At 34.7% G+C, this 140631-nt stretch overlaps 19 protein-coding genes and 3 long non-coding RNA genes across 35 annotated transcripts; 8 read left to right on the top strand and 14 right to left on the bottom strand.

Moving 5' to 3' along the window:
* Positions 1-1509: 1509 nt before the first annotated feature.
* LOC108193963 (uncharacterized) lies at positions 1510-5932 on the bottom strand. Its single transcript, XM_017360825.2, has 5 exons — positions 5678-5932; positions 3235-5428; positions 2827-2887; positions 2502-2725; positions 1510-1855 (listed from the first exon to the last, which is right to left on the bottom strand). The coding sequence occupies exons 1-5, from the start codon at positions 5790-5792 to the stop codon at positions 1801-1803; spliced, it is 2649 nt and encodes an 882-aa protein (XP_017216314.1). The 5' UTR covers positions 5793-5932; the 3' UTR covers positions 1510-1800.
* Positions 5933-11862: 5930 nt separating this feature from the next.
* LOC135147965 (uncharacterized) lies at positions 11863-12696 on the top strand. The gene has a single exon (XM_064082049.1). The coding sequence runs from the start codon at positions 11863-11865 to the stop codon at positions 12694-12696; it is 834 nt and encodes a 277-aa protein (XP_063938119.1).
* Positions 12697-14146: 1450 nt separating this feature from the next.
* LOC108196757 (jasmonoyl--L-amino acid synthetase JAR4) lies at positions 14147-17974 on the bottom strand. Of its 4 annotated transcripts, none has more exons than XM_017364189.2 (5): positions 17843-17974; positions 16681-16986; positions 16504-16605; positions 15615-16408; positions 14147-14785 (listed from the first exon to the last, which is right to left on the bottom strand). In XM_017364189.2, exons 2-5 carry the CDS (start codon positions 16974-16976, stop codon positions 14244-14246), a joined length of 1734 nt encoding a protein of 577 aa, XP_017219678.1. In that variant the 5' UTR covers positions 16977-16986; positions 17843-17974; the 3' UTR covers positions 14147-14243. The 4 variants fall into 4 exon arrangements, with proteins under 4 accessions (XP_017219678.1, XP_017219679.1, XP_063937492.1 ...); XM_017364190.2 differs by having other exon boundaries at positions 17524-17876; XM_064081422.1 differs by having other exon boundaries at positions 17608-17846.
* A 1042-nt stretch (positions 17975-19016) lies between these two features.
* Positions 19017-19637, bottom strand: LOC108195372 (uncharacterized). The gene is made up of 2 exons (XR_001801494.2): positions 19450-19637; positions 19017-19363 (listed from the first exon to the last, which is right to left on the bottom strand). It is a non-coding gene; the product is annotated as an uncharacterized LOC108195372 (long non-coding RNA).
* A 22881-nt stretch (positions 19638-42518) lies between these two features.
* Positions 42519-49010, top strand: LOC108196635 (ubiquitin-conjugating enzyme E2-17 kDa). The gene is made up of 5 exons (XM_017364013.2): positions 42519-42672; positions 42793-42884; positions 45125-45252; positions 48273-48377; positions 48690-49010. The coding sequence occupies exons 2-5, from the start codon at positions 42815-42817 to the stop codon at positions 48831-48833; spliced, it is 447 nt and encodes a 148-aa protein (XP_017219502.1). The 5' UTR covers positions 42519-42672; positions 42793-42814; the 3' UTR covers positions 48834-49010.
* Positions 49011-51305: 2295 nt separating this feature from the next.
* LOC108195229 (uncharacterized) lies at positions 51306-52924 on the top strand. The gene is made up of 2 exons (XR_001801465.2): positions 51306-51618; positions 52676-52924. It is a non-coding gene; the product is annotated as an uncharacterized LOC108195229 (long non-coding RNA).
* Positions 52925-56318: 3394 nt separating this feature from the next.
* Positions 56319-57432, top strand: LOC108195348 (ethylene-responsive transcription factor CRF4). The gene has a single exon (XM_017362311.2). It carries the CDS (start codon positions 56452-56454, stop codon positions 57313-57315), a length of 864 nt encoding a protein of 287 aa, XP_017217800.1. The 5' UTR covers positions 56319-56451; the 3' UTR covers positions 57316-57432.
* A 1785-nt stretch (positions 57433-59217) lies between these two features.
* Positions 59218-61847, bottom strand: LOC108194135 (protein CURVATURE THYLAKOID 1A, chloroplastic). Its single transcript, XM_017361040.2, has 5 exons — positions 61592-61847; positions 60575-60666; positions 60331-60438; positions 60124-60195; positions 59218-59485 (listed from the first exon to the last, which is right to left on the bottom strand). The coding sequence occupies exons 1-5, from the start codon at positions 61737-61739 to the stop codon at positions 59420-59422; spliced, it is 486 nt and encodes a 161-aa protein (XP_017216529.1). The 5' UTR covers positions 61740-61847; the 3' UTR covers positions 59218-59419.
* Positions 61848-63418: 1571 nt separating this feature from the next.
* Positions 63419-67263, bottom strand: LOC108196499 (BTB/POZ domain-containing protein At2g46260). 2 transcript variants are annotated; one of them, XM_017363801.2, is made up of 6 exons: positions 66820-67263; positions 66322-66444; positions 65692-65807; positions 65505-65568; positions 64841-65120; positions 63419-64468 (listed from the first exon to the last, which is right to left on the bottom strand). In XM_017363801.2, exons 1-6 carry the CDS (start codon positions 67082-67084, stop codon positions 63655-63657), a joined length of 1662 nt encoding a protein of 553 aa, XP_017219290.1. In that variant the 5' UTR covers positions 67085-67263; the 3' UTR covers positions 63419-63654. The 2 variants fall into 2 exon arrangements, with proteins under 2 accessions (XP_017219290.1, XP_017219289.1); XM_017363800.2 differs by having other exon boundaries at positions 66322-66447; positions 66820-67222.
* Positions 67264-68536: 1273 nt separating this feature from the next.
* LOC108195281 (uncharacterized) lies at positions 68537-72964 on the bottom strand. Its single transcript, XM_017362237.2, has 4 exons — positions 72696-72964; positions 69134-69266; positions 68890-68959; positions 68537-68766 (listed from the first exon to the last, which is right to left on the bottom strand). The coding sequence occupies exons 1-3, from the start codon at positions 72863-72865 to the stop codon at positions 68903-68905; spliced, it is 360 nt and encodes a 119-aa protein (XP_017217726.1). The 5' UTR covers positions 72866-72964; the 3' UTR covers positions 68537-68766; positions 68890-68902.
* Positions 72965-73800: 836 nt separating this feature from the next.
* LOC108193993 (F-box/kelch-repeat protein At3g61590-like) lies at positions 73801-76712 on the bottom strand. 3 transcript variants are annotated; one of them, XM_017360868.2, is made up of 3 exons: positions 76406-76712; positions 76267-76307; positions 73801-75325 (listed from the first exon to the last, which is right to left on the bottom strand). In XM_017360868.2, the coding sequence occupies exons 1-3, from the start codon at positions 76413-76415 to the stop codon at positions 74087-74089; spliced, it is 1290 nt and encodes a 429-aa protein (XP_017216357.1). In that variant the 5' UTR covers positions 76416-76712; the 3' UTR covers positions 73801-74086. The 3 variants fall into 3 exon arrangements, with proteins under 3 accessions (XP_017216357.1, XP_017216358.1, XP_063938286.1); XM_017360869.2 differs by lacking the exon at positions 76267-76307 and having other exon boundaries at positions 76406-76710; XM_064082216.1 differs by lacking the exon at positions 76406-76712 and having other exon boundaries at positions 76263-76285.
* Positions 76713-82945: 6233 nt separating this feature from the next.
* On the bottom strand, positions 82946-85115 carry LOC108195539 (uncharacterized). The gene has a single exon (XM_017362511.2). It carries the CDS (start codon positions 84937-84939, stop codon positions 84145-84147), a length of 795 nt encoding a protein of 264 aa, XP_017218000.1. The 5' UTR covers positions 84940-85115; the 3' UTR covers positions 82946-84144.
* A 2764-nt stretch (positions 85116-87879) lies between these two features.
* On the bottom strand, positions 87880-91959 carry LOC108193300 (UDP-D-xylose:L-fucose alpha-1,3-D-xylosyltransferase MGP4). Its single transcript, XM_017359902.2, has 4 exons — positions 91219-91959; positions 89857-90018; positions 89118-89333; positions 87880-88402 (listed from the first exon to the last, which is right to left on the bottom strand). The coding sequence occupies exons 1-4, from the start codon at positions 91705-91707 to the stop codon at positions 88190-88192; spliced, it is 1080 nt and encodes a 359-aa protein (XP_017215391.1). The 5' UTR covers positions 91708-91959; the 3' UTR covers positions 87880-88189.
* Positions 91960-92571: 612 nt separating this feature from the next.
* Positions 92572-95728, bottom strand: LOC108193254 (delta(8)-fatty-acid desaturase). The gene is made up of 2 exons (XM_017359835.2): positions 95430-95728; positions 92572-94149 (listed from the first exon to the last, which is right to left on the bottom strand). Exons 1-2 carry the CDS (start codon positions 95461-95463, stop codon positions 92819-92821), a joined length of 1365 nt encoding a protein of 454 aa, XP_017215324.1. The 5' UTR covers positions 95464-95728; the 3' UTR covers positions 92572-92818.
* A 537-nt stretch (positions 95729-96265) lies between these two features.
* On the bottom strand, positions 96266-99955 carry LOC108193644 (delta(8)-fatty-acid desaturase). The gene is made up of 2 exons (XM_017360390.2): positions 99675-99955; positions 96266-97817 (listed from the first exon to the last, which is right to left on the bottom strand). The coding sequence occupies exons 1-2, from the start codon at positions 99706-99708 to the stop codon at positions 96487-96489; spliced, it is 1365 nt and encodes a 454-aa protein (XP_017215879.1). The 5' UTR covers positions 99709-99955; the 3' UTR covers positions 96266-96486.
* Positions 99956-100636: 681 nt separating this feature from the next.
* On the bottom strand, positions 100637-101761 carry LOC108195688 (hevamine-A). The gene has a single exon (XM_017362666.2). It carries the CDS (start codon positions 101709-101711, stop codon positions 100815-100817), a length of 897 nt encoding a protein of 298 aa, XP_017218155.1. The 5' UTR covers positions 101712-101761; the 3' UTR covers positions 100637-100814.
* A 3364-nt stretch (positions 101762-105125) lies between these two features.
* Positions 105126-109812, top strand: LOC108193474 (U11/U12 small nuclear ribonucleoprotein 59 kDa protein). Its single transcript, XM_017360140.2, has 9 exons — positions 105126-105351; positions 105434-105589; positions 105987-106326; positions 106406-106489; positions 106957-107022; positions 107305-107377; positions 107851-108230; positions 108642-108682; positions 109265-109812. Coding segments are annotated over exons 1-9 (1218 nt in total). The 5' UTR covers positions 105126-105349; the 3' UTR covers positions 109341-109812.
* A 4157-nt stretch (positions 109813-113969) lies between these two features.
* On the bottom strand, positions 113970-116418 carry LOC108193126 (reticulon-like protein B1). The gene is made up of 5 exons (XM_017359644.2): positions 116016-116418; positions 115196-115376; positions 114979-115120; positions 114580-114649; positions 113970-114487 (listed from the first exon to the last, which is right to left on the bottom strand). Exons 1-5 carry the CDS (start codon positions 116242-116244, stop codon positions 114318-114320), a joined length of 792 nt encoding a protein of 263 aa, XP_017215133.1. The 5' UTR covers positions 116245-116418; the 3' UTR covers positions 113970-114317.
* Positions 116419-120188: 3770 nt separating this feature from the next.
* Positions 120189-124850, top strand: LOC108193280 (SNF1-related protein kinase regulatory subunit beta-2). The gene is made up of 4 exons (XM_017359875.2): positions 120189-120660; positions 121278-121456; positions 121543-121705; positions 124369-124850. Exons 1-4 carry the CDS (start codon positions 120493-120495, stop codon positions 124690-124692), a joined length of 834 nt encoding a protein of 277 aa, XP_017215364.1. The 5' UTR covers positions 120189-120492; the 3' UTR covers positions 124693-124850.
* Positions 124851-127555: 2705 nt separating this feature from the next.
* On the bottom strand, positions 127556-128816 carry LOC108194897 (ras-related protein RABA4d). Its single transcript, XM_017361836.2, has 2 exons — positions 128590-128816; positions 127556-128013 (listed from the first exon to the last, which is right to left on the bottom strand). The coding sequence occupies exons 1-2, from the start codon at positions 128814-128816 to the stop codon at positions 127575-127577; spliced, it is 666 nt and encodes a 221-aa protein (XP_017217325.1). The 3' UTR covers positions 127556-127574.
* Positions 128817-130250: 1434 nt separating this feature from the next.
* Positions 130251-131309, top strand: LOC108195697 (hevamine-A). The gene has a single exon (XM_017362671.2). It carries the CDS (start codon positions 130299-130301, stop codon positions 131193-131195), a length of 897 nt encoding a protein of 298 aa, XP_017218160.1. The 5' UTR covers positions 130251-130298; the 3' UTR covers positions 131196-131309.
* Positions 131310-132222: 913 nt separating this feature from the next.
* Positions 132223-137345, top strand: LOC108194296 (uncharacterized). Of its 8 annotated transcripts, none has more exons than XR_010285327.1 (8): positions 132289-132794; positions 132846-132888; positions 133139-133256; positions 133375-133441; positions 133555-133739; positions 133823-133915; positions 134028-134229; positions 134300-137345. It is a non-coding gene; the product is annotated as an uncharacterized LOC108194296 (long non-coding RNA). The 8 variants fall into 8 exon arrangements; XR_010285324.1 differs by having other exon boundaries at positions 132290-132794; positions 133139-133248; positions 133375-133538; positions 133623-133739; XR_010285323.1 differs by having other exon boundaries at positions 132292-132794; positions 133139-133248.
* Positions 137346-140631: the final 3286 nt, after the last annotated feature.

Here is a 140631-nt window from a genome sequence, read left to right as displayed (position 1 = left end):
ACTTTATGTCTTCTGAATTCCTGGACGTGCCACAAAAGATTATTTGTGCACTGAGGCTTGAACATATTAATGAACTTCTTTCAGTGGCGTGCAGCAGCATCCTGGAATTTATCTGACATATGATTTCTACAAATCACTTGACGTTCTTCGTACTGATTCCGATGACTTGCTATTTACTGAGCTTTCTGATCTGAGTTGAGTTGTACCTCTTTAAATACAAATAGGCTGAACATATGCCTTTCAAAAGTACTTTGGACCTTACAAGATTCTTAAACGTGTTGGGGCAGTGGCTTATACATTACAGCTTCTCGCTTCTTCACGTATCCATCCCACATTTCACGTATCCCTCCTCAAACGACATCAAGGCCCAGCTCCTACTGAGATAGATACATCAATCCCTCCGACTTATGATTCAGCTAGCATAATCGAGCCAAAAATTCCGGAGAAGATTATTGAAGTTAGGACTATTAAGCGTCGGAATGCAGCAACTGTACAATGGTTGGTTCAATGGCAACATCTACCTGTGGAAGAGGCGACATGGGAAGATGCTAGAGTGATAATGCACCAGTTCCCGAAATTCGATCCTTGGGGTCAAGGATCCTCTCAAGCGGGGAGTATTGATATAATCACAACTGTTGAGCTGGCACAAGGGGACCAGAATAACTGCATGGGTACAACTGAGATGGGCCAAGGTGGCAGGAGCCGTTAGAAGATTTGTGGTCCTGTGCGTCCTATACTACCTGCATTTCATTTACATTTACATTTAGCTATCATTTGCATTTTGTAACAGCTATTTAGACAGTGTCTTGGGGAGTAGGAAAGGCATCTAATTTGTTATCTCATTTCTAATTCTCTGAAAACTCTTTGTAATGAACTTGGCACCTATGAGTTGATTTCCATCAGAATAGTCTCTCTCATATATAGACTTATTCTCTGGAGTTGACATCCTAGCTTTCATCTTGAATAAAGATTGAGTTAGTCTGCTACTTATTATTATTTGTTGAAGAGTGTATCAGAATTGTCTGGCGGCAAACTAATCTTGGTAATTAAAAATGTATTTTTATGCCGTAAAGGACATCAATATTGTCTTTTTTTCAGAACGGTCGTATTATTATGCCGTAAAGTAAAGTACGTAGTTATTTCACATTAGTTGATATTGTCTTTCTTCAGCACTATACGATCGTGACTGCTGAAGAAAGTATGACCATGTACTTCCACATTAATCGATATTGTCCTTTTTCAGCAGTATACGATCGTGTACGGAACTAATTTTTGGTCGATATCGTCCTCTTTAGCAGTACATGACCCTGTAGAGAGTTAATTTTTCGACTTCTCTTAGAAGACCTCGTACAATTAATTGATGGTTTATATCCAAACAGTCCTTCGCATATATACTGGGCGGTGTCGATATTTAATTAAGCTGCAAATGTCACCTGGTACACAGGATTAGTAAATACAGATTTTGTATATATGGGTCTTTTCTCTACAAAGCTACAAACCTGGCAAAAATGACGAACACTACAAGCTTGGCAAATTTGACTAAAGGAATTTACATTATAACCTGTACTGCACAGATATGAGAAACTTGCATCATTCTTATCATGACCATGACTATAAAAAAACTAGTAAACTTCACAATAACAGCTCGGAGGATACCGGAGGCAATGCTAAGTTTAGGATTTTTCTTGAGCGGCATGACTAGATTTCCACCTAGTATATTAGTCGAGAGCATGGTGTGTGTGGACTTCACGATACAGATATTTTCGCAAATGTAAACTATGGTTTGAGAAGACCTGGAACTCATCTAGCTCCTCTAGGAGTTCTCATGCCGAATCCACGCTTCGTCTTCTCAACGCTGTCAAGAAATATTTATTAGTAGTGTTTAAACAATATTACATGCGCTACTTTGCTACATAACTAATATTATTACAATCTTTATAGTTGGTTAACCTCATTTCATTTATGGCAGTGATTTTATTAAAAATGTCGATACCTGCAGTAGACGATAAAGCTTGTAGGGATGTTAAAATAATTGCAAGATTAAGGCAACAAAACCACATTTGTCTAGTTTAATATTCATGTGCAATCAATAAGTTGTGAAATAGTCCAGCTTTGAGGTTTTGCTCAAAAACTATTTGAAGAACAGAGGTCTCTTAAATCGAAAATGTAACCTAGGGGACAAAAATCTTTAATAGAAGGAGGCAGGTTAACCGATGAACCCTTTTTCTTTACCGCTTGGACATCTAAGCTTTTGAGACCTTGAATTGCTTGACAAGTGAATCCATGACATGACTTGAATTTTTATCTCATCTCAGATTAATATATTTTATGAACACTGAATTATGACCTTATTGGATAACTCTAAGCTTCTTCTCCCTTTATATATCATGTTTTCAGTTTGATCCACTGTGATGTGGATTTACTTGGGCAACAAATATTACTAAATGATCAGTTAAATACTTGATAAGCTAAGGAAATAATTAACAAGGTTCAAGTCTTACGTTGGGGCAAGTTTGCCGAGGCTATCTAGCTCTTCACCAGATTCATCATCTAGAACTCTCCCAGATATCTCAATAATGTATGATCTATCAACATCTGTAGGGAGCCCTCTTTTTCCAAGCAACTTTAGGTCCTTTTGATGCAGTTCTCTACCATTAACAAACACACCAGTGTCTCCACCAGCACAAGTCTCTGGCAGTGGAAAATTAAATTCTTCAATAGACGGCTGCCATAAAAAAAACAAGTTTTAGTTTAACATTAATGTATATTAGGCAAGCTCTAATTCATACATATCGAAATTTATTTCTGAAGAAGTAAAACTCATACAGGAATTATGCCAAGGCAAGGTCCACCCATCACACCCCAGAATCCAGCTCGAGAATCATACCTAGTGCATATCAAGAATGAAGAAAGATCAGTAAAACCACTAAAGATAAAAGTGCAAGTCAGACACTACTAACTTGAACCTCTTCAGTGAACTTTGGAAGACAATTTTTTAAACGACAGGAATCAAGGACCTTGAATGTAGCTGGACAACTATAGAAAAAAGAGAGTAATAACATTCTGGACATTTATTCCATAAATATGTCAAGCATTATTACTTGGTAACCCGATTTTTTAACTTCACATTCACTTGTATCGACAGAGTGCATATTATCAGTTATAAAAGATAATAGAACCGCTTGCATTATAGCTAAAACTATCTCATCACTAGAAGGAGAAGTATATACTTACCAATATTCTCCAGGTTGGATTCGTCCAGCAAACTCCTCAGCCTTCTTTACAAACCTATCTGGTATAGGATGCCCATTAACCGAAACATTAGTTATTTCGTCCTCGAAACTGTTATCAGATCTGTCCTGAGAGCTCTCTCTGATAATACCTGGAAAGTATGAATTTGCTTTGCTTGCTCTTGTTTGATCTTCTTCTCTGCTTATATCCCCTGAATCAATGGATGTTCCTGTATTAAAATACTCATTGGGTGATATATCCAATTCAGTTGCTGCTGCAGTATCTTTCCCAGAATTTTGTTGTGAGATGACCTTTATTGGCATTCCCATCTCATGCTCGGACAGATCAATTTTGCTTCCCTTTTCAGATTGGTTTGCCAAAGTATATCTATTAGAGTAATCAATGTGATCTTTAAGAGGTGAACCTGAAGGCGGACGTGATGGGATGGCCTCTGTTGGGAGTTCAGCAGAGTTGCTATTTCTATTTGTATTATTGTTGTCCTCATTCTCAGATGTAAAGGAAGAAGTGGAGTGTTCATTTTTTACCCCAGCAGAGTGATTGGAGCTTAAAACCTTTTCTGGTGATGCCGAAACTTGTTTTCTGTCAGCTGAATGTATATTGAAAGTGGAGCTATCATAATCATCTGACGGGACATCCATGCTTCTACTATCTGCAACAAAATTCAAAGTATTGTTCTTGGCCATATACGAGCTATCATCATCCGTAGCAGGACTTTCCTTTGCTTCCTCATAAACAGAAAGAATAAGTTTCTTATCAGTAACTTCTACAAATATGAGTTTGGCACATGCTGCACATCTTATTTTCTTTTGAATTTTTTGTCTAAAAAGAAATTTCTTAGGAAGTTGGAGCAATTCGAAACAACTGCAACATGCAAACAACGGTGCACCACCAGCAATAGGGTAGCAACGACGTCCACCACTAGACGGCATCACCTTTAGATGGCGTTGTTGATTGGACACACCTACTCCTAAGTTCTGATCTTTGGACCATTGTGAATTATGATAGATTCTCTGAGATCCAGGATCATAATTCTGTGGACCAAGTGCACTGGAATTGTCACGAGGATATAAAATGGGGTTTTTCGGGTCATCCAAATACCTTCTATCACCATATCCAGAAGAGGTAACAGTTGGTATAACCTGAGGATGCCTATTGTAGCACTGTAAACAAGAACAAGATGGTGTATGCATATTTATGTTATGCGAATATGGTTGAATTGTATTCGAAGGCGTTACATCACTATTCACATACTGTGGAGAATAGTATGGATGGGAATACTGTGGCTGTGGAGGAGAAGGTACCCTGTATAAAGGTCCCCCGGGCACTGGTGACCTTAACGGACCCTCATACTCTTGCAGGTGATTTGGAGTATGCATTGGTGGATAAAACTTAGGCGGAGCCATCTCACGACTATCTATGTATGATGGTGGCTCATTGTAATGACTAATATATGAAGGTCCAGCTACATGTTTATCAGCACCTGAATACTGCAATGAGGTCCTTTTCTGAACTCGAGATCCATCAGACAGCCAAATCTCTGGATTACTATAAGGATCCTTATGAAAAGCCGTCCTATCAGTAAAGACCTTTTCTTTAGGTTTAGAAGCTACATCAATCCTACTAAGTTGATCCTTTAACTCATTCAACTTTCTTAATATCTCGGCTTTTTCTTGTTCTACATGGTCGACCTTCGTAAACTCACTGAAATCGCCTCTGCTCTTCACAAATTGGGCTGCTTCAGCATAATCATAATTACGTCCCAGCTCCGAAGTACCCCGGTACGAGTGCATTGATGCAGAATATCTCACCCTTCCCACATCTCCCCTTTGAGTGCCATGATAATATTCATCATCGCCATTCTCACCACCAGATCTCCGATCAAATCTGCGGTCTGACCTCTGTGACACATAAACATGACCACCTCCATATTTTGAACCCCCAAATTCTCTACTACTTCCAGCAACATTCTCATCCATCCCCCCTTGATACTCGAAACTTGGCCTATCCCCTTTAGCTATTGAGTTATACACATATCGCTCATGCATCTCATCCGAATTTCCAATCCTCCTAATCATACTAGCAGAACTACCATTTGACCCAACATCATTTATTGACCCATCATCACCCAAAACAAAATCCCCAGAAACCCCATCTACCTCAAAATTCTTATCTTTTACTGCAAAAAGTAAACAAGATAACACCTTTTTAAACAAAACCTATAAAAACAAATCAGAGCAACAAACATAATAACATTTCCACACTGTTCTAACAATTAAAACATGAATTCCCACCTTCAAACCCCCAAATATCATCTAAAAAATTGGAACTTTTTTAGATTTACTTGAATGCTAAACATAAATTAATAGTCACAGACTCACAGACACAAGAAAAAACATTAAAATTCAAGAAATTAACAAGAGGGTACCTCTAAGAACAATCCCACAAGCACCACACTGATAAACAGAGTAATCTTTCAGCTCTGAAACTAAATTCTTGCAATTTGGGCAACGAACCAATCGAGCATGTCCTTTTTCAGACATTCCAGTAAGAACTTCCAAGAAACAAGAATATACAGCAGAGTAATATGTGTGTCTGTGTGTGTATATTGTATGAAGAATAAATTAGCAAGCTAGAGAGAAATGACAAGAAGATTATTACTCCAAGTTACTGTTTTATTTGAGATTTATAATAAAGTACATGTGTTGATATATTTCAGGAAGAGAAAGTTCTAAGAAAATCTAAGGCCTGTCTGTAGTAACAAGACTGTTGCAGAGGTTTAACATGAGTACAAAGTCAAGAGGTAAAAATGGAAAAATACATGCACAGGATTGAGAAGACTTTCTTGGGTTTTGGCAGGTGTGAGGGAAAAAGACAGCAATGGTGTTTGACATTTTCATATGACAACAAAACCTTATTTTTTTCAATATTATAAAATATAAATAAAGAAAGCTTGCTTTTCACCTACAGTATCTAAACATATTTCAAACCAGTTGTCCTCTTTTGGTTTGTTTGAAGTTGTAGGAGAAGTTTTGTTTTAGTTGAGAAAGTAATCAAGACTAGGCACTCATGTATTGTTTTTCTAGAATGACAATAGTAATAATCACACTCAGTCACCTTGCTTTTTCTATGAGAAAATTGTGGCAATAAATTTTCTCTGCCGACTAAAGAAACAACACATAAGATGAGACAACATAATCCATATATAAATCATTCATTCTGGCATAAACATATACTACTATCAAGTAGGAGTTTCTTTTTAGTTCATGTGAGACATATATGATGTACTTGCTAGCGATTGATTTCTAGAACTTCACTAGGGCAAGGCAATCTCCTTAATTAAGGGGTTAATAAACAATTAGATCACTTGTTTCATTTTAATGTATCAAGTGGATCATTGATAATCTTTTTGTTTCATTTATGTAACTCATTTCAAAGTTAAATTACATCCCGATAATTTTTTACAAAGTTAGGTTAAATAATATTTTTTTATTAAATTATATGATATGAATTTGATCAAGGGAACGTACGCTTGCATCACATTTGTAGTACTCCTCCGTCTCTATATATATTTCTCGTTTCATATGTTCGTACTGTTTCATAACATGATTAAAATTATTAATTTACGTCTAATTAAGAAGATTAAATATAGTCACGAGTGATATTGTTGGATTCGCATTTATAAGTACCTTACTTTTGTGAAGTTTTTTATATTTAATACCAATACGAAATTAAAGATATTAACATCTAAATGTGTTAGACGTGATAAAGGTAAACAAAAAAAAATAGATCTATTAACCAAAAAACCCAATGAACTTGTCATTTTTTTGCCAAAAAATCTTTGAACTTTTATTTTCACTAACAACCCCAATAAACTTTATTAAATTATATAAAAATATATAAAATAAACCATGGTTAAATTTATCAATCTGACTTGTTAAGTATCTTTCCCTTATTTGCATTTCTTTATACACGTGTGTGCCACATATTGTTTATTCATCAATAAATATAACTTTTTTTTTAATATTTTATAATATTATAATTTCATAAACCCACGCTACAAGGAAGATCTAAGCGTTTTCATCGTTTGTACCAAAGAATATATTATTTTGACAATTTTATACTTTATTTAAACTTAATTTATATTAATTATTCTATATAACTGTCTAACTTCTACGAGTCATATGTATATATATTCTACTTAAGAATCATATGTATATATATTCTACTTAAGGATAATTGGCGGATTATGATTTTAATAGTATAATATTTTATAATTTTGATTTAAAAAATAATATGAAAATAAGTGAAGATGTGCTTGTCAGTCTGATTTCCCCCCTTGTTTTTTCTTCTATTATATTAATTTGAATTGTTATAATTTGTCAAGTAAGCTATTTAATCATAGACCTAGCAAACAGTTCTTGTCGTGTAATTTCGTGTCGTGTATCTTTGTGTTTTCGTGTACTGAACCCTAAACCCGAACCCGAACTGTTTCGATTTCGTGTACCAGTTCTGGAACACGTACACGAACCGAATTATTTCATGTCAACACGAACCGTACACGTTAAGTACACGAAAAATTTCGTGTACCTTCTGTGTACCACGAACAGTCCGGATGAAATGTACACGAAATACACATTTGTACACGAAAGTACACGGATTTCACAATAAATCTATTATTTTTACAATTTTTCTGTGACGAACAATAGATTAGACATATAATAAATTCATAAGATAACAGAAATGAAATAACAGAACTGAAATTGATTAAAGAATATATATAAATAAGTATAATATATTTTTTAATTTATATTTATTTATTTAGTTCGTGTACTTTCGTGTCGTTCGTGTACTTATATCAAAAACCGAACCCCACACTAATAGTAACGTGTACTTTCGTATTCGTGTACCGAATTTTGAAAACCAAACCCAAACTTTTTGTGTCGTGTTTTCGTGTCGTGTACCGAATTGCCAGGTCTATTTAATCATCATGATTACTTGTTAAGATTCACGAACACGAAAGTTTTTATCAAAACCATAATTTATATTTATTTTAGATTTTGTAGTTAAATCTTCACAAAAATAATTTTTTTTAGTTTTTTGATTAATTTTAATCATGTTGCCACATAAGATATGTTAATCATGATTAGTTCATATATGTCAGCGATAAGTAACTCTGATTAAATTTTTTCATAAATTTAATAAAGTTTATTGGGGTTGTTAGTGAAAAAAAAGTTTAAAGGTTTTTTAGAAAAAAAGTTGAAAAATTGATTGGATTTTTTGGTGAATAGCTCGAAAAAATATTAAGAGACGGAGGGTTACATTAAAATAGGATAAAGCAAGTGAGCTTTTTTCAAAAGAAAAACACCAGTGACAGTTCTATCATTGTATAGTACTGTATCGTTTAATATTACTACTGTCTGCAGCTGGGAGTGGGTCAACTGAGGGGAGGGGAGCGTGTATTCATCTACCACAAGCTGCGTCAACTAGGATTATGTACACACATTATTGTTATTATTGACTTGTTCTTTTTAACTTTATCGTATATTACCACTTCAACCGCCTACTTAGTTTATGACCATGACACTCAGATTTAACATCAACTCGCTAGCTGGAAATTCTTAAGCGACAAAATCAGTTTGATTACTGGAGTCGTTATACAATTTCCCATTAACATAATTACTCCCTCCGTCCCACCCATTTCTTATCAAATGGGTTGGGCACGGAGGTTAAGAAATATGTACTCCCTCTGTCCCATTTTAACTGATATTTGACTTTTTAACACGTATATTGAGGTGTAAAAAAACAATATCTACACTCAATAAAAAATTTCAATTCTTATATCAAATAAAAGTTTAGACTCTAAACTTTTATTTGATATAAATTTTATAAAAAATAATCATGTTTAGATGTAATTTTTTTAACATCTTAAAATACGTGTAAAAAAGTCAAAAGCAGTTAAAATGGGACGGAGGGAGTATTAAGTAGTGGAAAAGAGGAAGAAAAGTGGGTAAAGTGGTGGGACCCATTGATTTTTAATGTATAAAAAGTAGATAGTGGAGTAAAAGTAGTGTGAAAAAGAAAGAAAAGTGGAGAAGTGGTGGGACCCATTGACTATTTTTGGTAAGTTTTGAAATGTAAAGAATTGGATGAGACATCCCAAAAAGGAAAGCGTAAAGAAATGAGTGGGACGGAGGGAGTATTATACTACCTTGATTACAAAATGTGTAAACACGGTTTAATCATATAAATTTTGGTTGATTCGATCAAGATAATGTTTAGGGAAAATTAATTCTAAAGTCCCTGAACGACACTTTTTTTTCTAGGTCCCTGAATTATAAATGTCAATTCATAAGTAATTCAACTCTTGATTTTTTCCTACCTGGGTCCTTCCGTTAGATCTGGTTTGACGTCGTTAGTTTTTCCGACGAACTTGGTCGGAAAAGCTCAAATCCGGTGAGCTCGAATTTTCCGACGAGGCTAATTTGAACATTAAAAATCACGAAAATTATATGAACATGCTCATAATCACACGATCTATCAATCTACATCATTATAATTCAAACAAAAGCTATTAAAATGAAAACTAATATTCAACTCAAAATTCGGAAATTACCAAACTAAATTTTGATGGTATAGATGGATAGAGGATTGAAAAACGATCAATTTGATTACTCAAGCTTCAAATTTGGATATCGGAATCACCTTCAAAGTTATCTTTGATTCTCATGAACTTCAGAAGAACTAACGGCGTCAAACCAGATCTAACGGAAGGACCCAGATAGGAAAAAATCAAGAGTTGAATTACTTATGAATTGACATTTATAATTCAGGGACCTAGAAAAGATAATGTTGACGACCCTAAAGACCTCAGGCCGATAGCTTTGTGTAACGTTCTTTACAAGATAGTAGCAAAGGTGTTGGCAAATAGACTGCAGAAAATTCTACCAGGGGTCATATCTGAGGAGCAATCGGCTTTTGTTCCTGGCCGAAACATCACAGATAATGTTTTGGTGGCATTTGAGCTTTTGCATTACATGAAAAGGAAGAATAGTGGTCAAGATGGTGTGGTGGCTTTAAAGCTCGACATTAGTAAGGCTTACGACCGTGTGAGCTGGAGGTATCTTAAACACAGAATGTCTACCATGGGTTTTTCAGAAAAATGGATTGAATGGATGATGCTTTGTGTTCGAACTGTATCTTATTCGATCTCGTTTCAAGGATCTATGATAGGTCCCATAATACCAACTAGAGGTCTCCGCCAAGGAGATCCCCTCTCGCCTTATTTGTTCCTGCTGTGCGTCGAAGGTTTGTCATCATCCTTAAAGTCAGCTGCTGGGAATGGTAGCATAAACGGATGTTGTATTTGCAATCTGGCCCCATCAATAACCCATCTGTTATTCGCTGATGACAGCTTTTTATTTTTTAAAGCGACTACAGAAGAAGCTTCAACAGTCAAAGGAATCTTAAATGAATATGAGGCGTGGTCAGGGCAAGCAGTTAACTATCAAAAATCAGCCATATTCTTCAGTTCAAATGTAAGGAGAGATAAGCAAGAAGCACTCAAACAAGAGCTTGGCGTTCATAAAGATATAGGAGACAGCAAGTATCTTGGCCTGCCATCTCTGATTGGCCGCTCAAAGAAAACTGTGTTTAGGTACTTGAAAGACAAGGTGATTCAGAAAATTAAAGGATGGAGCTCGAGGCTGCTTTCACGTGCTGGTAAATTAGTCATGTTGAAAAATGTGATTCAGTCAATACCGGCATATACAATGTCTTGTTTTCTGATTCCTAAATCACTCTGTCAAGAGATTCAAAGAGTAATGAATGCCTTCTGGTGGCAATCAAACTCTTCTTCAAACAAAGGTATTCGCTGGCTAGGCTGGAATAAAATGTGTATGTCAAAGAAGGATGGAGGCCTGGGGTTCAGAGATATCAATGGCTTTAATCTAGCTCTCCTGGGTAAACAGTGTTGGAAATTAATAAACGACCCAAGAGCTTTAGTTTCAAGGATTCTAAAAGCTAGATACTATCCAAATAGTCATTTTCTACAAGCTGGTAGGACAGGTGGTGCTAGTTACACATGGTCAGGTATATGGGAGGCAAAAGAAGAGATGAAGAAGGGTCTGAGATGGGTTGTGGGGGACGGCACATCTATTAGCATTGCAACTGATAGGTGGCTTCGTATGAAAGAGAATTTCTGCGTTAACAGGGAACAAATCAGTAGTCAAGTGATGCAGCTGAAAGTTTGCGATTTATTCCAGGAAAACAGAAGGGCTTGGGATGAGGTTAAAATCAGAGCCAATTTCAGCAGTGAGGATGCAGATGCCATTTTAAACACTCGAATTCCACAGGGGTATACTAGAGACAGGGTTGCCTGGATCCATTCATCCAATGGAAAGTATACGGTGAAATCAGGGTACTATCAGTGGTGTCAAAGTCAGCCTGCTAATGATGGAGTTCAACAGTCGAAGGGATGGAACAAAATCTGGAATCTGGAATCTGGAAGTCCCTCATAAAATTAAAGTTTTCTTGTGGAGGTTTTGTCGCAATACTCTACCAATCAGGATCTTATTAAGGGGAAGAGGTGTCCCAGCCCCAATTGTTTGTTCAATGTGTACTGGTGAGGTAGAACACCTACGGCACTTGTTCTTTGAATGTGGCTTCGCAAAAGAATGCTGGCAACAGAAAGGTTTCGACTCTAACGTGTGGGACATAGAAAGCAGCCATGAATGGTTACTTCATACTTTGGCTAATGGTCCAGATGAGATTTTGGTTAAAATGGTATCAGTTCTCTGGGGAGTATGGTTTGCAAGTAATAAACGCATTTTTGAGAATAGATTTATGTCACCAGCCACTGTCATGGCTTGGAGTGCGAAACAAATCTTAGAGTGGCAAATAGCTAATATTAAAGTCTCATTTTCACCACACCTGAGCAACAGACAACAGGGAGATGGTCGGAAGTGGCAAGTTCCAGAGCAAGGGTGCTTAAAAATTAATGTTGATGCATCGGTTGTGGACGGACAAAACTCATTTGGCATTGGTATGGTTTTAAGAAATCACCAGGGGCACTACATTACAGGAAAGAAGATGAGATTTGCAGGCTCTTTCTCGGTTATGGAAGCTGAAATGACAGGTATTACTGAGGCACTGACTTGGGCACAGAATTATACAAATGCAGTAGTGATCGAAAGTGACTCTTTGCTAAGTGTTGAGGCAATTCAGAATGGCCAGGAGAACTTACTGGAGCTTGGTGACCTTATTCATCAATGCAGGAACATTCTGAGACATAATGATCGACTCAAGCTTAATTTTGTTAGGAAGCAAGCGAACAAGGTTGCGCATAGCATTGCGAGAATTCCTTGTGAGCTAAATAGTTCCATTGTAATCTCGTCTCCTCCATTCTTTTTGTTGGAGACAATATTGTCCGAAAGTTTGGCGTTTTAATGAAATTATCAATTTCTCAAAAAAAAAAAAAACTGATAAAATAGAGATGAAATATAGAAATAAACAGCACAGCTAACATATCCACCTCAGATCTTACACATGTATCATTTGAAGTAGTTTTGAGCATCTATGTGCAGATTATGTTATCCGAACTCGGTTAAAAATGTTCAACACAGATATTTATCCGAATATTGGACTTGACAGTATTTTAAATATTTTACATGTTTTCGGCCTGACATAGATGTTCGAGTGTACATATCCAATTATCCATGTCCTAGTATCGAGTATTCGACACGGATACTCAAGACAAAATGAAAAGTCAGGATGACATACGGTGCAACGTGGATCATAAGCGCTACTAAACTAGTTCTGCCCCACATTATCACCTAATATCTGGAACATTTTTTTTTGTCACAAAGAAGTCACATAATTTGGAGTACTTAATTAGCTAGTGGCACATTCCATAGCTGTGAAATGATTTCATAATTTTTGAAAAGTGCCCTGTAACAACACGTAGATCAAGTGGTCTTATTTTCCAAGAGGCAGTGTAGGCATCATCAGTAAATGATTTGTCCAAACAATTGCAGCATTCTTTCAGGACCTCATTGTTTGTTTCCCCGCGGCTTACTTCCCAAAAGATCACATAGTGATCAGGATATGTTGATAAATCGGCATGAGTTGTGAAATCCAACATCTGGAGTTTTTTTGTAGCTAGCAGGTTCACTGCAGCTTGAATCATTAGCTCAACATGGAGTGGCAAACTGCAGTTACGAAGGAAGGAGTTGGAGTTTATTTCCACTTCATATAGTTTGGACTATATACAAGAAACTTTAATTTTATTTTTTTTACAAATTATAATATTTATTGTATATTTTTATTTAAAAAAATTAAAATATATTTTTAAATAATTAATAAAAAATCAAACATTCCTGTTCACAAGACAGAGCGGGGAGCCGAGCGGGTATGTTACAGTGGAGTATTTCACTTGTTGATCCACAGTGGTTGGTGGTTCTTAAAGGTTGTTTGGGTTTGTTCCAGTGACCTTCTTTTGTGGGTTGTGACTTGTGACTTGTGAGACCGAGCCAGCATGTACTTGGTTCTATGACACATACTATATTCTGTTTCACACACAGAAAAACAAAAAAAAAATTTGTGATAAGCTATTGTCAAAAAAAAAACATTGTCATAACCGTTTAGACTTTGTGCATGTTTAGCAACTGCTTGTTTTAAAAAATAAATCCTTAATTCTAAAAAAAAATACATTTTTCCTATAAATATTGAAGTGATATTTCATTTTCGTTATTTGATGAAAAGATATGATGACTTATTTAAAAAAATAAATTATTTGAGTAGTCTTATCTCTAACAAATAAGTTTAGTCAATGTTCTGTTTATATCACTGTGTATAACTAATTGAGAAGAACATCTGTCAAAAAAAAAAAACTACGTAATTGATAAGAACAAACAGAGAAATCTATTTATGATTTTGAGGCGCAACCAATTTAAGAATACAGATTCACAATTCACAATGCTCAAACTGAAGATAGCTTAATCATAAGCGGTACTCAAGTAGCTCTTCACAACATTGTTACATAATATCTGCAACACTTTGCTGTTTTTGGAACTCACAGATCTTGGAGTTTTGAATTGGCTAAGGGCGCCTCCCATTGCTATAAAGTGGTCGAGAATTTCATGAAAAGTTCCCCTCCTAAGAACACGAAGCTCCAGCGGTCCTATGGTCTTAACTTTGCGAGACCCCATGTAGCCAGCATCGACAAATGATCTGTCCAAACAATTACAGCATTCTTTCAGGACCTCATCGTTTGCTTCCCCACTCATTTCCCAGAAGATGACGTAATGACCAGGTTCTGTTGATAAATCGACATGACTTGTGAAATCCACAACTTCGAGTTTTTCTGCAGCTAGCAGCTTCTCTGCAGTTTGAACCGATAGTTGCAGATCTTTCTCTGTGTTCTTATCAATATTGATATTGAGCAGAAGGTTTCTCCTGCAAACAAATTGGAGTTCCGGGGTAGCATTGTGAAATCCCATCACCTTAACCACATCGCCTAATCTATACCTATACATCCCTGCATTTCATTGATTGAAGATCAGCACACATCATAATAACAGACTTAAAATATTCTAACAGAATAGAAAAATCCTGCCGAATGTAAAGACAACTGAATATTCTCTCCACCAGAAGAAATGTAACAAAATATATATTATAATGACAAATCATGGCATAACTAATTGGCGGAAAAGTGTCCATGATGTTACAGATAGCGGAAAAATATAAAAAATTGAAGCAATTGAGGTTAAAGTTGATTTTAACAAAAGAAGTGCATATTGTAAACTTCCAATAAAAACAAATCAACCACAATGACGAAGAACGTGAAAGCAGACTGACAGTGCACAAATAAACAATTGTAACCAATGAGGTTTAGGTTAAAACTTTAGAAAAGCAGAGTATATCGTTAACTTCTATTGTAAAAAATTTGATGACAATGACAAAGAACATGAAAGCGAACTGACAGTTTTGGCGCCACATCCGGTCTTATCCACACATTCAATTTACATCTCCCAAAAGCTATTTGATAGATTGATGAAGTTGCAGCTAAAGCATTTACCACAAAGCACTCGCAGTTACTCGTCTATAAAGAAAAAGCCTCCCCCATATATTCGCTTGGCTCTTGGGTATATATGCAACAAGTTGAACTTTTATGTCAAATTAAATGCATGTATAGTCCAATTACATATCAATTGACTAGGATGCTTCATATGTGGGTCTTGAGTCTTGATGTTTGATAGAATATTATTCAGGATTAAAGCTAGTCGACTGAAAATTGATCCATGGAATGCAATAACATGTTCTATTAGTTTCATATGGTGCATTCGCTTTAGTTAAATAATGAATACCTGCAAAATTGGTGACGATGATCTCATACTCTTCACCAACATTGACTTCAGTCATACCAACAGGCTTGGGCTCTGATGAAACGAAGTCAGATATATCTTTCAAGGGAATGAATTCAAAATACCCAATATTAGGGAGCACTGCAAAAGTTGCTGATTCTGGAGGCAAGCACGGGTTGACATTTGCCCCAATCCAGCCTTCAGAAGAGCCATAGTCAGCACTTAACAGTGGTAAGTCTGCTGCATAGTGCCTCAATTTATTCACATAAAGTTCCATCGACCCCGTCATTATACCATATATGTACTTGGCATTAGGAAAAAGTGCTGGTATTAAACCATACCAATTGCTTAACCCCGAACACACATCATGAATTAAACTAGCCAATTCAGGATTTGGCTTGAGGAGTTTTGCAATAGCTGTTCGAATGGTTGGATCAGTAACTCGACTTGTGAGAACTCCATCACGTATGTCAGCACAAATCTCTTCCCAGACCTGTTCAAAAGTTTTAAAGGCATGTACAATGCTGTGGGCAAATGTAGAGGACACAACTTGAACATCGTAGCGGTAAATAAGTCCACATAGGAGATGGCAGTACAAGGATTGTTGGAAGTCAGGACCAAATATTACTTCATCTGGACTACAACATAAGGCATGTATCGCCTTCATTGTTTTATGGAACTGTGGACTCCGGAAAACATTAGTAGTAGCAGTCCCGGCTGCCAATCCCCCTTGTGTCTGGAATTGCTTGCTACCATAAATAAACTGCAAAGCCTTTCCGTTTCGAAGAGGAAATAACCTGTAAATAAACAGAATTCTAAGTTCAAGCAGGAAAGTTTTCCAACAAAGATGCTGACACTTATCATACTTGCAATATTAATTCTTAGAAATTACCTGTTTCTAAAGGCATAAGAAGTTGTGAATATCTGCATGGTGGATTCAACTAATTCATCATTGAAAGGTATGAACTTAGGCTTGCCTTGAGTAGTACCAGAACTGCAAAATTATTAACAACTATTCAGACAAAAAACACGAATATAAATAAATTTAATGAGTGCACAAATTAAGTACCTTAGTGAGATCGTTTTGATGGGGTTTTTTGTGAGAATCGGGGAATCATCACCTTCCACGATTCTCCGGATGTAAGGCTCCAAATCATCGTGGGAGACAAGAGGAACACACCGTGTAAAACTAAGTGGATCAGTTTTTCCATCAAGACCCCATTTCTGTAAATACTCTGTCTTGCCATTTTGTTCCAAAATTTTCCTCAAGGTCTCCTTTTGAAGTCTCCCCGCATCCTTCGTCATAGCCTCAAATTCTTCAATAACTCTCTCGGGGTCAAATATGGCTTCCATCTTCTCCAACATTATTTCGAACCTTCAACAAGATTATACATATAAAAGAATGACATCTCAAGCAAAATTCTCATTGAAGAACTATAACAAAAGGCTTACTACTTCATCAATCTCAATTACGCAAAAACAATCAAAAAATAGCAATCCAATTGTGAAGAAGTAAGACTTCTTCTAACTAGCCAAGAAGGCAAGAACCAGTCCAAAATTGGAAATTTACATCCAACAGAATCAAAAAATAGACTAGTAATTACCCGAAAAAGCTTATTAAATCACCCAAATAAATAAATGACCACAAAAATTCAATAACAACCTGGTCAATTATAAAAATTCAAGCCTGATCGGATAGCCTAGTGGTAAAAGACTAAAGACTTATCTTTTGTCAATCCAGAGAATTTTCAATGATGAAAAACTAGAACAAAGTATTAAACGCTTTAAATTGTATATTCTTGAAACATACAATTTGTACATTTCAAAGCCAAAACTTGAGGATCATATATCACACAAAACTTGAAAGTTGAAAAACAAAAAGAAAGAATCACAAAAAACAGAATAAACTCACCTAATAAATCACATATATGTGTGTGCAAGAGCAGTAAATATATAAAGTGTTGAATACACTGGAGAAGCAGCAAAAGTTTTGTACTTAAAGCAAATTAATGATGACAAAGAAGCTGCAGCTCTGCTATGCTAGCTGTGGATCTTTACAAGTACAATTACTGTGTGTTTTGTGTGTGTGTCTGTGTAACACAGAAACTAAAACATAGTTATCCATGATGCAAAGCTGGATAATCAGACAACAAGTGGTGCTTTCTATTTCTCTGTGTGTGTTTCTGTGCGTGTTTGTAGGTGAGAGAGAAAGTGTAGCTAGCACCACTTACTTTTCTCCTCTCTCTGTCTCTTTCTCTCAGTGTTGTTAATTTGGATGATACTGTGCAACTGAATAGAGATGGAAGATTCTTTAGTGCTTCTACCATTATATATAGGCACCCTATTGCTCTTGTATGGACATTATTTATTGCGTCATGTCGTAATCTTTTTTTTTCTCCTTTTGGGTAATGCTATTTACACATCAGATTCTGTTTTTCTGATTTTTGATATCCGGGTTTTATTTGTTGCCTTTTTGGAAATTCGAACGATTAGTTTGCGCCGTTTTTTTTGTGGACGGTACTGCACGGATTAAATGTGGATATATGGAAATGTAATAAAATAATAAATGCTATAAAGGTGCCCTTTGTTGGAAAACAGAAAATGAAAGTCCACAAATTAACACTGCCCAAGGCCTTGGCCCTATTTGGGGATTAGCTGTTAGCGGATTGAATTAAATGTTTTGATTATCAGATTGAAATAGATGTTATGATTAACGGATTGAATTAGCTGTTTCTCGTAGAACCGTTTGGTAATTGCTGATTGATTAGCTTTTTTTGACAAAAACTAAAACTTCTAATCCAAAAAACTCTTTAAAATAACTTTTCAAAATTATTTTTTTGTCCAAATCTCTATTTCAATCCGCTAACTAACAAACACTTATATTAACGGATTCTAGTGGTCAAATCTCTAAAACACCCCAAACCTCTAATTTTGTTCTAAACCTCTAACTTCCAAACATGACCTTTATTTTATCATCTTAAATCATCTTACACGATGCGCAATAAAATTGGCATATATACCGATATTCTTTTTGTATGTATATATTGTGCTGCTTTATTTTAGCACGAAAGAAACCAAATATGGCTTTGAAGTCTTCTATAAATTATTTGATTTAAATTTTATGGAGAAAATCATGTGATTCACATTAATGCTTGCGTCATGAGTAGCTCGGCTTAATGGGGCACATCGGTTTTACCTTTTTAAGGAGGTTTTAAGAGCTCCATAGAGAAATAACATTTTAAAATTAAGAGTAAATTTTAAAGGTGTGGCTGAAATTCACACCGATTTGCAAGTTTGTGGCCGAATTTTAAAAATTACAAAAACGTGGCTGGAGTCCGCCTCCGCCTTTTAAAACTTTGGCTGCCGTTAACTCCGTTAGATTTTAGCTGTTAACCCATTTAGAAATTAAAAAAATTAAAGGATAGATACGTAAAAATATATAAATAAAATTGTTTGGGGAAAAGGGGGAAGAAACAGAAGCGCTAGGGTTCCTTAAGGCTTAATCATCCTTGAGAAAGAGCTTCATCTTAGTAAACGAGCCACCAGCAAATGAACCACCGCCCTGTGACTACCAAACATACTGCTCATCATTATTATATTTGGTGGTCACAATCACCTTCTCCACCACTAGATAAGCAAAGTAAAATCCCACACCAAATGCCCAATCATGTTCACATCAGCCCCAGCTTGAAATGCCTCCATAAACTCCATCGTCCCCGATCTTGCAATCGTCCCCAAATTATTCACCAAATCTAAAACCAATCAAACCACAATCAAATCAATAAACATCATGTTGTTGTCATTAATGTACACAGGAACAATTGTTAAGCATACATACCTCCTTTAGTTATTCCAACGCCGCTATCAATAATCAAGAGCCTCCCGACCATTGGTGCTCGAGTCTCCAGGACAAGGAGAATCCGAGTGAGATACATGAGAGGATGAAGAGGTAGAGGAGAGTGTGTGCGGGGGGAGAGAGAGAGAGAGGGAGGAGAACGGAGGATAGCGGCAGCTGGCAGAGCGTGTGAGAAAATAAAAGAGAAAAGAAAAGAATTTCAAAAAATCCAAAAATACCCTCAACTCCGTTAGCTCCGTTAGAGGACATTTGACGGGAGTCAAAGTTTTAAAAGGCGGAGGCGAACTCCAGCCACATTTTTGTAATTTTTAAAGTTCGGCCACAAACTTGCAAATTGGTGTAAAATTCAGTCACACCCTTGAAATTTACTCTAAAATTAATAATAATATGTTTGATAGCTCTCGAGAGAAAATAAACCATCCGTATTTTCAATTTTCAAACATCTCCTCCTAAGTAAACATATTTCAATGACACATATTTTGTAAAATTTATAAAAATTTGATTCAGAATTTTCTTTAGATTCAGTCTTTCAGATTATAATAATCCATCAATTATAAGAAAATTGTCAAATATACTGTTTTCTTAAAAAGATTAAGTTTTACTGTTATTTCAAAAATATATGTTTTTTTTTTAAAAAAAAAAAAAAGCAAAGGAGTTCATTGATAAGGAAAGGATTACAAAATAGCAGTTTCAAAGATATATGTGAAAATACGATTTGCAGCTAAAAGTAATAGGCATTTAGCTGTCTCTGGGAGGTATTTTCGATGACTAAAGATATGGGGGCGCTTCTATTGCTTGCTATCATATACTGCAGTATTTGTTTGGTTAAGGGGTTTGTATGATATTTTGAATGCTTGGTCTCCCTCAGTGGTTGGGGTTCTTTTGATTACTATGTCCTTTGTAAGATTTTCTGAATTTCAATGCAATGCAGTAAGTTGAAGCTTTTCCAAAAAAAAAGAAAAAAAAGTACATATTTATTCATTGCGAAAAAAGGGTCCGTATTTATTATTGACAATGACAATGTAGTCAAATTAATTATTACAAATTGAATTGAAAGGAGAAATTGATAATATCGTGGGACAGAAAACTCTTCAGGAAATATTTTATATAATTTCAAGACTTAATTACCGAAAAAACTATTTATTAAAATTGAAAGGTAATTCAAGACTTAAATTTATTAAAATATTTGGAAAAAGTGCATAAGTCTTCAAACATAGGGGCCGTTTGGATGAGTTTAAAATAAGTGTTTTTATTTAAAATAAAAAGTGTAGTGGAAGTTAGAAGCAAGTTGAGACTTATAAGTGATTAAAGTGTCCACGAAATAAGTAGAAGCCCAGAAATAAAAGCTAACATTCCTGACTTTTTATAAATACTTCTGAACTTTTTACACAAACGATATGAAATAAGTGCTTCTAACTTATAAATTTAGAAACCAGCTTTTAAGTCGTTGCCAAACAGTCTCATTATTTAGCATTCTTAATTTCTTACACTGGCCAAACACCCACGTAGACCATAGTTGCAACCTTTTCTCAGTGCAAGTGTTTGCCCTTTGTAGCAACAACTTATATAAGATCTAGCTATAATAACAACTATAACTTCACAACCCACATTTCTTTCTATATGTATATAACAAAATATTAGTGGTAATTAACCAATGATTCGTTTACTAATTTTGCTGTGGCCCACTAAATTATTGCTAATCACACCATTAAGCGACAGCATCTAATGTTTTGCCGTTTGCATAGACTATACAATATACTCCCTCCGTTTCAAATTACATGTCTACTTTCAAAAAATTACATAGTTTAAGAAAAGTGAATTTTGAGAAAAAAGAGGTGTAATAAGTCATTAATTGAACCTAATATGTGGTATAGGGTTGATCTTGGAAATATAAATTTGAAATATGTGGAGGAGAGTTGATTTTGGAAATAGAAATTTGCATTAAAAGTTGAAGTGGACAAGTATTTTGAAACAAAACTTTTTTCGTAAAGTGAACATGTATTTTGAAACGGAGGGAGTACATAGGAGGAGTTGAAAACTATGCTGCTAATAAAGAAGAAAAGTCGTTTAGTTTGTATTACAAATCCACAAGACAAAAATTAAAAATACTAGCCTTTAACCCGTGCAAAGCACGGGCGGTTATATAATTCGTAATTTATTAATTACAATTTAAATCCTAACACCATATTATTAGTATTTTAGTATTAATGAATTGGATTTTAATTAAATTATATTAACCAACTGATTATATCTTCTAACGGAAATTCGGCTTTCATAATTTATTATATATCTATAAATATTTTTCTGATATTAATATATGACAGTATATTATTCAATTAATTTTAAATCAAATTTTTCATATTTCATATATCTTCATATGGTATGTATTGGTTCGTGTTTGTAAAGAAATAGAACACGTTAGAGTTAAATTTCGAGTAGAATACGTTATAATTAAAAAGTAGCGTCTCCAATTATTTATATATATTTTAGACAAAAGATATTCAAAATTGTATATTTATAATTAGTTATACATTTATCTATATAAGTATTTTTTTTAATATTAGTATATGTTATTAACAGTAGTTTCACCTTTTTCAACTAATTATAAATTATATTTAAAAAGATATTAATATACATAAGGAGTGTTTTTAGTATATGTAACTGTTTAATAGATATCTACATGTTGTAGACTTTTAGTTTTAGAGGAGAGTACCAAACCAAAATTTTGTACGACTACAAATTATACCATGTTGGCTTTTTATAGTATAGTATAGATGACTGCATCATATATCTGACATCAGTACTGGCTCCGTAATCTAATGACCCAGCCCCCACTTGCTACTTGCTAATCACTGGTATTAAAAAAGAGAAATTTAAAATGATTTATAAAATAATATTTAAAATTTAATTCACAAACAAACTTTATAAATATAATTTAGAAAATTATATCTATAAAATTTTAAAATAAATGTCGAATATTATGTATCAGGCATATAGAATTTCCTGCTATAAATAGATACGAGCAAAAAAACAATTTGTCAAACCATACTAGGCCCTCCAGGAGAGGGCAGATGAAGTTTATCATTGGCTTAAATATAAAGAATACGGTAGAGATGGAAAGAGACCGGCAAAGACTTTGAGCAGTATCACGAGAAAGAGTTAAAAAAGACATCGAATACAAAAAGATAATCCAATACACAACAACTGTGAAAGAAGGGCATGTAAAATTTATAATTAAAATCGATAATGACATTTTTGTCGATACTAGGGAAATATGCAACCGAATTATGGGAGATGGCCAAAGCATCTATACTGCATTTTGTGAATATAATACAATTATTTAGTCATTAGTTAATTAGCTCCCTCCGGATGCATTAAATTTGGCCATAGCGGAGCTTACTTGAGTACCAGCACAAATGATGCTACTCCAGCTGATATTAATGCAGTAAAAAAAAAAAGAATGATGCGAGTCGTCGTCACCACTGTTTTAGATAAAAATTAGGAGCTATTTGGAAAAAATTTATAGTTATATGATAGTTTTTCATAAACAAATATATATATATATAAACAAATATATATAAACTAATATATATATATATATATATATATAAACAAATTTTTTCTAAGAATAACTGAAAATGAAATAAGTCAAACTCAATAAAATTTCATTACACCATGGGATTAAGTATGTATTTTATGAGGGCGAAGAAAAACCCTAATGAAAGTCGAACCCCTCTTTCTCGCATTTTTCTCCTACCCGCCGCCTTCTCTCCCCCTCTGCTTTTTACCTTCATACACTTAATCTAAATAACCATTGTCATCGTAAAAGACTTTATTTCCTCTCTTTTTCTTTTTATTTATCTCTTCAATAATTTTTAATAATCCTCATATTTTGGGTGAGATTTTTGATTCTTACATCTATCTTTTTGGGTGTTTTATGTCTCTTCTTTTGAAGTTGGTTTGTGCATTTATTCTTAGAGTGGTTGGTGTGTTTTAATATGTTTTGGTGTGTTCTGTTTTGTTATTTTGGTCGGTTAATAATGATTCAATTTGTGTATTAAAAGATTTGGGAAACCAATTTTGAATTTGAAACGGTAGTAATTATCGCAAAAACTCACCGTACACAACGAAAGATTGTTCAATATATGGGGACATCTGTACCCCCGACCTTAGTTGGCGTAACTGGCAGATATAAACACAAATCTATCACATGTTTTTTTTTGTGCGCAGGTCAATTGTGACGCTATTGCTGTTTTCAAGATTGTTGGAGTCGACTGGATTGCTCTGAAAACTTTTGTCATCATTTTTAAATTTCTTGTTTGTTAAGCAATCTGAAAATAAAATGACTAATTATTTAGCTCATTTTATTGCACGTTGTATTATCAGTTAGGGACATAACTGTGTTTGAAAATTTTAATGAATGTATTTTATCAAAAAAATATGTGTTTTATGACATCCGAGCAATTATGAGAATTTTAATAAATGTATTTTGTCAAAAAAAAAAGTATTTTATGACATCCGAGCAATTAGTGATACAGGTTCATCTAGGTCATGAGAAACAAAAAGATAATAACTGTGATTATATAATTCTACAATATACACAAAATTTGAATATCTCGACAATAACAAAATTATTAGATTCACTGTAAACTAAAATCCCAGGGAAACCTTAATTATAACTCATGTTCAATTGTGCACTGTCGTTGTGTACACATGACATTTTTTTAATTTGCCACCACCATTGTTCTTATGCTGAGTTATGCATGTGCTATTTTCAAATCTCATACATTCTTTTAGGCATGCACAATCAAACACATAAAACAAAAGAGAAAAAAAAAAAAAAAAAAGCGAAATGCATGCTCGTTTTTGTTTTTTCAGATGATTTCTGGCACATTTTTTATATATATGAATAGTATCTAAATACTATTCCTAATTTCCTAATTTAAGTTTGACATTTCAGTCGTATTGATGCATAAAAAAAACAGCCCACAACATTAGTGTACAAAATACACATGCTTTCAAATAAAGTCCAACTTCCATGACTTCTCTTTCAGAGACCCCCTGTCCCCTCCTTTTATAATTTCGATCGCAGTTTTACACATACCAAATATACGAAGAACACATTAGATGAAACACCGACATGGCTGGAACTTATTTAGCTATTATTGAAAATACTTAATATTCGTCGTATCTTTAAGGATTCTTTCAATTGCATCTTTAGAAATTTTTTGATCTTATAAAGGATTTCTTGCAAAATGTTTCAGTTTCGAATCTTAATTTTATTACTAAACATGAACCTCATATGATCATCATATCAATACATCATTCCACACCGAGGATCATTGGAATCATAATAGTTGGAACAAACTTCTAATAGCGAAGATTGATGGAATCATATAGCAGTTAGAGCAAGTCCAACAGTGTCCTTGTTGGAGCCTCAAATGTAATATAAAATATGATGTCCTAGTGATTTAGGACATGTTTATCTAAGTTCAACTCCAACAATGTGCCTTATTCTTAATATAAGTTTAATATTTTATTATTAAAGATTCTCTTTCATCACTAAAACACAATATGAAGTAGAGAGAGAAAGAGAGTGGGTAGAAAATTTTATATTAAAATATTGGATAGGGCAAGGAGAGAGGTGCCTTATTAATAGGGCTTGAAGAGCTTGTCCTAGTGATATAAGGCATCACTAGGACACTGTTGGAGCAATATTTTTGATCAAATGCCTTAAATAATGACTTAGGACATCATTTGAGGCAGCTGTTGGACTTGCTCTTAGATGCACACTTTTTATATATAACTCACGTTATAATGGAAATCTTTCACAAGGAAATTCTCAATAATAAAATATAATTTCGACAAAACTTTAGGAACCAATCTTGTAGTACCACGTCATAAAATTGCATATAAAAATTACAATCTGTACTTAGAAAAAAACACAGTATCAAAATCTTATTATCATGAATTGTTTTAGCTTTACTCGATATAGATATGAGTTTTTTGTTATATTTTATCAGGATATAAATGTGAGTGTTTGTTTGCAAATTGATGGGATTGTGACAAATGACAACAGTGACACAGGAGCCGCAATGCACGGTTCTTTAGATCCTGAAAACGATATAACTCCAGCGTGTTCAATTATTTGCATGCCTTTTACTAGTTTTTATTATACATGAAAATCATATATATCATGTATCAGAATCATACATCTTGTCACTGATCTTTCCGATCTTAGAGCCAGAATTGTTACAACATCCCGCAGTACCAATCCACTGCTAGTATATGATAATGTGTATGGAAGAACACTACCGGTCGGTCAAGAGCAACCCCAATGCAAGCTCTCCTTACTCATATTTGGTGTAGGTGGACAAGATTTATGTTGTATTTGGTTGGGGAGAATGGAATGGAATGGAATGGAATGAGTAACATTAGGGGTTAGGATCAAAAATGAAAAATGAGTCCTCCAACGCAACTTCCTATCCCTTAAAAATTTTAGGAGAGAGAAAACCCATCCCCTTATTTGAGGGAGCAGAAAGCCAACCCCTATAATGCCACATCATCAATATATTTACTCTGTAACAACCAAGAAATTCCTAACTACGTAAGTGTGAAATTATTTAATTTAATTAATTCACGTGTTAGAAATATTTCTAGTCCAAAATAGATTTATTTAAATTAAGGTACGGATTAGTACGACTACTTAAATTCTTATATATAAAAGTAATATTTGGTATGGCCGGGACTTAATTTATATGAGTACGAAAGTATTAAAATATTCAAGATTAGTAGACGCGGATTTTTTATATATTATTATATTCGTTAATACGATAAATGTAGCTGGCTCGCTTAATTCTTTATTTGGCAGAAGGAGCTACATTACTAAAATCATAAAATATTTATAATTAAGAGTAAATTTGGAAAAAAAAACATGTGGTGTTATATTTCGCGGACCGAGTATTTAGAATTTTGTCTGTACGAAAAATATGTGCAGCTTCGAGTATTTATTTAGTTACCGGCTCCGGAGTTAATATTATGTTTTGAGCCGGAATAATTATTTTATCTCCATATCTCTTTAATTAATTTAGAGATTGATCCAAAAATATTATAACAAATAATAATAATATATATATGATTTATTCGATAATTTTAATTATTATTTTATTTCAGTTTCGGAAATTATCCGAAAATAAACGAAACGATACGAGAATAGGTCGAGCCGAGCGGAAATTGGTTTCGGTTAAATGAACCTTGGAAAGTGAGCCAAGGAATAAAAAAATTTTGGGCACTGGAAGTTTTTTTGAGTGGTGGCCAAGTAAGTTGAGTGGCCACCAAGTAGTGCACGCATATTTAGGATAATTAATTAAATAATTAGAACTTAAGTGTAATTAAGGGAGCCTATAAATAGCAAGCCAAGTCAATAACATTTTTTTTGGGAAATTTCCATCCAGGAGAAACACAGAGCTAGCATACAGAATTTTCAGTAAGGTATTAACCCATACCTCATCTTTTCCTTAAATATGGAATTGATTGAGTTTAATTTAAATGATTGTTTATTGAATATTAAACTCTTGTGGACTATTTTATCTACTGCTTTTGCCTTGATAATTGATAATCAATAAAACCAGTACATATAAATCAACACATAACGTCATGAATTCCACCCAAATATTTAACAATTAGGGTTAGGGTTCTTAATTAAAATTGGGTTATTTGGTTGATTGGTGAATAATTGAATGTTGGGGGATTGAATTTGAATTGAAGTGGTTTGGTGGAGCAGTGGAGGCGGAGGGATTGGAATTGGGTGGAAGGGGTACTGCCGGAGGGGAGGAGAGGCTGAAGCTCGCGTCGGCAACGCCGACGGAGCTCTGCCACGGTGTCTGGGAGTGTTCGAAGGGGGGGGAAGAAGTCGGTGGTGTGCTGTGGCGAGGTGGAAGAATGGTGGGGCGACCCGGCTGAAGGTGGGGGAGGGGGTGAGTCGAGCCGTAGAGAGAGAGAGAGAGAGGACAGTTGGGGGAGGGGAGATCGAAGGAGAGGGGGGGGGAAATATACGAGTTTACGGCGGAGGAACGGCTGTGAAACAGCCTGCGATGGCCGGAACGCCGCCTTCCGTGGCGGTGTTGTTTCAAGGCGAAGAGAAAACAGAGCGAGAGAGGGAGAGAGATTGAGAGATGGCGAGAGAGAGGGAGAGAACGAGTGGGAGAGAACGAGCGAGAGGGAGGAAGAAGGGAAAAGGGGGAAAGAGAGAGAGAGAGAGAGCGAGAGATTGAGAGAGAAAGAGAGGCTGGGGAGATATGGAGGAATAAGGGAATTTTGTGAGAAAATTATATTAAGGGCAATAAAGACTTTTCACCAGCTGAGTTATTTAAATTAAATAAATATAAATTATTAATTCTTTTTAAAGATTTATTAAATAATGGTGTTGAATAAAATTATTAAGTCGGGTACGGAAGGCAAGTGTTAAAAATGTGTTAGTAAGCGGACATAATAATAAAAAGGCCATATGTAAATAAATTAAAAGTAGGAAGTAATTTATATAATAACTAGGCTATAGAGTAAGATTAATTTGTGGGATTATAAATTAAGAACTTTAATAAATAAATGAGTTAGTCAATAGTCATTGGGGTGGCATTGGAAGGTTTATACTAAAGTAATTAATTAATATTCTGGGTAATATATTTAAAATAAGTTGGTACCCAAAGACAAGTTGGTAACTTGAGGTGTATTATTTGTCAAAATTAGTAAAAATATTCGTAGCATTAAATTATTAAATTCTTTTAGATAAATTTCTAAACCACGATTTTGTGTGTTGAATAGAATACCTATTTAATATTTGGAAAAGCGGAGCCACTAATTATAAAGCTAAGGACGCCAGGCAAGTTCGCTATTTTCTTTTCTCCAATATGACACATTCTTGTGTATTTAATATTTTAAATGTATTTGTTATTGACTTGACCGAGTTGATATCAAATATTAGTGACAAACCGGAAAATCTTATTCATTTCGGGTTCTTCTTTTGTTCGGAAGTAACCGCTCCTAATAATATTCAATACCTCTCCGACATTGTGAAATCTTGAAACTTCTTGACTAATAAATAAAGGATGCATTGTTCGCATTCCTTAGACGAAGTAATGTGCACTCGGAGGATTCTGGTTGAGCTGGTCAACACGAATTTATTAAATTCGTGGAAGAGATGAGAATTTATTGACTGTCTGCTGTGTGTGGATAGTCTAGGGTTACAAATGTTAACCCTTATGCTAGCAAAAATAGAGTGTGAAGTGTATCTTGTGCAGTGACGATCAGACTGCAAAGATTACACAGGGGGACGGGAAGCACGAAATGGTTATGATCGGACCATGTAGTGTTACCGAAAGGTGGAAGACCAGCCTTTTCTTATTTTTGAAATTGTTCTGTTAGTTGGCGTTATCTGCTTCATTACTTTGTTTTGAAATGCCTTCGATGTTTTACTCGATTATTCTGCTATTTGTTGTTATGTGCTATGTGAACTTGCTGAGCAATGTGATTGCTCATTCTTGCATCTACTTTATATTATTTTAAGCAGAAAAAAGCGAGTATGGCACGTTTAAGGAGAACCGCCCGGAAACGGGTACTGGCAAGGGAAAGGAGAAGGCGCATCACCCAAACTGAGGCCGCTAGATTACGCCGCTTGGTAGTATTATCAATAGTTATTATAGTCTGTAATCAGACTTCCCAATATGTAATCAAGTTAGACTTGGAAATGATGTTATAAGACGATCGACCCTGGACTTGTGGGGCGAGAGTGTTTGTTGTAAGATATTATTAAGTAATGCAAGTGTTGTTTGATCCAGATGCTTAGTGACGAGCCAGATCTGTGGGAGGCGGATCTGGGGGCGTTACTATTAACCGCTCCTAATAATATTCAATACCTCTCCGACATTGTGAAATCTTGAAACTTCTTGACTAATAAATAAAGGATGCATTGTTCGCATTCCTTAGACGAAGTAATGTGCACTCGGAGGATTCTGGTTGAGCTGGTCAACACGAATTTATTAAATTCGTGGAAGAGATGAGAATTTATTGACTGTCTGCTGTGTGTGGATAGTCTAGGGTTACAAATGTTAACCCTTATGCTAGCAAAAATAGAGTGTGAAGTGTATCTTGTGCAGTGACGATCAGACTGCAAAGATTACACAGGGGGACGGGAAGCACGAAATGGTTATGATCGGACCATGTAGTGTTACCGAAAGGTGGAAGACCAGCCTTTTCTTATTTTTGAAATTGTTCTGTTAGTTGGCGTTATCTGCTTCATTACTTTGTTTTGAAATGCCTTCGATGTTTTACTCGATTATTCTGCTATTTGTTGTTATGTGCTATGTGAACTTGCTGAGCAATGTGATTGCTCATTCTTGCATCTACTTTATATTATTTTAAGCAGAAAAAAGCGAGTATGGCACGACTAAGGAGAACCGCCCGGAAACGGGTACTGGCAAGGGAAAGGAGAAGGCGCATCACCCAAACTGAGGCCGCTAGATTACGCCGCTTGGTAGTATTATCAATAGTTATTATAGTCTGTAATCAGACTTCCCAATATGTAATCAAGTTAGACTTGGAAATGATGTTATAAGACGATCGACCCTGGACTTGTGGGGCGAGAGTGTTTGTTGTAAGATATTATTAAGTAATGCAAGTGTTGTTTGATCCAGATGCTTAGTGACGAGCCAGATCTGTGGGAGGCGGATCTGGGGGCGTTACAGGTTTGGTATCAGAGCTATAGTTATATCCTTAGGATTTGAGAAACCCTAGGAATATAACTAGCGAGTATGACACAAAGTTTAAGATAGGTACCCTTGTTGAACCTATCCCGTATGTTAGAGTACATACGCAACGGGTTAGTAAACCCTATGAGTATACATATATATTTTATAGTTACGAGTAATCATATAATTGGTAATAATAATGTTTATTTTGTTTTGTAGATGTCAGGATACGAGGGAGATTCCGATACAGACCTCTCTTCCCAGATAGAGATTAGCAGTGATTCTACTCTAGAGATCATATCTATGGACACTGACTCTACTTATGACAGTGATCCCTCTATGGATGTGATGATTATAGATTCCAGTGACTCCTCATCAGATATTATGGTTATTGACATCGATTCTGATGACTCCTCGATTCAGATCATAGAGCCACCTCCTCCAGAGATTGTTGACCTGGTTTCTGATGATGACTTCATAGAGTTGCTAGATCTTGAGACCCCATTACCCGAGTTGACCCCGACTCCTCCAGATACTGCTCCTGTACCACCTATTCCTGAGCCAGTTCCTGCGAGGGAGGAGCCTACTATCCCTGAGCTGCTTAGTCAGTTCAAGCCTACTCCCTATCTTTACACTTACGATATTCCCAGAGTTACAGATCAGTATCAGTTTCAGACTTTTGTATCAGCTGCTACGGTGGATATCCCTATACCTCCACCCGTATCCACTACTCCTCTACCGACTCCTATCATTTCTGCATCACCTTTTACTATTCCTGTTCATGCACCCATGACCGCACCTACCCAGTTTGATGGACCACCACCTATTCCTGATTTCGCTTTTCTACCACCATATGAGCACCAGTCACTGGTCCAGAGATACTTACAGGTGAGAGATTCTGTCCAGCAGATGAGGGCTGGTTTCCAGGGATCACAGGATCCCCTGTTTACTTCTACGAGGCCGGGCTTCTTGGCTCGGGACACTGGTTCAGAGATCATGTATCAGATTGCCATTTCAGTGTTTCAGGGACTTCGAGCAGACATGCATGGAATCCCGTCTACCAGTTCTGGCCTTGTTAGTGGCCCTATGATCTCTATGATGGTGGATAGAGCATTCCGTGAGTTTCTCCGTCGGGTGTCAGAGATATTCTACTAGTTGACTCATGGTATATGTACAGTTTTACTTTTGGGAGATAACACACGTAGCTGTGTGTATCTCAGATATAGTTTTGATATACTTAGTAGACTTGTAGACACTGGATAGCATCGACTAGAGTATCATGCACTATCTTTTATTTTGCTGCAGATGCTATAGTATCGATCTATATATATATCTGGCAGTAGTATTGTAGTTAGGCTGCTTTTGTATAGTTATAGCCAGATTAGATGTGATGTGGTAGGAACGACATGATCAGATGTATTTTTGGTTCTATCATGACATGTACTCTTAAAAGTTTCGGATATTATGACCACCCTTATGATGTTTCACTTATGAGTTTTGTTGTTGTTACCTTTTTGTTATCTATCCTTGACTTGTCATTTACTTTCAACCTGTTCATTATTGTCAGATATTTTGCATATCAATTCTCAACCGGAAGATTTTTCTAAAAACGGGAATAAAAGAGAAAAAGAAAATATTTTCAAAATGACTAATTATTATTTTTTTTTTTATTTGTTTTAAAAGGGTTTTCAGCGACACTTAAGTCTTGCAGATTTCTTTAAAAAGTTTTCAAAATATGCAACTTTGACACAAAATCTCTTTTTAAAACGAGATATTCAAATTCTGTTTTTTTTAAAGAAATTAAACCCTGTTTTACTCTCAAGTAACCATGATTTTTTTATACATTCTGATGAAAATTATTAACACGTTTTGTCTCTTCTTAATAGAATCAAGATGAGTTCAAATCCAAATGACAACCCAGTTGATGAGTCAACCCCTGAAGTTCCACCGGGATTCCAACCCCAACCCAACCCTGTTCAAATGTTTGTTGATTTTTTTCAACAAAATCTTCAAGCTAACTCAGAGAAGAATTCTTCAAGTCAGCTTACTAAACCCACTATTTCTTTTAAATCTTTCAAATCTTTGCAACCCCCAGAATTCAAAGGAACGGTAGATCCCGTTGAAGCCAAGATATGGTTACGAGAGATAGAGAAGACTTTTGAGATAGTCGGTGTAGAAGAAGAGAAGAAAACCATCTTTGCCGCTTTTATGCTTAAAGGTGAAGCTAACTATTGGTGGGAAGCCAAGCGAGTATTAGAGGGATCTAGTATTATATCTTGGGCTAGGTTTACTGAGTTATTTCTAGAAAAATACTTTCCTAAACATCTAGAGAGTCAAATGGAGCTCAAGTTTCTAGAGCTCAAACAGGGGAATATGTCTGTAGCAGAGTACGAGGCTAAATTTACCGAGCTTTCTAGGTTCGTTCCGCATCAAGTAGATACGGACGAGAAGAAGGCTAGACGTTTTCAGCAGGGCTTAAAGCCCTGGATCCAAAATAGAGTTGCTGTTTTAGAAATCACTAGTTACGCAACACTAGTACATAAGGCTTGTATTGTTGAGTCAGGAAGTGAGCTTTATAACAAAGAAAAAAGCGATAGGAAGCGAAAGACCCCACAGAATAGTCAGAATTCCGGCAAGAAACCTTGGAACCCGAGTGTGAAGAAACCTTTTATAAAGAGAGAAGTGCCACAGAATCGAGAGGGAAGTCAAAGATTTAGGACTGCACAAACTGCAAATGTGTTACAAGGAAGACCTCCATTACCCGATTGTAAGACTTGTGGAAAGAAGCATCCACCCCCATATTATCAGGAATCCACTACTTGTTATAATTGCGGAAAGAAAGGTCATTACGCCTCTGCCTGTAAGGAGAAGTCAATTACATGTTTCAATTGTGGAAAGAAAGGACATGTGGCGAAAGAGTGTAGACAAACCCAGCAGGAAAGTGCTACACCAAAACTACCTGCACCACCAGAGATCAAGAGCAACAAGTCCACTGCCCGAACCCTCAACATGACCCTGAAGGATGCTATGGTGGATAATGATGTCATATCAGGTACGCTCCTAGTAAACTCTGAAAATGCCTGTGTGTTAATTGATTCAGGAGCAAGTAGATCTTTTATTTCTATTCGACTCATGAATAAGTTAGGAATGGAATCTGTACCTTTAGGAGAAATGATGAATATAGAAATAGCCAATCAAGAAGTAATCACGGTAGATCAGGTGTGTCCAAACTGTGAGATATTAGTTCAAACACAAAACTTTGCGATAGATCTTATCCCTATTAAACTGGGAGAGTTTGATGTGATTCTTGGAATGGATTGGTTAACAAAATATGATGCGCAAATAAACTGTAGAAGAAAACGTGTGAGTTTGAAAAGTGCTAACGGAAAGAAAGTCATGGTGAGAGGTCAAAAGCAAGTTAGAAAAATTTTGACAGTTATCCAAGCAAAAAGATTTCTTAGACAAGGATGTCAAGCATATTTAGCTCATGTAGTAGACGTAAGTAAGGCAAGCCCTAAGATTGATGAAATTCATGTAGTAAAGGAATACAAAGATGTGTTTCCTGAAGAATTACCTGGAATACCGCCTGATAGAGAAATAGAATTCACCATTGATCTTGTCCCTGGTACGGCACCAATATCTAAAGCCCCTTATAGAATGGCACCCGCAGAAATGAAAGAGTTAGCAACTCAGTTGCAAGAATTGTTAGATAAGGGAGTGATTCGTCCAAGTGTGTCCCCATGGGGAGCCCCTGTTTTGTTTGTCAAAAAGAAAGATGGAAGCATGAGATTGTGTATTGATTATCGAGAGTTAAATAAGATGACAATTAAGAATAAGTATCCTTTACCTAGGATTGATGATTTGTTTGACCAGTTAAAGGGAGCATCCTATTTTTCAAAGATAGACTTGAGGTCTGGATACCATCAATTGAAAATCAAACCCGAAGATGTACCTAAGACGGCCTTTAGGACTAGATATGGGCACTATGAGTTTCTAGTAATGCCTTTCGGATTAACTAATGCCCCTGCAGCTTTTATGGATCTTATGAATAGGGTATTTAAAAAGTACTTAGATAAGTTTGTCATTGTTTTTATTGATGATATACTGATTTACTCTAAGACGAAGGAAGAACATGTTGAACATCTTAATATAATCTTGGAAACTTTGAGAAAAGAAAAGTTATATGCTAAATTTTCAAAATGTGAGTTTTGGATGGAGCAAGTACAGTTTCTAGGACATGTAGTTTCTAAGGAAGGAATATCAGTAGATCCTGCAAAGATTGAGGCAGTATCGAATTGGGATAGGCCTAGGACCCCGACAGAGGTAAGAAGTTTTCTTGGATTAGCAGGATATTATAGAAGATTCGTGAAAGATTTCTCTAAGATTGCAACTCCTCTGACCAAATTGACTAGGAAAGAAGAAAAATTTGAGTGGACCCCTAAGTGCGAGGAAAGTTTTCAGGAATTAAAGAAGCGACTTACAACGGCACCTGTGTTAACTTTACCTAGATGAAACAGGAAACTTTGTGATTTATAGTGATGCATCTCATAAGGGATTAGGATGTGTGCTGATGCAACACGGAAAAGTGATAGCATACGCTTCTAGGCAACTTAAGGATTACGAGTTGAGATACCCTACCCATGACCTAGAGTTAGCTACTATAGTGTTTGCTTTAAAGATTTGGCGTCATTATTTGTATGGTGAGAAGTGTGAGATATTTACTGATCATAAAAGTTTAAAGTATCTGTTTACTCAGAAAGAGTTGAACATGAGACAGAGAAGATGGTTAGAATTGATAAAGGATTATGACTGTACAATTAACTACCACCCAGGGAAAGCGAATGTAGTTGCGGATGCTTTAAGTAAAAAAGAAAGAATAAATATGATGTCTTTACCAAAGGAATTGATTAAGGAAATGGAAAGGTTAATATTGGAAATTAAGGATTCGGAGCATAAGGAGGGAAGGATTTATGAGATGTTAGTACAACCGGAACTAATAGAAAGAATCAAAAAGAGTCAGGAATTAATGATTGAAGAAAGACGATCTGAATTGACTGGTGATGAGTACTTAAGTGTTAAAGATGAAAAAGGAGTTAGGAGGTTTGCCAATAGAATTTGGATTCCTAACCTGATAGATCTTAAAAGGGATATTCTGAGTGAAGCTCATGAGTCAAAATATTCTATACACCCAGGAAGCACCAAAATGTATCAAGATTTAAAGAGAAATTATTGGTGGCCTAATATGAAAAGAGAGATTGCCGACTGTGTGAGTAAATGTCTAACATGTCAGAAAGTAAAAGCTGAGCATCAACGACCTGGTGGATTATTGCAACCACTAGAGATCCCAGAATGGAAATGGGAACATATTACCATGGATTTCATAGTAGGATTTCCTAGGACTCGAGCAAATCATGATTCTATTTGGGTAATTGTTGATAGATTGACAAAATCGGCGCATTTTCTTCCTATTAGTGAGAAATATACCCTCGAAAGATTAGTGAAAATGTACATGAATGAAGTTGTGTCTAAACATGGAGTGCCAATATCAATTGTTTCGGATAGAGATGCTAGATTTACATCAAGATTTTGGCAAGCATTTCAGGAATGCTTTGGAATTAGGCTTAACCTAAGTACTGCATACCACCCTCAAACAGATGGACAAAGTGAAAGGACAATCCAGACTATAGAGGATATGTTAAGAGCTTGTTCTTTAGATTTCAAAGGAAGTTGGGATGATCACTTACCTCTAGTAGAGTTTTCTTATAACAACAGCTATCACGCTAGTATTGGAATGGCACCTTTTGAAGCATTGTATGGTAGAAAATGTAGATCATCACTTTGCTGGGATGAAGTTGGAGAGAAAAAGATTTTAGGACCAGAACTAGTTCAACATACCAAACAATCAATTGAGAAAATAAGAAAAAGACTAGTTGCAGCTCAAGATAGGCAAAAGAAATATGCTAACCTAAAAAGGAATGAGAAAGCCTTTGATGTAGGAGAAAAAGTGCTTTTGAAAGTATCACCTTGGAAAGGAGTAATTAGATTTGGAAAAAGAAGTAAGTTAAACCCGAGATATATAGGACCGTTTGAAATTTTGAGAAAGGTAGGAAGTGTTTCTTATCAATTGGCCTTACCCCCAGATTTACAACATATCCATGATGTTTTCCATGTATCCATGTTAAAGGTTTACAAGACCGACAACCGCCATGTTTTAAACTACGAGCCAGTAAATATTCAACCTGATCTAACATACGAAGAGCAACCAGTGGAGATAGTAGATTCAAAAATTCAAGAATTGAGGAATAAGAGAGTCAAGCTAGTTAAGGTAATATGGCGAAATCAAGCTGTTGAAGAAGCTACATGGGAATTAGAGGAGGAAATGAGGAAGAATTACCCAGAGCTGTTCAGCACTAATCGAGATTCCGAGGACGGAATCCCTTAAGGAGGGAAGAATGTAACAACCAAGAAATTCCTAACTACGTAAGTGTGAAATTATTTAATTTAATTAATTCACGTGTTAGAAATATTTCTAGTCCAAAATAGATTTATTTAAATTAAGGTACGGATTAGTACGACTACTTAAATTCTTATATATAAAAGTAATATTTGGTATGGCCGGGACTTAATTTATATGAGTACGAAAGTATTAAAATATTCAAGATTAGTAGACGCGGATTTTTTATATATTATTATATTCGTTAATACGATAAATGTAGCTGGCTCGCTTAATTCTTTATTTGGCAGAAGGAGCTACATTACTAAAATCATAAAATATTTATAATTAAGAATAAATTTGGAAAAAAAAACATGTGGTGTTATATTTCGCGGACCGAGTATTTAGAATTTTGTCTGTACGAAAAATATGTGCAGCTTCGAGTATTTATTTAGTTACCGGCTCCGGAGTTAATATTATGTTTTGAGCCGGAATAATTATTTTATCTCCATATCTCTTTAATTAATTTAGAGATTGATCCAAAAATATTATAACAAATAATAATAATATATATATATATGATTTATTCGATAATTTTAATTATTATTTTATTTCAGTTTCGGAAATTATCCGAAAATAAACGAAACGATACGAGAATAGGTCGAGCCGAGCGGAAATTGGTTTCGGTTAAATGAACCTTGGAAAGTGAGCCAAGGAATAAAAAAAATTTGGGCACTGGAAGTTTTTTTGAGTGGTGGCCAAGTAAGTTGAGTGGCCACCAAGTAGTGCACGCATATTTAGGATAATTAATTAAATAATTAGAACTTAAGTGTAATTAAGGGAGCCTATAAATAGCAAGCCAAGTCAATAACATTTTTTTGGGAAATTTCCATCCAGGAGAAACACAGAGCTAGCATACAGAATTTTCAGTAAGGTATTAACCCATACCTCATCTTTTCCTTAAATATGGAATTGATTGAGTTTAATTTAAATGATTGTTTATTGAATATTAAACTCCTGTGGACTATTTTATCTACTGCTTTTGCCTTGATAATTGATAATCAATAAAACCAGTACATATAAATCAACACATAACGTCATGAATTCCACCCAAATATTTAACAATTAGGGTTAGGGTTCTTAATTAAAATTGGGTTATTTGGTTGATTGGTGAATAATTGAATGTTGGGGGATTGAATTTGAATTGAAGTGGTTTGGTGGAGCAGTGGAGGCGGAGGGATTGGAATTGGGTGGAAGGGGTACTGCCGGAGGGGAGGAGAGGCTGAAGCTCGCGTCGGCAACGCCGACGGAGCTCTGCCACGGTGTCTGGGAGTGTTCGAAGGGGGGGGGGGGAAGAAGTCGGTGGTGTGCTGTGGCGAGGTGGAAGAATGGTGGGGCGACCCGGCTGAAGGTGGGGGAGGGGGTGGGTCGAGCCGTAGAGAGAGAGAGGACAGTTGGGGGAGGGGAGATCGAAGGAGAGGGGGGGGGAATATACGAGTTTACGGCGGAGGAACGGCTGTGAAACAGCCTGCGATGGCCGGAACGCCGCCTTCCGTGGCGGTGTTGTTTCAAGGCGAAGAGAAAACAGAGCGAGAGAGGGAGAGAGATTGAGAGATGGCGAGAGAGAGGGAGAGAACGAGTGGGAGAGAACGAGCGAGAGGGAGGAAGAAGGGAAAAGGGGGAAAGCGAGAGAGAGAGAGAGAGAGAGGGAGAGAGAGCGAGAGATTGAGAGAGAAAGAGAGGCTGGGGAGATATGGAGGAATAAGGGAATTTTGTGAGAAAATTATATTAAGGGCAATAAAGACTTTTCACCAGCTGAGTTATTTAAATTAAATAAATATAAATTGTTAATTCTTTTTAAAGATTTATTAAATAATGGTGTTGAATAAAATTATTAAGTCGGGTACGGAAGGCAAGTGTTAAAAATGTGTTAGTAAGCGGACATAAAAATAAAAAGGCCATATGTAAATAAATTAAAAGTAGGAAGTAATTTATATAATAACTAGGCTATAGAGTAAGATTAATTTGTGGGATTATAAATTAAGAACTTTAATAAATAAATGAGTTAGTCAATAGTCATTGGGGTGGCATTGGAAGGTTTATACTAAAGTAATTAATTAATATTCTGGGTAATATATTTAAAATAAGTTGGTACCCAAAGACAAGTTGGTAACTTGAGGTGTATTATTTGTCAAAATTAGTAAAAATATTCGTAGCATTAAATTATTAAATTCTTTTAGATAAATTTCTAAACCACGATTTTGTGTGTTGAATAGAATACCTATTTAATATTTGGAAAAGCGGAGCCACTAATTATAAAGCTAAGGACGCCAGGCAAGTTCGCTATTTTCTTTTCTCCAATATGACACATTCTTGTGTATTTAATATTTTAAATGTATTTGTTATTGACTTGACCGAGTTGATATCAAATATTAGTGACAAACCGGAAAATCTTATTCATTTCGGGTTCTTCTTTTGTTCGGAAGTAACCGCTCCTAATAATATTCAATACCTCTCCGACATTGTGAAATCTTGAAACTTCTTGACTAATAAATAAAGGATGCATTGTTCGCATTCCTTAGACGAAGTAATGTGCACTCGGAGGATTCTGGTTGAGCTGGTCAACACGAATTTATTAAATTCGTGGAAGAGATGAGAATTTATTGACTGTCTGCTGTGTGTGGATAGTCTAGGGTTACAAATGTTAACCCTTATGCTAGCAAAAATAGAGTGTGAAGTGTATCTTGTGCAGTGACGATCAGACTGCAAAGATTACACAGGGGGACGGGAAGCACGAAATGGTTATGATCGGACCATGTAGTGTTACCGAAAGGTGGAAGACCAGCCTTTTCTTATTTTTGAAATTGTTCTGTTAGTTGGCGTTATCTACTTCATTACTTTGTTTTGAAATGCCTTCGATGTTTTACTCGATTATTCTGCTATTTGTTGTTATGTGCTATGTGAACTTGCTGAGCAATGTGATTGCTCATTCTTGCATCTACTTTATATTATTTTAAGCAGAAAAAAGCGAGTATGGCACGACTAAGGAGAACCGCCCGGAAACGGGTACTGGCAAGGGAAAGGAGAAGGCGCATCACCCAAACTGAGGCCGCTAGATTACGCCGCTTGGTAGTATTATCAATACTTATTATAGTCTGTAATCAGACTTCCTAATATGTAATCAAGTTAGACTTGGAAATGATGTTATAAGACGATCGACCCTGGACTTGTGGGGCGAGAGTGTTTGTTGTAAGATATTATTAAGTAATGCAAGTGTTGTTTGATCCAGATACTTAGTGACGAGCCAGATCTGTGGGAGGCGGATCTGGGGGCGTTACATACTCCAACTCTACTTCTTCTCACATATATTACCTTAAATATTGAATAAATACTAATTTTTAAATTATAGGTAACAGGTATAGGTAATACTTTTGGAGTAAAACAACTTTTTGCTTACCTATATTTTAGATAATTATTATTTTATTATTTTTTAGGTAACCAATACAGGGATTACCTTTGGAGATGCTCTAAGGTATTATTAAAAATTGATGTTTACTGTTAAAGAAAATGTTGATAAAATTGAGGTCGTAGAAATTAGATATTTTTTTAATATTTAAATATTTTGAGTTAAAAGATAAAAAAAAAAATATTTTTGATTTGGTTTGATAGTGAAATTTTGACAATTTTTTATAAAAACTGGAAAACAAATATTTTTAAATACACGGATAGAACTGCTTTTTCACAAGCAGGTTTCGAGCTAAAAAATTTTAATCTAAAAACTATTTTTAGATATATCAAAACTCAAAAGGTGTTCCACTTGCTCTTTAGCAAAAGACCTTTGTTACTAACTGCAATACCAATATCAAACCTGGTACAGTTTCATTTACAAGGCTAGATACCCCTATTTGTCCCGTTCAATTTTTCTAAGCCTTTCCACATTAAATGACCCTCAATTTTTACTTTTTCAAAACCTAAAAAAATTATTAAAATTTTATAATATAAAAATGATTCTTTCACTTTTCCTATTATATCAATTATATATTAATGAATCCCACCACTTTACACATTTTTCATACTCTTTAATTTTATTTTAAACATTTCTCTTTATGTCTAATCTGAAATCTCATTATAAAGACTTGGATGGACGAATAGAGTATTTGTTAGTAAACATTTTTCAGGTATTTTATGTGCATGTGACAATATTATTGTGAATCATGATCAATATCTTGTATGAGATGGATTTAAGCTAATAAAGTTAAGGAAAATTCTTGATGGCACGCTCATAGAATTGGCTTTTCTCAATGGTACCATCGCATTTTTTACTTCTACCAATGGTACGCTTGTACTTTTAATTTACTCTCTATTGTACCTTCATGTACTTTTAATTCACTCTCTATTGATTTCAAACTGTAAAACAAATTATATATTTGAAATCCTTGCGAAAACTTACATAAAATAGACCCTTAAATCATGTAAAACAGAATCAAAAATGAGTGAGATATATTCAAACTTCACAACCATTTTTGTCATTAATATCTCTCTCATTTTGACTCTGTTTTACATGATTTAAGGGTCTATTTTATGTAATTTTTCGCAAGGATTTCAAATATACAATTTGTTTTACAGTCTGAAATCAATAGAGAGTAGATCAAAAGTACACGAGTGTACCATAGAGAGTAAATTAAAAGTACGAGGGTAGCACTGGTAGAAATCAAAAATGCGATGGTACCATTGAGAAAAGTCAATTCTATGAGTGTACCATCAAGAATTTCCCTAAAGTTAATTAGGGTAAAATCCACCAAAAATTATAAACATCATATGTATATAGTTAGAAGTGATACCGTTCGAGTTTTTATATAATTTAAAATAAATAGTCTTATTTGACTTGAGAATTTGTAGCCAAACATACTAAAGATGCATATTCCAAAACAAATTTTAATATTATCAACTTGTAGGAGCATCTCTAATAATGAAAACCCTTAACTACGTATCAAAATAAAAAACATTATCAATCTCATCAAAAAATCAAACTTCAACTATATCCACCCTTTAGTCAACCTTTTATGGATCATTATATTTGACGATCCAGACATGTATGAAAATTACATATCACTTTTTTTGATCATATTAAAGTGATGTATTCTATTTATAATAGTTTAAAATATTAATTACATATTAGTTTTAAACTATAACCTATCAATATAGTCAATATCATCGAATGAAAAATTGAGCAAATTTTACCTTACGTCCTGCATATTTAAATTAACCCATCATTATAATGAACCCCACTCTCATGGAGATCTATATCCAACATCTAAACAATAATAAAAAGGGCATTGTCCTAAAAAAACTCATAATAATGCAGCTATATAATAATAATATTATTATATATGTTAACTTCTCGTCCTCGGATCAGACTCATGATGGTGAATTGGTGATGGTTAAACCAAAAACAAAGTCGCAAAATTCAAACATATCCGCCCTAGGTTTTGACTGAGTTTAAAATAAGTAATTTCCAGTTTAAAAGTAAAAAAATGAAAGAGGAGTGAGAAGTTAATTTGAATTATAAGTGTTTGGATGCCGTGAGTTATAAGTATTTAAATTTGGATAACTTGACTTATTATAAATGGTAGATTTGATAATGTTGAACTTTGAATTTTTCTATTTAAAAATATCAAACTATTATTAATAGAAAAAACATTATTGAAAATACTTATAAGAGAAATTGTAGTACATAATAATATGATAATTGATATGAAATGTTTTAATTTGAGTCCTTAATGATGTGTATAAAAAAGGTACATCTCAATTAAAATCCACACCATGTCATTATACACCACTCGATACCGAAACATTTTTCAAATAAGAAATAAAACCCTTTCACTAGCGATAAGAATCAAACGATGATCAATAATAACAAAAAATAATAAAAAACAAACTAAACAAAGAATAAGCTATCAAGTACATAAAACCAAAAATAAAAAAAGAGGTTTGAGTTTGTTGAATTCCCAATCTCTCGTTCCTCATCAGGTTGCTTTCTCTATCTCCCTATCCCACTTCTCTTCGATCTCTCTTTATACATAAGCAATTTCTTTTCATAAAAATATATATATTTTTTCACAATTAATTAATCGTGTGATTTTGGAGCAGATCTCGTAGCTTTGTGTGCTCGATGGCTTCTAAACGGATTTTAAAGGAGCTCAAGGATCTTCAGAAGGATCCACCCGTCTCTTGTAGCGCTGGTACACACACAGATATCTATTTCTTTTGTTTAGCTGTTTTTGTGTTTTGCCTTGTTAATTTTCTCGATCTGGAACGTATATATGCGTAATTTTGCAATTATGTTGTTTGTTTAATTGGAAGGAATCAGAACAAGATGTAGGTTTGTGATGATTTGTTGTTATAGTTGCGGAAAGTTTGGATGATTTATTTGTGATTTTGGACTTTGGGAGCCTGTGTTTTGAGTAATTGTTAATTGATTTGTCAAAATGAAGATAGAAATGTTGAACTTGCAAAAACAATATATGTAAGATGCTGGATGCTTTGGTATTTGTGATCGATTGGAAGGGTTGTGATATAGTTATGCTAAGTTTTCGGTGGAGGCTTAGTTGCTGGTGTTTAAATATTGCATCACTTATAGACTTATAGTGTCAATGGGATCGGTGGTGGAGCCAGGATGTAGTGCTCCGGGGGGCGCTTAAAATTTTTCGACAAAATAAATTATAAGAAGTCTACACATAAATTTAACAGAACTATTACAGAGTTCCATGAGGAGTTTTCATGTTCCAGAAATGGTGCCTTATGGTTTGAAATACCTGATTTAATTTTTATAGGGATGATTTAGAATTTCAGATCAATGAATGATAAGGGAGAACTCAGTCTTCTCTGTCCTTTCGACTCTTTGAGAGGAAAACCAAAAGAAAGTACTGATAAAAGTTAAAAAAAAGACATCAAACATTCAGACTTAGCCACAGGTTTAGGGGCTCACGAGCGCTAGATTGGATATTTACATTACTAAATTTGTGTGACATTCATATAAATAATTTTTAAAAAAGACTCGGGGCACATGTACCAACAGGTTACCACGTACCTCCGCCACTGATTGAAATCTTGTACCTTCCTGGGCTGGTTTATTTAGTATTTCATTGAAATCTGTTTTGATAGTTGTGTATCAAAATAGCTTACACAGCTGTTAATCCATGTAGAGGCTTTTGGCTTTGTCGATGTTGCAAAGTCTATCTCTCGTCTCATTTAGTCATGTTTTACGGAACCCTAGTTCTTTTAATTTTGCCAAAATCTTTTCTTTAGTGATCTTGAAGAAGAAATCGGTATATTACTTTGAGTCAAATTTCAGCCTACCCAACTGTGATTTTCTTCCTTTTCTCTTCTCCTCGACCTCGACATCTATTTTCATTATTGATATCGTGTTATTCCGACTTGAAAAAGTAAATTTATGTGGTGTTGTAGTTCTTTGGTCTTTTGTTTCAAAGAAATCAATAGTGATAGAAAAACTAATTTTTTGATATCCTTTTTATATTTTCAGAACCATAGAATGAAAACTTTCCAGGTTTATAGGGGCATGTTGAATATCCTTAGTGGGGATGTTGAACATCGCACATGAAAGACAAACTCAAGATGAAAGACAATATCCTAGGTCTGCAGTCTAAGTCCAACCTGAAAACCCCCTATGGCCTATGAAATACAGTAGTTTCTTGAAAGAAAGTATAAAGTTAGCTGAGCTGAGAAAGGTGTGCAAAATTTGAAATTAGAGTTTTGGTATTCATATGATGGATGACAATTAGTGTAAAATGTAAATAAGTCACAGTAATGAGTGTTGAGAAGAATGATTAAAAGAGACGACAAATTTAATGTGGTTGGCCAGCCTACATCCAGCAATAACTTTACTAGTTAAAACTCATAAAAGAGATTACAATTTTCGTTTCTGAAACTTTTTTACAAATTCATCATGGTTCTGAAACTTTTTTATGAATTCATTGTGTACTCTCCCTCGCTAGGTATTTTCTTAAAAAATATCCCCCGTTATAACTGTTCTCAACTTTTTCCCTCCCTTTCATGACCCCAATGCCACACTACCAAGATCCCTGAAAGGCTGCAGTCTAACCTAATTACCCCTGAAGGAAAAAATTAGGGGCGGGACCTTCCATCTTGACACTTCCTCTACACTTCTAGCTTACTAAGCTTACTAAACTGTTGACTGAAGAGAGAAAAGAGAGAGATGAGTGAGATATGAAATTAGGGGTTGGGTATTTATAGGAAATGCTGGACGGCAATTAGTGTAAAACCAACTTCAAGTAATGAGTGGTCAGAAGATTAGTTGATGAAGTCATGTAGCCCGTTCGTGGCCCCGCATAAGAGCCACCCATCTAACGAGTTTAAACTTTAACCTTATGTTTAATTTTCAACCTTTTTTACTGTCAAGTTCCTTGTAAGAACAGTGATGATGTAACCTTTTTCTTAACAGGCCCAGTTGCCGAAGACATGTTTCACTGGCAAGCTACAATAATGGGGCCTCCTGATAGTCCATATGCTGGAGGAGTTTTCCTCGTCACTATCCATTTTCCACCAGACTATCCCTTTAAGCCACCAAAGGTATCTCATTAAATTATAATTATCTGTTTTCTAGTAGCATCTACTGCCTGCTTAGTTCCATCAATACCTTTCCATTTCTCTCCCAATTTTAAATTTGATGAAGATGATTAGATGAGTTTATATGTTGATTTTATTTGAATATCTGCTTTGAGCATTTGTTGAAATAGCTGGAAGATATATGTTTTCGTTTGTACATACTATTTTCATTGCAATAATACTTGTTGCTCAGGAATGGCATAATATCTTTGAATAAGAGTTATATCCTTACTTGTTGAAGTTGAAAATTTTAATTTATAACACACACACACGCCTATAATCCGTGCAATGCACGAAGGTATTTTGATAGTTAATAATTTTTTTATATGTGATTAAATAATTATCTCTTTTAATATGTTGGTGATAGGATTCGAACCTTTTAATATGTTGTTGACGGGATTCAAACCTTACAGTTTTAGTAGCATCTCAATGAAATATACTCCCTCTGTTTTGAAATATAAGTCGCTTGACTTTTTTGTACGCATTTGTAAGTCCTTTGACCACATGCTAAAAATGATTATTTTCGAAATTTTCTTTTTTTGAATAAAAATATATGATTGATATTATTATTCAGAAAAAGAAAATTTCAAAAACAATGATTTTAAACATGCGGTCAAAAGACTTAAAAATACGTGCAAAAAAGTCAAACGACCTATATTTTATCAATTTGATTTAAATGCTATGATGGTTATAATGCAGTGTACTGGACTACAAACCAATTACCAAGCTTTTGAATGTTTAGCTTTAATAATATAGTATATAGTGTGTGTGTGTGTGTGTATCGATAGATATTAGTCGTGGATATTATATAAAATTCGAACATTATTATGACTGAACTTGACTTGTCAAAAATCACGGAGAAATTTTAGTTTGATGAACTTTAGTCACATTATCACATTGTTATAATCCACTTGAATTCACTAAGTTAAGGCGTAGCTGAGATTAGTACTGTTTGGTATTGTTGTCGCAGACACCAACAACAGTTTTTTGCTGAAAAACAGGTGAAAAACTGTTTGGTAAATCTAAAAGCAGTTTTTCTTAACAACAATTTTTATCTCAAAAGCTGCTTTTTGGAAAAGCAAGTCCTCCCATGGTTTTGCAAGAAACTGCTTTTTAGCTATTGCGGGAAGCTGTCATAGATTTCAGTATCAAACCTCATCAAAAACAATTTTTTTTTATATTATAACTAAAAATATGCAAATACCAAAAACAATTACCAAAAAGTTATCTGATTTTTACAACACTTCTTGTTTTACCAATACTTTTTCTGACAACAACAACAGTTTTTAACAGCACTCGCAAATAGATCCTCAAGATTAATGCTTAGGTCCTGTGTTTCACATTGAATTTAATTGGTCAAGACAAGTTCGATTGTGTGAATGTCATAAAATAGTGATTCAAGTGTTGCACATTTATATTATGAGTTGTGCAAAATACACATTTACTCACTACGCATACATATGTAGTATGTACACATTTATGAGTTTAAGATAACAAACAATACTTACAATATTGTAAAATGCACACGTGTGTGTGTGTATACGCACACTGATGCATGGAAGTAGTTGATAACATGTGAGGTTGTACATGAACGTGTCTTTTGTATGCAATGTACACCAGTGAGTTTTTTCTTGTTATATGCCATGTTACCATGTACATTGTTTATATGTTCAAGATGTGACTCAATACTTATGTGAGTGTCAGATACTCAGATTCATAATTTTTGAAAACCGTGGACACTACTATTTTTGGACTTGGGAACGAGGACTCCGTGTAATATATAAATGAAGAAGTATATTAGATATAATTCCATAGCAAATAAGAACATCAACACTCTCTGATAATACATGATTTGCTTAAAGAATTTGCAAACAAGGTGTATTTTCCAATTATTTTGTCATTTTTCCTGCATATATATATGTGTGTGTCTGTGTTGTGTATATGTATCTTCTCAGCCTTTTCTTTTGGCATCTTAAGTTCAGGATATTTTGTCAAGTTTCCATATTTCAGTTAAAGGATCTAATCTATCACAATACCTTTTGTGTCCGAGTGCAATCTGATGGCCTAAATCAATCCATGCATGTCATATAAGATCATTTGTTATACTTTTAATTTATTTTAGTCACCATGAAAACCACGAGTCAATGATTTTTAATAATGATAACTATACTTGCATGGCAGTAGCAAAAAAGCTACTTAAACATATAACTTTCTGATGAGAGATGGTCCCTAGCAATTGATTGTTGGCAACATACTATCTGCTGTTTTTTCCGCAGAATGGAAAAAACCCTTAAGAGGACTAAACTCAGAGTAATACAAGACAAGTGATATGTGAATGACCCATGCGTGGATATATGTATTTTGCGCACAAGTTATTTTTTGAAGTATATAAAATGGTAATAGATAGATGTTGTTTGATAGTAGTACTGAATGATACGTGTCTGAGTGTCCATCTAATGTCCTAAACCACTCGGTCAGATTAATACAAGACAAGTGATTTATGAATGGAATATGTATATAGGCAATTGCTGAAACACAAACCACTAAAATAAATAGCTAAAATGCAAACCAAGAAAAACCACTCCTATATGACATCATCCACCCCTTATATGACATCACCCACCCCTTATATGACATCACCCACCCTCTATATAACATCACCCATCTTGGGCCCACCCCTGCCCTCACTCAATCCACCCCGACCCAACTAGAGCCTCACTAAGGCTCCGGACAGGGGTCGGACAAGCTCCAGAGTCTCGACAGACTAAGAGCCCAAACTTGGCCCCACCCCGGTCCCATAGGCCCCACCTCAACCCTACTAGGCCCCATCTAGGCCCACCTCGGGGTCCATCCTCGAGCCCCACAACCCTTCCCGTTCTCCTTAATTGCATTGGTTTGTATTTAGTTTTTATGCAAATAATCAAGTCGAGATGGGTTAATGAATAGAAATGACTCTGTTGTTAACCTGCAACTGGATTTCACAGGTTGCTTTCAGAACGAAGGTATTTCATCCGAATATTAATAGCAATGGCAGTATTTGCCTAGACATTTTGAAGGAGCAGTGGAGTCCCGCTCTAACTATATCAAAGGTGATTGTTTCTTCGCATCATTATGTTGCATGTCATCTAATGAGTCTTTTGATCATAGTTCCTTGTATAATGAAAATGTATCAAACACATGCTTGATATTTGTGCATTTTGTTTACTTGCTGTTTTGGTGAAGATTCACCCATGACTACTCACACCAAGGATACATGTTGCATTTACTGTAGAGGGTATCTGGGCACATCGAGCCATAAAAAATAAACTCTTGTATCACTTCGCATGTTTAACAATAAGAAGGTTAAGATGTTTTGATCACAGAAGCTTGAATTTGAATAATAAACTACTTGATCTCATCAGGTGTTACTTTCTATTTGTTCACTTTTGACGGACCCCAATCCCGATGACCCATTGGTGCCAGAAATTGCCCATATGTACAAGACTGACCGTTCCAAGTACGAGACCACTGCAAGGAGCTGGACTCAGAAGTATGCCATGGGCTAATGCGATGATGTACTAGCTCAAGTGATATCTTTGTGTAAAAATTGGTGTCCTGTCCACCTTCCCATTCAAGGGACAAAACTTCAACTAAGACTCGAATATTATCTCCAAAGTACAGAAATTATGATTTAGATTTTTTCTATGAAATTAAGTTGTGAGAGATCATTGTTTCTGTGATCATTATATGTTTATGAGTTTGTTATCTGCTTGGGTGCTTGAGTTTAAGATGTGCACACAATGATACCAATCTTTTAAGCTCACCAGTGCTTTGAGCATTTTGTTACTGTTTTCTTAAAATGATCATTTAGTGGTGCAAATTGTGAAGTTGACTAGAAAACTTGTGACTGCAATTTTCATAGGATTATCATTCTCTTTTTTTTCCTCATCACCCACCGAGGGAAAAGTCAATTGGAGCATGGTTGATTAGGCCTGAGCATAATTATCCAAAACCGGTCCAAACCGACTGATCCAAACCGTCCAAACCGAATATTTCGGCTTTTTAACGGTTTGGTTTGGTTTTGGTTTTGGTAATTAGAAAACCGAAAATTTTCGGTTTGGTTTCGGTTTCCAACTTCAAACCGACCGAAATATCCGAACCGAACCGTTAGCACATATATTAGAAAATTATTATTTTTATATATTTAGTTTAGGTATTTAAGTGCAGTGTTGATCAATATCATAAATATTCCTTATTTTCAAGATTATCCCTCCCTTTTTTCTCCATCTTTATTTTATCCCCACTTCATTAATAATCAACCTTTCTTTTTTTTCTCTTTTAAATAAAACATTTTGTTTAGTTTTTAAAATAAAATGAATTATTTGTTTTCATTACAACGTATAAGGATAGCACCTAAAATTATTTATATCGAATAATTATACAAGTTTCACCTTTATCCTTTTATAAGGTATTTTGTTAAGTGATAAAAAAAGAGCATCTAGAATTATTATAAATTAATAAAAGTGTACAATTTTTTTTAATATTTTGGTCAAAAACCGAACCAAACCGAACCAATCCATTAATAATCGGTTTGGTTTGGATTGGTTTTTATAATATTCAGTTTGGTTATGGTTTGTAAATTTTCGAAACCGAAAAATTCAGTTTGATTCGGTTTGGACCTAAACCGTCCAAACCGAACCGTGCTCACCCGTATGGTTGATATTGTTAATAGTGCATTAATAATTTGGACCAAAGTTTTTTTTTTTTTTTTTGCTAGTTGATTACACACGCACACGGGGAGTCGAACTCCCGACCTCTCGCAAGAGGGTACAAGAGTTCTACCACCACACCAACACCTTGTTGGCATTTGGAGCAAAGTTTGCTAATATACTAACGGGCACTGATCAAATAAGAGCAGGCCCGGCCCACTTATCACACTTGGGGCTGCACGTGGTTCGGTCGGCTGGGTTAAAGTTTATACGTACGACTCAATTAAGCTGGATTCGGTTAAAGTTTAACTCATTTAGAGCAAGTCCAACAGCTGCCTCAAATGATGTCCTAAGTCATAATTTGAGGCATTTGATTGAAAACATTGCTCCAACAGTGTCCTAGTGATGCCTTAAATCACTAGGACAACTTACTTCAGCCCTATTTTTAGGGCTCACCTACTTGAGTCTCATTTCACTTTTAATAATAAAATATTATCATTCTCTCTCTCCCCACTACTTTTCCCTCTAATTTTTCATTCAAAATATTAATATTTTAATAATAGGGCTTGTGGATAAGGCTTTTTGTTGGAGTGAATTTATAAAATTGATGTCCTAAACTACTAGGACATCATATTTTATTATTTAAATAGGGCATCCACTAAGACACTCTTGGACTTGCTCTTAGAGCAAGTTCAAGAGTGCCCTAAAATCATGTCCTAAATCAAAATTTAAGGCATTTGAAGTAAAATGGTGCTCCAACAATGTCCTAGTAGTGCCTCAAAACACTAGGACATCTAACAAATGCCTTATTTTTGAGGCACAATCATGCATGCCCTAAACCATTTCTATCAATAAAATATTAGCTTACTCACATTCCAACACACCTCTCTTCTCTTTCTTTTTCACTTCCCTCCAACAATAATTCAAATATACTATTATTTAAATAATAAGGCACAATAATAATTAGGGCTGAGCAAAAATCCGAATAAATCCGAATCCGAAACCGAAACCGCTAAAAACCGCTAAAAACCGATCCGTATAAAACCGAACCGAAACCGAAACCGAAAATTTAAAAACCGAACCCGAAACCGATTATTCGGTTCCGGTTATAACTAGGAACCGATCCGAAAAAAACCGAACCGATCCGATTTTTAAAATAATTATAATATTTATATAATATTTATAGTTTATATAGAAATTTAAATTTTAAAAATAAAAACTTATATGTATATTAGACTTAGTTTTACCTATTCGAATAATAGTTACTGGTTAGGAGTTGGGCAGTCAATTGGGTTGGGCCTGTGCTTAATTTTAATTAGGTTGGGCAGTCTGTTGAATTAGGTTATGCCGCTTGTGCCTCACTCGATCACGTAGTCCACTGAAGCCAAAGAAGAATACACACAAACTGACAAACACAGATGAAAGATAGCCGCCTGATAACATAACACAAAGCCACACATATATTGAATCTGATACTCTTCGACAGTCCGACTCGCGCATCGTGAAGCTCGAATTAAAAGTTCACCATGGATGAAAGTATTTTGCAGCAAGAAGCGCCTCAAAATCCATCGACAGATGAAGTGGTACGTTGATTTGAGAGGAGAACCAGAGGAGTTTTTGCAGCTTGAGAAATTGGAAAATGGTGAGCACATTCTGAATTTTTTGCTTTCTTTCTATTTCTAAACTGCTGCATTTCTGAATCTGCTGCATTTCTGAATATTATGCTTGAGAAATTGGAAAATGGTGAGCACATTCTGAATTTTTTGCTTTCTTTCTATTTCTAAACTGCTGCATTTCTGAATCTGCTGCATTTCTGAATATTATGTTTCATTTGACAGTTCCTGTTAGTTGCTGTTAAATACTTTGTGTATACTGGAGATAAATTGTGTATACTCATCATTTGTGTATACTGGAGATAAATTGTGGCTGTATGGCTTGGCAGATTTTTGGCATGTTACAGCCGCTCTGTTCCATTACCAGTACCTTTTCACTTTTTTACATCTGGATAGACTTGTGGGCTTCATGTTCTGAAGAATTGTTTACTAAGTTCACTCTATTCTGGGCTTATAGCCTAGCACCGCAGATAAGTTATTTTATTTATTTATTAGAATATGTCTGAGTGAAATAGATGTGCGTCTCCCAGTGAGGCTCAGGTGGGACTCTGGTTCTGAATCTATTTAAACAAATGCTCAGTACCTGATGGTTGTAATTTCTTTGTCATGCTTTATGGTTGTAATTTCTGTTGTCATGCTGGTAGTTAGCTTGCCTAGTATTTGTAAAGCATCTGGTAGCTCAAAATTTGTAATTTTGTTCTTTGCTTCTTTGATAAATACACTAAATACAGAACACTTAATTTATTTCCACTCATTTGAACAGAAAAGCTGTCATAAGATCATTGGAAACATTGTTCTTGCAAATGCTCAGTACCTGATTTATATGTACTGTTATCACTTATTAGATGCAATTGTCATCTTTCATATCTTGACTATTACTCATGCACTTTAATATACACCTGAGATTGTCTATGCAGAACAGAACTCAGAAATCAGGTCCTGGGAATTTGGTGATTTAATAATCTGTGTAGCTACCAAAAATTTTATTATCTGTTTTAATACTCTTTTTTGTTTATCTCTATTTTCTTATGATTGTTAATTTATCTCTGTTTTAATATTGTGTTTTGTTTATATCAATTTTTTCAGATGAGCTAACTGGGGTTGGAGCTTCCATTCAGCACCTAGACATTGACGAAGATTAGCATGTAACTTGCTTTTGAGAATGTAATAGGCGATCCAGGAGGAATGAAACTGATATGCTTTTGAGGCATGAAACTGATATGCTTTTGAGACATGAAACTGATCAACTGAATGTGTATTAATATTTATGTAAACTTTGGATGGATCATGGATGGATGCATAATTCTTACTTAAGTTTTAATTATTTATGTATAATTATTCTTTCTTTTTTTAAGCGGTTTTATAACCGAAACCGAACCGATAGAAACCGAATCCGAGGATTTGGAACCGAAACCGAATCCGAGGATGAGGTTGCGGTTGAGGTTTTCGATTTCTAAAACCGAGGGCATGCGGTTGCGGTTGCGGTTTTATCCAAAAACCGCACCGAACCCGCATCCGCTCTACACTAATAATAATGCATATTGTTGGAGTTGTTATATTAAAATAATGTCCTAAATCACTAGGACATCATTTTTTATTATATATATAGGGCACTTCCTAAGATATTGTTGGACTTGCTCTTAGTAGTTCAACTTAATTAAATTTAATTGGATCGAATTAAAGTTTTAATTACGATAATTCAACTTAATTAGGTCGGTTCATAAAATGTATAAGAGATCATTCAATTCAATTTTACTGTTAAATAATAAAAACTCAATTTAATTGGTTCAGTTCATAAAAATTCTAACTCATTAACTTATACTGATAGATTGTATAATTCAATTCTATTGCTGAATAATAAATATATGACTGTGTTTTATATCAAAGAATATGAATATTTATGTGTTAAGTGATATGAAAAAAAACAATTATTTACGATTATTTATTTAGTTGAGATTGTATTTGACAGTTTGGGGATTTATCGCGACTGAATTCCGACGAGTGATTTCTTTTAATAAAATTATTTGCTTGTCAAAAAAATATGCAGGGGGAATCTTAAAGTTCATTTTTGCATGGCGAGTGCGGATCTGTTAAATCTCCAACTGAACTAGAGTTCAAGAGGTCATTTGTAAACCTCTTAACGGGACTGAATGGAACGATTAATCTGTTAAGCTTGTTTGTGTCAGTTTCGTAACGATTAATCTGTTAAGTTTGTTTGTGTCAGTTTTATAAGCGCTGAACGAAAGAAAATGTGCTGGACGAAAACCATAATTTTGCTGGACGAAGTGGATTTGAAAACACAACATGCCTCGTCCAGACTCATCAACAACCTGACCTCATCAACAATCAATTAAAAATTATGTTAAATTAAATCTTTGTTTAATAATCATATAATTTCTTATGTTATAAATAATTATCATTTTGCCTTTCTAAATATATTTTGATGTGTGTATATATATATAACTATTTTTGTTGTATCTGAAAATACGTGTAAAATTAAAAATAATTATTATATTTGTATAGAGGAATAACATGCTAGATATTATTATATATAATCATGTTAATTGAATTAATCAGCCATGTATCATTATAATAAAGATTTAAAATAAATAAACGCTTTCATTTGGAAACAAAAAAATTTGTTTATCAAATGATATCATTCATCGAGCATTCAGATTATCAATCATGCAGAAAATTAACTGTTCAGAATTTACCGTTTAGAGTTAACAAATGATCTCTGAATGATTATAGAGTTGAGTTGAACGGGTTGTCACTGTTACATAATTTACATAATAAATACTAACAACTAAATAAATTTATCCTTGCCCTCCAAGTTAAAGAATAGTCGCAATAACTTGTGTAGTGAACACAGATTTGGTTATTCTAAGTATCCCCCGAGTATCCCTGATGGTGCTTAAATTAAGTTTCTTCATATAGATATATAAAGTGAGTAACATATAAAGCTGTTTGCGAATATGGCGGCACATGAATTCGCTTATGTAGCACATATGTTTTTTTTTATCGTATTTTTGACTGGAGTTCTATTCCGATTAAAATAAAGAAGTGTATTATGCATGATTTAATGGAATAAACTATCCACATTTCGTAAAAAAAAAAAGTGAGTAACATATAAAGTGAATAATGTGTTAGATGGATTAACATTAAGAGAAATATTTTATTAAAGAATTATTTATAAAAATATTTGAGGGCCCAAATTTATTTAAAAGGAATCCAAATGTCATGTGTCATGATTTATTTTATTAAATATGATAATAAATTTCATGCATATATAATAATCAGATTAATTAAAATATTTCAAACCGACACATAGCCAATTTTACGTTCATCTTGGAAGAATTTTGGATACATAATTTGAATCTTTTCATATTACGCAATATGAAATAATTTTGGATAAGTCAATTAAAATACTTTGATATTACTTAATATTTAATTTATAAAATGAGTTGTAGTGGGAAAAAATGAAGGATATATCAATTTTTAGATTACAAAATTTTATTATTTTTGTTAAATTATAAAATATAAATAAAATAAAAAACATTTCAAAAAAAATAAAAAAATGATATCGATATATATTTTTTAATTTTTTTTCTTAGCTATTGAGAAGAGCCGTCTTCTCAGCAGCAGCCAACTCATACGTAAAAAATACAAAAACTGATCCTGTTTTAATTTGTAATTTGTTTTAAAATATATGAATGTAGCACAGAGTTTTGAAGTTGGGGCTGTGTGGTGGTAGGTTTTTCATCCAAATTGGTCTGGTGCTATAATGTTTATCCATAATTTTATATAAATAAATAAATATTCATTAATCAATAAGTCTTCCTTTTTGGAATAATTCAGTGGTCTTTGTAGTTTAATTTGTTTAATGGAATATCATATAATTATATATGTATTGGTAATATAAATTTAATGTGTTTTTTTTATTATAGTGAACATTAAGGAAGAATCATTTGGCTTTCAAATCAGTTCAAAATATATTATGTAATGTAAATATTTTTAATATTTCAGAAATTTTGTGTTAGCTTAAAATTTTATATATGTGATCTAACAAATCTATGAATAAATATTATTTTCACTGTAAATTGAAGAAAATTAAGTGATCTGATCTATTCAATCAATTGCCCAAACATCTGGTTTCTACACCCTGATAAAAAAATTATTACTTTTTGAAACCAGACCTTGCAGTACAAATTTATGATACATGGTGGAGAAGATAAGAGAGGAGAAGAAAATATTATAGCCTACTGACAACAATAAGATTCCGAGAAGTAGTCCCCAAGTAATTCCATATTAAATATATTTACATTAGTATATAAACTCGAATATAGGGGCCGTTTGACTGAATTTAAAATAAGTGCTTCTTGTTTAAAGTAAATAATCAGGTTAAGACTTATGTGTTTGGGAAATAAGTAGAAATCGTGAAACAAAAGCGAACATTTCTAATTTTTTATAAGTGTTTTTTGACACAAATAAGTGTTTTTAAATTACAAATCCCGAAACCGGGCTTAAAAGCCCAGCCAAACACCCCCATAAACTTCAAAAAAATAAATTAAAAGTACCATTTTGTACTGTATGTACCAATATGAAATGAATCCAAATAAAGTGTATTCTCCAAGTAAATGAACAGATATTATTTGTCCTATAAATTAGTTCTAATCTTTTAACTTCTCTCCTTACTTCACTCCTTGAATCTCTATCTATTTTGGTTAAATTTTTTCAAACTTTGATTTTAATTGATTTACTGTTATATATTCAACCTACTTTATTTTTTACAGTTACTCTTCACCATCTCTTTAAAACAGTAATTAAATCTCATTCATTTTTCTTTTAAGATTCCACCGGAAATGAACCACTCAAACGATTTGTCGCCGGTGACTTATAAAGTCCACCGGAGTTTCACCTCAAAACAGCTTTCTTCACCGCCGGCAAAGTGGGGCCCAAAGGATTTTTCACGGGTGGTCCGGATTTCCTTCACCGACTCTGATGCCACTGACTCTTCGAGTGATGATGATGTACCAAATGAACATATAACTCGCCGGAAAATCAAGAAAAAGTATATAAGCGAGATAAAGATCGCAGCTTTCTCGGAGAAACCGCCGGAAAATTCAAATGGGGTTGTTAAGAAGAAGAAATTAGAGAGGCCCACCAAGCCAAATGTGAAGAAACTGGTCCCACCGAATCGTCCCAAATATCGAGGTGTCCGGTTGCGGCCATGGGGCAAATGGGCGGCAGAGATACGCGACAGTTCTCGTGGCGGTAGAATATGGTTAGGGACATTTGGCACAGCAGAGGAAGCTGCAGTTGTATATGACAAAGCTGCAATTGAAATTAGGGGTGCAAATGCTCTAACAAATTTTTTGAAGCTGCCGGAAAATATTCCGGCGCCAGAAGTGTTGCCGGAGGTGGAGTGTAAGTTGGAGCCTGAGGTGGAATCTCCCACTTCAGTTTTTAGGTTCAGGGGTAAGGGTGAAGTGGATAATGGTGACTGGAAACCGGCTGAAGAGGTCGAGTTAAAAGATGGATTATGGGGATTGGATGAATTCGAGTCATGTTATTTGAGTGCATCCTCGCCGTTGGTTTATGGAGAGATGATGAGTGTGGTTGAAGACATGAGGTGTTTGGATGATGAGGAGAGTCTTTCATATGATTTTGTCAAGGATTTCAAGTCTTGTGCATGGGATGTTGAAGATTTCTTTGGTGATCTCTAGTCATTTTCATGAAATAAGACTAATGCCTAACTATTATAGTAAGTATATTATTAGTATATGGTTGAGATATTAGAGATGAGGAGGTTTTTTAGTATATGATCAAATATGTATATATTAGTTGGTAATCTATCCATATATGAAAATAATTATTGGCTTAAAAGTTGTTTTGTTGGTGTAACTTTAGCATGTGATATATGCAAGTGTATGAATTATGATCAAATAAATGATGCTTGTTATGGAACAATAGTATGGGCACATGATCAATTGTGGTTGGGCTATATATGGTTGTTAATAAAACGTGTGCCTAGTGTGAGCTTAAAAAACAGTTCATTTCATTTGAAGTTTTGTTGTCTGTTCTGCTATGATTGTGAACAACCTAAAATTGTAAGTTGATGTGTTTTTATTTATGGGATTGGCCTTAGAGAGTTGCAGTGATGATTTGACCAAACATATATGCAAAAGAAAAAGGAGGATATGAATGAATCATTTAAATTCTTGGAATTCCTTTTCATGTCAATAGTTGTGTGTGCCCCCACCTCAAGTCCTCAAAGTACCCAATACATGCATCATGTTTGGAATAGACACTTGTAGACTCATTTGTTTTACACATATCTTGAAATATATCTTTGATGTTTGTGTCTTGCGATCCCAGCATATGTTCTCAGACGGATCTTCACAAACGATTGTTATAGCATATTATGTCGTGTGATGGTGTAATAGAAGATTTTCTGGAGGGACTGTACACTCATTTTCACACCGTGCTTATTAATCGCGGTATGATATGTTGTAACAATCATTTGTCAAAACCACGAGCGAGATCCGTGCTTGTTTAAAGGATTTTGAAACTTTTTGGTTGTACCTTTCATATTCTGTCCACAGTAATATCATATAATGCATGGTATTGAGTTTGTCAGCATGCTACATACTTGCAGTAGTTAAAATGATCAACCAATTTACTACTGAGAGATTGCATGAAGCAGGAAACATGTTTTGTTGGTAATTTGTAGTGGTCTGAAAAGAAGCCAGTATATATCAGAGGTAGAGGACCATTACAGTTCTTTTGTTTGTGTGTGTTACTACTTGCAATTTCCAGGCAGCCTTTACAGGTAAGCCTTTGTCTGGTTTCCAAATACAAGGTCTGTTGATCAAAGTTGATTTCTTATTGCTTAAGTTTTGTTCATCAGAATAAGTACTTCAGATGGGGTCAGATTGGTAAAATTATTTTTACTGTGCACTTCAGTCAAAATAATGGACCAGCTGGGGCCTTGGAGTGAACAAAGCTGTTAAAATCCTTTTGTATGAGATGACAAGATGAGCCATCATCTCCCTGTTTTGAGTTTGTGACTTCATCTTTTTTCTCTTTGGTAATAGACTGTGGTAGATTCAAGTCAGGGAAATTTAAATCAGTTAATAATGGTAACAATCCTTGTACATAAAATAAGAACAGTCATTAACACAATATATTGATATGTACTGTCTAAATGTCATGCTGATGTTCAACAACTGGGAAGCTCTCTTTACATACATCATACATGCTATCTTACAAAGTTACTCCCTCCTCTTTGATATACAGGTCGCTTGACTTTTTGGCACATATTTTCAAGTCTTTTGATTGCATCGTTAAAGTCATTATATTAAAGTTTTTTTTTAAATTATGATATTAATCATATATTTTAAAAATAATGTATTTTAACTATGCGGTCAAAGGATTTAGAAGTGTGTATCAAAAAACAAACGACCAAATTTTCAAAACGGAGAGAGTATAATTCTACCGCTGTTCGTGGCATGCTTAAAATGCTGCAGGAGCAGGACACCAGTTCTATACGATTTTGCAAGCTTTCTTTGACACATTTACTGATAGATTTCGTCAAGCAGAGTTTTGGACCAATTACTGAAGCAAACTCTAATAAACTACTATACCAGATTACCACTTTCATTTCTGGAAATAAGATGTGAAAACTTGCAAGTTCTAGAATCAAGAATTGGAAAAATATATGTGAAAGCTATACAAAAGTAGAAGAGCAAATGCCTCTTATACAGCAATTCATAGATTTGATTATTATGATGATATGCACCTTAAGTTAACTATGGCACATCTTGAAAATTATTCAGATCCTGCAATCTTCTTCTTCAATGTTTCGATGTCTGCTGATAGCTCCTTTCTACTTGACTGAGAAAAAACAAAAAAATTAGTAAGATTGTATCACGTCTCAAAACTATGTCAGCTAAGAACATAATCATTCATGTAAACACACAGCAAACTGAAAAGGTTGCATAATGATCATAATATTTCAGAAACTTGATAAAATAAATGCTAAAGGTGGAACAGAAGCTTATCCTAAGATATAACTTTAAAACAGTTTCTGTAAAATCATCAAATCGCTGAATGGCATAATATGATTAAAACCTCGTTAAAGTCAGTACTTTTCAGGTGATACTGGCTTCTATAATCAGTCCGGTAGGAGCTGTCACTTAAGAACACATAAACTCATAAAGGTTATACACAAACATTGAGTTGCAGAACTGATCCAGCATTCTCTGATAAGGTGCCAAATGAATGTCCATATAGCTAAATCATGCAACATGATACATAATAGCTATAAGCCAATAGATTCACAATGATAAAGTGATATGAACATCTCCAATTCCAGATAGTACAAGTAATTAGCTAGAAAAGATAAGAACCAGCAATATAATAGATTGCCATCCAACTCGAGTTGGATCATGGAAAAACACATTTGTAAACAGAGGTAACACATGTATAATGTTCGAGGCGTAAAGTCTTATAATTTTCTTATAAAATTTTACCTTGAATAGAAGGTATCGGTAGACAAACCATCCACTGTACCCAAGACCTACCAACTCCATGATCTTCGGAAGCTAAAATTCAGAATAAATTTAAGAAAGAAAAGATTATCATTACAGAAATATATAATGCCACAACAAGATGCTTCATCTGATTAGTAAACTTTATCTGGCTAAATCAACAAGGATCAGTCATATTAGAACAGTTACCAAGGGGACTGAGTTGATGGCACCAACAAGTATCGACGATATCCAAACTCCTAACAAGGCTCCCCCTCCATAGAGAAGTACAGTAGATTTGTTTTCAACTGCATCCCACTGTTATTTGCAAGGGATATATAGGAAAACATGCACAACTTTGTTAGCATGTTACTTGAAATGAAATATAGAAAAGCTCTGAAGAAACACACATGTAATATTTCACCGCAGGATTTCTTAACATCGTCTGCTTTACCTTTTCCTTAAGATCAGTGAAAACTTCCCCACTATCAATAGACTCATCTGTCGATGAGGCCTTGGTCTGAAACCGAGAAGGAATCCTGGACACTTTAATTCGAAAGGAGGGAAAACCATAAGTTTAAGTACGTGCATTACTCAAGTCTAGCCTCAGCATGAACCAAATTTGCACAATGTTACTGACAGAGTAGAGTGCATCTACAACTTAATCAGAGGAACACACAGTTTCATATGTGCTATCATCTCCGAATTACATGGTCCATGTATGCCTTTGAATCATTAGCAATCATAACACCAATAAGTTTGAGCTTGATTTGAAGATCTGTGACTGCACTACTAAGACAGACTTATATCTCGCATTTGCAATTTTTTTCACGGTTCAAAATGTCCCGTACAGAAATAACTGCATAATTTATATAGTCGAAAGACTGTTATGCTCATGCTGTTTCGATTTATTAAAAATATTCTATATACATTAATCAAGAGAATTAATTTCCGAATTGAAATTTGGGATAAAGTATTCTCCTAGTGAAGAATAAAATTATCCTATGAAAATTTTCACATAGCCATGTTTGTTTAAAAGGATTATAATGCCCGGATAATTATATTATTTTCTTTAAATTTAGGAGATTATAATTTCACATATTTTATTACAATCACTTTTTTGATAAATTCTGGTGGGATTATAATACCTTCTCTCCCGAAATATTATAATCTCATAGAAATGTATTAAAACAATGATTGAGATATGAACTTACGGGATTATAACCCCGTACTATTGAGATAAATAATGTAATAATTCGGATTATACAAAGTACGTGATGTTATGAAATTTCAAACATGATCATAGTTATGAAATTAAAAAAGATAGCAATTTAGGAAAATAGCCCTCAGTAATAAAGTAGCATTAGATTTTACAAAGTCCTAATGCAAGTAGGCAGTAGCACTTCAAAAGAACACAAAAAAACAATGAAATGGTTAATCATTACATAAACAAAAACTGAAAATTAAGTACCTGAAATTCGTTTAAAGGAAGTTGAAAAGGCAGGTGAAAGGGAGAATCTGGGTGGAAGGCAGGGTAATGAGGAGGTTGCAGGCAGGCGAGGTTTCATCACGGCGGTGGCCGCCATGCAACTGGAAGTTGCCACCGTGAATGCCGTCATGATTCTTATCTTTCTGTTGAGTGTCTCTGGTTTTTGTTACTTATATTGTGGGCTGGACTGCACTGAATTCTGTTCTAGTTTCTTATGTTTCACAGACTGACACGTGAAAGAGTGGAGGTTTCTCATTGGTTGCTTCCCTATCTTTAAATCTCGCGGTTAGGAATCTTCGTTTCTCCCTCCCAAATTCTCTCATCATACAAACAAGATATGAGAATTGAGATCCTCAAGAATATTTGTCGTTAGATGTCAAAATATATAAGAAATATTATTTTGAAAATTTTATAAAATATTGTTATTTTCAAAAATATGATTGGAGCTGTTTATGAGATTGTAATTTTGCACGTTATTTTTGAAAAAAATTAAATTGTAACTGGGATATTTTCAAAAAAAAATATATTATTTATATATATAAATTCTTATTATAATTTGATAGTTCAAATGCTTGTGAAAATATTTCTCACTTCTAATTTGGATTCTATCTGAGTTGACAATCAGATTTTCTTGAATATAATTTAGTCCTGATATTAATCTAAGATGCGAACAAATTTATTAATCTAAAAATCTATTAAGTGAATTCCTATAATAAATGCAACGAACATTTCCGTAATATTTCTGCCAGTTTTTCCAAACTCAAATTTTAGTTTACTCCGATACCTTGTAAGATTTAGAAAACAATTAGAAAATTAAAATAGAATGAAAAAATTGTTTCATAAAAAAGACGAAACTAGAACGTGACAAACTAAACGGAGAATAAAAGGAACTTATATAGCCGGTTACGAGTATGTTGAGACCTAAGTGAGTGATTCATGTGGTTATTATGAGGTTAATCACATGTAATTTAAACAAGTTCAATGAAAGTCATACTTTTGTTTTATATATACCAGTTATTTCCCTCTGATTTTTTACTTAAATATTATTTTATTAGTAGATCATTATTATTGAACATTTATAATTTTTCGCATCAAAAATTTTGTTATAATATATTGAATTTTGATTAAACATCATTAATTGATTATACTTTCAGTTAAAAATCTAATTTTCACAATATTCTTTTTACATTGTAAATGTGTAGGGAAGTAATAAACATTTTTAATTACTTGTATGTAAATGTTTTCCTAATATAAATATGTGCTAATGATACAAATTTTTTTAATTAATTTTTAAATCACATTTCTAAAATTTCTTGTGCCTTTAGATGTATAAATAAATAAATTATTTCTTGTATCAGATTTCATGTTTGTCTTGAGTTGAACACGTTAAAATTAAAAAAAGTCAAAGATCATAATTCATGTTGTCATGAAATAGAACATTAAAAAGGCATAAAATTTTCACTTCAAATATTTGTAAATAGAGCACTAACTGATTGTCGGGACAGTTACAAGGCTAGGCTCAGGACTTCAGGTAGATGATTCAGATCCGATTTCCGAGTTTTCAGTTGTAACTTTGAAACGTTCATAAATCAAGCTTACGATTCAAAGTAATACAATTAGTGTGTTCAAGTTTACTATTACATAACAAAATTATGGCCATTGGTCGAGTTTTCGATAAAACGTTTGTTCCTAATGGAGTCAAGAATGTCACGAGAACTGATTTGCCTCTTTAATAAAATTCTATTGTTCGTAAAAAAAAGAGAGTAAATTATAAATGGTACCACATACGTTATTGATCTGCAAACACGGTATCCAATTTGCTCCCAATGGGAGTTGGCAATTGATAACTCTGGTAACAATTTACATGTACCGCTAGCCTAGTCCAAGCCAACTGTTAGCAAGTAGAGAAATTGCAACACTTCACAAACTGGTAATAAGTAGGTGCTATGACTCGAAAATATTGTTTTGTGCAGAGGGAGAATACAGATGGTAAGGAGGTCATACACAAACAGATGAGAAATACTACAAGGTAATAATGCACAGCGTCACTGTCGGATGGTGAGCTCAGCTCTAAGATGGAGTACACCATTGATGAAGTATTGACTGTCTTCAGAAATGAACTCAGTCCATGGAATACCAAAAAGGTTGCGGTAGCCCACTGCCTTGCCCCCTGTAAAAGTGTAGTTACCCTTGTATTTGCTGGAGTACTCCTCAGCTGCCTTCGACCTTGCTGCAAATTCATACTCTACTGGAAATGAGACAGATCCTTTCTCTTGCATTCCCAGAAACAGCCCAAAGCAGTGAAAAGAGCTCTGCTGATCAAGATTGCAATGTGCAGATAGGAAAAAACCTTGTCCACCCAAGTGGAAGACTTGTGAGTAAACCCTCCCTGACGGAAACAAACTTAGACACTCCTCACGCTTAAGATCCAAGAAGACCACACACTGCTGCCGTGGAAGTTCAAACTCAATCACCTTAATAGGTCGATACTTATAGGCTCGTTCCACATATTTTCGATTTGTATTGAGGGAGTCCTCTGCAGCTAAAATTCTTTGACGATGTGGTGCCTCAGCTTTGAAAAAGAGGGCTTCCAGCACGACCTTAGAGGCAAGTTCATGATCAAAATCAGTGCAGGTCAAAACCTTTTTAAGCTTCCGGCAGCTCATGTAAGGAAAACGGATGAAACGACTAAGTCGGGACCCCAAGATTTCCTGTCGCTCCTCAAGTTCTGGATAGTGAGTCCTGGACCATTTGAGTATCAAATCGTATACTAAATCCTCAGATGCAACCTGCAGATCATCACATGAAAAAATTGCTTCAATGCCAGCTAGAGGCAGGCGCATGACTTCATCTGTAAACCTGATCAACAACAGGACAATTTATTAATACTTTACAAAATGTTATAAACAGCAAACATGCAACTGAATTTCAAATGCAACTTCTTATTTGTATAATTGAAAACTCAACCTATAGCTAAAGGGAACACTGCTGATGCAGAACAAAAAACATATCTGCTAGGATCCACCAAATCTATATATACTACAAAGGCATCATATATGTATATACATATATACAAGTTCTGGTAACAGTTGGGATGGCAAATAAATGAAGAAAAATTATCGCAAACAGTTTTAAAGGACATATAACATTCCCCAACCACACATTAGAAGAGGTAAGAAAAATAAAACTTCATTATAATCAAATTTTATTTAGTCACCATACTGCACTTACTTGGATATATCTCTGTAGCGAACAGCCAGAAACTGCTTTGCAGCGTCTGTTAATGGCTGAACAGCTTCAGCCATTAGGACGCTAGAAGGAAGCTCTAGATATAACAATGCAGACTCCGGAGTCATCGGCAAGTTCCGTAACAAACGGCTGCAATACCTCATGCATGAAGCAACCTCAAATTTGTCAGCAGCCATCAGGACATCCAGTAAAGCAGGAGCAGTGGTAACTTTTAAGGTGTTGCTATACATAAAATTTAGGAGGTCCATAAGAGCAGCTTCTTCTGTTCAAATGAACAAAGCAAAAAGTATTAATGTCAGTTGTTTTGTAAGCAAAATCTCTAGAACTTACCTAAAAGTTCAACAGGTACAATGTCGAATACGGTCATGTAGCACACATCTAGTTTTACATATATGAGATCAGATTGTTCTATTGCAAAGAATGTTTACTTAAACAGATCACTGTATTTTGGAGTGATCGATGATGCAACAATGACCTGGAAAAGGTACAACCATGACATCAAACATAATAATCTAGTTTCAATTTGGACGCACTCAATTCGAAGGATTGAAGGAGGCAGTCACAACCCTTCTTATACAGGAATCTATTTCAGCTAATGCTATATGTTAAAAATATAACACAAAATATTAAGAACTTCCAAACCTACCATATGCATTTATTCGTAGAATTACATTTCGCTGCTCTGACTCCCTCATCCCATTAGAGAACAGCTACACAATGAACACAGAAAAGATTATAAATTACAATCCAACAAAGGTAGGTGCTGACAAAGAGTCAATATCAACTTAAAAATTACAAAGCAAGTAATGAAAAAACACTTTAGTAAGACTTACTTTGTAGAAAAATGGACTTTTTGCTGCTAGAATCGGAGAGCTTATATGCAAAGTTATAGTTCTTAATACTTCAGTACAGTCCATGTTCCAGTGATTGCAATTTGCAGCCTCATCTCCTACAAATAAAATAATGTACATAAGCTATATAAGATATACAATATGAAAATAATAAACGATGATATAGTAAGAAAATAAGTAACCTTTCGTATTGGGACTTGTGAAAAACATAGTGAAAGATATAACTAAACTAAATTCAGAGAATATATATATATAAGGAACAATCTTAACGTGTTCCACGAAGCACGGGTGTCATAAGTTACCCTACTCACAGCATATCAGAGGCAGAGGTGGAGTACACCACGAGGCGTGTCCCCATATGAAAGTTTTGATGTTTGTTTTTTTATCCAGATAGTGCAAATAATAATCCTCAATCCTAATATAATTATCATCATAAGTTTACATACAAAATCAATTTGTAATAATGGACTTCTTGTACCTTTTCTTCATAATGCACAGTAAAAATCCCCCCCCCCCCCCCCCCCCTTCTTTATAGAAATCATATTGGGATAGCTAATTCACCTACAGACAGTATATAGGCTCTCCAAAATTCACATAAAACATTTCCCAAACCTGGTTTTGCTTCTTCAACCATCGCAACTCCATCTTCATCTTCATTTTCACAGCCAAAACCATCCTCCGTATCTGGCTGGTTACAATCAACTACTTGCTCGTCCTCAATAACGTCAACGTCAACTGCTAAAAACAACAATACACTCCATCAAATGTCCTACACATAGTATCAGTATAACATATAATAAAAGCACAGCATAAAAAGCATTCTCCAATTCCATAGATACACATTTAATCAACAAACAGACCTTAAAGTACAAACCTATCAAACATCCACACAATTATATTCCAAAGTTAAAAAACTAAATTCTATAACATTAACGAGCACACAGAACATTCTAATTAACGAAATCGACAAATACCGTAGCCGATTCAGATTACAGCTCTGTTTAATATTTTACTTCCAATTTTGTATCAATTTCACAGTAACAAACTTAACACAAACGTAATAAACCAAAACAACAAAAATATAAACACCTATAAACGATATAAACTGACCAATCTCTTTCTTAACAACATCTTCTCGCCTCCGCTTCCGATGCCTAGCCCAATCGGAGATGCTCTGGGACACGTCATCTCCGGCGAAACACTCCGTCGAGTTATCGTCGGCGAGAATCTCGATCCGGAGCGTCCGGTCGGAGAAGTTACTGTCGTTGAAGGCGAATCCGAAATCGGCGTCACGAGAAACGACGTCGTTGGAGGAGTCGGATTCCATGGTGGAAATTAGAGGAGGATCAAAAAGGTCCGACCCCAAATTCTTCATCTCTAGGATTTCCTAATTCGAAACCCTAGAAACGAGATATATAGATTTTATATATGTGTGAATTTGGGGGATTTGTTTAGGCGTCTGGGGAGTTGTGCAATAAGGAGAGTTTAGAAAAGGGAAAAAGGGTAATGAGAAAAATAAACACACTTTCTATTTTTAGCGATTACCTCCGTTCTATCCTTTTGTTAACATTTTTTTGGATATTTATAGTTTGTATAATTTTATAATTTTTCTAAAAGATTAAAATAATTAAGTTATGTTAAGAGAAAAAAATAAAGTAATATATAAAATCATTCTTGTAGAAGTCTTGGATTATGTAATGTGAATAATTCGGTGAGACGGGAGTTTAGATAATAAATTTTCAATAATTATGATATAGATTTTATTTTAAGATAAATAAAGGTGACAAATTATTTAGCAAAAAAAAAGGTGACTAATTGAATGGTCACTTGTGGTACACGTGGAATTAATTCTGTCTGTTAACATAGGAAATGAATAGTAATATATGTCATTGTCCAAGCAATAAAATATTTATACCAAAACAACTAATATAGGTAAAGAATAAATTTTCATGTAATACGACACTGCCACAGGGAAAGTGTGCGATCAATCCATGCTAATACCAACAAGATGAGTAATAAAGAATCCAACTAGATGGTGAAATGTAGTACTCCTTATTACTCCCTCCGTCCCTCCCATTTCTTATCAAATGGGTTGGGCACTGAGGTTAAGAAATATGTATAAAGTAGTGGAAAAGAGAAAGAAAAATGGGTGAAGTGGTGGACCCATTGATTTTTAATGTATAAAAATAAGATAGTGGAGTAAAAGTAGTGTGAAAAGGAAAGAAAAATGGAGAAGTGGTGGGATCTATTGACTATTTTTGGTAAGTTTTGAAATATAAAGAATTGGATGGGACAGCCCAGAAAAGAAAGTGTAAAGAAATAAAAAGGACGGAGGGAGTACATTATAATTTTGAATTTTAGTAGACTTGAGACAAGGTGGTTTTTTTCTCTAACAGAGTATAGTAGCTCTTATTCGGACTTCAGCTGGCTCCTCTTTCTGTTCAGATACGGCCTAATGGTTCTTTTGTTTGGTTGGTCCATTGTAACTTGCTTGTGATCCTTCACTCTAATTTCGGCTATTCAAACAAATTTGTATTCTCAGTATTTGCAATTTAGTTTCTAGATGGGACTTGGCATATAATTCTGAATCCGATATTTAGTGTTTATTTTACTCGAGTACTAATTGTTTAATACTGATGCTTCCTTATCGGAATTAAAGGTGTCGGTCATATGAACCTATCTTAGCTGCAACTTGTTCTCATTCATCAAGTAATTGTTATTCTACAATATTGGTGGACCTGACATAAAACTAGTACATTTAGCCGATGAACATGTTCATAATTAGCAACAAAACTTCAATAACAGTGATTTGGTGGGTAAGGCTCAGTTTGTGAAAACAACTTATGAAATCATATATATCAGCAGCTGCATCTTAAGATGTTCAAGTTTAAATGAATCAATCACTTCCGTGCAACTGCACAACAGAATTACCGCAGGTGACTGGAGGATCATTACAACACAGGCTTTCAACTTGCAGCTTGCAGCTGCTATTTACTTTATGGGAATATGCACTGTTGTTTTTCAATTACTACCTTGTAGCTTCCTGGTTTGTGGTCCCTGAAAATATAAGTTCAACGTGGTAAAACTAAAGTTGCAAGGAACAATGGGAAACCAAGAATGCATGGACTTTATTTCACTCCCTACAAAAAGTCCTATGTTAGCAGAAGCGTAAACTTTTACCTTTTGCTTACTTTCAAACAGGCTCGTAAAGACCCACCATGTGTCCATCAATACAGCGCACAGCTGCAACCTGCAATCGAGAATATATAATTTCCTCCACGCTAGAGTTTCTTGTTCTAAGAGCATAGAAAAAAATCAGCAAAAGAGAACAGAAGAAGAAAGGAGGGGAGCAATAACGGGATTTGATAAGAAAATAGAAGATTTTTATGCAAAAAGTTTCATAGAACATATGCACCACAAGTACCTTTCCGTAAATCTCATATTTGATGGGACCATCTAGCTCAGCACCTAAAGCCATTAGTTTTGTTACTGAATTATTGATGTCAGGGACCGTGAAGGATAGAAGTGATGAATATTCGTTCTCGATGACCTTATCTCTGTAAAAGTAGGGTTGGGAGGTTAATCAGTAGCTGTACATGATAGTCACAGATGAGAAGTACATGCTATTAATATAGCTCTCTTATAATTTAAATAAATTCAGGGTGTGCACAAGCAGGAGAAGCCCTTACTGTGGAACAAAAGAACTGCTTATCTAGAGCTCAATCAGGATATATTATAAAGCTTGCTATGTAAGCAATTGAATCTTAATCATTCCATTCACAGTAGGATTCAACTTGAGTAACAAGAGTAGGTTTTTGTTGTTGGAGACTGCAATAATAAATCCGTTTTCTTACCCTTTTTTCTACTATTCCAACGCAGGGATTGAAGAATCCCTTAATCAAAACCAAGGCGAAAAAGAATAGCTTTGACACAAAAATAAAAACCCGGAGTTCAAGCATTCAAGCGAAACCTAAGAGTTGATGCAGGAGAAGAAAAAATAGATAGTGAAGTGCAACAACAGTGAACGATGCAGTTGAGTGTCACAATGTTGTCAGTGACACAAGTTAGAAGATAAAGAGAAGCTCCCTCATATTGAGAAATTTCAAGGAAGCTATTACATGAATTTCCCAGCGAGCAATTATCCTGTTCATCTTCTCGAGATTGGAAAACTTGTGCATAACCTACTCCCTCTGGTCCATTATATAAGCCGCCTGACTTTTTTTTCACGTACTTCCAAGAGACTTGACTCTATAGCTAAAATTGATATTTTTGAAACTTTTTTTTTTTAATAGAAATGAATATGAATATATTTATTCAAAAAAAAAAAAAATTGAAAAAATATCAATTTTAACTATATAGTCAAAGCTAGTGAAGATGAGTAAAAAGAGTCAAGCGCCTTATAAAATGGACAGGAGGGAGTACTTCAGGAAAATTAAGATGGTTATAGAACAAAAATCTTAGTTCCTTAAGAAAAGCGTGGAAATGCCAGGACGAAGTGTAAACCCTGATAAAGAGAACTTTTACATTTTAGATCCCTGCATAATTTCCCATAAACGCATCTACAAGAAGTATTTACAAGTATAAGGCATACCAACAAACTTGGTAGCACTGAGCAATATATTCTGTATGAATGCATAGTTTTGCATCTTTAATGCGGGCTCTCATTAGTTGAACAACTTTCCTATCGTGCAAGGGAATATAGATACTAGGACTTATTTGCTGCAAAAGATTTCTGTCATTTTTGGTTTATTTAAAATATTTGTTTAACTCTGACAGAAAAAAAGTTATTTGTTTTAACAGCTTTATTACCCAATTAGGTTTAAGATATTCATTTACTCAGCCTACAGATAGGGTGTTTGTATAAATTTGTTATTATGTTTTAAAATATTTGTTTAACAGCTTTTTCACCCAATTAGGTTTAAGATTTTTGTTCACTCAGCCTACAGATAGGGTGTTTGTATATGTTTTATTATCATTGATTTGCGATATTGTTTCTATAAGTTCAGGTTTCCTTTCATGTGCAGGACACGATAATCGCCACTGATTTTGTGCCAGAGATATTATCGTATTAAACTTTCACTCTTGATCATTATTAACATGATTAATCTTGAGTATGCTGCTCAGACATGATACTATTAAATTGTTTTGAAATCAGGCCTTTAGACACAACAGTATCCCCCCCCAAACCCTTTTGATTTTCCGACCCTTCTATCTGCAAAGTGTAAGGTATTGTCTTTATTCGAATTTAACCATTTCCTCGTTGCAGATACATCTGTATTATAGACATTAATGACTAGGCAGGCACTGCAAAAAACAGTAAAAACACTTGTCAGGAAATGATTACCAAGCAAGCAGGCTTTCCTAGGAGCGTCTAAAATATATGGGGACGTTTCCTCATTTACCTAGACCCACAATCATGCCGAATAAGCAAAAAGTTGCAAGTGATTCATTCACTCCAGCGGGAAGAAGATCTTCCATTTAACTGGGACCCGTTTATACATGTACTTAACTTTGCTCCGACTAATAAAGTTAATAAAATAATATAAAAGGTGCAGCACTGACAGAAATGGCTCAGGACACCATAGAGGACCCTGAAAGTTTTCTCCTGTTGCTTAAATACAATTTACGCTAGCGAGATCACTTTCACATGGTTTAAGGTTTCAAATGGGCACACTTTCAAATGAGACAGAGTTTCTGATAAAAATTACAAAATCATTTCAAATGTGAGTTGTATTGTTAATTTTGATCCTAAGTATCATGTAATAATCTTACTCATTAGTAGATTATGTCGTCTCCTATGTTACTCTGACTTGGGTGCGAAGTGGCGGACACGAGGCATATCTCAGTGTCGGACTCGAAAACTATGATAATTTGGTACACGAGGACCCTATCCTATTCTTGGACATTGATACGGAGACACATCCTATTATATTAATAAAGAAGAATAATACATAGATACCTTAACAAAAACTAGCAATAAAAATAGATTATTGTAAAGAACTTTGCAAATTAGGGATCTTCTCTGCTTGTTTCATGCTTCTCTATTTTTGGGTTTACATTAAAAATTCAGCTCATAAGTAAGTTGGTCAAAGTGTCCACATTTCAGTCAAATAATCCGATACAGAATAAGCGTTGTGTCCAAGTGTCTCGCACGGGTCCAACTACCTAAACTAAAGAGTAGGGAGTAACATAGGCTGTGTCCGTCCTCTGTCGTGTCCATACATAGGACAGGTACCCATGTTTCAAATATCCTGAAATTTTCAAGTTTGACAATCATATCCTCTGTACTCGAGTCCAAAGAATATAGCCAGTAGCTAATAAAACAACTTAATCCCCAGTTCACAGATTCACCGGCATTCAATGACTACTTGACTACCTTAACTCATGTAAAATTAATAATTTAGAACTTGGATAAAATCAGCAACCTCGGAAATGAAAAGGAATTACATAACAGAACTAAAAAATCAATAAGTTATGCAAGTATCCTACTCCTAGAATTCACCAAACCACACTAAAATGAGAAACACGAAAGATGAGAATCGGACCTAACAAAAAGAAATCACAAACACCTCGACGCACAGACTAAAACTGTAACAATATAATCAGCAGTTAAAAATTACTCCCTCCGTTCCTAAATAATAGTCGCTTTGACTTTTTGCACGTATTTTAAGGTGTAAAAAAAACATACTTCTACATATTATTTTTAAAATTTTCTTTTTCTGAATAAAAATAGAGATGTTAAACTTTTATTCAGAAAAAGAAAATTTCAAAAATAATATGTAGAAGTATGTTTTTTTTACACCTTAAAATACGTGCAAAAAGTCAAAGCGACTATTATTTAGGAACGGAGGGAGTACCAAGTGAATGCCATATATATACTGATACACCCACACGGTAATTATTGATTATTGGATAAAACAGAAGCGCACGAAAGTAATTTACGGTGAGGCAATTGAACAAACAGTGAGTGGGCATTGTGTGCTGACCTTGGGGAATGAAGGAGAGCTAGCTTGAGGGGCCCAGATTGGAGCTCAGCCCAACGGAGAGTGCACACATTTATGGTGAAATCCAAACCTTCAGAGTAGAATTTAGCTGCTTTTGGGACGTCTTTGTGCATTTGCAGGATCCACCTAAATGTTGCTGATCCACCCGCCATCCTTCAACACTTCGAGTTATTTTCTCGATATATGTTTTGTAGAATTACACAAATAATTTATTTTTAAACCCAAGATAATTACACGGACAATTTATTTATTTATTAAAATAATAATAATAATAATATGAAACTGATACTGTGATTACTTAAATATTATATAAAAAATTTATTTATGAAGACTTGATTAAATATAAAAGCAGTTAGCTAGTTAGAGCAAGTCCAAGAGTGTCCTACTTCAAGCCCCAAATATAATATAAAATATCATGTCCTAGTGATTTAGGACATACTAAACTAACTTGAACTCCAACAATGTGCCTTATTCTCACAATATGTCTAATATTATATTATTAAAGACTCTCATTCATCATTAAAGTATAATATAAAAGTAGAAAGAGAAAGAGAGTGTTGATGAGAATTTATAATAAAATATAGAATAAGGCAATGAGAGAGGTGCCCAAAAATAAGGCTTGAGGAGGTTGTCCTAGTGATATAAAGCATCACTAGGACATTGTTGGATGATGCTCTTAGCTAGAGCCTAGAGCCCTAGACAGTAGAAAAACTTATGAATCGCTCTACGTCAGCATGAAACAGTTGGTCTTATATCCGGATGTCCGGGACAACAGAGGATAAACCCACCTCTTGGGCTATCAATCATGCTCAATCTATTACTAATGGTTTAGAAAATTTATAAAAACAAGTATTACAGTTAAGATCTCTTAATTTGCTTGAAATTTACGAGAAAAATTGACGTTGAAAATGAGTGACAAACAGTTGCATATAACCGATAACAAATGCAAGCATCATCTGGAAATGAGCAAGCTTCTCTGAAAGGCAAAGACACATAACTTAACAGCAGCAAAAGCCATATGGCTCAGTCCATAGACTACATAACTTAACAGCAGCAAGGAAATGGAGTAATACAGTAGGCCATAGAGTAGGAAGCAAAAATTCAATGTGAATACATAATTTGATACTCAATTCAGTCTATTATATTGCCAATAGCTGTGAGAATTTTGCCATATATAATCGTAAAAAAATAATATCCCATTTCCTGTAAATGAGCAGCCTCATATGGGAGAACACATTATATGTGATTCCTTAAAACAATTTATAGAGTAATGGCCAAAGCAAAACTGCAACAGGGATTAAAAAAGGGGTAGGCCAATGAATAAGATTCTGAATAAGCTTGCCCATGACACCACTTGACAATGGTGATGGGAATTACGGCTCCGTTTCAAGCCTAGGCTCAAAGCTAAATCCAGTAAAGAGCTGGAGGGGGAACCTCTTTGTAACTGGACATTTCTGAGACCACTTCCATTGCTTCTGGTTAAAGTCGAAGACAAGGAGAGCAGGAGCTCCGTAGCTCTGAATGTATATGAGGTCACCTGTACCACTGCTAGCAAAAACATCATCAAACTCTCCAAACCCTTGAAAATACTTGTGGGGCATTCGGGAAATCTCTTGCCAAACCTTTCCATTCAGAAGCCAAATACCAATGCCCTTGATTATACCCTGCCGATCTTGTTTCCCTATCCCTCCCACCATTACCAACTTCTCCTTCAAATTCATCAGACGGGCACAGGTAAGAGGACATGGCATTGGGACAAATCCCCTCATTAATGGGTCATGTGACAACCTCCCAGATAAGTTATAAGTTACTAGTCCATGACGGTTCTCTGGCATGCCACCTCCGGTCGAGCATATCAGGAAGAACAAGACCCCATTACAGATCACACTATCACCACAACCTCTCCAACCAGTTAAAACCTCTGCCAAAGGGGTAGCCCATGTCTTTGTTTCAGATTCATAGATGTGAATAGATAGTTCCCACTGGTAAAAGTTTCCTGGAACTTGTTTAGATTTCACAACTGTTACATTGTAACAACGAGATGCCTTTTCAACTGAGATTGCCATTGCGCTGTAATCAGAAAATTTTAGAACTGGAAGCTCGTCAAGCCTCCGGCAGTATCTAGTAATTGGGTTGCAGACATAAAGCTCACTTCTACTATCATTATTCATGAAGCAAACTAACCCACATGAAGAAGCAATAAACCAATTAGATGTCTCAATGTAGGGTAGTTCTATGCTATACCACTTCCGGAAAAGGGGGTCGAAGGCATAACCTGTAGGCTCATCAGAGTTCGTAAACATAAAATACCAAGGTTTTTTTGGTAAAGAATGCTTGAAATTCCATAGAAACCTCTTTGAACTAACAATTTCGTTCCATCTTTTGCACACACAGCCCACCCTAAAGATGCTTGCAATGGGAAGATAAGCTAGAATGAGTTCTAACAAGTCATCTGGCAATATTAAATCCACTGACACTTTTGTATTTCCTTTATCTCTCTCATTACCAAGCTCTAAAAACGAATTAAACCCGCCAATGCCTCCTACGATGTTCTCAAGAGAATGACTCTCCCATGATGTTTCCCTTTCCATAATGAAGGGATTCAAGAAAACCTGAATGAAAATAATAAAACGATAATCAATAAACATACCTTAAAAATGTACCTACCATAACCTCAAGAAAGAAAGAATTTATTAATGTCTTAACATAAGTTAAACTATATCATGAAGGAGAAATAAGATCTAGGGATTACAAATCCAACTGTGTCTCTTGGAACAAAATTATGTTTGAACTAATATCAGGACTTTGGGCAACTAAAGATGTGTTCAACTTGGAAACTACATACATAATGCCCTAGGTCAGAGGGAGTCACTAATTAGATAATGAGCCTAACATCATTTATTATTCTACATATTACAAGAAATTTAAAACTACGTAGAAGAAAGAAAACCACGGCCCTGTTTGTCCCTAGAAGCTTAAATTTAAGAAGACATTACTTCTGAATATGTATATAAATATCATCTACGAGCATCTGTTGAATCCTGTCCCCTCCCTATAATGACCAAAGGTCATGGCTTTCCATCCTCACTTCCCCACTCCCCAGATACTTAAGAATCTACTTACATATGTATACACATCCACGCAAGTCGCAAATGTGCAAATATATAGAGCTATAGAGTCGGTACTGTCGGATTCACCTCATACCAACACACATTTAATATGAATAAGTTGTTGCGCAATACACTTAAAACTTGGTTAAACTAAGGATATTAAGAGGGCAACCAAAATCCCGGCATTACAATAATCAGTTCATAGAATACAAATCACACTGAAGAACTTTAGAACAATGAAAAAATAAGCAACCACTGGTTCTGCATCAATAAACAACTAATCAGGGACAAAACATAAAAGTCACTAACAAAAAATTAAGAATTTTATTCCAAATTCATACCGCTTGATTATTTATATTGTGACAAACATATTCAATGTATTTTCACAAGAACAAGCACTGGCCTAATTAAGTTGCTAAAATATAGATGTAAGACTAACATACAAGATCACAAGAGAGTGCTAGTGAAACCCCTCTGCAAGCACCTATGAAACATCAAAAAATAAAAATTGCAAAAAATCAAACACATAGAAATTAAAATCAAAACCCTTTTCAAAGAGCACTAAACAAATCAAGATTGTACCTTTCTGCATACAGAGATGTTACTGACTATTGGGTATTCCTTGATTTCCCAGAAACATCAACACATTAAGCTTAAAATCGATATTTTCAAGAATGCAGACAATAAATAAGAGTAATATATGAAATGTGTATGTAAAGATTTAGCAGATACACATCTAAGAATGGGAATGAGAAGGAGGTTTTTTGTCTTTTCTTGTTTCTTTAACTTTTGTTGTTTCGATATGAACAAAAGTGACAGGCCTTGGAACAAAGAAAAGGGCAAGGCTTTTACATAGTAGGAACGCAATAAAGAGGTGAATATGAAGTGTTTATAAAGGAACACAGAATGGGGATTAAAAAGGGACAAGAAATATAACATTGGGATTTTGTACAAAAAATCAGATTAGATTGTCCAAAGTGCTGTCTTACTCATCAACATCTTGTACATTTATTACTGTCTTTCCTTGTTTTCTCATTTTTAAGCGCTAAGTACAAATATATTCCACGGATAATAAATTACTCGGTAAAATTCTACTCCCTCCGTCCCCCTGAATTGTATACATTGGGGGACGGGGACGCGGCACGGACTTTAATGCTCCTGTAAAGTGTAGTTGTGTAATTTATTTTTAAAATTTTCTTTTTCTGAATTAAAGTTTGGATGTTATATTTTTATTCAGAAAAAAAAATCTCAAAAATACGTTACGGAACTATATTTTATAAGAGCATTGAAATGCGTGTCGAGCAGTTGAAAAGAAACGTATACAATTAAATGGGACAGAGGGAGTAAAATTTTAAGAAAAATATTATTTCCAGAGCTGTTTTCTTATTTCCAAAGCAAAAATCTATGAAAGTACAAAATTACCCTCATATTGATTCTTTCGTGGGGCTATTAATGTGCATCCAGAGGGTATGTTTTGTCTTTTCAATCTTTTTTTGCTTTGGAAATAAAAAAACAGCTCAGCAAAATTCTAAAATTTTACATTATATGTTTGTTACACTATTTGAATTGTTCTCAGTACTGAAAGGCAGCAAAATAGAAATGCTTGCTGTTACTATTTTCTGATTTGCTACTTCACAATCTCGCTCTTGTTTATAGTATCTTGGTTCTTTCACCATTTTCATGTGTTAGCCAAGTATAGTTTGGCCAAACATAAAGCATGATGTCGAACTGCCCAAATGGGGCAAACACTTCACACTTCTTTACTTTCTTCTTTCATTGTCTTTAAATATTTGAAGACCTTTTATTTTCTTGGGTCCATTTTCTTTTGTTTGTAGAAGTCATCATTCATGTCCAATAATATTTCATTACCTAACTAAAGTGACATCTTCTTTTTACTTTTTTCTCCTACACAAAATTAAATCATTTTGGGAAATCTCACATGAAATTTATCATGCCTACTTTTTGAGAACATAAAATTTGTATTGAAAAGGGTCCTGAGAATCCAGCCATAGAAACACCAAATCTTGTTCATACAGTGTGTGATTCAGAATTTGATAAGAACGCAGTTTATAATAATGAGACTGCTAGGTTTTTGCTAAGCCACATATGTGTAACTTATTTTATAGGAAGCATCAAAACACTGTGTAAAAGAGTAACGCGAGACGTTCTAAGAGCTGGCAATATCAGACCCGACCCGAACCCGACCCAAACCCGCAACCCGACTTACTGAGACAAAACTCGAAAGTGACCTGAAAATCACCCGTTTGACACGAAATGGACCCGACATGACCCGAAATTAGAATTTCATTTCTAATAACTTCAATTTTCAGTTTTATTTAATTTTAAGTGATTTTAGATTGACCCGAAATCGACCCGATTGCTGACACGAACACGACCCGTTACCCGAAACTGCCACCCCTTTAAATGGTGTACCAAATTTTTTCTCGACAAGTGGGACGTTCTAAATGGTGTACCAGAATTCTTCTCAACTAACAAGACGTTAATGACATGATAGTTTATAAAGTATAAACAATAAATTGGTAAATTTTAGATGAATGAAGGGCGTTTAGTGCCTTCAGCATCTTCGATATAAGAAATAAAATCTGAACTTAAAATTGAAAATGGCTTGAAAGTCCAAGCTACCATATCATGTAGTACTGGCCAATGCAGATAGTTGTTAATAAGATGACATGATGCATTATTATGATAAGTTCATTAATTTGGTTGTATATGTTTCGGGAGATCTTGTGTCTACCCAATCAGATTTGCATTTTTCATGCCAATCTATGTTTTTTCTTCTTGTCTCTGAGGTTGAAAGAGGCCTCCCTAAGATAAAAACAAACAGAAGAATGTAATTAGTCATAAGTGTCCGCAAACTAATGTTAAAAGGATTAGATACGATTACATTGTAATTTATATAGTAGTGTTGAAATTATTTTCTTTTTGGTTATTCAATAAAACTATAACTGACCTTAACCCCTTCACACTTTGGTCTTATGTGTAGTCTTGTACTCTGCAACCACAAACAATTAAGATGTAATTTCGATTACGAGATTCCAACCCGGGTTAAAGAGATTTCAATAATCCGGGTTAAAGAGATTTCAATAAGACGATATTTTAGAATCTCATTTTCATTCATCGATAATCTCATGATCCATGCGACTTTTGAGTACCTGATATGTTTTAGGTTGTCAGAATTTATGAGTTTTTTTTAAGTCAATCAACAATGAAGGGTGTATAATTTGAAATTAATTTGTCCTGTTATGTTTTGTATGTGCAATGGGAAAGGCATCAAATACATTTCAAAGATGAAGTCATTGAGGGAAGGATAAAAAAATGCAAGAGGAATGGCAACTGGCAAAGTGTTGCACACATTGAAAGCAATATCTCAACTACAAAAGCAGACCAATACATCACAGCTTCTTTATAATGTGCTTACAACGACAGAGCAAAAACTTAAATTATTACCTCAACACTTAACTACTACTATCAATATATCACGCCTCTGTTGTTATGAATTGCACCTCGTTAAATTAATGAAAATGTATTCAATTGAGATTTTAATGGATTAATAATAATTTATGGATTTTGCGAAATTTAAATACCATGTTTTAAAATCTAATTTAAGTATAATATTTCAAAATCTCATGGACTGTGATGAAATTTTAAAAAAATATAAAATACACTCGGCCACCGAAACGGAACTTTCAAGTTGTTTGTAAACTTGTAAAATCTTCATCAATCAAACTTGCTAGAATTTGAGTGCTGTGCGCATAGGTAACACTCCAGAAATAAGTGGGCTACCATGTTGTGGTATGAGTGTGCTAGTAGCCTAACCAGATTAGTCGAGGTGAGCGGAACGAACACCGGTTTAACAGGAAAAAAAAACAACAGATATATCTTTAGTCATATCGAAATATCTATAGCGTATGAGTTGAAGCAAAAACAACAAGAAATGACAGGCGTATAGCTACTGCTGGTAGCCTGCTAAACATAAAAACACAGGAGTAGATGCTGAAAATTAGGGTTGCAGTTTTGTCATATACAGTAACTTGCTAAAACAGGCATCGTTTCCTCACCAACCGTACAATGAGAAGATCTTCTGAAAACGTGTAATGCGAGTCCCTTTCCCCAACTCGAGGTTCATAAATTTTAGTCAGACAGTGCTCCAAATTTTTCATCATAAAATTATTGTCCACTCTATTTCGTTGCCACTTCCAGTTTCCAGGCCATGCACTCCACGGTTTGCTGTGGATATTAGGATTAAAATCGTTACTCCTTTCATTTCAAATTATATGTCCACTTTCACAAAATTACATAGTTTAAAAAATAGTGAATTTTGAGAAAAAATAGTTTTTTTGATAAATTTGAGAAAAAATATTTATCTTAAGTTTTTTTTTTGACAAAATTATCTTAAGTTATTAATTGAACATGATATGTGACATATGGTATTTTTTTAAAAATGGACATGTATTTTGAAATAGATGAAGTATCAAATTATTAGAATTCGATTTTCTAAAATAAAATAATATTCTAACTATTGGTTTTAGTGAATACTGAGTAGATGGTATACAGCCCCGTCACGTTGGTGGAATGGATCCAATTGGCTAATGGGTGCTCTTGGGATGTGTAATGGAGAGTTCGGCTCGGTTTCAGAATAAAATCAGAATCATATATCCCCGGTTTTTAAAATCAAAAATCGCAACCGCCGGTTCTGATTCGGTTTCGGTTTCGTTTAAAAAAACCGGTTCGGTTATAATCGGCTCGGTTTCAATTACAAAACCGACAACTCTGCCCAATTGTATACGAGCTGCAACTCTGCAAGGCCAATTTCAGTTCGTGAATTAATATTGTACAGACTACAGAGTCTACAGACTTATGTTTTCCTAAAGTATTTTGAATAGATTTATTGATTTTTAAATATAATATATATTACATAACATATATAATATATATTATTTAATTATTATTTTAATAACCGGTTCAATTCGGTTTTTATCGGTTCGGTTTGAAGGTATAACCGGAATCAAATCATTTAAATCGGATCGATTTTAAATTTTTCAATTTCGATTTCGACTCGGTTACATTCGGATCGGTTTTTCCCGATTTTTCTTGATTTCGGTTTTAAATCGGTTTTTTGATGTCCACACCGTAACAAGGACCAATACTGATCTGATGAGACTTTGGGCCTGTCTAATGGACCGAGGTGTGATATTTTAAAATACGCATATTTAACATTGTTAGTTGGAAGATGGATATTCCCATATTTGTACTTGCAAGATTCATGTATACCTTGAAAGTTGAAATTCTGCATTAACAACCAAAATTTAACAAGAAAGATAGGCTTATAAGAGCATCTCCAACCATGAAGACTCCTTAGCTAAAAGATGAGTTGTCATGCCAAAAATAAAAAATTTAGCCAACCATTTTAAAAGTTCACACTCCAACCATAGTGACCTGTTGTCTATAAATTTGGCCAACCTCCTATGGATGGCTAAATTTGTCGAACCTCTACAGGTCTGTAAGAAATTTGTAGGAAGATTGCACATCATTTATTACCGTATTGAACTGATATATTCTATTTTAACAATTTAAAATATTAATAACATACTATTTTTAAATTATAGCCAACCAATATAGCCAATACCATTGAAGCGAAATGTCTTACAGGTTCAGCAAATTTTACCTAACGTCTTACAGGTCCAATTTAGCCAACGATTATAGCCAACACCGTTGGAGATGCTCTAAGGGTCAAATAATACCGTCTCTAAGAATGCACAACAGCATTGATATGCCTACTAGCAGCACTCTATGAATGCACAGCAACATTGATATGCCTGCCAGCCGATAAAGATCAGATGATCCGCGCTCTAATCTCTATTATGTGTTCTATTTGGTTAGGGAAAATGGAATGAAATTAGTAAAGTTACTTGTAATTAATAGAGATAGTTGGAAAGTTTAGAAAAAAATTTAAGTGAGTGCAAAATTGTTATGATAAGATTTGATAATAGAGAATTTCATATCAAATTGAATGCTTACCCTGGTTTACCTTGTGTTAGAATAGCAATTAATGTATTCATCATGAGTAGTACTGTCAATTCATGAGATCATCGTTTGTCAGATTCCTGGTCTGGATCGCAGCATTGTTAACGTCAGCTCCTTGCTCCAGGTCTTTCGTTAGGTGCTTTTATGCGCGGTAGCAGTCCGATACAGAGGAAGAATTCAGTCCAGCATACATGACCAGTGTTGAAGCTGGAGCTGTAGTAGCTCCAGCAGCTGCACTAACTACTGAAATAACAATCACAACATATATACTTGCTGGTCGAAGGGCCGATGCCTAGTGAATTTTGTTCAGATATTTGTGAGGAGTTGTCCCACATCAGTTGTGGGAGGCGCATAAAGCAGTAAAAAATTAATTTTCATCAGATTTTGAGGAGTTCTTCTTTGAAATACTATTTATTCCGCAACTTGACCCGCCACCCAACCGCAACTTATAGGCTATAGCAAAGGCAATACGGACATCTGAGTCGAAGAGGCAAAGAAAAAGAACTAAATGCCTGCAGGTGAGAAGTTGATAGGGGCATGCTATGAGTCTATGACATACATAGATGAAAATTGTGATGCAATTCTGGCTTAACAACTGCATGATGAAAAAGTGAAGAAAAAAATAGAGTAAAAACGCTTAGGAGAGGTTTCTGAGATGGTAAGCTGATCAAGAATTAAAACCAAAGGAATTGCCTTGTAACTAGAGATCGAAGACCAAGAAGGGGCACCATATAATCTAGATCAACTCAACAAAGAATTCCTAACTTCATCACTGAACTCAACAAACCGTTAACAGAAAATAACAATAAGCTCAACTCAATCCTTATCTGTTGCATTGGCTGTTGAATAAAATAAGAAATGCAATTTGTTTAAGCCATCATTATATCCAAAACAAGCTGATGGTTGCACTCAACCTTTATAATCGTGGAGACAAGGTAGCTGCATCCATGAAAAAGTTGATATAGTATATGAGTTGATATCAATGGTCAAATTTTAAAGACAAGAAATCAATTAGCATAGACTTTGAGAATGAAACGTTTATTAATTAAACAAAAGAGTATCTATTAAGGTCAGTATCTAAACTGGAATGAGTAATTTCTGTAACAAATCGTACTACACTCGATAGGACTCCAGCCAGTGAGCTCCGAGGTCTACAGGAAAGTTCGTAGAGTTGAACGAAATTCCGATGGACTAAACCAAGGACTGTAGAAGAGCATTTATAGGAAGCTTAAACGACTATTAGATGCAGAAAGCTTGTGGAGCAAAGACTCACCCAAGTTACCATCCTTGATCTGTCTACAGAAACATCATGTCTTTCAACCTTTTCCCAATCTTTATAACATACTAGCTTCGGCCATTACCGGATGGCCAGACCATTGCAACGCTACCATGGATCAATTTTGCTTCAACAAGACAATAACCTGGAAGCTAGTACCGAACAAATCCCTCATACATGAATCCAAGTTTCTAACAGACCTCTTTGTCTAACTACTATAAACGAATAATAACTCAGTAATCATACCGTTTCACTCCAAAACAAACCAAATATAATAAAATCTGAAACTCATACTAATCAAACAGTACGAGCTTTTCAATTAAAACTTTCAATTTAGCAAAGGAAAGGGAACATTATTCTCTAAGCAGCAAGTAATTATGTTCTGCTAACATAATCAAAATCAAAAACCGGAACAGAGAACCAACATTTTCATGTATTACATATAAGGGTTTGTCTAGTGTGTGCCCATGGGCACATGTTAAGCACTAAAATTTATAGAATTGGAGGGTTTTGATTGGTGTGGTTGGTGTAAATGCAGGGGGTGCATCATTATTAAAGAAGGTTAAGCCAATAGAAACCATCCAAATTCATCAATTTTTGTGCTTAATGTGTGCCCATGGGCACACCACAGAAAAACCGTACATATAAAGCTAGATCAATGATATTCAACAACTTGCATACCAGACATTTCCAAACTCCTCAGCAACTACAACAAAACATAAAATCCTCCAAAACTCAAAACATTACTTTACAGTTCGAAAAACCAAAAGAGCTCCCTTCTACCAAGATCACCACCATTGATCAGTACTTGTTTTCGAGCACAAACATTTTCAGTTACTACAATTAAAAGCTGCACCAAAATATTCAACAATTTGCGTATAACAGACATTTCTAAACTTCTCAACATTTATAACAAAATTATCCAAAACTCGAAAACCTAACAATCAAATAATCCAGGAATTCAAAACAGCTAACTTGTACGAAAGACCACCAATGTCGATCACTCCTTGTTTTCCTGCATCTTCTTGGACACGGCTGCAAAATTGAGATCAGACGGACAAAAAGAGAACCTCCTCTGAAGCATTAACCCACACAGCATCCCCAAGCCATCCGATTTACACGCCTTGGTTCCCGAAACTTCAGCATTGTTGGAATCCTTCAAAACAGTAGAAGCATTGGACGAGGACGACGTCGTGGACTCAGCCCCGTCCGAGAAATCCACCGAGTCAAAATCAAACGAGTCACCGGAACCTAACTCGCTCTCTTTGGAACCAACACGGCTGAGACGCCGCTCACGGCTCCGACGAAGCTGATTACTCTTCTCTCCCTCTCCAATCAGATCATGAAACGTAACGGCGTTAAGTCCAGTCAGCATCTCGAACTCCGTTCCTTGATAAACCGTCGCCGCAACGTTGAGAACGCCGTGACACCTGCCGGAGGGGCGGCGGATGTGAACGGCGGTGAACGCAGGAGTTCGAATTCCAGTCTTCTTGTGAAGGCAGCTACTGAGGAGTAACCGGACAGTTCCGACGAGGAAGTCTTTGATGCAACCGACGGCGTAAATGGCGACGGAAACGCCGGAAGTGTCGCCGGAGATGAAATCGGGAGAGACGCGGAAGATGAACTTCTCGTTCCAGGTCGGGTTTTCGGATCCGACCCGGTCAATTCGGGTTCGGAGCTTGGTGTTCGGGTCGATCCAGGCGACGGCGTAGGTTTGCATCCGGCGAATACTTGTCGACGGCGTCTTCAAGTTTTGTGCAGAGATTAGGGTGATCTCCAGAATCTTGGACTCCATCTCGCCTTCTTTATGATTCTTGCTCGCTATATATATATGTATAGTGTATGTATATGTGTATTTAGATGAATGTGCGTATGCGTTCCATCAGAGAATTCAACAGTTGAAACCCTGAGAGAGAGAGAGAGATTTTTGGGGCGAAAGAGATAAATTGAGTCTCTCTCCTCTCTCTAGAGTTTGAGTTGCGAGTGAGGAGGGAATGTAACGGTTGAAAGATATCGTTATATAGTGGGCCAGCTTCGAGGACGTCGGTCCCACTATTTTACAGCCTGTAAACTTCTGGAACTTTTACGCACGAGGTTAAATCGCCAATTCAAGTCAAGGGAATTGAAGCGGATAATAGAGATTTGTGTTTGTAAGTGCGTATTATGTACCGTAAATATGTATTTTTTGTAATTTTTGTACTTGAATTTCTAATTGAACATGTTATTTATCTAAATACATAAATGAATTCAACGTTTATACTGGTTAGTCATCTCATTTATCTTTACTGCCCTCCCTTTTCACTTTCAAATTTCTTAATTAGCTCTCTCCTCAATACCCGCTTCACCTGTTAGTTAACTAAATACTAGGGTCAATTTCATTTTTCATGATAAGACTTTGTCCTTATGGTATATAATTGCCGCAGAACATCTTGTATAGATAATAACTACAAATATAGGTTTCTCGTTTGTGTTTGTGACACTAAAAGTTTAATTTTAATTTCTATTTGATCGGTTGATCTCCCCACTTGTCTGAGTTGTTACTTTGTAATTCTTGCATTATTACGTAAGGTGGAAGTTTATAAAAATAATGTGATGCAGTTGAAGAATATAAGAAGTGGTGTTTGCTTGTTTGGTTTTCATGTTGGTTATGGTAGTTTTTTCATTCAGTGAACATGTTATGTTGTATCCCTGTGTTATGTTGTATCCTCGTGTTATGTTGTACATTAACATGTGTACGTGTAAATTTAGTCATGTTATGTTGCTTTATTGGTTTCTATGTTGGTTATGGTAGTTGTTTTGTTATGTTGTACATTAACATGTGTATGTGTAAAGTTAGTAATGTTATGTTGCTTTTATTTGTTATGCATTTGCTCTACCATTCTCTTGTTGTGGTGTTCGAATTATGTAGTAAATCAAGAAACACATATAATAATATATACTTAGTAGAACATCATTTAAACTAGATGATAAACACCTGGTAATAATAGTTTTATTTAAATAACTTAAACATAATAAATTCTAGCCCTTGTCGCATCTTCTCTAGATGATGTCCTTGATGCTGATGGAGAGTCTACAAACTCCTTCACGCCACCGTGTCCATCAACACAAAATTGCGTCATGACAGTCGTCATAACATCATATTTTCAATCATTAATGCTTTCTTACTAAATGCATCTAATGTAGGGTTTATTTAAAGTCATTGTCATAATATCGCGCAATCCAACTTGAAGTTGCATGCTTTTGCTCAAAAGTTTGTGAATAAGTATGACTAGTAATGTAGGTTTTTATATGAAATGTGCTTGATTTTTGTATTGATTATGCATATGTCTTCCATCTGCAACCAAGACTCTCAAAAATAAATTCAACTCTCTTATCATAATTTCTAACATTTTTAACAACTCTCCTATTCTTATTTGCTAAGTTCTCCAATCATATTTTCTAGCATACTTTTATATCGCACTCTTTTAAAATTTAATAATTTTTTATTATTTCATAAATAAGTCAACAATGTACACATATTCTAAAAGATGAGTAAAGAACAATGAAGATGCAAGTACATCTTAACTAAATTATAAAATCATAATAGAATAATAATGACTAATATTAGAGAGATGCATTTGCCCCAGATGATTCCGTCTTAAATTGTTGTCATTCCATTTTGAGACGAAAAATTGAGGAATATTTTGAGCCATTTCAATGTAAAATCATTTTTTGGAGTTGTACAACTAAATCATTAGATTTAGAGCATATAAGTGTGGTGGCGACTCCCCAATTGACTAAGGTAAGTATCTAGATAGCTAATGTAACCCAAAAATCTACCAAGGCAAGGTTAAGGCAAGGTTACTGCAGTTTCTCAGGAAGTTCACCATACAGCTTATTGTTTCACAATACCGGTGTCTGTAAAGAAACTAGATCCCCTGTTAATGGTGGAAGTCAGATAAGTTTCCAAACACATATAAGGAAAGTGTTCTTAAAAATTTGTTTCGGGATAGATTTGTCTTCACATTCTGCAGGAATTGATGGTAGTGGTTCATCAACATCATTCAAACTCAAATCTATTTCCTTAATGCGATCATATTTCCAGTAAAATTTGATATCATTGGAAGAGAGATTTAAAAGGAACGAGCTGCTTGAAATGTTCCAGAACCGGGGTGGGGTGATATCTGAAATTTTGTTGTCAGAGATATCTAGATTTTGAATGTATTGTTGATTCCGACTCTAGTTGGGGAATTTGGCGCCAACTTGCATGATGCCGAAGAACATTCTTAAAGTTGGAACGGAGGAAGCCATTTAGAGCTGAGCTCAAATGTCTGGGAATTATACGATGTATGCATATAACTGAGCTCCCATTTTGTAAGTTGACTGAAAATCGTGTAAAATTAGACAGATGCAAGAGTTTTAGTGCTAAATGGTGCTAAAAAACAGTTGGTAGATGTCTATTCAGCAAATTGAAATGGACTACCAATTATCTGAGTATGAAGTAGTCTAGTAATAGGCAGTGACCCAGCTAGTTCTTCCGACATGAAATCATAGTTCTTGCTAAAGTAGGAGCATCATAGGATTTTAGTCTTTCTGACAAAATCACAGTTCTTACTATATTCTGGGCAACTAACCGCAATATAATTTGCAACTGTCACGGATTCCACCATCCTGAAACCACATAGAATATGTACATGTGCAACATAAGGTGACAGGCCAGGGAGCAGAGAATCCTTCTTCCAACATTTGTATCATATGCACATACAAAATATCATATCACATAGCAAGTTGTAGATATAGTTGCAACATGTATCATTTTACATTTTGTAAACAACAAATTATATTGAATAATGGAATGTGTATTTATACACTCACTTGAACAAAATCATATCATTTTGGATCACGGATAGGTACGCTAATGAATCAGCATGACTTGTGTCTCAATGTGCTTCTTTGTACTTCATTGTTAGTGCACCATGATTAGAGACAGTCATATGGGTAAGTGATAAGTGTTGTAATGTTTTCCACTACATGGAGTTCTTGACTTCTGGTCAGGGTACTCAAGTTCATGATATATTGCCCAGGGGCGACTCCGAGGCATGTTCATCCACCAACCATAGGTCATATTCTTTGAACCGCTTTATTTTCTTTTCAAACCCAATAATGTAGTTATTGTGAATGATAACCTGCATTCCCTTTGTTTCTTTCACCCAAGTTCGATTCTTGAAGTATAATCCACCTGTTGGGAATGCTGCCTGAGGGAGCAGATACAGATCCACCTGAAACAAATTCACATATGTACTAAACTTATGCTTCTGGACTTCAATTCAGAAAATATAAGAAATCTAAAGGAATCCTGTGCATAAGGTAAATTGGTAGCATATATATCTGCGCAACTCATTCAAAAATTCGACAACATATAGTTGGACACTCAAATGTACTGTCGGATGCCAACTGTTTACCATCTTTCAGAACAATAATTACAGACTTTCAGGAGAAGAAAATGGAAAGCTGATATATCATACTATTAGTTGTGTTTTGATGTATATACTACCATATAACCCGTGAAATGCACAGGTTTCTTTTCATATTTTTATATATTCTCATTTAAATTATAATGATTTATTTTTTAATGTTTGTTTTTATCCTCCCAGTAACTTTTACTTATTATCATGTATAGAAATATATTATTAAATTGTTAGCTGAGACTTGAGAGTAAGTTTGTAGAATATATATTCTTAGTTTATTACATTGAATTTTAAGTCATCACTCTCAAATGTCTCCCTATACTTGGTTAGCATCTATGTTGCTTAACTGTATTATCTCAGTTTGTTACACTATTACCATTGATGGACTTGTATTCATATAAAGCCGTATCTAGTTTCCATTAAGGTTCCACTGGTCTGATTTTGTTAACCTCATTTCCTTGACGTATATGCCGTTGACTTCAACGTTATTATGACTACTCACAAAAATGATAAGATACAAGCATACCTGCTCTGCAGTTTTTTGCAAAGCCCAGTTAAAACCTGGTTGGTCATTAGCTTTCTTTGCTTTTGACCATGGCTGATCCTGAAGTTCTTCAATCCACTTTTTCATAACCAGTTTTGCACCCTTTGTGGGTCGCATGTAAATCATGCAGCTGCAAATATAGGGCCTTCCTTTTTTCCCTGGAGGTGGCAAAGCATTAGAGTGGTTCAGAGGTTTCACCTGATTGAAAATGAAAATTTTATTAATAGTTAAATCATTAAACATCACAAAGGCACGTACATGCACATGAAAATAAGCTTAGTCTTCGCTCTCGAGCATCAGTCAGAACCATAAATGAACTTAATAAAAGTAATGCAGTTTGTTACTGAATACTTGTAAGTTGTAACAGTATTGAGCTTCCATTTCAAAAGTTGCATAAAAAAATTCAACATTATAACTCTGTAACTTTATATATCTGTCATCTGAGAGATCCTTTTGCGTGGATTGTTTCATTTCTAACATATCTTGTAATTTTTCAACATTATTTGTCATCAACATATGCACCATGAATAATATACCTAGTGACAAAAGGAGGTTCACTTTTAGTACCTTATCATTTAATTAACTATTGTTTAAATTTTTATACATATGATTCGGGTAATGTTTACCTACATTCTATTGTTCTTTTGTCCTCGTGTTAAGAATCATCCTACGTATTCATAAATTGATGTGCTATAATGAGAAACAAAGTGATCATTCTTACTGCAGTCATGTCATCCATGAAGTATACATCATGCTTTCCTTGTAAGTAAGGAAATGGATCTGCTAACCAAACCATATCAACATCATTGTACATGACATTATACCCAAGCTCCAAGATCTGCAGTAGATGGCGAGGCCTCCGCGATGTAAAATTAAAAAAGCCCTGTATAATCAGGTATTCTGGTTAATTCTATAAAGTACGATATTTAAGTAATCTATATAATCTTGAAATAAAGTAGCATGCTCAAGTTACAATATAAACTCTGTACAGATTATGAGAGGGTGAATCCCTCCCAAGCCAAAGAACATAAATTGGAATACACTCCGGACAACATGAACTGGAAACACACAAGAAGAGAAAACTGTGGCCTCCAGTTTAAAGTTCACCTCAAAACGAATCTTTTCTATGCTAACTATTAGGCTTTTCTGTAGTAAACCTCATCTATGGTATTTTTAATCATGTGATAAGGAATCTTACTATGAACTCCACCTAACTAGGAAGAAAAATGCGTAAGCCAGCAGTAAAACCTTTGTCTGAATGGATGGATATAGGTTAATTGAGAAGGCAATTTCTTATATCAATAAGAGAAAATAGAACCGTAACATACATAACCAAGCCAAAACAACAGAGCAAGTGACCAACTATTTATCTGATTATTCGTTGAACATAATATATTATCATCCATTTATCTGCATGATCTCATCCTGCCAACTTTAAAGAGGAATACTGTAGGTTAAAAGAACTAGACAAAATTTGTCATGCTAAGAGGAGACACTTAAATACTAGTAAACACGAACTTAATTTTGCTGTTCATCAGAATAATGCACATATATTTAGGATGTCAGCATGCTATACATTTGTATTGACAAGATAATGCTGTATAAGTGTATCACCTATGCAAGCAGAAGCAGCAGAAATAACAAGCACCAGATACAATGTGTTTTTTTGCTGGGAAAATGATGTCAAGATGAGGCTTCAAGGAATTATCCTTTTGGTACTTAATACCCAAGGGGAAACAAGGTTTTTTGAAAGTAGACGTTTGTTATCTCTTTCAAATTCGTAATCATGCTCCTATCTCTTCCGTGTACTTGCAATAATTATATTAGGTGTTAACAACAGGATAAATCATAAAGTTCCTATCTTCAGAAGTAAGACTTGGAATATCATAGAACAAACTCAGATTACTAATTTACTATGCCCTCAATCCAAATCAAGATCACTAAAAAGGGGATCAAGATCAAACTCATAAAGCTCAAATCTCTAACAACCTCAAAACCAATTTTCAAACTCAATTCCCCAACAACACAATGCCAATCAAATCCAACAAAAACACACAGACCACCCAAAATCCACAAAAATTACCTGAGACCCAAACTTATGAGCAACCTGAGCATCCGGGGCGGGCGGAACAAGCACAGCATGACCAGGCCATCTCTCATTAACCTTAAACAATGTGTAATAATCCTCAGCAATAACAAGCACTTTCTCATGATGCTTCTGCTTAACAATACTAATCAACCAATTATTCAAGAAAGGCAAGTAAGGCTGACTCACAGCACAAACAATCACAGTCCCATTAGTCCCCACAAAAGCCACAGCCTCAGAAAGCGTGTAAGCCCTCCATTTGGACTCAAAAATCTTGGAATTTGAGAACAACAAAGAAGAGGGTATTGAAGTAGAACTGTAAGGGAACAAAAACCCAAGAATTATGAGGAGAGAAAAGAGAGCTAAGAGGGTGTTCCGGGTCAAAAAAGATCCGGGCTTTTGGGAATTAATGGTTGATTTGGGTGATTCTGGATATGGGTCTGCGAGTGTGATTGGGGGTTGTCTTTGATATAGAGATGCAGACATTCTTGAAATCTCAAATTGATGAATATTCAGAACCAAACATGAAATCACACAAGATTTATATGTAAGTTAATGTGTTTTGTGTATATACAGAAGTGGGATCTGGAACTGTAACATGAGATCTTGAATCTTGATGCTGTGTGAAGTGAATTCTGCAGTGAAATTTGGCGCTAGTGTGTGTATATATTTCGTGGGCTGGAAAAGATGAATGCTGGGCTGTGAGAAATCCTGGGTTCATATGAAATTAGAAAAGTTTGATTGGTTAGTGCCAAGCTTGAGAGGCATGAATTTTATAAATTATTTTAATATAATTATAGAAGTCCGAAAATAAATTTTAAAATAGTCCTTATAATTATAAATAATTACAAAATTCAGAAAATAGATTTTGAAATAATTTGTTGTCTAAGGTTTACGTTGTTAAGATTTTTTTCCTCAAAGATAAAGCTTAGATTGTAATTACCATGTTTAAAACTCATCGATAATATAAACCTCAATTCATTGATAGCACGATTCAACAACAAAAAAAAAAGACTATTAAACAAAAAATTGTCTCAGATCTCACAAAATCCAAGAGCAATACCTTCAATAAAGAGTTGTGAAATTGGCCCAATACTAGTTATTAACTCTGACGTTTTCAATTCGGTAAGAAACATTACATGGTGTAGTGTTTTGTTATTTTTAACTCCAGCAAAATGCTGCATGAAGTAACATTTATTTCTTTTAACCCTTACAAAACGCTACAACATTTTTTATGAATATGCATAACACTACACACGATGTACCGTTGATAAATGGTATTTGGAGTCATTTTCTCGCAATGTGATCGAGGGAATTAAGCCAACACCGCTAATAAAAAATCTAGGTTCAAGCTCTTAAAAAAAATATATTAGAACTAAAAATATTATATGAAGTTCTCAGTCTCTTGCATGGGAGTTTAGAATACCCCAAAAAAAAGATATACTAATGAGCATCACAGGGATGAGGGCAGTGCATAGTAATCAAGGAATCATATCGCATTACAATCATAAAGCTGATAAAGAAAGTCCTCTTCTTGATTTCTAACTCAGCCAAATATTATAACTATTTTGATTTGGTACGGAGGCTTTTGAAATCCTCATCCATGAGTATTGACAGCTTCCCACAACAATCCCCTGGCCTGCAGAGCAGCAGACTTCAGTGTCTTTAGAGTTGTCACATTAGCCTCATAGAACGACAAGCTCCTATAAGGCATGTTGTGCTTCTTGCAAAGCTCTTTCACTAGAGGAGAAACGTTCCTTAATTGTCTCCGAGGTAGACGAGGAAACAAATGATGCTCGAGCTGAAACTGTAGTCCTCCGTAGAACCAATCCATCCATGGATAGCATGAAATGTTGATTGTGCCTCCCGATTGTTTTTCAAACCAGTTAGTACCCTTGGGAGGACCTAGATAAGTATCTCCGGCAAAATGGTTCAAGGTAAATTGTACATGTTGGATTGCACACACGCAGAAGCTTACCAGCACAAACATGACTCTTTCTGTCCAATTAGGCAAGCACGAAACAAGTAGAGGGAACCAAGTCCAGAAAATAATTGTCCCGAGTATGTTAAGTCCTCTATCTGCTATCTTTCTCTTTGAGCACAACAGTAACAATGTCTGCAAATATAGATTGACCCTTGCAACACACATCACTGGATAGTAGGTCAGATGCTGATAGCTTATAAAAAATTTAGCCACTCGATCAAATGTCAATTTCCTCTCATAAAACTTTGATGTTATTGACCAAAAGAAAGTGTCTGAGACTGCCAGCATTGGCAAGTGTTGGAGGTCAGGGTCATAGTCAAGGCTATTGCAAGCAATGTGGTGTGCATTATGAGTCCACTTCCACCAAGCAATGCTAATACCCGTAACACAGTTTCCAATCAGAATCCCAGCCATTTTGTTCCATCCGCGAGTCGCCATTGCTTGATAATGTCCTGAATCATGACCTAAATATGCCACTTGAATCCACGAAAATCCCAACAATGCAGCTGATAACATATGAACACCAAAGCTATCTGATTTCAGTACGCCATACACACATCCATAAAGCATCAAACTAACAAAACACAGATTATAGATAACAAGATGGCCTTTATTCTCAAACATCCCAGCTTTCACCAGCTCAGCCGAAAGTTTTCTGTAATCCTTTGACACGTCAGAAACCTTGTAATCTTTGATATGATAACCATTAAAGAACGTTTCAAGACGTCGCCAAATAGTACTCGGATGAAAAGCAATGAATGCATCAGTGACATCCTGGCCACCCATATTCAAAAGGGCGACTTCTCCACCAGGGTGTACCTTAGCCCATTGTGTGACATTGTAAACCTTGCCCTGGATAGAAATCCAGAGGTCATCAGGCTTGTTATGCTTCTCCAACTCCTCTATTGTAATGTACTTTTTGTCATCATCCATTAAGCTCATTTCTGGGAAATCAAAATATATGAGGATTATCATGCAAGATTCTATAAATGAGGATTGCAAACCACTCACACAGATGAATAAAATATACAGAAACCTTGTTTGTTCTTTTGCTAGGTAAGCACGATTATAGTAGGTTCCTTAAACTGTCACTCATACACACATTTTTACCGAAATTTGAACAGTCGACATCTTTCGCAAAAAAAGCTATTGATAGACTCACTTGGAGGACCAGCACTACTTTAAAATAAAAAGAGCAATGCAATAGACTTAGATTCGCTACAATTTTGTTCTTTATAATATTTCTTGTCACATTATACTCTGTATTTGAATGGGCGGGTCTAATAAGGCCACGAAAAACTAAAAAAATACTGGGAAAGATACAGCAGAAAGGCCAAGACACTGCTGCTAAGAAAAACCCCATGACTCATGATGACATGAGGGCCCTGTATTGTTGGAGAAAGGGTCAGCTGCCATGTGATGATATTCACATGTAACTTATCAGCTTCATTACTAAATAAGTGGTATCTCAGTTCATTAAAAGGATATACCTCACTGGCTCTGCTCCTCTACAATCTAGTTGTGTGTGATCTAAATGCTTTCTTGTGTACAGGATTGTTAGATCTTTGTAGTGTTAGGCAACTGGGAAAAAAATATCAATTCTTTGATTCTATATGTTATTATTTTTATTTTATTAGGAAAAAATTATCAACCACAAATACCACAATCTTTCTTCTGGGTGCACTACTAATGAGAAACAGTCAACCACTTTGTCCTTATCAAGCTAATTATACTCAAATTATCGATAGAAAATCAGAAATTAACGTGATTAGCTACTGAAGCAAACAAAATAGAAATCTCATTGTAACTGTGAAATTATACTTACAAAACTTAATTTTCACAAAAAACATGATACAGATCTGTCTAAGTTATTAATTATCTACTATAATAAAATTAACCTTACCCCATCTCATTCCTTTCAGATCTCAATCAAGACTATAAATAAATATACACACAATGACACAAAGATCCAAGCTTTAACATTCTAAATATGTATTAGCATTACTCAAGTAAACTAGTATAGTCATGTATACATTTTTACCAAAACAAGAAACTCCGCAACCCATTTACAAATAACCATATATTCATAACCCACCAAACATATAGTATCACGAGGGTCTGAGGACGGTAAAATGTACGTATAATCAATTCTGCTTAAAAAATGTATAGTTTCGTAAAAACCTCCGACTTCAAACAAAGAAAATATAAGAAACATATGCATTACCTTCAAGGAGAGTAGAGGGAGGAGAGATGGTCATTGAACAAAATCTGTGTTTTCAATGCATCCACAAATTGTACAAGCAAGGATCTGAGAAATTGGGTTGTTCAAATATAAGAAGACAAAGAGAGGGATAAATGAGTTCTTGAAGGGGAGAAGAATGATAGAGCCTGCTGAAATTAAGTGTTAAACTATGTTGAAACTTGAAAGGTCCGAGATTAAGAAATGTGAGTGAAAGAAAGGAATGGTTCACTGAAATGCATGTGTATGTTAATGTAGTGTGTGTACTAGATAGAGAGTATCTACTGTACAGGCTGACAGCTTTTGCTATCTTTCTAAAAATATCTATGCCGACGTACAGATATGTGTATGTATTGTGCAGGTGGGGCCACATCCTTATAGGCGACGTGGACTCGGTTTTGCTTGTTCGAGAATTGATGGGTCGTTTACAAATTTGTGCACATGATATTTCAGAGGAAATATTATATAAATAATATTTAAATAATATATAAATAATGTGAAAAAAGAAGAAAAGTATAGAAATAGTGGAACTCATGGACTACTTTTAAGTAAATTTTGAAATGTAAAGAATTAGATTAGACACTTTAAAAATCAAACAATGATTGAGAAACTCTGTCAGATTTTAGTAAAAAGTAGAACTTCCACCACAAATTAGATTTCTTAATTTTCCAACTTCAACTGTTTCTGATTTTTTCACAAGCTGGTAAAAAATGAGAGAAGCACAATTTTTTTATTAGAAGTAATTCTTGATTCTTAGTTGTCAAAAATGCACACCTAACACATTAAGTATTAAAATTCTTTTATAAATAATGAACACTGTATAAATCAAAATCATAGGTGATTATACTTCATATAAAGATCTAGCTTTAAGGTCTGGATGCCCCATAAATATTTCTAATGGAGTAATGGGCACTATCAACTTATAAGTACATAATATGAAAATACTATTAAAAAGCAGATGAATGTCCTGATCCTCTCCTTGATTTCTCACCAAACCAAATAATATCTCGATATTAATTTGGCAAACAGGCTTTCGAAATTCTCATCCATGAGTATTGACAGCTTCCCATAGTAATCCCCTGGCCTGCATTGCAGCAGTCTTCAGTGTCTTCAGAGTTGTCACATTAGCCTCAATGAATGACAAGCTCCTGTAAGGCAAATTGTGCTTCTTGCAAAGCTCTTTCACAAGAGGAGAAACGCTTCTTAATTGTCTCCGAGGTAGACGTGGAAACAAATGATGCTCCAGCTGAAACTGCAGGCCTCCGTAAAACCAATCCATCCACGGATAGCAGTTGATGTTAATTGTTCCTTCGGACTGTTTTTCAAACCAATTAGTACCCTTGGGAGGACCAACATAGGTATCTCCAGCAAAATGGTTCAATGTAAACTGAACGTGTTGTACTGCACAGACGCAGAAGCTAACCAGCACAAACATGACTCTTTCGGTCCAGTTAGGCAAGCACGAAACAAGTAGAGGAAACCAGGTCCAGAAAACAAGTGTTCCAAAGATGTTCAGTCCTCTATCGGCTATTTTTCTCTTCGAGCACAGCAATAACAAAGTCTGCAAGTAGAGATTAACCCTTGCAACGCACATTACTGGATAGTAGGTCAAATGCTGATAACTGATGAAGAATTTAGCCACCGGATCAAATGTCAATTTCCTTTCATAAAACTTTGATGTTATTGATTGGAATAATGTGTCTGAAACTGCAAGCATAGGCAAGTGCTGGAGATCAGGGTCGTAGTCGAGGCTATTGCAAGCTATGTGGTGAGCATTATGAGTCCACTTCCACCAAGCAATGCTAATACCAGTAACACAGTTCCCAATCAAAATCCCAGCAACTTTGTTCCATCTGCGAGTCGCCAAGGCTTGATAATGCCCTGAATCATGACCTAAATACGCCATCTGAATCCACGAAAGTCCCAGCATTGCAGCTGACAACATATGAACAATGATGCTGTCTGATGTCAACACACCGTACACACATCCTATAAACAACAGAGTAGCAAAACAGAGAAAATAGGTGAAAGTGTGGCCTTTTTTCTCAAACATCCCAGCTTTCACCAGCACAGAAGCAAGTTTCCTGTAATCCTTCGATACATCAGACACATTGTAATCTTTGATATGGTAACCATTAAAAAACTTGTCAAGACGTCCCCAAACATTAGCGGGATGAAAAGCAATGAATGCATCAGTCACATCCTGGCCAGCCATATTCAAGAGAAGGACATCTCCGCCAGGGTGTACCTTAGACCACTGAGTGACATTGTACACCTTGCCCTGGATCGAAATCCACAGGTCATCAGGCTTGTTATGCTTCTCCAAATCTTCTATGGTAATGTACTTCTTCTCACTAACCATAGAGCTCACTTCTGTGAAGATAATTAAAATCAATCAGGCAAGAAAATTCAATCACCAATGAACAAGTAATAAATTAATCTCCTAAGTATAATCGGGAAAAATGCTCCTAAGTACATAATACAAATTAATGATAATTTTATAATTATTTGATATAATCTTCTAAATTATATAAATATATTTCCTGCATTTATATTAAAAAGTCCTTGCACTTACTGACTTATTTAAAGACCGACCCCAATATAGAACACTACTGATAATGACATGTTTTGATTTTTCTATTACACATAATTAAAGAAGATTAGAGATATTGTTAAGTATGATCCACAGATGGGCCAAACCACAGCTGCTAAGAAAACCCATGACTCATGACATGTGGGTCCCATATATTGTGGGAGAAAAGGTCAGCTAAGCATGTGATAGTCACATATAACTTATCATCGTAAATTACCAAAAAGAGGATCTTATTACATAAAAAGAATATACCCACTAATCTTTGATGAACCCAAAAGTAGGCATTTTATTAGAATACGCTAAAAGGTGTTTGCTAGCTCTTGAGGTCATTAGCAAGTAATTATCACCCACAAGTTTTCTTTTGGGTATAGTATTGGTGAAGAAATAGCCACCCACTTGTCTCATGCATACCTTACCGACTAAAAGCAGAAAAAAACAAACTTGTGGGAAAGGCTAAGTATGTAAGTACTCACTTTTGTCAATTTTAATCAAATTACTTAATAGTGAAGTAAAAGTCTCTTTATGTTTATGTTTATGGACAATTGGATTTTTTACGTGCAAAAGACCATCATTATAAAAATATGAGAGCCACCGGAAATCTGACACTTAACTAAAAAGTGATTGTTCTAGAAAATCTGAAATTTAAAAAATCTAAGTCACACCCAGTTGTTTACATAAGTAAAATTAATTACTGATACTTTGCAAAAAGTACATATCTGCCCCTGGACGTCTCATTCTTCTGGTAAAATGATTGTTTATGTATTGAGATCCCATTAGAGTTATTAAGCAGATCACTCCATGAGTCAAAGAGATAGCACAATCAAATTATATACTATTAGAGGTATATAATCCCCAGCTATTAAGTATTCACTCCCCTGAGAAATGGGAATTGTGTAATAGAATTGAAAGTTAGTAGAGGTGAGAATATGACTTGAATAATTTATATTATGCCATATCATGAGTTCTTCATTTCTATATATTAATATCTTGAGTCACATAGGAGTAATCGATCGTTAGCCGTTGGAGCAGTGGACAGAACCAATCGAAATGTATTTAGAAATAATAATAATTTATTAATTATTCGAGATTAGTCGGGACGTCAATGAAATATTAAAATTTTGAAAAATACTAGCTACCCAAAAAATAATGTTCATACATTTTTTTTTCAAATCTAGTTGACAATGTATGATTAATTGACCCCCACTAATAATAGTGGAAATCCAATTAGAATCAGTCATTTGTCATTTCAAAAGAATTTGAAAAACAGAATTGGGTATGTAGCGCTATTCTAAGAATTAAACATGATCAAACATGATCAGAAAATTAAAAAAGAATTATTAATTTTTTTTATTGAAACCAGCACCCCGACTAAGATAAAAAAATGCATAACCTCAACGGCATCAGATCTCAATCAAAGATTAAATATATTTAAAAACACAAAGATCCAAACTGAAAACGTTCCAAAATGTGCTCCATATCTCAAACTTTACAAGTCTGGATTAGGGCATATCACATGTCAAAAGAAACATACCTTTAGCAAAACATATAAAAAAAAACAGTTCGACCCATGTACAGATAAGCAGGTTCTTGCAGAACACAACAAAAAAGAATTAAAAAAAAATGTAAAAAGGCATTACCTTCAACAAGAGTACAAGGAGGAGAGATAGTCATTGAATATAATGAGATGCATCCAGGAAGTAAAAAAGGGTAAGGGATCTGAGAAGAATGGTTGGTGAAATGAAAGATGAGAGGAGAAATAGAGGGAGAGGGATGAGTAAGAAGCAGAGAAATGTGTACTATATAGAGGAGGTTTAAGAAATGAGCATCGAAAAAGGAAAGCTTCACTGCAATGCAAGTGTATACTAATGTATTGTGTGTACTAGTACTAGATAGAGAGTATCTACAGAACAGCTTTTGCCACCTTCTGAAAAAATATCTACTTATCTACTCTATTTAGTACGTACTTGGTTGCAGCCAATTGTTGACTCAACTTCCCCGGATAGATAGGAATTGTGTTCTAAAATATGAATATCGTTGAAAGTATTATTACTCCCCAAGAAAACATAATTTTTTTTCATACCCAAGTAAACATAATTATTCATTATGAGAGTGGGAATTGGTAATCAAAATTAATCGATTTATTTATCTATTACTTATTAGAGATTTTCTAATAAATCAAGAATTTTTAGTTAAAATTAATAAAGTTGATAAATTGGTAAAAAAAAATAAATATTAATCAAAGATTTTTAGAACATAATTAAAGTATCACGAGATTTATTATAATGATTGACTAAATTAGTTATATAAGAGATTATATAAAATTTGTCGAATTTGTGAGACATTTTGATTCAATGGTACTGATTATATTTATTGACTATATCTTAAATATAAAAAATTATTATTATTTTAATTTGTTATAAATGAAATATTATTATAATATAATAATAGATGATATGATATTGTTACAAATTTACAAATATAATCATTCATAGAAACTTAGTTAAAATTATACATAGAAGGACGGTAGCGTTGGAGGGTGAGTTAGAGAAAATTATGTATTTTTATGTACTCTTGTGCGACCAGTAAAACAGAACCAAGGTATCGAGAAAAACAGGGTACCAATATAGCATATACTCTCCATAGAAGTAACACTAAAAGGAAGTATCTAAACAAAGGTTCATTACAAACATAATGTCATAATAATATTCTCTCAAGTACTCAGAAGACACACCGACTGCACTCAATGCAAGCGGTTGAGAAGATCAAATTTGGAACTACTAGACATGATTTTTTATGGAAGAGCTATAGCCAGTTTGATCATCATAGAACTTGGACCAGAGCATGACTCCTCCATACTTAGAAGACCCTTTAATTGCTGGAAGCACTTGAGAAGTGAGATCATTCACCGGAATGAAGCCACTTCCAGCTGCATCAGGAGCTGCTGGTAAGCCAAGAAAGATCTTGGTTGCTGGTATATCATTAGTCCATTGCTTCCACGCGTCTTCAAGATTAGTATCAGCCCCGGAAGAGTATTGACAAGGAGGATTGTTGTAAAATTGCACCCAAACATAATCAAAAAGTCCAGTCTTGAGGGCACCTCCAACCCATGCATCAGGATAAGGGCACTGAGGAGCTGCAGTCAAGTAGACCTTCTTTCCGCGCTTGCTATACGCAGAAAGGTACCTTGCAAGGTCATCCCAGTGTTCATTTGTTCCTCCTTCAATGTCAAAATCAACACCGTCTAAAACAGCTTTCCCAAGAGGCCGCGAAGCTGAGTGTCCTCCAAGATAATTGTTCCATATATAAGTTGCCACGTCTCGGGCATCTGCAGCAGATACAAGAGTGTAACTCCCGGAGGCTCCACCTATAGAAAGTATCACCTTGACTCCTTGTGCTTGACACGACTTTATGTCCGCGCTCAATTGAGTGCAGCCATTGCTGGAAGGATCGCAATGACCAGCAAGATTCAGCTGGGGCGTTTGCCCATTTCCGAAGGTAGTAAGAAAGGCCAAGTTAACATATTTGTAGTTCCCTGTGGCACAAGTCTCGGCCAGGGTTCCTTCTTGTCCGTTTTGACCCCAGTAGATCGAAATGCCACCAGCATCAGAATTTACTGCTAGTAAAAGCACTAGTGAGCAAACAAATGCTAGAGAAATTGCTAAATGAGATGCCATAATACTTAACAATAACAAATTTAATTATTATTTTTGTGTCTGTAAGATACAGAGACTGCATCTGATTTATATACCAGAAAAATTTATGGTGCTTTCGAAGGTACATGAGTACTGTTGTTTATTATCTGCGTATCGTGGAATTCATTTAACTTGTATGAAACATATATAAGCTTTAGCTTTACAAGTACGGAGATGTTGATATACACAATTGTCTGCACATTGCTAATGTTTTAGTTATCTATAAATCTTCGCGAAATTAGAGACCCTTGTAATGTCGTTTTTCTGCACTAGAACCACTGAAGCAACCTGTTTAGATTACTGTCCTGTCTTTAACTAACATTGTTATCAGTCCTAAACATTCAACCATCCATCAAATACTGACAGAAATACAAAGGTATAATTATGAATGATGGTTTACGATACTGCCATATAATGATTATAAATGAATGACCAGCCGATTCAGCTTTGATTTTTCTTAAAAAAATGTGCAGAGCCGGTCGTGAGATATGTGGACTATTAGCCTCATACTAACATTTATCAACGTACAAGATACGTTCACACAATTGATGCAACCTTGAATTTGTTAGAAGATTTGTAGCCCTGTAAGTTGGATGTCCAGAGTAGGTAATTTCTTGTGGAAAAACAACCAGAGACCAAGTAAAAGAACTGATACTCTGATAGGAACCTTCCCGGGGATCCCAAGCGACCAAGTCCACTCATTTGTATAAGAAATGGAGCGTTGAAATGCAGGTGTCTCTTAGAGCAATGAGATCATGGTGAAAACATTTAAGAAGTGCCCAAGAGGCATCTCTTCTAGTGCATGCTAGCAAACTTTACGTCGTGGGGGAGCCTACAGCGCGGAAAAATCTTTATCATGCCACAAGTCGTGCCATAGCCAAGTCTTGCAGCCACTACCAATAGATAAACTATGCAACATTGTGATTAAACTATTGTGAAATTCACGTGTGAATTGTTTGGGCTGAGATTCAGAAATTAAGTACTCGTAATGAACATTTTAGGACTTTTTACAGCTTGGAACATAATAAACCATTCAACGGACTCAGCTTCCTTTGAGCCAGAACTCACGTTCCTCTCTCATTGTTGAATAAAACAATGATTCAAACACGATGATGTTCAAGTAATGTCATATCAAATATCTGTTTCGACGAGAATTGTTGATTTGTCGGACTATATGGATCCACCGTCTTCTTTTATTTACCATTTTGAGTTTTGATTCACATCTTGCAGACTGGCAATGTCCATTTATACTATTAGTCATGTGTTTCAGCAGAATTCAGAGGTTGTGTATGTACAACGTGTTTAGAGACAACACCGACACAAATAGCTGCATCGCTGAAATCTCTACCCAGAGCTTGATTTCCAGAAATTAGGCTTCCAGTTTACTTAGTACTACTTGAACTGTAGCTGTCAACAACTCACGTTAGAAGGAGCAGATTATGTGACCATTGAATGATAGTCCTCATTTTTAGTAGTTTCAAACGGACTAGTCCAAGTACATTTTGTTCATATGTTATTAGTTGAGTAACGTCGAAAACAGCACAGAAGTCTATAAGGATCAAGTTGTGACAATTAAGTCGTATTAAGCGGTCTTTATTCTAGCTAGTCAAATTAGATTAGATGCTTCTCCAAAGCTAAATCACAATAATAGAACAGGCCGGGTTCAACCATTCATAGACGTATGCATACATATTGGCAGTTTGGCACAGAGCGCGCAGATTAAAAAGGAGATAATGTTCTCTCAACTGTATATACTCAGAACAGGATTCATGTTGCATAGAAAACTTTAGATCGTTAAGACATGATCTTTTGAAAGATGGATGGTACTCGGGGCATAGCATAGCTCCGCCATACCTGGAAGAACCTTTAATTGCCAGAAACACTCAAGAACTGGGATCGTTTAGGGAGGAGCAGCCACTTCCAACTGCATCAGGTGCTGCCCAGCGTAGCCCAAGAAAGACCTGTCGCCGATACATCCTCAGTCCATCTTTATTAGAATACAATATGATCCTGCCATCTTGGGATTTTGAGAGATTGATCACTTAACAATTTTGCTTCGACGAGAGTCTTCAGAATCAATCATGTCTTAAGGGCACCTCCAACCATGCATCTCCGTTTAAAAACAACTTAATACATTCTTGGGATAAAATAAGAAAACATACTCATTTCTTGCAAGGTGAAGCTCCAGAATCAGTTTTTGAGCATCTTTCGGAAACGAAGGCCGAAGTGCTACGAGAAAGTCCGCTGCAAAATAAAACCCACAGAACATATATGAATTTTACACTTTTTTTTTTATAGAAAATATGAATTTTACACTTGATTCTAGGATATGAAAAACAAAATATGGCATAATGCTTTTATAATATTACTCTCATAAAAGTTGCAAAATGTTTTCATAATTAGCCATATCTTACACCAAATAATTATGCGTGTTAACACCATTAAAAATTTACAGTGCAGGATCGCACTCAAGTGGGAAATAGAACCATTAAAGCTCGTAGAATCATAAATTTTAAATAAATTTTTACACTTGAATCTAAATATATTTTTTTCATCGTTATATATGTTTAAAATATAATACACAAATAAATAATATACTTTTTGCGTATACAGTTATGCTGCAACACCTTGTCAATATCAGATCTGGCTAAAAGCATAGGAACATGACCCAGTACTAGGACTGAGCATTCGATTCGGTTAACCGAATACCGAACTGAAATTACCAAAATATTTCGGTTCGGTTAACCGAATACCGAACCGAAATTACCGAAATATTCCGGTTCAATTAACCCAACCGAAATATTTCGGTACCTAATTCGGTTTTGGTTTTCTGGTTATTTCGGTATTTCGGTTTTTTCGGTTTTTTCGGTTTTTTTACCGAATTAACCGAAAAAACCGAATAACCAAAATATTTAAAATAAAAAATTTATATTATATTATATATATATAAAAGTTTATTTTTTTAATAGATTTTAATAATTTATATGATATATACACGATATCAGAAAACTGAACACCCCTGAGACTAGCCTAGTTCAATTAATTAAAATGAAATCTGAGTCCGACGGAGTGACGAGACGCCGAGACCTCAGTACCTCACCGGTCACCACTCACCAGCACGGCCGCACCCAGCGGGCCAGCATCTTCACCTTCAGTCTTCCTTTGCTCCAAATCTGTGTACTGAAGGTCTAAAACTTTAAATGATTGTACTGATGTCTTTTACCATTGTTTTTGTGAATTTTCTCCATTATTTTTTTGATTTTTCTTCATCATTATAAAATTTCAATTTTTTATTTCGGTATTCGGTTTTAACCGAAATAAAAAATTCAGTTCGGTAAAATAACCGAATTAAATTCGGTTCACTATTCAGTTATGATTTTTGAGCTTATTCAATATTTCGGTTATTTTGATATTCGGTTCGATTTTACCGAATAATCAGCCTACCTAGTACATGTATACAAAATTTTAATTGAAAAGCAAAAATTACAAAACATTAAAATTAAAAACAGCCAACAAATTCAGCAAGTTACGCGAGGGAATCAATGCAATTCGCCTCCCGTTTGGTTCGAAAACGAAGAGAATAATCGGAACTGTAACTAGGGCTCCTAAGTTGCAAACCAATGTAAGTATTTCAATTCTATCAACTCAGCTGTAACTTAAATTATTAAATTATTAACAAAATTGTTAATTCGTGCGATTTTCAGGTCGTTCCCGCCGATGAGTAGGCCTCCGCCACCGCCGCAGCAGTTTTTTCCGGCGTTCCCTCCGTTCCCGCCGCCGTCTACTAACTTTTGGGAGACTAATAATGTAAACAACCGGCTAACAGAGTTGAGCGATACGCTTCGTGTCGCCAAAGCAATGTCAGTAGTATTTCTATTTACATTTTTTTTCTAGTTTAATTTATTTGGAGTTGTAATTGTTTGCGTATTTGTTTAATTTATTTGTAGTTGTAATTGATTGGATTTTTGTTTAGTGTTAATTTATTTCAACACTCCCCCTCACTCGAAATCTCATTATTTGGGTTGAAGAGTGGATCACGGGCACCCATCTTTGGGGTATAAATTGCCTTCGTGTCCATTTTAAATTGTGGGCAGGGGCTCGAACCCGAGACCTCCCGCAAACCTCGCTCTGATACCATGTAGAGAACCATTCCCTCTAAAACCTTAAGATGTTAGAGGAGGCCCCTTTATGGATCTTATACTTATATTTCAACAGAGATTCTGTGTAGTGGTAATATATTAGTTGTTTAATTAACAGGGAACGTGAGTTAGAAATGTTGATCGCAGTGAAAGAGAAAGGGAATGATAATGGGATGGATAACGAGTCGTTTCGTTGTTCGGTTTCTGAATTTTCGAATTATTTGGAGGAAAATAGGATTGATCTAGCTACACAAGAGCTGCGGTCGTTAGAAGGTGCAAATGCTTTGATATCAAAACTAAGTGTTGAGGTAGAGCCGTTTAGGGTTTTGACAGATGATACGAGTCGGTGGGAGGAAAAATCTGTAGCGCTTAGGTTTGTTAATAAAATAAAGAAACATAAGAGAAATAAGCTTTGGCGGAAGAAAAAGAGGAAGCGTGTTGCAGAAAGGGTTGCAAAGGTAAAGAGAGTGTTGTTTTGTTAGAAAGTTTATTTGAGTTATTTAAGCCTTCTTAATATTGATGACTGGTGATGTTTAGGAACGTGAGCGATTTGATCAAGTTAATCAAGAAGCAGATGAATGGAGAGCTCGAGAGATCGCCAAGGACATTGCGAAGCGCAAGGTAGCAATACGAAAGTGTTAGAAGTTTATATGTAATTAGCAGTTTCTTTAGTTATAGATACTCCTACAACTATATAGTGATTTATTATCTCCAAATTAATTGATTTAGCTGTATATTCAAATCAGTTTTTTTGGGGGTGTTGGTGATGATGAAAAACAAAAACCAACAATATCATAACTTTCAGAGCCTGATGCTGCTTTATGCACAGATACTTTAAAATAGAGAACCTTTTGAAAAAGTCATAGACTCCGGACTGAGGAATAAGAATTAGGTTTCAAGCGTGCAACCATGAAACTCTCTTATATGAGTATTCGACTGAAGAAATAAATATGTGGCTGATTACTTTCTATCCCTAGTTTTGGTGGTTGTCTTTTTTCATGTTGTTCTTTTCTTTTGCAAGGTAGCATGACTTTTGGTAAATGATCCTATTTCTTTTTGCTACATAAATGATCCCTTTCATTTCGCAGGTAGAAAAGATGAAGGAAATTGCCAAGCTTAAAGCAAAAGAGGAAAGAAAGAAATTAGAATCTGAGGTGAGAAACATGGAACTGACTTCCGTGATTTTTGGAAATCTTGCATGTCTTTATATTTATTTCCGTCACCTGCTCCCCCCACAATATGAAAGCAAAAAAGAGGGTCTTACATTCTTACTTCATACAAAACCATTTGTTATATCACTTCTTTTTTCTTTCTGATTATTGATCTGCAAAACATAACATCACAAATTAATCGTACAAGATTGATTCCTCGAAATGTTTGACAATTACGTCATGCTGTGAACTGTATGCAGTAAGCTTGTTTTTGTTCTAATGCAGCTTGAACTGGTGTTGATTGTGGAAAAATTACAAGAATTGCGGTCAATAAGGGTACAGAAGTTGAAGAAACAAGGTGAGAAATAAAAGTGCATTATATTTCTCTTCCTTGTTTAAAGTTCGATTAGTTTTACTTTTACTTTTGTGATAGTGGTAGGATACAGCATCACAAAACTTACTTGTTGTAGTATAGATTGCAAGATTACAAGTTATATAGTACATGCTAAATGAAGCTTAAGTAGCAGACTGGACTACGATACTACGTTGAGTTTGTTTCACCACATGTAATTCCGCCAAACAGTCTAGTCTGGTTAAATAGTACATGTTTTCTGGCTTACGTCATGGACTACATAGAATTGAAAATATATTAAGAACTAAAATTTGAACCATAATAATTTAACTGTGCATATTATTACCGGAGCGACAATGAGGCAGTAGACTCATTGATCTTATCTGTGTGCTGTGCCTGCATATTGTGTGCATCATTTCCTCTTTTCTTCTTTCTGAGAGAGTGAGATTCCAATAATCATATGCCTCTTGGTTATGCAGGTCATTTTCTTCCTGAGGAGGACGACAAGTTTCTTGAAAGAGTAAGAGCTGCAGTTGAAGAAGAGGAGCGCCAAGCAAAAGCTGGAGCTGCTGCTAGTGCTGCTAAGGATGCCATTGCAACTGCTGAGGAATCTAGAAAAGTAAGTCAGAATCATGGTCAACCCGCAGAAGCTCGAAGCGCTAGCCGCGAAGATGAAGAAAGTCAGGAACAGATCGTTATGGGTAAAAATGCTAAAGGCTCGCAAGCGACTGTTGATACTCGAAACCAAGGATCAGAAGTACCAGGCCCAGGGAGAGCATATGATTCCCTAGCAAACTTACCCCTCGAATTTTATCACTATTATCATGGCAGCAATACCGATATGGGGACTCTTATTGAGGTAAATTTACTAAATGTTTAGCGATCAGAGCCACCTTATGTTTACTAACAATTTATTTACATTAGGAACACTACAGTTCTCACAACTAGCATTAGAAATCAGCCACATATACCCTGATCTTTTTTAACTATAACTAACAGCTTGTATAGTTTTGTAATTTACTCGAGTCAATATCTTTTGTTTAATATAGGGTATTCTTGTTAATTTTTAGCTTTTATATTTTTCTTAAACCTAATATTACCGAAGTTACTTTCTTTTGTTTAAAAAGGCTATTCTTGTTTAGCAGAAAAAAAGGCTATTTTTGTTTTATGGTCTGCTTAGATTTTGCACTGAGTTGGATTTTTAATTTATCCATAGCGGTTAAGCTGATTTTTTTCCAGCTTACTTGAGGTAACTTAAACCTTATTGCAGGTTCGAAGATCATGGGATGCATATATCAGACCTGGAGGAAGGTAAGATCAAAACAATAGTTTATTACTTTGCATGATAATAATGGGGACTATCCTTTTGATCGTTCTACCTACTGATCACTTTATCTAATTATTTTAATGTCTCAATGTTGTCATATGAAAACCTACAACGTCGCTACTGAGTGTAAACACTTGCACTTCTGACACACTTGGGTTCTGAACATGAATTAAGAATCTTGCGGAGTCCTTTAATTTGTGGCTCCCAAAAAAAATTAATTTGCATTGCATTATCATTAAACCTTCTATCATTGATGTTCTATGAGAACATCATGTAGTTGTCCTTTTCTTTTACGTTTAAGCATACATATATTAGAAGAAACAAACTGAGGCATTTATTTTCATATATCATTCAAGATTCTCTCTCAGTTTGCCTAATTGAATTTGTAGAATGAGCTAAGAGCTTGTCGGCCAAGTTGCCACTTTTTCCCTAAAAAGCGTTTTCTAGTGAGTTGCGCACAAAAAAGTTTATAAAAATTCTCCCCTGCGTCACATTCTAGAGAGTTTAATGTGTGTGCCCAGACATGTAGATAAAATATTTTCTGACCATATGTATCTCTTTCTCAGCCGGATACCAGGGCACTGGGTTCAGCCACCACCACCGGCAGATGAGATATGGGCATCTTACCTGGTGAAACCCTAATTGATCCTTGTGTACTGCTGGCTTGCTTCCTAGGCACAGAAGAACCAGGGTATCCTGTGTTTGTATATGTTACAATCTTTCACATGTGTGTCAAGAATTGAACTGTATGGAGGCTATAAAGGATTGTAGAGAAGGAAATGATTGCACTCAATCAGGCATTCAATTTGGTCCAACCATGCTCCCATCTTTAATATCAGATATGCTCTGGCAGGTAGGTAATTGCTCATTCAGTTGATGGGTTAAAGGAGGATAGCATGCATAGTGTACACTATTTACAATTTATTGAGTATGCAATTAGAAAAAGATGTAGCTCTAGCCTTACTTCAATCCGCCTATACTTTTATGTATTTGTAGTTGATGTCATTATTGGTATTTAGTTTACAATATTCAACAGAATTCTACTACCTTCACTTGGTGACATTGTTTTTAGTATTTCAACTGGCAAGGATTATTTAACTCAGGATTTTTTTTTTGTGTGTGTGTGGTTAATTTTGAATACAAGTGAAAATAAAAAATAAAAAATTTAGGAGTACTAGAGATAAGACTGCCAAAAAGGGAATATTTTTCCAAGAGATGACTAATTTATTACTTAAATAATATAATATAGAAAATATTTAATAAAATATAAAAATTATATTTTATTAACTTTAAAAATCCTCATTTCTTATTCAATATTTATTATTAAAAGTACTTCTCACTGATACTAAGACATAGGGCCTGTTTGTTTTGAAGAAACATGTTTTGAAGAAGCAGAAGTTTTTCTTGATCCGTTTGTGTAAATAAAAGTAGAAGTATTTTTAACAAGTTGCGAATGCTAAGCTTCTGCTTTTTTTCCAAACACTCTATTAACTTATTTACATCTCACCACTTCTTTACTTAAAACAAAAAGTTTCTGGCTTCTTTACTGTAATATCTCGTAATTTTTAGAATAATATTAATTGATTAGTAATAATAATAATAAAGGATTAAAGTTGAATTAGGATTTAAAATTGAATTAGGATATTGGGCTTAAAATATGGATCGGACTTGTATTCGGATAACGAGTAAGTTCAGAATTAGGGTTTTGAGACTCTTTATATATCGATCGTGTTCCCTCGTTCTTTTATATCTTTTGCGAGCCGCCCAATCTTTTCTCTTCTTTTTATTACAAAAATTCGTAGGGTTTTTATTCAGAAATCAGCTGTCTTGTAAAATTCATAGAAAATTCAATTCTTATCGGATTTCGATGATTTTTAATTTGTCGGAAAGCTTTTTCAATTTCCTACAACTTTCGTTCACAATGTTTTCTCAGATTCGTTTTCAAACTGTTCTCAAAATCCCAAAACATATTCAGGTCCTGTTTTTCACTTTGAATCTGATCAGCAAACGTTTTATTTAATTCCCGATTCGTTATGAGTCCGTTTTTGATGATCCATACCTTTTCGGAAAGGTCTTTTCGTTCTCTACAACTTTTGTGTTTTGAGTTTTCCAAGAAAATATTGTTTATGGGGTCAAAACAGTAGATTAGTGATCTGGGCAGATTGGATTCACGGAGGATTTTGGAGTCTAAAATGAGATGATTTTGGTTGGTTGCCAAGGATTAGTTATATGATCTTGGATGGTGTTGATTATTTGATTTTGGTGTTGAGGTAAGTTTCTGACCGATCTTTCTAGTGTTTTAAAAATTATGTGTTATATGTTTATATTTGATTGTATAAATTTGCGCTAAGTGATTATATTTGAATTGATTTGTGTTCTCGTATATGTGCGGTGTTGACGATGATTTCGGAACTCTTATTTATACCATGGTTTGTGAAAATAAGAATAAGAATAAGGACCGAGTCACCGGGTTATAGTAACAGTTTTCAGAAAATTCAGGACCGTTATCACCGGGTTGTAGTGATCGTGGTATAAACTATGAGTTCTGAGTTATTGTTCACCATGTGATTGTGGCATCGGATAAGAAGATGAAAGTGTTTTGAAAGTATTTGTTGCGTATATCGTTATCGTATAAAAAAAAAGTATGTTTTATCTTATTTGTATACATGTTACTTGGCCCGACTAGTTGGATCGATTAGTTGCTTGCTGGGCTGTTTAGCTCATTACTTACATTTTTCAGGTTTGATTAAGAGCGGGTTGATTAGCATTGGAGTCGAGGATATTAGATTTGGAGAAATTTGACACATGGATTAGAGTTATTAGCTGCGCTTTTGTAATAGTCACCTTTGTAATAGAATTTTAGGTTAATAAATTGTGTTGTATTTTAGTTTTTGATTTAGTTTTAATATTCCGAAAAGTCGGGATGTTACAGTTGGTATCCGAGCAGGCTGTCCTTCGGAGTGTGTTAGGTATGGGACTATGTCATTCCCTAGGGTGCGATCCGAGTACTGAGGTTTAAGTTTGACTTGTCAGTGGTTAGTGAGTTTTTAGTTGTGTGTCTTGACTTTTAGATGGTTTTTGGAGAATAGATTTGGGAGAATTTAGGGACCAAATTCTTTTTAAGGAGGGTAGAATGTAATATCTCGTAATTTTTAGAATAATATTAATTGATTAGTAATAATAATAATAAAGGATTAAAGTTGAATTAGGATTTAAAATTGAATTAGGATATTGGGCTTAAAATATGGATCGGACTTGTATTCGGATAACGAGTAAGTTCAGAATTAGGGTTTTGAGAATCTTTATATATCGATCGTGTTCCCTCGTTCTTTTATATCTTTTGCGAGCCGCCCAATCTTTTCTCTTCTTTTTATTACAAAAATTCGTAGGGTTTTTATTCAGAAATCAGCTGTCTTGTAAAATTCATAGAAAATTCAATTCTTATCGGATTTCGATGATTTTTAATTTGTCGGAAAGCTTTTTCAATTTCCTACAACTTTCGTTCACAATGTTTTCTCAGATTCGTTTTCAAACTGTTCTCAAAATCCCAAAACATATTCAGGTCCTGTTTTTCACTTTGAATCTGATCAGCAAACGTTTTATTTAATTCCCGATTCGTTATGAGTCCGTTTTTGATGATCCATACCTTTTCGGAAAGGTCTTTTCGTTCTCTACAACTTTTGTGTTTTGAGTTTTCCAAGAAAATATTGTTTATGGGGTCAAAACAGTAGATTAGTGATCTGGGCAGATTGGATTCACGGAGGATTTTGGAGTCTAAAATGAGATGATTTTGGTTGGTTGCCAAGGATTAGTTATATGATCTTGGATGGTGTTGATTATTTGATTTTGGTGTTGAGGTAAGTTTCTGACCGATCTTTCTAGTGTTTTAAAAATTATGTGTTATATGTTTATATTTGATTGTATAAATTTGCGCTAAGTGATTATATTTGAATTGATTTGTGTTCTCGTATATGTGCGGTGTTGACGATGATTTCGGAACTCTTATTTATACCATGGTTTGTGAAAATAAGAATAAGAATAAGGACCGAGTCACCGGGTTATAGTGACAGTTTTCAGAAAATTCAGGACCGTTATCACCGGGTTGTAGTGATCGTGGTATAAACTATGAGTTCTGAGTTATTGTTCACCATGTGATTGTGGCATCGGATAAGAAGATGAAAGTGTTTTGAAAGTATTTGTTGCGTATATCGTTATCGTATAAAAAAAAAGTATGTTTTATCTTATTTGTATACATGTTACTTGGCCCGACTAGTTGGATCGATTAGTTGCTTGCTGGGCTGTTTAGCTCATTACTTACATTTTTCAGGTTTGATTAAGAGCGGGTTGATTAGCATTGGAGTCGAGGATATTAGATTTGGAGAAATTTGACACATGGATTAGAGTTATTAGCTGCGCTTTTGTAATAGTCACCTTTGTAATAGAATTTTAGGTTAATAAATTGTGTTGTATTTTAGTTTTTGATTTAGTTTTAATATTCCGAAAAGTCGGGATGTTACATTTACTTTAAGAAGTTTTTTGCTTCTGTTTTTCTTGATTCGTTTGTGTAAATAAGTAGGAGTACTTTTAAAAATTTGATAATGCTAAGCTTCCACTTTTTTTTCCAAACACTTTATTAACTTATTTACTTCTCATTTCTAATTCACTTCTTTACTTTAAACAAGAAGTCACTTTTTTTAAACTTGCCCAAACGATCCCATAGATAAAATAATTGCACCACCAACATTATTCCTCATCTACATTCCTTAATATTTGATATTAAAAGTAATTCTTATCAATAGCAATAGGATATACAAAAGGAGAAAATGTTTGTAGTAAAACTCCTCGAGGATGCTCTGAGAGAGAGTTATCATAATGTCACGAAATAAATATTATTGATGGAAAATTTGTAAATATAAGATCCTAAGATCCATTCCCGGCATTACAAAACTATGCTTTTAACCTTGAGATATAACATCCCCTCCCAGCATTACAAAAATATTCTTTTAACCTTGCATAAGAACCTGTATGAGAACTTCCAGAAAATATCCTTTAACATTGTACAAGAACTTACCCTTTTAAGCTCGAGATGTCTTGTGTATTCAAATATACATATCAGGATGATATAGAGGACATTAAAGAAGAGCCATTGCCCTTCAAAGAACACAAAGAGCTAATCTTTTAAACTTGCTCTATGATACCAGCCCTCATAGAAAGTTGCTGATACAAGACAGAAAATAAAGCATCAACCAACAAAAAGCATGAAAGAATAAATAACCTAGAAGGGAAAGCAATTTTCTCCCAACTCCATTTCCAGCAGAAAATAAAGACAAAACCGTCAAACAGTGATATAATTGCAGTTACATAATTGCATACAACATCAAACTAAAAATCCAAAGATCAACAGAACCACTAGAAACATTAAATATCCACAACTACATACCACTGTCAACTACGATGAGGATATCAGCATGCACTAATGTACCATCAAAATACAAACCGCCACTGGAACACAACAGGCACGAGCTAAACTATAGACTTCACTACAATTGTAACTGGTACCAAATACCAAGGTCCGAGAAGGTCCGAGTACCACCTATGTCTTATCCATGATGACATTCTCTAAGCTTTCTTCTTGTCTTTCACTGTTCCTCTCGGAATTTTACTCAAAACCTTCGCATCAAAAACAGCATATTGTTTTTTGATCTCAATCATTGCTTTCTCCGCAAGGGGATCAATTTTGTCTTCGTACTTCTCATATAGAACTGGAACTGTGTGCAGCAGCACAAAAGCTGTTTCATAACAGATGACCACAAACCATTAAAACATAACCATAAAAAGACTAAGATCAAAGTAGAACACAAATTAATTATATATTGCTTACTCATGTAAAACAGTGTCAAGAAATTACACCAACTTCCAACAATTGAGAGAACCCATAAACCAGCTATTATCTGAGACGTGAAAAAGGAGAACAGTTAAATAGATTTACTGGTCCAAAAAAGTTTAACACGTCATTAATGAGGGTTAACAGTAAGAAAGGTAAAATTTTTGAACCTCGCCAACTCATAAATAACCTTGCACAGTTAGATTTTAAAATATTCATATTCCCGCATGGCCAGCCAATTCAACAAATCCCGCTTCGTTTATCATTATTGTTTTGTTCTTGTAACTTGTAAATTCAAGTGAAGCACACAAATATTAACCTTACAGGCTTCCAAACTTTCATAATTAGCAAAATATATTCAAAATATAATATATTAGATTAATAACAAGAACATACCACCAAAAAACTTTTAATCTCTCTTCCGGACGCAACATTTCGCAACATAGCAAGGGCGCGATTAATTTCAATCCTTAACTCAGCAGCAATCTGAAGAAACAGATCTTCTGGAAGTTGAACTTCAGGTATGCGAGGAGGAGACCTGTGTCCAAACTTGTCTGTCAATGCCTAAAACAAGTATAATCATAACTAATGATAGATACAACATGACACTCACTTGTTGATGAAGGTTGACACATTGGACCATAGGAACATGATTGCAAGGGCCAAAATAGAAATGTGGCAGACCAAGGTAATCAAGTGGTACTCGAGCAGCTCAAAAAAGGCGTATACTGCAGTTGCTCCACCAAGTACAGAGGCAGATATCTTCTTGTTCCTCCACAAGAACACATCAGCCGCTGCATGAAGCAATTAAAAAAATTATGTGTATAAAACACAGAAGTAGAAATACATACCAATTACTCACATTTTTTATTGCATTTAACACCATTAATTTTATTTCCATCACTAAATTCCAGTACTCAAACATGCAACATCCATCCTCTCAACCAGAAGCTTCCATTGCATTTCATACATTTGCTTAGATCTCGATCCATAATATACAGTTAAACATTTTCCAACAGATATGTTACTTTAGACACAGAGTAGCAAACATAGTCCAATTATGTGATTTATAAATCTGTACTATGAAAGACAATGCATCACATTATAAACCACCAGTAAACAACTCTGTCAGCTATTTTAAATTTATAATCTAGACCAGCAGTTCTGAGGCAATTATAGTCCCTAGTAGGCTAGTAATGACATAAAACGTTCCTGATTCGGTAATTTCTTTTTTGCCTAAAATGATTTTATGAACTACCTGCAACTACAATCAAGCCCTGAAACAACTAACATTGAAACAATTAACTTAAAACAAGTGACCTCAGAAGCAGAAATTTTACATACACAAAATCAACCACAATAGATAAAAGTATATGAGTGTGTGTGTGTGAGTGAGTGAGAGAGAGAGAGAGAGGGAGGGAGAGAGAGATTACGTTTGCCACCGCCAAGCACCTTATGAACAGGCTTCTCTCTCCCAAACAGCCTATAGATCCTGGATTTCATCGACGACTGCACCGGCGGCGGTGAAGAAGCCTTGACCGGCGACTTATTCTCGAAATCGGCGTGCGAAGGCGAGGAGGAGCCGTCGCCGTGAAACTTCTCGGAGATCTTGTCCATCAAAGACTCGGTTTTGACCTCGGGGATCTCGTCGTGCTCCGTCATATCTACTCTGTCTTCACACCAAAAGCTCTGAATTGATGGAATGTTACAGAGGTGTTGTGGTTTTGAGATGGGAGGGGTTTTGGGGATTTCGAGGAGAAACGCCGTTAAATAACGGTAAAGGCCAATCGGACACAAACGCGGATTTTCCTTGCTTTTTTTGACTGACGGTGTATGTGGTTCCCTCGGTGCTTAATCAAATAAATTCAACTGTGAGTTATCAAAAATAAATTGGGCTTTTTTTTATACATAATCATCTTTAAAAGGATTTTTATAAAAATATTGTCATTTTTTTAAATAAATTATAAAAACACTATATTCTTGAAAATATTTTCAAGAAATACGATGGTTGTATATGCAATCTATCTTCCACGGCTGACAAACTTATATAATCGAAAATGCAACTTTCGAAAAAAATAATTGAAAATTATATTCATTTGCGTAATAAGTTGCAACAAGTTGCAAAGATAGAAAAACACTCCTGCGGTACCAATTCTAATATTAACAGTGCAACCTAAAAAGCAACTAAAATAACAAACTCAAAAGCAACCTTCATAATTTTCTCATTTATAAAACAACTAACCCTAACCCCCTCAATCAACTAAAAATCTCCCCTCAATCTCGTATCATATATCGACATAGAGCCGTCATCGAAGCTAGCGTGAAGGTTCCACGGGAACGACGAGTCGAGCGAGACGAAGGAGAGGAAAGTGACGGTGGAAGTGAGGTCGTTCAAAGAGCCGATTTCGGAGGTGGAAAAGTCGTAGATTTTGATGTTGTCATCAGAGCCGCCGGAGATGGATCGGCGACGGATTTGATGGGGGTAGATGTGGGAGGGGAAGGAGAAGAGGGGGTTTAGGGTTAGGGGAGGAGACAGAGACTCGGTGCTTGTGTCAATAGATTTCATCACTTCACTCATCTTTTTTTTTTTCTCTTTTTTTCGCTCTTTATATATATTTCTTGACTTTTGTGTTCAAATAAAATGTAAACAATTGGTCGGGAAGGGGAGTATCATATTTTCTAGAAGATTGGGTTTTAACTTGGGTAGCTCATCGCAAGTCCTTGATGACTTCTGTTTTTTCTCAGACCTCGTATAAAAAATCTAAAATCCTCCAATGTTTGTCTCCTGGAAATACGATCATGCCGTCGTAATTCATAAAATATTAACAGTTTTTTTAGTGTGTACCATATGCACATGCTAAGCGTATAATTTTATGAGTTTGGGAGATTTTGATTGACTCTCATATTTTAATAATGGTGGACCCCCTACAAATACAACAACCACACCAATCAAAATCTCTCAAACTTATCAAATTCCGCGCTTAGCATTAGTATGTGCCCATAGACACACAGTAGACAAACTCAAATATTAAATATATACTTTAAATTATAATGATCACCTGTAGTAATAATATTTAGATTTGAACCAAATGAACGCAATTCGCAAGTGACTGATATGTTTATTTTCTCAAGGCACACGAAACAACAAAATACTTAAATTGCATTAATATTTTAAATAAAGAAATTCTTTTCACTGGCAGGTCCACAAAAAAGTTAAGAAAAAATGAAATTTACTTTAATAATGGACCCCGAATATATAATAAAAGCTAAAGCTTTGAGCCCACGGGAAATAGACAAGCAAAAATTTCTCTGGTTATGAGAGCAATTGATAATTAATAACTATATACAAAAATGTTGTGCAGGTTGACGAAGACACATAACAACTGACAATAATTTGATGTGAGAATCAAGATTCGATTGAATTTGTCATAATCATATACCACGACTGTATATGGAGTATTACATTGTTTTTTACCATCTTCTTTTAAATATTTTAGCCACACATTTTTTAATGTAATTTGACTATTTGAGTAGACTTTACTCCTCAGTCCCGAGGCATGTGTTCGGTATCTAACGCCTTGCTCCGAGTTAGGGAGGAAAACGAGTAAAAATAACTAAGTTATATAGTTTTCACTCCTATTTGCACTCTCGAAATTTTTTAAAAGTAAGAAAACAAGTGAATTACTCAAAAAAAAAAAAAAAGAAAACAAGTGAAAGTGAATATAAATATATAGCGGGTTAATTATCTAGTTGGTCACTGAAGTTGGATTAATGTATCAAATTGGTCACTGAACTCAAAACGGTATCAAGATGGTCACTGAAGTGGCCATAAATATCAAACAAATACCTTAAAATATAAGTTCAAGCAGTAAAAATATTATTTATAAAGTTTTACACATTATTTTTGAATGTTATCAAAACCAAGTAAAAGGTTATGACTTCTAATATTTATGATAATATATTTAGATTTTATCAAGTTTATTTATTATTTATTTTTAATTAAAACAAAGAAAATAACTATATAATAAAATATAAATAATAAATAAACTTGATAAAATATAAATATATCATTTTAAATACTAGAAATCATAACTTTTTAGTTGGTTGTGGTAACATTTAAAAATAATGTGTAAAACTTTATAAATAATATTTTTACTACTTGAACTCATATTTCAAGGTACTTGTTTGATATATTTAGTGACTTTAGTGACCATCTTGATACCGTTTTGAGTTCAGTGACCAACTTGATACATTAAGTCCACTTCAGTGACCAATTTGATAATTAACCCTAAATATAGCATACTTTCACTCAAAAATGGGATGAAAGTGAATGCAAATTTGCTATCATTTCTTTTCTCGAAAACTCGGGAGCGCCTAGGTTCACCGGACAAACTCATCTGATTCAAATGCTTAAATTGGGACGGACGCAGTGATCCAATTGGTATGGCTTTAATATTAAAATAATATTTTTTATTATTAATATTTTTTTTTACAATTTAAACTTATATGCCTTACAAATTAGTATGTGTTCTAATACTCTTTGAATGAGCCAGAGTCGAACCGGGTATCCCAACAGAGGATAAACCCACCACTGGCCTATCCAATCGTGCTCATTATTAATATATTTTTATTATTAGATTCATAAAATGACTTATGAATTTTCAATTATTTAGTTAATAATGGTACGTAATCAATTATTATATAGAATAAACGTTATGTAACGAGAATAACATATTTCATCAAAATTTATATAAAAATACAGCAGATAATTTTATGATATCATTGTGTAGTTATTTTTTATTTTCAACGGTACGATCATATGTATTGATTGTGTATGATCGTTTTGTACATTTTTTTTACTTATAATATCCTCTATATTAAGTAAAATTAAAAAAATATATATATTAGATTAGATTTCAGCCTGCAAAATAATTTTATATCTGAATTTTTGAGCAAAAATAGATGCAAAAGCTTTTGAATCATGAAAAACAAAGTGAAAAATGATATCTTGTTCACTTTTACTCGATTTTACATCACTTAAGTGTTTATTATATTTATGTTTCGCACATATGTCGAATATAAAATATGTTTTATAGTTTTCAATTATTCTATAACATTTTAATTAATTTTCTTTAACATAATATAATATTAATATTCCAATTCGGAGCAATAGTATGTATCAATGATCTTTTATATATTAGTTAATAAAATGATTGTATTTTCACTAATTAAATACTACTTCCATCTCAAATTAGATGTCCCCGTTGACTTTGGGCACGTAACTTTAGGTGCATTGACCGTCTACTTCCGAAATTTATTTTTTTATTTTTTCTTTTATAAATGAAAATTTCATATTTTAATTTTTATTTGCAAAAATAAAATTTTAAAAATAAGTCACGTATCTATGCGGTCAATGAACCTTAAATTGTGTGCCCAAAGTCAACGGGGCCATCTAATTTGGGATGGAACGAGTATAATTTTAGTGTTATTTACGTATGTTATTTTAGTTTTTATATGTAATTTCACTGAACTTAATGACCCTAATCATAGTACAACTATAGTTATTTACTTCCAAATCCAAACTCATTGGACTTTAACAGCATCACAACATTTTCACCTTGTCAAATTTCCCTTTTATATAACTCAACTCAACCCCTTCTCTCTCTCCTCTACATTTTCTAAATCCAAGAAAACCACTTTTCTTTAATCTTTATACAACTCTAGTATAATTAATTTCCAAGATTTATATATAATGACATCTATACACACACCACATGTATCTATATCACTTGCAAGAGTGCAATAATAATCAATTGATCTGTTGGGTAGAATCTTAGTGGAGAGATTCTAACTGGGTAAAGGTTCTTTTTTTATCTTGGGTGTTTTGTAAATTGCAAGAGAGATATAATAATGGGAAATGTGAATGGTAGAGAAGATAGTGGGACCCTTGATAGCCCATCTGGAGGTGGTGATATGGCAGATGAAGATGGTGGTGTTCTTGCTGATGGTGAATTTATGGGCCCTTCTCCTCCTTCTAGCCCTAGGGCTGCTCAATCCCCGTTGATGTTCACTCCACAGGTTTATATATAATTTCAATTGTTACCCTTTATTATATGTGTGATTTTACAATTACCCTTGATTTTTGCTTGTTTCTTCACCTTTTTGAGTGTAAAGTTTCAATTTTTTTTTATGTTTTTGCTTGATTATGCTAAAGTGCTTGAACTATTGTTTTTTTAAATTATTTTTTTGAGAGTTTAGTTGATATGGGTAGTTGTGGTTCTTTTAATTATGAAATGAAATATTGGGTTTTGGACTTCTGTGGTGTTAAAGGATGTTATTGGATATGCTGTATTTCTGCTTTATTTTAATGTGTCAAGAAGTGGTCTGTACTTTTGATTTTATAGTTGATTTAATTGAGTAAATTAATCTGAGATTGGAAAAGGTTGCTTTTGATGGGTACAACAACTTTTAGTTCGAAGAAATTTAAGTAGAAAGGTTGCTCGGATGACCTTGATCGGTGTTTTTTGATTCAAAGTGAAAAAGTTTGATAATGCTGAAATATGCCTCTTCTTTATGATGTTTAGGCAAAGTTGCTCCTTTTATTTAATAGTATATGTAGCTTTTGTTATATAATTTATGTAAGATGTACATTCGGATGATTAATGAGGTTGTATTTTTGTTATGCTTTTTATCAGGCCCCTGTGGTTCCTTTGCAAAGACCAGATGAGATGCACATTCCAACCCCTTCATGGATGCAAACTACATCTGGATTTGAAGACATGTCTCATGAACAAGGAATTCCGACAATGATAACATGGAGCTACGATGCCAAGGAAGTGTTTGTGGAGGGATCATGGGATGACTGGAAAACAAGGTATGAACTTATGTTTCCTTTATGGAAAATTAAAGAACTTGAACCTATTTGCTGCAAAGTGACGGCTCTCTTTTTACTGTTATCAGGAAACCGTTGCAAAGATCAGGTAAAGACTTCACTATTATGAAAGTTCTACCGTCAGGTGTTTACCAGTACAGGTTTATTGTTGATGGACAATGGAAGTATGCGCCTGACTTGCCATGGACCCAGGATGATGCAGGCAATTCCTACAACATATTGGATTTGCAAGTAATTTCTAAATTTCTTTCTACTTATTAGTATTAAACATTGTAACCATCCTAGTACCCGGATCGGGTACTATGTGCGCATGGAGCACCTCAATTTGGTAAAGTAAGAGCTTCACTAATCTGATGGCTTTAAAGCTTTAAGATGCATTCCATTTCTGTTCTGCCTTGTACGCCTATATTCATTTTGGTCAATTTTGGAGTATATTGCTAGTGTTTTATTATACAATAAAAAACTACTTGGAGCACTCCTTTGCATTGTAGTTCTTGCTAAGCGGCCTAGTTTGTTCAAAACTAGAGGATCACAGCATATCAAATGATGGAATAATGATGTTAAGCCATTACTCGTATACACATTTGTTTTTGTTATGCTTGTGAAATTATATAGGGATGTTCAAGACAAGTTTGAGTTCGACATGAGATGCACACACATTAGCAAAGACAGATATGATTGTTTCAACTACAAGCATTAAGCATATTAATTCTATGGAAAAAATGAAAATTCCAAAATGGTCTGGAATCTATTTCAAATTCTTTAGCCTATAGACCTAAAGCGAGCATTTTGTAACACTTGTCTGGAGCCTTAGTATAACCAAATCAAAACCTCCTTCTAAGATTATTTAAATAGAACTCAGTAATGGAGGATAACCTAGTACAAGTGATAAGTAATTCACTCCTCTAATTTTAAACAAATGCTTTGGCAACTGTAGGCTGACTTTCTTTGATCAAGTTCATCACTGAGGTCACAATCTCCATATTTTAGGCTAGTTATTGTTTATGATTACTAAGCTTCTGCGAATAACGTTTAATTCTTTATTTCTTACTGCCTTCTATAAAAAAATACGTCAAATTAACTTACACATGTCCGATGCTTGCTCAAAGGGAATTCTTACAACCAGCTCTCAAACTTCTTACCATTTTAGTACTGTAACTCTCTTGATGACTTTCATCATCTTTTAGAATGGTGTTATTTTCAAATTTTCTAGTTTTGTCTTGATCTAGTTCTCTTGTTCTGTTTTGATACAAATTTTAGAATCTTCTAGTCAACAGTGAACAGATTGAATATTCCTATGTCCTGGAGTATCACATGCTTAGATGTAGGATTCAATGATGCAGTGCATATATTATTTGCTGATTTTATGGGTTGCATTTCTGGTGTAGATGTCCAATTTTTATATATTGGTACATACCTTAAAACAACAATTATATCAGTGCATGTACAAGACAGTTTTGTGGTTTACGTCTATCTTTATATTATTTATCTAGTTATGCATGTGGTTTTAAGTTGTTTTCTAGTATAATGCTGATTTTGATGTGGCAATCGGGAATGTCTTAAACCTATCCCTTGTGCCCTGGTTATTACACGCTCAATATCCACTGTGCTAATTGACCTGATCAATTATGTTTTGGATAGAGTAATAGCTACCAATACCATAAGTTCATTCCAGATCCCTGACTTTGGCACCCATGACCCACCGATGCACAAGAGGTACACTGCACACGGGAAAAATAAATAGACTATACTTTGGTAGTAGTTCCCTAACATGTCAGGCTGTCTGACTGTTTTGTATGTCACAAGGGCATTGTAATTTGTAATCATCAAAATTAAGTATTTAGATCAAGTCCTAAATTGGTCTTGCTTGATTTGTTATGGTCCTGGATGTAATGCCCTTTCAGTAACTAACTGTTTATATAGTATTCATAAATCATACCTTATTTCAACTATTATTGGCTGTATTTTAGTAGGAACCAATTACAAAATTGTCACAGTATTACATGAATACATGATTACGTCATTTTTGTCCGCCTTTCAAGAATAGCGATACTATATGCTCAAATGCATCATTAATGTCTTGGAATAGTGGCACTAAACACTGTACCTGCAAAAATTGAAATCACATGTCATGTTAGACATGATTACATAGTATCAGTATGTACATGTATTCACCCCCTTTTCCCAATTCCATCACTTTCTACTAAAGGCAGTGATTTGCCCACTAAATTTTTCACAAATTTAATTTGTACTCCCTCGATTCCAAAATAATAGTCGCTTTGACTTTTTGCACATATTTTGAGGTGCATAAAAAACATATTTCTAAATATTATTTTTCAAATTTTCTTTTTTGAATAAATATAAGGATGTTAAACTTTTATTTAAAAAAAGAAAAATTCAAAAATAATGTATAGAAGCATGTTTTTTTTACACCTTAAACTACGTGCACAAAGTCAAAGTGACTATTATTTTGGAATGGAGGGAGTAATTTTTTTCTACACTTGGCATGTAGTTTCTTTTCATCCCCATCTTTCCTTCTCATTATTATTTGTTCCATTTCCACTTCATTCTACCCCTTGTGACTGAACACAAATTTAATTTTTTTAAAGTAGCGGTGGTTAAACACTGCCCATGTCTTGACTCGCGTGATTCGTGAATGCTTCCTGACAAGGAAATATTATTTTTTTCGGCAACGTTTGCTTATGTGGAGGATGACCAGGCAGATTTTGTACTCTCTTTGTTTTTTTAATGTTATTTATGTTAAATATTTAGCTTACTGACATTTGATTAGGCTTCTTCCCTGTATGTACCATGCTACTGGCTTAGCATCATCTTAGTAAATGACTACCTGATGGTCCTGTTTTTTTATTGATGCAATGTTTATATTTATGTAGGAATACGTTCCTGAGGATATTGAAAGCATAGCTGGTTTTGAACCTCCACAGTCCCCAGATTCAAGCTACAGCAACATGCAGCTTGGTGCAGAAGACTTTGCAAAGGAGCCCCCATTAGTTCCTCCTCATCTACAAATGACTTTGCTTAACGTTCCATCTTACCACATGGAGATTCCACCACCTTCAAGACCTCAGCATGTAGTGCTTAACCATCTTTACATGCAGAAAGGGAGGGCTAGCCCATCGGTGGTGGCACTAGGCTCTACACATCGTTTTTTGTCCAAGTATGTAACGGTTGTACTCTACAAATCCACACAAAGGTGACAATAAAGCATACATTGTATGTCCATCAGCGTTCTTTGAGATCCTATATGTGGAATCGGCAAAAATATTGTAAACTCGTGTCTTTGGCTTTAACCAACTTTGATAGAGCAATTAGTTTGATCAATAATTTGATCGGCACAATACACATAATTTCATATTGTTTTGTGTTGGTTAAAAGCTCGCTATCATGAAGGTGAAGAAACCGTATAGATGCTTTTCGGAAAAAAAAAAACCCATCTAGGTGATCTTGTTGCATTGAGTTATTTTCTTTTAATTGGCAAATGACAATGGTAGGAGAGTAATATTGGTTTTGGTTAAATTAGGAATTGACCTTTATAGATTATAGTTTTACACAGGGGGTAGTCTTTTTGAAACATACCTTCTTCAAGCTCATCCAGTTTTTGTAATTTCAAAATTTCAAGCACTAATATTATGTGAGAACTTAGAAATTTTGATTTGTGTTTAGAGAGCTAGAACAGCCCTCCAGATTCAGGCCAAACAAATTGTTAAATTGTCCATAATAAGTTGCTTTGCGAAGTTGAAACTTGTATAGCAACACGGGTCTTGATTCCAAGAGATGAAACTCCCAGATTTATTTGTTCCACTTCGATATTATAAAAGGTTGAATTAACTTTAATCTCATTCAGCTAGCCAAATTATGCAGCAGACTGATAATGTAAGAACAGAACAAAATAACCTAAACTGGTAGTTATCACTTATCAGCACCTTGGTACTAACATTAGCAACGCGGTTTAAGCAGGAAAAATATATTATGAAGAGCAAAAAATAATTGTGGTCAAGAAACAGAAAATAACAGAACCATACAAAGTTTCTGTACAATCCTACTGAACCAAACAACCGCTTCGGTCCAATCAGACCCCAAATAACAGAGGCATCAAAGGTGACTCGGAATTTGTGACAAGTCCGAGGGCTGTCTGGATGTAGCGATTCTGTATCACAGAGATCCTTAATGTTCTCTAACATTCACCAAGAGACTGCAAGATTGACAGAGCAACCAACTAGAGTGCTCACTAGCGGTGTACATGCATCGTGGTGGTATCTTCATGCAGTGCCCTAGTTTAAGGTCAGATAAGAATGAGAGAGCATGGGTAGTGCTGATTCGTCCGTATAATTTGAGAATCAAGTTAGCAATAGGTTTTCCAGGTAGAAGCTACAGAAATAATGAATCAGGCAATTATGTCATATCCAGGTTGCTGCAAAATTGTCAAAAGTTCTAATTATACCAGTATAAGAGTGACAAAACCATGCCCCCGCTAATAATATAAGGTACCACTGCTGAGGCACTCCTTTGTAACTTCTCATCAACTTCATATTGATATCTACTTTGGCATTTTTCACTGCAGACCTGCTCTGATTCCATATATCCCTGAAAAAACGGACACCATGAATGTAGTCACCTGCTTAAATATGATCCAAAATATTGCTCGTGCTAAAGCTGTATCATCTTTTAAGCCTCAGATACCATTTCTTTAATTAAAAAAACCTTGGAGGCTATTGAAGCATAATATCTTAAAATTAGATAAGTGTGTCTGACATTCGGAATCATAACTAAGTGCATACCTGCCATTAAATAGTGCTACGTGGGTTAGGGTTGCAGTAAATCTTAAGAATCCAGCTCCAATTGAGAGGGCAGATAGAGGGCTCAGATACAGCTTGCTATACTTCTCATAAGCAGAAATGTTGAGATTAAACTGAATCTTGGTAGTACCATATTTGTGCCCAGAAGCAGTAAAACGCTTGTTAGAAAATATGGGAAATCTCTGCACATCAAAAGTGTCAAAAGTATCATCCTTGGCTCTTGAAAGATACACTGGTAACAAGGCACTTACTAAATCTATATAATATAATAAAAGTTTAGCACAAATTATCATAGAAATTCACAGGAAACTTAATAACACAAGGCACTAAAAACATATAAACTGAAATTTTAGCACTAATCATGAAAAAATCACAGAGGACCGATGAATCAAGGCAATTGTAATCATAAACATAACATTAGCAATTTAGCACATGGTATCAAAGAGAAATATATAAAAACTCGTTAGAATGAAATTCAGAGGGACACAGAGCTGAACAGAGAAACCTGTGCCACAATCGAAGGCCACCATCTCAACTGGATCAATTAATAAGTACCTTCTCAACACACCAGCCCACCCATAACCAACAATCTACATATCAATTGCAATAATCCATTTTCATAAATATCAGATTACATCAATAATAGAAGTAATCACAAAAGCTCAAGACGAATATAAAAAAACATAATAAAGAGAATTAGTCCAATTCACTACTAAAATTAAATGACTGCATATAAATAATTTAAAATTTGAAATTAGATAATTAAAGGGCAAGGAGTGGTACCTGAGCGGTAAGGACAAGGATGATGGCACAAGGAAAACTCATGGACTGTTTATAATAAAGCTTTCATAATAGTATTAACACAATGAATAAGCATCACCAGTTAGGCACTGTAAAGTTTTCAAGAATGGTACTAGACTACTATGAACAAAAGGGCAAAGGACAGAAGAAGGTAACTTAAACTCTCGCCTTCAGTTAATTGTAGTCGTTCAGAAAGGACGTAAATTCCATCTAGGGAATTATAAGCTCTAACTTCTCCATTTATCTACTTAGAAGATAAATCTGCAGTTGCTGAAATGGGAAGGTATTGTTTGAAAACATTCCAACATATAGCATCATAAACATTGAATGTAGCACCTTACTCATGCACATTGTTCCTATAAATAACAATATTCTCTTTATACATACACAATAACTTTCCGTTTAGACAATAGTTTCCTAAGCCAAGACACATACATATATTCCCAGAGAGGAACAAGACGCATTGTAGAAAAAGAAGATTACTAGGCGCAACAACCACCACCAATCATTCCACTAGAATTTGACTCCTGGCCAGGGACGACTAATTTAGTCCCCTTGAGAGACACGGCCTTATAGTCTATATCTTTAGCGGCAAGGGATTTCTTACTTATGATCCTATATATCTCTTTCAGAACCGTCAAAAATACAGCCTCAACATTAGTTGCTTCGAGGGCTGATGTCTCCATAAAACATAAGTTTTCTTTATCAGCAAACTCCTGGGCATCCTCAATTGGTACTGCTCTAAGACTTCCCAAGTCACTCTTGTTGCCAATGAGCATGATCATAATGTTCTTGTCAGCACGCCCCCTTAATTCCTCAAGCCAATTAGCGATGTGCTCAAATGTCTGACGCTTTGTCATGTCATACACTAAGATTGCCCCCACTGCCCCTCGGTAATATGCACTAGTTACTGCTCTATACCTGAAATCACAAATATGCTCAATCGCGTATCTTACATATTCAACTTAATTTGTTTATTGATCAGATAAATTCTTGTTTAAAGTTGAATTAGTATAGCAGTTATACAGAATGACAAAAAAGAACACATAAAGAAATTAGATTAATGTTCAGCTGATTTAAACGCTATTTTGATTACAGGAACCTTAATGTAGAGTGTCCAATTACTGAAGCAACTGGTAACAAATTTAAGGGGGAAAATATAAGGAAGATAAATATATGATAAGCATTTTCTGATCTAGTATGTTTTATGTTTATAACCACATCATATGATCTTCTACATTTCTTTGAAATGAACTACGACCGTAAAGCACAAATATTTGTCAAAAAAGGATCCAGGCCATGCCTAATTAGGAACTGCTACTATCATTTTATCTAAATTGCATGGTATAAAAATCTGAATGTGTACACCTAATCGTCTATAGAAACCATCATAGACTCACATTAATGCAAGGTGAAACAACAACAGACATATTTGATTATATGATTATTCACAAAAGTAAATTCATAAAAATAAGCATGAATAACAGAAATGCATACCGTTCTTGGCCAGCAGTGTCCCAAATCTGGGCCTTGACGACTTTATGGTCAAGTATAAGGGTCTTGGTCTGGAATTCAACCCCGATCGTTGCTTTTGAATCTATAGTAAATTCATTCCTAGCAAACCTAGACAACAGCTGTGATTTCCCAACTGCAGAGTCCCCTATTAGGACAACCTTGAATACATAATCAATCTTTGTATCATAATCATTATTTGAATTCGACATCTCACCCTTCACACAATGTCGGGTAATTTAATCAAATATCAAACCTCAAAAATGAAATAGTTTCATCATTAGGTAACATCTATAGCACAGACCAATCTTGTTCATGCATGCAAGTCTTAATGTAAAAGATCTTAGTGTAATGATCAAAATATATGTGTGCATGCGTAATTTTTTTTTTTTTTTTTTTGGTGTTTGATTTGCGGTAAAATCAGAATAGCAATGGGTATTATGTTAAAGATCTGCAGGGAACAACAACAGGATCTGCAGGATTTGAGTGGATTTTCTGAGGAGGTAAAATGGAAGAAAAGAATGAATGTTGGAGAACAAGTACATAAAAAAATTCAGGGAAAAGTTAATTATAATTACACTATAAAAGTTATTTATGATATTTTAGTTGAAATAATTATTTTCAAGTGCACCGCTAAAGTTTCATAGTAATATGTTGTGAATGCTAAATATTTTTTAGTATTTTAGATGATAAAATAAAAATAATACTATAATATATTTTCTAACATTTCTTATATATATTAAATATATAACAATTGTAATTAACTAAAAGAACAACAAAAATAAAGAGTTGACCTTGTAATTGTATAATAGTAGATACCACATATAAAGAAGTTACTGGAACATTTTATCCTAAACAATTTTTATGATATATATAAAGGCCAACATTACATAGATTTACTCTTTATATGGAGTTATCCATTGCAAATCATCAATTTTACTATAATCTTTATTATAGAATACATATAAAACGTGATTCTAATATAAAATATTATAAAATAGATCTATTTTAAGTAATCTGACACTTAAAATTTGATTAAAAAAATATATTTTCGAAACTGATTCTACAACATATTATTCTGTTATGGAAACATGTTGAGATATTGCATAATTTTAGATGATCTTTGGAATAAAAAAATTGTATAATTTTGTTTTCGGTTTAATAATCAAAATTTGCAATTATATTCTATAAAATATATAATAGAATATATATTATGTATATATTTATAATGGTGTGCTAGGTAATTATTTTGGTATGATACAGAGTGGTACAGCCAGAATCCTTTATCATAGTTTATCTCTTGGATTCGAACTCCGCGTTCCATCGGCCAAGGTTACTAAAAATATACACTATGAGTTTATCTATACAGACAAATTATTTTGATTTTTTTTAGTGTTTTCTTAACTCTTCATGCCGCTTAAAAGTTAAAACCTAAGGATTCCGGGGCCGTCACTTCAAATGTTCGAGACTGATTATAATTAATGTCCTAAGAAAACAGAACACGAATCCACAGGGTGTCATTGTGCAGATGAAGACGTTGTTCGAGTCCAAAATAGAAATGTTCAGACATGTTACTGAATGAATTATACGCTACGCCTTGGAAAGAACGACAAGGTTTTGGTCTTATATATAGCACAGAGAATCACAACACTTAAACACAAACAAAAATAACCACAACATCTATCTCAACTATCATGGCATCTCGTTTAGCAATTTCGCTAGCATTTATTTACTCACTAGTGCTATTTTTCGCGACAAATGCAGATGCTGGCGGCATTTCTATCTACTGGGGTCAAAACGGCCAAGAAGGAACCCTGGCTGAGACTTGTGCCACGGGAAACTACAAATATGTTAACTTGGCCTTTCTTACTACTTTTGGAAACGGCCAAAAGCCCCAGATGAATCTTGCTGGTCACTGCGATCCTTACAGCAATGGCTGCACTAAATTGAGCGCGGACATAAAATCTTGTCAGGCACGAGGAATCAAGGTGATACTTTCTATAGGTGGAGCCTCGGGGAGTTACTCTCTTGCATCTGCTGCAGATGCCCGAGACGTGGCCACTTATATATGGAATAATTTTCTTGGAGGACATTCAGCTTCGCGGCCTCTGGGGAATGCAGTTCTAGACGGTGTTGATTTTGACATTGAAGGAGGAACAAGTGAACACTGGGATGACCTTGCAAGGTATCTTTCTGCGTATAGCAAGCGCGGAAAGAAAGTCTACTTGACTGCAGCTCCTCAGTGCCCTTATCCTGATGCATGGGTTGGAGGTGCCCTTAAGACAGGACTTTTTGATTATGTTTGGGTGCAATTTTACAACAATCCTCCTTGCCAATACTCTTCTGGTGCGGATACTAATCTCGAAGACGCGTGGAAGCAATGGACTAATGATATACCAGCAACCAAGATCTTTCTTGGGTTGCCAGCAGCTCCTGATGCAGCTGGAAGTGGCTTCATTCCGGTGAATGATCTCACTTCTCAAGTGCTTCCAGCAATTAAAGGGTCTTCTAAGTATGGTGGAGTCATGCTCTGGTCCAAGTTCTATGATGATCAAAGTGGTTACAGCGCTTCCATTAAGAATCATGTGTAGAGGTTCGTGAATCTTTGTTCTCGACAAGTCAGTGTCTGTTGGTGATTGAGAGAACTTAAATGTATGCAGAGTATTTACTTTTATCTGGATGGTTAGACTCTGTTTCTATTATTACGTCTTTGTTCTGTTTTACTGGACTACTAGGTGAAGAAACAGACATAACAAATCGCAACTCCACAGTTTTTACACGATACAAAAATACTACAAAAAACATGACACTAAAACTCAATAGTCCAGCTAATAGTGAACAAAAATAAAATATTTGCCACCCCTTTTTTCAACTCACGATATATAACTCCGGAATTTAGCAAGTCCAGCTACGTATTAGGATTTAGAATTATACTCTACTCATTTTGTAAAACATATAGACCTCAATAGTAAACAAAATCGTGTTCTAATAGAGATTTTTAGATTTTTAAGATAATTACTGGTAATTTATATCTCAGTTTTAAAAATAAAATATTTGCCATCCCTTTTTTCAACTCACTAATTTTTACTTCTTGTACTTTTTATCACCACCGTCTACCTATCTTATTTCTAAAGGTATCCTTGTGAGAAAAGGCCTTGATTACATAGTACCTTAAATGTCACTTTTAGGAAAAAAACCTTTGCACTATCACTTAAAACACAACTTCAAGTTGGGTCATCGGAAAAAATACCTGAAACTTAATTATAGTTTGGGAAAACAACCTATGTCTAACATATTTATGACTTAAAAGTTAATTTTCGATTTATTACATCTACATTTTTGTAGCTTGTAAGAGCAAGTCCAATAGGTTACCTATCTCATTAATTATTAATAATATAAAATAATAAATCCTAATGAGTCTTAGTGATTGAGGTAATTTATTTTTAGTGTCAACTCCAGTGATTGAGGTAGTTTATTTTTAGTGTCAACTCCAATAACAATCCCTATATTTGTTCTCTTAAAATTATTTTAATAATAAAATTAAGAGAAAGAATGGGAAAATGAGGGAAAAGACAAAGAAAAAAAAGTGAGAAATGATTATTTTATTCATAAATATAAAATAGGTAATGGCTCGAGGTTACTTATCAAGTTATCTACTTATTCTTAATTCTTAATGATTGCTAGTGTATCTACTTATTCTTAATTCTTAATGATTGCTAGTGAAGGTCCCATTTTTACCCAAAATTTGCCCATGGGTAAAAATAATTTACCCATTCTCCTCACAAAATCAACCCGTTTCTGCACCGGATACTCCACATTCAAAACGGGTAAAATCACATTCAAATTTAAAACAATCAGATATGGTTGCATTAAAACTGGAGTCTGATTTGATTTAAACCAGCACATCCTACGCAAATGAAGGCTAATGGATCCCAGTTATGTCTTCCTCAGCCTAATCAAACAAAGAATACACTATCGATAACAATGGCCAGTCTGAAAAAAACTTGAGAGTGATAATGTACTAATAGAACCACCGCACGTCGTTGAAATTTTTAATATGCTCATGTCTGTTAATGAACTCACAATCTCTGCATGATTGATCTGGAGATTCTTACATTCCACTTCTAGAAACAGTAGCATTACAATGGGCGACCGCCCACTTCGAAAAATTCAGCACGTTTCTAAACAAGGTATGTCTTCCTGTGATTATCTATTTAGTATTATTGACATTTTTTTCACAGGTTTATGAAGGTGATAGTTTAACTCCACTTCCCACAACTCAAGGTTTCAGCACTAATTCATTAGAATTTTATATTATCAAACTTTAGCCATCTGCTTTCCAAGTGTTTGATAAGAATCTTGACATATATTTTTGCTTCCTTTACACATTTAATGTTTTACAAAATTAGTTTAGATCATATGTGTGCAAGAGGCCAGAGAATTGTATGTTTGCACTCAAATTCTTATTTTCACGATTGATATAAATCATTAACTTTTTAATACTTGGCGTAATGTTTGTTAATTTCATGCTTAGGAGGAGACACATCTAATGCCTGAGGATATGGAAGTCCTGTATGTTGGGTCACTAAACGTGGATATTATCCCAATAGAGCAGGATGATGCTGCCCAAGTTCTGTTGGAGAGGTTTAAATGTGTTGCTACTTTTCTTCCCCCAAATCTTTTGGAGAAGTTCTATGACTGCTTTTGCGATTAACAGTTATGGCATGTCTTTCATAATATGCTGACATATAACGCTGATCATGGAAACAGGTTTGGTCGTTCAATGTGGGAAGCCTCTATAGCAGCAAATAAGTTGTTCTTACAGAAAGTGATTGAGGTGATAAATCCAGAAGATGATTTTGTCTGGATTCATGATTATCATTTAATGGCGTTGCCAACTTTTCTAAGGCGTCCATTCAACCGATTGAGGATAGGTTTTTTTCTTCACAGCCCTTTCCTTTCTTCTAAGATTAATAGGATCTTCACAGCCATTTCCTAAGGCGTCCATTCAAAGGCAGGCTCTCGGAACTCTTGATATCAATTCCCGTGTTCTTCAAACACCTGTATTTGTGCATAGATCTGTCCGCAAGGAGAATCAGAATCATCATGTACAACGCAGAATTCTTCCTCTGGAGGTAACCATGCTATCCAAGCATTTTTTTCAATTTAATTATATTATATAACCATCATGGTATGGACTAATTTTTCTTGGAGCCAGGTGTAAACCTTATTGGTCATGGTAATGTTATTGGCAAAACAAACAATGCGAGGATAAAGTTGACATCTACAGATGTTTGTGAAAGTTCAGAGGGTAAGCATGATATTAATGTTGATTAATGTTTAACTCAGTTATTGCACGGACATAAATAAAACTTTAACGTAATTAAAACATATATTATATATTCTGCATCTCCCAAACATAGAGGAAGAGGTCATGGAGGTGATTTTGGCGCTTGGTGTTGGTACAAAACTATAGCACTTCTGGAAGAAAGTGGATTCAAAGTTACTGCTATTGATTTAACTGGCTCAGGCATTAACTCTTTTGATACAAATAACATCTTGAATCTTTCACATTACACAAAGCCGCTTGCTGATTTTCTTGAGAACCTTAATGAAGTGGAGAAGGTTAGATCCTCATATGTACTTTTCACAATTTTTTGTCTTAAATCCATTTACTATTACATCTTTCTTATAGCTCCAAAGCGTCGAGGCCGTGTTCTTAGAAACAACTGATAATGCGTAGTCTACAAATTATAAAGCAAACAGGTGCAGAAGAACGTGAGCAGGGTCTGCTGCCCATTATTTTTGAAATTGAGTTACATGGATCCAAAACCAACGTATAAGGTATACTTTTTACCAAGACACTGGAAATATCTTCTTTGTTGTATTATTTTTAAAATTGAGTTACATGGATCTACCTTGCTTAAAGGTGAATTAGACTAGATCATGTCAATACGCAGTTTATATTTTTTGCAGATTCTTTTGGCTAATCGGATCAAGGTTTAGTCATATCTATGATGTGGTATAGTCATTTTTGGTGGTTAAAGACATGCAAAACCTACAGCTGAATGATATGATGTGTTGCTATTAATGTAGGCTATAAGGTTAGACATGCAAAAAATAAAATAGCTTTTCTTAATTGATATCAGTTTAGATTTGTATTGGATTATGCTTTAGATTTACAGTTAAAAGGTAATACAGATTAGTCTAAAAATAGTGTAATATTCATATAAAGATTAGTCTGCGAAAAGTGTAATATTGCCCGACTATGTTCTGAGGTTTGTGCAGGCCTTTGAAAGGGTTTACTGCCCCCAACAATTTACTAAATGGAACCATTTCAAAATCATTTTACGGACTCGGCGAACCTCATCAGAGTATACTTTTAGTCGGGCACTTAATTAGACTTTTACATGTAAGACAACAAATTTGCAAAATATATACAATAAGGAAAATCAAGCCGTAAGAAAGTATAAAATATGAAAGTCAAGTATAGGTAAATGGTAGTAGGCCTAACGCAGAGAGATTTACAATCCTAGGCGACTGTCTCTGTTCACCAGGACCATATATAGCAGCTTAATAAATTGCACAGGTAGTAAGACTTGATTTGTATTTTTTATAATATAGAGAGTAATTAATATGTATGATTTGCAGTTTTTAAGTCAGGTCCACATGCTAGGTCATATGAGTTCGTGTAGAGATGATCATCAAAGGAGGTAAATGTGAGCCGTAAATTGCAGACAATGATATAGTACTAGGAGTTGGAGCTGCAAGAGGTGTATTCGATAAATGATTCTGAGAGTTGGTTCTCACTATCTTTTAATATAGACATGATACTTTCTAATCATAATTATGTTGATTAAATTCATTAAAACACATTCCAAGTTTTTTTTGTCTATTCCCGGTTACATTCATTGCCGTCACGACAAAGCCTCAAGTATAGATAATTTACAACGAGTTTAAGACAAAAGTCATGTTAAGCTAATGACTACTGCATCGATGTATTGCAGTAGTAAATTACTTTATCCTATATAACTCAATGTTTGATAATATATGTATCGATGACTGTTGCTTTTTCTTTCTCTTTTTTTATATTTTCATAGAAGGCTTAAGGTGGTAATGGCATTAGAAAATGTATGAAGACAAAAGACATAAACAACATATTATGTGAATTAAATTATTAAATTATACTCTTGATTTAGTACGCATCTGGACTCTTTAAAAATTATCACAAAAATTATAGTTTTCGATCTGCTCTTTGGTCTTTGGATAAACAGTTTATAACTGTAATTCACTGCCCTTATGTGGTTTGAGATTCTACAGTCCTTAAAAGGCATAAGCTTTGATTTTTAACGCAATTACTGATGCAGAGAAATCAGGCAGTGAGGTTTTCATTTGGGAGATGTTTTGCACAGTGAGTTGTTGGTCTTTATTTAATAGTTGTTCACTACTGATCCTTGGCCATGGGAGTTCCTTTTCTGTTGGGCAGCTATTTTGCAATAAGTATGCGCATAGGAACTGCAATTGTGTTTGATTGGGAAAAGCTTAAACCAAGAAAGGCGGAGCTGATGGTTCCAACAGTCGCTTCAGGGCTAATATGTGAAGAGGGACTCTGGATCCTCCCATCCTCCATTCTTGCTTTGGCAAAGATAAAGCCTCCTATCTGCATGACATTCCTAGCTTCTTAAGTACAACACCAAGTTTAGTAGTTTGAATACTTGAGTAGATAAGGTGTCCATTAAAGTCTGACTCCTAAACCCCTCTGTTTTGATAAGTGTTCTTTACATAAAATGTTTTGGAAGATGGCTTTGTTCCTAACTGCATGATGTAAAATAGCATAATATATTACATTGGCTGTCTATACTGAAATGTGCAGAAGTAGAAGTCTGATTGTGTCTTCGTTCTCCTTCACGCACAACGTCTTCGGGTTATATCTTCGCCCAATATTTACACGAATTAGTGTTTATAGCGGATTTTTTGGGCTAAAATTAGACGTGTCTTATTCATTTACATCTTTTTGGATGTATTTAGTTTTACATGATCTTTTTATCTTTATCTTTATAAGTCAATAAAACAAGTTTAAGATCGTTATAACTCTGTTAAACTGAATAGAGCTTGTAACAAAACCTCTGACTTCCCAAAACCCCCCCTTTAGTTTCAGATTCTCGTCTGAACTGAGCTCAACTCGTTCCCCTTCACATGCCCAAGTCCAAAGAACCTGCTCGCCGTGACACGCATATTTAGCGCGCAAACCAATTCTTTCTTTTCTCTTTATGTATGTACCAAGTACAATACAATTATTAGGATTCAAAATTTTCTTTTGGATTAAAAGTAATATACTTTTGCAGCGAGAAACAAAGACGTTGGATCTGAGATTCAATTCATCGGAACATGGGGAATACGATGACTAGAAGATATTGCTACATGATTATTGATCGATGTTTTAACATGTTTTTTTAGCTTTTTGTCATTTTATGAATGTTTTTTGTGTGTATTCACACCACAATCAAGGTACGCTATTTTAAACTTTTGAAGATTCGTTATTGTTATATTGATTTTGTAGGGTTTTATGTTTATAAGTGTTAGATGTAGACGTGAATTTTGACAGTCTTGAATTCATGTATCTGCTACTTGTTATTTTTTCTCGATCACTTTGTTATGAGATGTTGAAGACTAGTACTATAGTTGTTTTGGTTAATCGCCATAGTCTTTTGAAGGATTATTTCTTGTTTAAAAGTTTAAGTTTCTTGTACACTAACTTTTGCTAGTTTACACTTTAAGATTATTATTTGTTTTTATTAATATTTGATTGGTTTTGTGATTATTTGTTGTTTCTTTTTCTTCTAATTTCTCTAATGAAATGTGTGAAAAAAATTTAGTCAATGTTGGTTCGTTGGTATAGTTCGTCAAGTTTATTTGCAATTGTGTTTTTTGAGTTTGTAAGAGTTAGAGTTTGTATATCGTTACTGTTAGTGACAAAAGTGCTTCAATGTTGATGAGATGGTGCTATCACTTACTGTGATTTTGAAATAATATATTATTAAATAATTCTCTTGCATGATTTAAGGTTTGTTTGGTATAATTGGTGCCATTTTTAATTTTATTTAATTGGCTTTAATTGTAGTAAATGATGTATTTAATTTTAGCTATATTAAATCTCTAGCTGACTTGCTTAATTTGTGCTAATTTTTGAATTTTATTTGACTTGTTTGATTGATGCTGATTTTTGAATTTTTGTTTACCGAGTAAATGCTAATAAATATATTTTCTAAATGTTTTAAATTCATTAATTTTATTTGACCGTAATGAATTCGTATTATGGTGAGATATTACATTAAGTAGTGATTGACTCTTTTAAATTGAATTGATTGATGTCATAATTTTTTTATTAATGATTTAATTGTTTTTGTGCCTTGATTGAGGCGAATTTGTACCATTCATGGGTGGCCATAAATGATGGCGTATATTTTGGCTTGTAAGAAGCAATCAAATATATTTAATTATTTTAGTGTCTAACCAAAGATTCTTCTTTGGTTAGACTTTATTCTAATTTTTCAACTTCAGAAATATAAACACACACTTCTATAATACTTAATTATTAGATATATTATCCTTTATATTTTTTAACTTATATAATTTTGTATATGAACTTATCTTTTTTTTTTTTCGTGTGTTTTTTTGCAGGATCCTTGGGAGGTGTTAAATGGGTATTTTCCTATCAGACATTAAAGCATTATTATCTAAGCGTCCGGAGATATCTTTGCATGTCTTTCGGTTAGATGATAATCTTTTCTGAATGAATGAAATTCCCTGTAGTGGCTTATTGTATCTCGAGATACAACTCATCTACGAGTATGTAGACCCTGACAAAAAAAAAAAAGAAGTTTAAGATCGTTACAAGTCTTTTTAGTTGTTATTCAAACAGGGGTTAATTATTACCACTTTATATATCATTATTATTATAAAGTAGGACGCTAAATATATTAATCTTTATACATATCTTGAGGATCGGTGGTCTCAGTTAAAATGCTTCTTTCTCTGTTTTTTAGATACTTCCTCCATCCAAAAATAGTAGTTCTTTTTTATTTTAAAGACTATTTTAAGATATTCAATTTGAATAACAGTTAGGTGTTTCACCCGATTTTAAGTTTACACCCAAAAAAATAATTAATCAATTGTACTATTTTCAAACAAATTTACACTTACGTCGTTTTTGTAAAATCTAAAATCACCCTTTTTTAAACCGTAAGGATGAATAACACAATTTATTGCTCGATTTGACATTTTTCTCCAATAATTTACCATCCTACGAATTTAATCACGCTAATAAAATTAATCAACTTATTCGAGGGTCCCCGCACGCGTAGCGCGGGCAAAATTCCCTAGTAAATAAGTAATGGCTAAGAGATTTGAGTTTGTGCTAGTGATTTAGGTAACTATTAGGACAGTGTTGGAGTACATTTTTTTGACACAGTACCTAAATGTGAGTTTAACACATGATATAGGTAACCTATTGCACTTGCTCTAAGTTCCTGGACAAACAGGCTCGTGCTAGAATGCTGGTTTGAACACGTGGGTCGGTTGGTCGACTCTGAGTGAAAAACTTTCACGCTAGTGACAACTGACAATACACTCTAGTACATGGACCAATATGGCTCGAACGTATGGTCCATGAAAGTTGGGTGCCACAAATCTGACGTAAATCTTGAATTTTTGTGCTGAAAAGATGATAATGTAATAAAATGGGTGCAGATGTCAGGCGGAATGGTTTGGTATATGCATTTCAGTTTCAAGTTTCAACACGCAAGTTTCTTCGGTATTTTCGTCTGTTATAAAAGTAGTTAGACATGATTAATCACCGATTAATCCTTGTTTAATAGCTCGTTTAATTGATTAAATCTCTGATTAATCATCGATCAATTCAATTAATCCCCGATTGATTCAATAAATCTCCGACTAATCCTTCAACTGTGACTACACCAATTAAGTCCGATTTCTGTTTTTAACGATAATGGTATATCAGAAATGTAATCTAAACTGAAGAACACATTAAGAAGGGAGCTTGTATTACTGTATATCAGAAACTGTATTGAATATCAAGCTTAAGAGAAAACTGTACATATGGTTCTATTTATATAGAGATGAACAGAACCTACTAGAGACTCCTAGACTATTTACATACATGAATGTATCTATACATTTTGTAACAAACTAGTAACGAACTACTCTATGAGATCGTGGCCTGTATGCTGAGGTGGAGCTGTGCTAGCTGTCCTGTTGTTAGCTGTCACTGTCACCTTGCACATGCTTGCTGAAGTTGCTTGTGTATCATTAACATCCCCCCTCAAGTTGGGAGTGGCAAACATGTTGCAAACACCCAACTTGGAAATGAGATAGGCAAGCTGATAAGAAGGTAAAGCTTTGGTGAATATGTCAGCAGGCTGCTCAGACGTCTGAACATGTGTAGTAGTAATAACACCTAACTGCAGAAGCTCACGCACCAGATGACAAACAATGTCTATATGCTTTGTTCGCTCATGATAGACAGGGTTGGAAGCAATATAAAGAGCAGAGCGACTATCACATGCTAGAGCAACTGGTGTAAGGTTGTAGTATCCAAATGTCTTGAACAGAGCTAGTAACCACTTAATTTCACAACACGTGTCTGCCATACAGCGATATTCAACCTCAGCTGAAGACCTGGAGACGGTGTGCTGTTTCTTGCACTTCCAAGAAATGACAGTATTGCCAAACAAAACACAATACCCAGTCAAGGATTGACGAGTTTGATGGCAACCTCCCCAATCAGAATCACCAGAAAGCATGCAGAGAAGGCTTGGCATTTCGAGCAAAGAACAACCCTTGTCCTGGAGACTGTTTTAAGTAACGAACCACCTTGTAAGCTGCTGTCAAATGATCACAACGTGGCTTAGAAATAAACTGTGATAAGACCTGAACCGAGTATGAGAGATCAGGACGCGTAACAGTCAGGTAAATTAGACGCCCAACCAGACGCCGGAACAAGAATAT

The sequence above is a fragment of the Daucus carota genome, chromosome 7, assembly GCF_001625215.2.
Source record: "Daucus carota subsp. sativus chromosome 7, DH1 v3.0, whole genome shotgun sequence".
In the NCBI taxonomy this organism is placed as follows: Eukaryota; Viridiplantae; Streptophyta; class Magnoliopsida; order Apiales; family Apiaceae; genus Daucus; species Daucus carota.
The sequence above is the reverse complement of the archived record's forward strand: the minus strand, read 5'-3'. Positions and strand labels throughout refer to the sequence as shown.

Coding starts and splice junctions, on each gene's coding strand:
- LOC108193963 (XM_017360825.2), bottom strand. CDS start 5,792: ATGTCTGAAAAAGGACATGCTCGATTGGTTCGTTGCCCAAATTGCAAG. Junction 5,429..5,677: donor TTGTGGGATTGTTCTTAGAG/GTACCCTCTTGT, acceptor TACTTTTTGCAG/TAAAAGATAAGAATTTTGAG. Junction 2,888..3,234: donor ATCCAACCTGGAGAATATTG/GTAAGTATATAC, acceptor GATATGCACTAG/GTATGATTCTCGAGCTGGAT.
- LOC135147965 (XM_064082049.1), top strand. CDS start 11,863: ATGTGTACTGGTGAGGTAGAACACCTACGGCACTTGTTCTTTGAATGT.
- LOC108196757 (XM_017364189.2), bottom strand. CDS start 16,976: ATGTTGGAGAAGATGGAAGCCATATTTGACCCCGAGAGAGTTATTGAA. Junction 16,606..16,680: donor ATCAAAACGATCTCACTAAG/GTACTTAATTTG, acceptor ATAATTTTGCAG/TTCTGGTACTACTCAAGGCA. Junction 14,786..15,614: donor CATCGTCACCAATTTTGCAG/GTATTCATTATT, acceptor AATGAAATGCAG/GGATGTATAGGTATAGATTA.
- LOC108196635 (XM_017364013.2), top strand. CDS start 42,815: ATGGCTTCTAAACGGATTTTAAAGGAGCTCAAGGATCTTCAGAAGGAT. Junction 45,253..48,272: donor ATCCCTTTAAGCCACCAAAG/GTATCTCATTAA, acceptor TGGATTTCACAG/GTTGCTTTCAGAACGAAGGT. Junction 48,378..48,689: donor CCGCTCTAACTATATCAAAG/GTGATTGTTTCT, acceptor TGATCTCATCAG/GTGTTACTTTCTATTTGTTC.
- LOC108195348 (XM_017362311.2), top strand. CDS start 56,452: ATGAACCACTCAAACGATTTGTCGCCGGTGACTTATAAAGTCCACCGG.
- LOC108194135 (XM_017361040.2), bottom strand. CDS start 61,739: ATGACGGCATTCACGGTGGCAACTTCCAGTTGCATGGCGGCCACCGCC. Junction 60,439..60,574: donor TCACTGATCTTAAGGAAAAG/GTAAAGCAGACG, acceptor TGCAAATAACAG/TGGGATGCAGTTGAAAACAA. Junction 59,486..60,123: donor ACCGATACCTTCTATTCAAG/GTAAAATTTTAT, acceptor GTTTTTTCTCAG/TCAAGTAGAAAGGAGCTATC.
- LOC108196499 (XM_017363800.2), bottom strand. CDS start 67,084: ATGAAGAATTTGGGGTCGGACCTTTTTGATCCTCCTCTAATTTCCACC. Junction 65,121..65,504: donor TCTACGAATAAATGCATATG/GTAGGTTTGGAA, acceptor TCATTTGAACAG/AAGAAGCTGCTCTTATGGAC. Junction 64,469..64,840: donor CGCTACAGAGATATATCCAA/GTAAGTGCAGTA, acceptor GTTGTTGATCAG/GTTTACAGATGAAGTCATGC.
- LOC108195281 (XM_017362237.2), bottom strand. CDS start 72,865: ATGGCGGGTGGATCAGCAACATTTAGGTGGATCCTGCAAATGCACAAA. Junction 69,267..72,695: donor GCTCTCCTTCATTCCCCAAG/GTCAGCACACAA, acceptor CTACTTTTACAG/AGATAAGGTCATCGAGAACG. Junction 68,960..69,133: donor AATATGAGATTTACGGAAAG/GTACTTGTGGTG, acceptor TCTCGATTGCAG/GTTGCAGCTGTGCGCTGTAT.
- LOC108193993 (XM_017360868.2), bottom strand. Junction 75,326..76,266: donor TAGCACTCTCTTGTGATCTT/GTATGTTAGTCT, acceptor ATTTTCATTCAG/GTTTTCTTGAATCCCTTCAT.
- LOC108195539 (XM_017362511.2), bottom strand. CDS start 84,939: ATGGAGTCCAAGATTCTGGAGATCACCCTAATCTCTGCACAAAACTTG.
- LOC108193300 (XM_017359902.2), bottom strand. CDS start 91,707: ATGTCTGCATCTCTATATCAAAGACAACCCCCAATCACACTCGCAGAC. Junction 90,019..91,218: donor CTCATAAGTTTGGGTCTCAG/GTAATTTTTGTG, acceptor CTGATTATACAG/GGCTTTTTTAATTTTACATC. Junction 89,334..89,856: donor TCATGGATGACATGACTGCA/GTAAGAATGATC, acceptor ATTTTCAATCAG/GTGAAACCTCTGAACCACTC.
- LOC108193254 (XM_017359835.2), bottom strand. CDS start 95,463: ATGACCATCTCTCCTCCCTCTACTCTCCTTGAAG. Junction 94,150..95,429: donor TCCCTCTACTCTCCTTGAAG/GTAATGCATATG, acceptor TTGATTTCCCAG/AAATGAGCTTAATGGATGAT.
- LOC108193644 (XM_017360390.2), bottom strand. CDS start 99,708: ATGACTATCTCTCCTCCTTGTACTCTTGTTGAAG. Junction 97,818..99,674: donor TCCTTGTACTCTTGTTGAAG/GTAATGCCTTTT, acceptor TTATCTTCACAG/AAGTGAGCTCTATGGTTAGT.
- LOC108195688 (XM_017362666.2), bottom strand. CDS start 101,711: ATGGCATCTCATTTAGCAATTTCTCTAGCATTTGTTTGCTCACTAGTG.
- LOC108193474 (XM_017360140.2), top strand. Junction 107,023..107,304: donor GAAAGAAATTAGAATCTGAG/GTGAGAAACATG, acceptor GTTCTAATGCAG/CTTGAACTGGTGTTGATTGT. Junction 108,231..108,641: donor ATATGGGGACTCTTATTGAG/GTAAATTTACTA, acceptor ACCTTATTGCAG/GTTCGAAGATCATGGGATGC.
- LOC108193126 (XM_017359644.2), bottom strand. CDS start 116,244: ATGACGGAGCACGACGAGATCCCCGAGGTCAAAACCGAGTCTTTGATG. Junction 115,121..115,195: donor GTGTCAACCTTCATCAACAA/GTGAGTGTCATG, acceptor GTTTGGACACAG/GTCTCCTCCTCGCATACCTG. Junction 114,488..114,579: donor CTTGACACTGTTTTACATGA/GTAAGCAATATA, acceptor GTTATGAAACAG/CTTTTGTGCTGCTGCACACA.
- LOC108193280 (XM_017359875.2), top strand. CDS start 120,493: ATGGGAAATGTGAATGGTAGAGAAGATAGTGGGACCCTTGATAGCCCA. Junction 120,661..121,277: donor CGTTGATGTTCACTCCACAG/GTTTATATATAA, acceptor GCTTTTTATCAG/GCCCCTGTGGTTCCTTTGCA. Junction 121,457..121,542: donor TGGGATGACTGGAAAACAAG/GTATGAACTTAT, acceptor TACTGTTATCAG/GAAACCGTTGCAAAGATCAG.
- LOC108194897 (XM_017361836.2), bottom strand. CDS start 128,816: ATGTCGAATTCAAATAATGATTATGATACAAAGATTGATTATGTATTC. Junction 128,014..128,589: donor GACACTGCTGGCCAAGAACG/GTATGCATTTCT, acceptor TTGTGATTTCAG/GTATAGAGCAGTAACTAGTG.
- LOC108195697 (XM_017362671.2), top strand. CDS start 130,299: ATGGCATCTCGTTTAGCAATTTCGCTAGCATTTATTTACTCACTAGTG.